Source organism: Triturus cristatus, chromosome 6 (assembly GCF_964204655.1).
Source record: "Triturus cristatus chromosome 6, aTriCri1.1, whole genome shotgun sequence".
Classification (NCBI taxonomy): Eukaryota; Metazoa; Chordata; class Amphibia; order Caudata; family Salamandridae; genus Triturus; species Triturus cristatus.
This window is the reverse complement of record NC_140589.1, coordinates 1,294,119,851-1,294,264,029: the sequence shown is the minus strand read 5'-3', so window position 1 is coordinate 1,294,264,029 and position 144,179 is coordinate 1,294,119,851. Positions and strand designations below refer to the sequence as shown.

Sequence of the window (144,179 nt, the reverse complement as noted above, 5' to 3'; positions counted from 1 at the left end):
AAGGGGGAGTACGAAATAGGGAAAAAAGTTTCAAGGTATGTTTTATACCATTATGAATAGTTGCGTTTTTTTTTATGTAAAGGAACAAGTCAAGAAGTTACCACATTTAAATTGCCAAGCAACATTGGGTGTGTCCCACATACCTGCATTATTCTGGCTATGAGGTCTTTGATTACCAGCATGAACGTGGTCGTTTAGATTACAGCCTGTGTGGGATGACATCACTCGTTCTTAATATAGACAAGTGTTTCTTTATTTTCTTTAAGCCTTTATTTCTCATTTGGCCAAAAGTGGTGGCACAAACCAATGTATTTCTTAGAGTGTGGTAATGATAAATGTTCATGTGTACAGCACCATGCTCATTTAAGGGATTACTTTACCCATTCTGTAATGCCAGGAGTTTTTTTAGGACTACTTCTTGACTGAAAGAGTCATATACCCATTTGCAGTTTCCCCAACTGGTCAAATGGAAGAACACCTTTAAGTGATTTAGAGTGATTGCAAGAGTTCTGTAACAGAGTGTTGCATTCTGTTGTATTTCTGTATAGAGTAGTACCCAGTGTGCCCTCTGAAGCTTTTATTGTAAGGTCAAGAAAATCTATTGATGTCATACTATATTTATTGGTGAAACTTAATCAGGAAGTGTTGAGTCAATCCATTGGAGAAAGTTATCAAGGGAGTTTACATCACCTCTCCATATCATAAATATATTGTTATGTGAATCGTTTCCATTGATTAATATTGCGATGGAACATCATAGGTAGTATCATGTTCAAAATTGTTCACTCAAAGAACTGAAATATCTGGGACAAAAGAAGCACAGTATCCAAAAGCAATCCTCTGTAAATTTGTAATGAAATTAGGGCCATGTTTATGACAAAGTCACGCAGTGCATCAAGTCACCTTGCTGCGCTGCGTGACAGGGAAAGGGCAGGAAAGTGTTGTATTTAAAAGAATGCAGTGCATTCCAGCATTTGCCCCTGCGCTGGTGCAGTTTTTGGCTGCCTAGCGCCAATGCAGACACTCTTGCTCTATGGTGCAAGGGTGTCGGCACTGTAAGGAGATTTGTTTTTGTTCAGGAAGGGCCACTTTCCTGTACAAAAACAATCCCCTGAGGCATTTTCCTCTTTTTATTTTTACTGCAGAATGCAGCACACATAGAAAGAGGAAGTAACGAGGAGAAATGAAGATATTTCTCCTCATTGCGCCTCACCTGGGTAGGCGTACCATGTTAGCCCATTCTTAGGTCTACCACTTTTGGTAAATTTGGGAATGCATCAAAATCAATGGATGTTGTGTGGGAACACTCATGCAACACCCATGGAACGACTCCTTGGCAAAGAGTAACGTAACACATTGATTTACGCCACACTACAGATTTATCAAGCCACTAAAAGCCATGCAAGGTGGCTTAGTGTTACTTGATAAATCGCATTTTGGGGTTGCAACACACATGCACCATGCTGCGTGGTGTATGAGGGACGCAACTGCATTCATAAACATGCCCCTTAGTATGAATTTCTATTGGGGCTTGACAGGTATTCAAGAGGCCCTAAATCACCTCAATTTCTTCTAGTTGTGGAATGGCAGACTTTTTAAATGTCCCTTTTATTAAGTTCTAAATTTTGACATAGAGGAGAGCAGATGCATCTCAAACAATAATATATATGTTATAGTGCATCAAGTGGCTTTTTCCAATCTGCTATCTCTTCAATTCAGTGGCAATGACACATGCCCACCTTGCAATATCCTAGTGTAGATCAACAAAACATTTTATATTTCCAGTCTTTTTTTCTCTTCATCTAGTTATTTTCCTCAAGGTCACCTATAGTTAAGGTCTATTTACTTTGCTTGCATCTCAACCCAGGCCAAGAAATCTTCAGCCAGTTTCTAATCCCTTGCGTTTTTCATGTGTATCTCTTCTGCATTGGCTTAGTCCACCAAGTTTCTTTTCCATGGTTCAACCCTCATGTATAGCTATACTTTGCTTGACCCAAACTGTACCCCGAAATGCCAGCCTTGTTTTTATTTTGTACTTTTCCTATGTGAGGAATGTACCCAACAGTCATTGTTTAATATTCTTTCGAGCAGGGCACTGGTTGCCATCCGCAGATTGTTAGCTCCCTCATCGAGGAACACAGCCAGCCGTTGGAATATCCACACTATGGGGTTGAATAAGATGTCGGTTGAAAGAGCTCTGACCGGCATTCGGTTCCTCCGAATCTGATTCGGAAGCCTTGTTTACGACCGACTCAGAAACATTTCAAAACGACCGATTATGATATTTGGATACCGTTTGGACTTTCCGACTCAGTTCCGAAAGGCATTTGGAGTAACCGAGTCGGTCGGAGCCGACTCGTACAGGTCTAAGGACCGTGTTCCAGACTGAGCAATTAGGCTGTCGGAATCTGACTTTGGGGGCCCATAACAGGCCCCACTTCTCCCAGGGGCCTCCAAATCAGGCCCCTGGGGGTACTCATGGGTCCCCCCTTTCCAAACATGCACAGCGTGGCAGGCCCCCTGGGGTGTCCACCACAGGGTGAAAGATTTTCCGCAAACACCCCTTTCTGCAATGGGAGCCTGTATAGGCGGTCTGAATGCAGGCTCCCATCGAAGTCAATGGGAGTCCGACCGAATGGTGTTCGGAGCCATTGAAATCGGTTGGTCAGACTCCCCGAATCTGATTTGGTCGGAAACTATTCTGAAACTGATTTGGTTGGAATGCTTTCCATCTGACATCGCAATCAACCCTTTATGTGTAAGAAGTTCACCCCATTTCATTCCATCCGCCACAACTTGATTTTTTATGTGGATAAATCATTGATAACTTTTTAGGGCTCATATATGTCATATGTAAATAGTGAAATTGTATTAATTTAAAGCACACATTTGTTGAAATGCGCTTGACCTGTGCACACATCAGATTCTAATCAGAGACAGTCAAGGGATTTGGGCACACACTCAACCATTTTTCTCTGGCCCGGCTCGTATAAGTTCTGTGTCAATGATGAATTAAAATTTGTGATCCGCCTTCTACTGCCTGACAATCCAAGTATTTCTATATTGCACACATTTCTGCAGGTGCCTCTGGAAATGTGGTCCAGATCTCTCTCGTGTTTTGCATCAGTTTTGCATATTAATGTAATTGGCCATGGTCTAACCCAAAGATTTTTTAGGAAATGAATTTCCTAGTTCTTGGTATCCTCCCTTCTGGCATCTAGCCATAGACATGTCTTTATCAATGTTTTTGAAAGGATGAATTGCTGATGGTCCATGTCAGAGGCAATGGGGATCTCTCCATTACTGTAGTGACCACCCTTTCCCAGATTCTACCAATTAATTTAACAAAATACGTGTAGTGCTTCAGTGTGTTTTTACCCAGCATAAATGTGTCAGGCAAAACATTTTGAAGGATTGCTCCAGTAAGTTAGGGGCATATTATCAAGAAACGGCGTTAAAATTATCGCTGCTTTAGCGGCAGAAAACTGACGCTAAAGCGGCGATAATGGGCTTGATAATATGCCCTTGAGAATTCCCATAGAAGCCCATGTTCTGGTGTCAACATGGGCTTCTATTGGAATTCTCTGTGGCATATTATCAAGCCCATTATCGCCGCTTTAGCGGCAGAAAACTGCAGCTAAAGCGGCGATAATTTTTAACGGCGTGCTTGATAATATGCCCCTAAGTTCTTTTCCCAGGTATTACTATCTTCAAACAGGTAATGATTGGTGAAACTGTGATGTAGCATATTAAAGACACAGATCAGACAGAGCAAGCCCAACTTTCAGCTACGGGAGTTAGGTGTTGCAAATTTAACTCAACTATGTTTTCCTGCCCAAATCAGAGAACATATCAGCCTGCCTAGTTCCCGAAACATACTGCATGGTAAGGGATACATAGATTTCTGCATGATATAAAGTATGCCTGGGCAGAGTTTGTGGACTTCGAAAAGTGCAAAAAAACTCTGCCGCTCTACGTGGAGCTCCGCAAGCAGTGGAGTGCGATAGATAAATGTCGTTTGCTGTGATTTTTAGTGGCAGGTGCATGTCCTCACTGTGCAATCATCGAGAACGGCACCATGCACAGCGCAAGTGGGCGCTGCTTCCTTTCTGCCGCTCTAGTAAATTTTTACTTGAGCGGCATATTTCTCAACGAGAACAGACGGTTTCTCAATGCGAGTGGTCATGAGCATACGCGACCACTCGCAATCAGAAAGCAGACTGCCCGTGTTGAGAAATCTTAGCAGATTGTTGATTTTCCATGCTCACGCTTGCCAACTTGATGTTGATGATTGTGAACGAGGTAAAATTTCTCCGGGAGGTAGATTTTCCTCGCTCGTGCTCACCAACTTGACGTTGACTAACACGAGCGAGGGAAAAAACTCACGGAGTGGGGTTTTTTGGAACTCCACGAGCTCCGCATATCATAGAGTGCGGAAAACTCTGCAAACTCCACGAGCAGAGAGGAGTTCACTGCCCCGACTTAATATAAAGGCATCTCAGAAGAAAGACTATTTTTATCAAATATTCTTCCCATTACTGACAATGACAATGTCTTAAAATTCTACTTAGTATCTGACCAAGGCTAACAACCTGCCAATGTTAAATGTCTTCATCATTCATCACCTGGAACACTAGGTATTTAAAATTCTTTATTTCTTAGGTTTGGCCAGGTCTGAAAGGGAGTATATTTCATAAGTTTAAGTCCATCAAAAACAAAATGTTTGGATTTACCCCATTTTTTTTTCAATTAAAAAATGTTACCAAATTGTCAAGTTCCGGGAGGAGGAGGGGGACCAAATGCACCAGGTCTCTCAGGTAAATAAACATGTCATCTGCATAGAGTGACACAATGTGGTTTGTTAAACCCACATGGGCTCCCCATTGTACCATAATCGGTTGCAGTCTACATGCCCCAAGCTCCATAACAAGAGCAAATAGCATGGGGGACAATAAACTTCACCGTTCTGTGCCCCACTCAATTTTCCAGCAGTACGAGATCCACCTCTCAGTTCGCACCCTTACTATTGGTGCACTATATAGGAGTTTGACTCACCCATGGAAAATAGGCACAAATCCCATTGCTTCCATAATGGCTCAGGTGTACATCCAGCTCACCATGTCAAAAACATGTTCTATATACAAAAATGCCAAGGCAAAACCCTCCTCTGAGCCTGTCATTGCACTCAGTACATGTGTTAGCCATCTAAGATTGTACATGGTACTCATTCCTGGCACAATGCCTGATTGATGTATATGGAAAAGTGCAATTTTCACAGACAATATGCTTTTTGATAACATTTTACTTACTATTTTCAGAATAATGTTCAACGACGAAATTAGATGGTATGATGACATCTGAGTTGAGTCCTTATCTGCTTTCATGACCAAAGTAATCACGACCTCTTGTAGGGTGAGAGGTTGTTTTCCTAGTTCATAGACCTCCACAAAGACCTTCAATAACTTTTCTAATAGCATCCCAGATGAGACCTGATACAAGCCAGCAGACATACAATCTGACGCTGGAGTTTTGTTTTGGAGTATTGTCAAGAGTGCTTCCTGAGTTTATCTTTTGTAAAAGAAACCTCAAACTGATCCCTCTGTTCATGCAATAGCCTGAGACTTCTAATATCATGTAGGTAAGTCAGAATGTCAGTCTTTGAGATGGTGTCCATCTGTCTATACCAATTTGTTACGTATTTCCTACATTTCACAATCATTCATATCCCAGAGATGATATTGAGACCATACTCCTGCTGTAATGTCAGTATGTCTCAGGATTTTCTCTTTACTGCAACCAGGCTAATATTTGACCAGAGTTATCTAAACCTCTATACCATCTTTGTTTAATTGTGTGTTAGTATATTTCTCACAAGAGGACCACAAGTGATCAAGCTATCTTTTGACATTTACCATATAGTGTTGTAGTTCAGGTTTGAGTACCATCTCTTCCTCTAAATACAATATTCCCTTTTCTCTGCCTCAGAGCTTGTCTTCCAATATGTTTTTATCACAATGACTTAGGATATACCCTAACCTCTAAGGGCCACTTTTCAAAGCCTTGCATTCCAACACTCTACTTCCTGCTGTCTCTTAATTGTGTTGAAAACAATGATTGTGAAACTATCGAATATGGGCACAATGGTTTGATCCATCAGGATTTCAACGCTAAGTCACCATGTGGGTATTTTTGACCTAGTATATGTCTGGATCAGTGTAAGGACCAATAGTAAATGATCTGATGTGAATCTATCAAGATACACTTTGCCTCCAAAGCTGCTAGACCCTCCATTCTTCTCAGGATATAGTCTAGCGGCCTGTTTAGGTGTCCCTTTATAATGTAATTTAGATCTCAAACTGCTAAATGAAATGGGGTCTCTAGCTGGCAGCGGTTTGCACCCTGTCCAAGAAGGTACCCTCACTCTAGTCAGGATAAGGGAGTCAAACTGCTAGGATAACCACTGCTCACCCTCTTGGTAGCTTGGCACACGCTATCAGGTTTATCTCAGAGGCAATTTGTAGAGTATTTGTACATACACACACAGTAACACAGAGAAAACACTACAAAAGGACACCACACCAGTTTAGAAAAATAACCAATATTTATCTGAAGAGAACAAGACCAAACTGATAAAAATCCAACTTACCCAGGTCAAGATATTGCTTTTAGGAATATTACTGAGAAAATATTACTCCTAGAAAACAATATCGCCAACCGGGGATTTCTCCACATTGTAACAGGTACTAATCCACTATTTGGCGCCAACTGCGAGAAGCGCAGGCCCGCTACGGAGTCACACGGACCCTCAGTAACAGTACCTTGAAAACAAAGATGTTGCATGGCGTAGGGGAGGTGAGGCATCACTGGTGCTGCTGTAAAGGGAAAGTGATGCGGCGTTGGTTCCTTATGACAGTTCGATGTCAATGAGTTCAGTAAGTAAACCCATGTCAGTTATCGACTCCGTGATAATGCAGGTTAGGCACTGCTGTTGAAAGGCATCAGGGCTGTGATGTAAGTTGGGGCAGTGAGTCGTGCTCTTCACGAGCCATTCACTCGGCTTCGGTGCAGACAGCAGCACAGTGTCGGTGAAAAGCGCTGTTGTCGTGCAGGTCTAGATGCTGTGCAAGTCGAGGCAGCGCATTGTGCACATCCTGAGCGGTGTCCTCAGCTCTAGTGCAGGCAGTGGCCTCAATGTTGAAGTTGGCAGTGATAAGTTGATGTTGTCGCTAATACCAGATGTGGTGTAAGTCAAGCAGTGCATCTTGGTTTTCAAAAACAGTGCTTTTGGCTCCGGTGCAGGCAGCGGCATCGCTGACGGCGTCAATGTTTCTTTTCTTAAGTTGCGGCACCAGCCACACGATGCCAAGGGCCCAGAAACTCAATTTGGCACCACTTGGCAATCAGGATTACCAGCAGAGAACTCCAGGTGCAGTTAGCAAAATGCAGGTGAAGTCTTTGATGGCCCTGAGCCTTCTCAACAGGAGGCAAGCTCGCACAAGCGCTTGGAGACCTTGGAAGCAGGATTCAGAAAGCAAAGCTCAGTCCTTTCAGTCCCAGGACAGAAGCTACAAGCAGCAGGCCAGCACAACAAAGCAACAGGCAGAGTGGCAGTCCCTCCTACAGCATGCAGCTCTTCTTCGGGGCAGAATGTCCCTAGTCCAGAAGTGTTCTGATTTGAGAGTGTCAGAGGTCCAATAACCCTTTCTGCTAGTAGCATTTGATTCACAGGCCCTGGGCACAGCTGGTGCACTTTACTACGGACTTACTAGTACATAAAATATGTCAATCAGAGATAAACCAATCACAATTAGAAAGACAGAGAGCATATGCTCTTTAGCATTGGTTAGCAGTGGTGAAGTGCCCAGAGTCCTAAAGCCAACAAAAACAGGTCAGAAAAAATAGGAGGAGGAAGGCCAAACACTTGGGGATAATCCTGCAAAAAGGGCCAGGTCCAACACCCAACAAAATAATGTGAGTGCTCAAGTAGGGAGATGCTACCTGCATTAACTTGCCAAAAACTGTTTGTCATCAGCATTTGGGACATACATGCTTACCAAACAAGTTACAATGGCATCCATAAGGCCTGAAACAATAACGTTTATTTCCCCTGGGGGTTTGATACTACTTCATGTTGTTGAAAGACCATACTTGCCACTTTCTACACCATTACTGCCGTAGATAATTATACTAAAAGGCTGGAAAAGCATGTCTTTTACACTTTTTCCTCAATTTTTAAACCACAGCTCTCAAGAAATGGGTTTCTTGAAGCATGGTTGACTGAATTCTTTGTAGTTTACGGTAAGCTATATATTCTGCATCTTTTGGGTATGTATTCAACACACGTACATTCCAGGAAACTAACTTTGATTGTAATCATTGTTATCCTGGTATCTACTGTATATAATCAACTTCAATAACTCCAAGGTAGTTTTCCCACAGCCATGTCTTGGAGCAAGCTTCAAGTGTGCTTTTCATGATGTCAACTGAAAATAGGCTACGTTTATGTTAAGTATTAAAGATGGAACAAAATAAAATGATGCTACAGCATTAATAACTTAATATAAGTACAAAATGTAATTATTTTGAGCATATTAAGTTTAATTAAAATAATTTTTCAGAAGTTTAGATTTTAAAAAAAGACACCTAACGTAAAATAAATGTTTCTTTTGTATTAAAAGTGATGTATAAACTTAATTAAGTAATTTAATAAAAATAATGTTACATTAAATTTAAAATGTTAATAAGATTATTAAACTATGTTAAAATAAAATAAAAAGTATGATTTACTTTTAGATTTTTTTAAATCCTAAAATGCATTCATCCCGCATCGCTGCTGGGGGCATTGGAAGCTTTGTGACTCTCTTACCTCGGAAGGCTGTGCCTGGAACTTTAGTGACCTTAGTGACGCTGAGACGCTGCAGAGGGCGAGAGGGGCTGCTGGACGGACTCTAGTTCCCAGGAGCGTGATTGCGTGATTGCTTGCACCTGAGTCGCGGCCCTCCCTCCCGCCCACAAACATTCAAATAAGCTCGCGGAACCCGCTGGCGCGGGTCCCGCATCGCTGCTGGGGGCATTGGAAGCTTTGTGACTCTCTTACCTCGGAAGGCTGTGCCTGGAACTTTAGTGACCTTAGTGACGCTGAGACGCTGCAGAGGGCGAGAGGGGTTGCTGGACGGACTCTAGTTCCCAGGAGCCCGGGCGTGATTGCGTGATTGCTTGCACCTGAGTCGCGGCCCTCCCTCCCGCCCACAAACATTCAAATAAGCTCGCGGAACCCGCTGGCGCGGGTCCCGCATCGCTGCTGGGGGCATTGGAAGCTTTGTGACTCTCTTACCTCGGAAGGCTGTGCCTGGAACTTTAGTGACCTTAGTGACGCTGAGACGCTGCAGAGGGCGAGAGGGGCTGCTGGACGGACTCTAGTTCCTAGGAGCCCGGGCGTGATTGCGTGATTGCTTGCACCTGAGTCGCGGCCCTCCCTCCCGCCTATTGGCCCCTGCACTACTCTTCAAATTCCAACTGGCACCGCAGCGCGGGACGCGCCGCGGGATGCCCCGGACGAAGCCCGGACAAAGGGCGGACAGTCTGAGACAGTCCGGGACAGGAGGGGACAGGTGGGGGCAGCGCCTTTTGAGTTTTGTGATTTGTAATTTAGTAATGGTTAGTAGGAGAATTCACTATTCAGTTTAAAGCCAATAGCATAGCAGGTATTCAGAGAATACACAAGCGCTGATAATTACTTGCTATACGTACTGTTTGTTTTGGGCTGTATCAGTTTAATTCATGTCCATGTCCAAAGCTAAACCGGCTTCGGCAAATTCGACCATGGATAATTACCTTGTGAAAATGGTTGATAAGATAAATCAGGAGCGTAGGAAGTCACTGGGACGACCTGAATCTGTTGCCCTAACCCCCCCAAACACCAACTCTCCTACCCCCCTGTAACCTTGACTCAGGATGTCAGTAATGAGTACAGTGAACCCAATCAGGGTATGGAAGACGCTATAGTGGTCAGCGCCTTAGAAGGAAATAGCAACACTGATCCATCACCCGAAGAAACGATAATTATTTTAGAACCACCATCTGTTACTCAGACGGCTCCAACATCCCAGAGAATACTACGTTCTAGTAAAACTCATACTAAGAGTATACACTCTAAAAAGGGGGGGGTCGATCATCTAAGAGAGCTGACCCTTTGCCTACTAAACCTGTTGGTGACCCTGCCATAATGCAGGACAGCAACTCGGTCACCATTGATAGTAGGCAGTTGGACCTTTTAATTGGTATGATCGATGCTAAGTTTGAGCTTCTAATTAAACCATTACTTAATAAATTAGATATGGTAACCAATGAAGTGGCCAGATTAGGAGGTTTGGTAGAATCACACCTTAACGCCAAAAAAATCACTGAAGGTAATGATGAGGCCGTAGGAAATAGTCATGTTTCTCAACAAACCTCTAAGACTGTTAAACCAGCGGCCAAGACTAATTCTCACAGGGCTCCATATGGAGAAGGCTGCGAGGAGAGAAGAAGTGTTTTAGACTCCCTGCAGACCCAGGGACAACATAGTCTGCCATGTACCCCTGTTATTGTGAATCAGTCAGAACTTAGTGTTAATGACCTTGGTACTTCCAGGCCTGATTTGCCCCCGGCCTGTACTCCATTTGTGGCAGTACTTACTAATGTACCCCCAGTTAACAAGACAGGCAACAATTATAGTGAATCCCATACCTCCTTGAAAAATAAAACTTTGGATTGGCTACATCGGGAGTGCGGATTCCCAGTTGTTTTAGCAAGGGATATATTAAGTACCAGAAGAGTTAATTGGATTGGGAGCTCGCGAAAGACCTGTGGGGGTGATTGCATTATGGTTAATTTCCGAACCCCCCATCTTGCTTCGACAGCTCTGTTAAGAGCACAATCATCCCCCCTCCAGGAACCGGGGATAACTCTTCGGCCTTTAGGGTATTTTTACAGGCACCTTAATTCCCGCCCTAATGTTGTGCGGCTTGGGTCAATAGAGGGAGCCGCTAAGATTCTCCCCGGGCCAAATATTATCACGTCTAATCGATACGAAATTTTAAGTGGTCTGGATTGCAACGACTGACTGGTACCAGTTGTATCCGAACCAGTGGATGTTGTTGGCATTGTCGGTGACCCGGGAGGGGATGTTATCCAGAGGATGTCTGACATAGTAGATGTTAGCGGGAATGATAATCCCCCGGATAATACCAACGGAAAACCAAGTTGCTGTGACAGTGAGAAACGGGTCCACTTGGATAAGGATCAGCCTCATAATATTGCCCCCTCTGGTTTTACTAGCTCTATTCCATTATCTAGACCTTGTAGACAGAGAGCCTGTTTGATTGCTAGTTGGAACATTGCGGGACTTGCTTCTAAGGACACTTGTCTGGGATGGCTAGAGTTTATTAACATTTTTAATATTGTATGTTTTCAGGAAACCTGGTGTGTTAATCCAATCAACTATAATGGTTTTGTTTCTTTTAACTTACCTGCTGTGGCTTCATTATCGGGCAGGGCAAAGGGTGGGTTATTGGTTTTGATTTCTGTAGAAGTACCCATCAAAGTTAAGAAACATGTCTTGGTTGGTGCACACTCCCAGATTTTATGGCTTCAAGAGGAGCAGGGTAGAAATATCCTTTTAATCAATTTTTATAATAATGTATTCGACTGTTCAAGGTACCAGGTGGTACTTGCTCTGGAGTCTGCTTTGGAAGATATTATAACCAAATCTGATATCGTATTTGATATCATCTGGGTAGGGGACTTCAACACAACGGTATGCCCCTTTTCCGCTGATAAGGTATGTGGTTATATCGACCATTGGGGGGATGGTGTATGTCACTTCCCCCATAATTCTTATGGCAATTCCTTAAACAAAATCCTAACTACATATGACATGGATATTTTGGTTAATCAGGTCAATTCCACAGGTGATATAATTCCTACCTATACAGGTAGGAATGCTAATACAGTTATTGATTTTATTTGTGTATCATCTGGTATTAGTCCTAGGTGTTCAGTTCCTGTGGTTGTGGACAATTTAGTTAGTGACCATAATTGTATTACCATCGAGGCTTCACTATGGAAAGACCGACTTGTCCCTATTCCACGTATTGTTAATAATATCGAGCCACACAGACCTAATGGTATCCGCATTAAATGGAAAGGTAATAATGCGGATATTTCATCTAGCACCATTGTCTCAAAATGTCTTACGGAAATTGTCACGATTTTAGAAAGTGAGGAAGGAACTGCCGACATTGTGGATAATTTTAATAAAATTAATTTAGTTATAGATAGCAACTTCACTATAAACCCTAGGGGTAAGAAATCTCAGTATAGGGGATGGTTCGATCATGCGTGCACTAATGCACTCAAGGGTCTCAAAACAGCGTTGGCAGCAGAAAAAAGAGATACTAGTATGATTAAAGAACTGCGAGGGATCTATCAGTCCGCAATTAAGTCAAGGAAAATAGAACTAAGACAAGAGGCATGGGATAAATTGGACCAGGCAGCGTCTACCGCGGATTCCTCTCTATTCTGGGCAACTGTTAACAGCCCCTTTTTAAAGGATGATAAGATACCTGAACTATCGGCTTACGTCAGTGTGGAGAGCTGGGTCACCCACTTTTCCTTGATTTTTGACTCGGCTAGATCCAGGGGAGACCACGATGAAAGGTGGCCTGTCATCCCCCTGGATATTACCACTGCCGAAGTGTGGGACAGCATCAAATCTAGTAAGGGTGGGAAGGCCCAGGGACCTGATGGGGTTCCCATTGACGTATATAAAACAGTCCCAGAGGTTTGGGGTCCGTTTCTTGCAAAGGTATTTAATGCCGCTGTATGCAACGGTGTTCCCCATACATGGGAGGAATCAATAATTGTACCAATCCATAAGAAAGGAGACAAGGGGGAAGCGAAGAACTATCGCCCAATTTCCCTCTTGGACTCCTCTGTGAAAATCATGAGTCGGGTACTTATGGTTAGGCTGACAGAGTGGGCTGAGACCAATAATATCCTGGCTGATTCCCAATATGGTTTCAGGAAGGGCAGAGGAACACTAGAACAATGCCTCAACCTTGACTTGATAATCGGAAAATATACAAAGGCAAAAAAAGGATCCCTCTACCTCTGCTTTGCCGACCTAAGCAGTGCATTTGATATGGTGGACCACAATATTTTATGGACTAAATTATTAGAAATGGGGGCACCGGAGTCTATTGTTTATTTTTTGGCGAGACTCTACATTAAACTAAATTCGACCGTTCGTTATGGCCAGGCAGGAGAGTGCACCCCCACGTTTAGGGTCAGACGGGGCATCAGACAAGGGTGCGTGCTTGCTCCTTTACTTTTTATTCTTTTTATTAATGAAGTAGATTTAGTTTTAAAGGAAGTTGCGGCTGACGCACCAAAAATTAAGGATTTCAGTGTCCCCGTACTTCTTTATGCGGACGACGCAGTAATCCTGTCTAGGACCCCTATCGGCCTACAGCGCCTGATGGACAGATTCTCACTGTTCATTAAGGATAGGAAGCTGTTAATTAATAAATCTAAAACGTTTATTATGGAATGTGGTGTAGGGTGTAAAAAACCCCATGCCTTTTTTATTGATGGCCACAAGGTGCTAACTGTGGAGTCTTTTAATTATCTTGGTATTACTTTTACTAATAAGGGCAGTTGGATGAGAGAGATCAATGGTGTTCAGGCAAAAATGGCGAAAAGCTCCTATGGGGTGTTCAAATTTGCCACCAATATTGGAGATAAAAGGATTAAAGATATGCTAAAAATTTTCCAGATGAGATGTCTTTCGGTGGCTCTTTACGGAGCCGGGGTCTGGGGGCACAGTAAAGCAGGGATTTTGCAAGTGGAGGAAAATTTTTTCCTCAAAAGGTTACTGTGTCTGCCAAAATCAGCCACTAATGACCTGGTCCACAGAGAATTAGGCATTTTCCATCTTTCAGACCTATTAACATTAAGGCCTTTAACGCTGTGGCGCTCAGTGTGGTCAAAGGAAGAGACATCCCTAACCAGAGTAATTATTGGAGATTGTCTTACCACTGATGGCCACCTAAAGATCCCATGGATTAAATTTGTTTCAAATAGTTATTTAGAAATTTTTGGCATTAATCTCAAAGATGACTGTTATGCCCCCTCCAGTCTGCCCAAAGAAACGATGAAATCGGTTTTCATGAATTTTAAGTTAGAGAAACGGGAAAGGACTAGTAATAACTTAAGTACATGTCTGTTTTACGATAGATTTTGTGAAACAGTAGGATTTCAGTCTTATTTAAGTATAGTCACCCGCCCCTCTCACCGGTATGTCATCACAAGATTAAGGTTTGGGATAGTGCACCTTTTGGTGGCCTACCCGAGTATTAAAAAACAACCGGTTGGCCCCTGTCCTTGTGACAATGTATCAGTCCAAAGCACCATGCACTTTTTATTACTGTGTAATTTATACGGTAATTTACGCCAAGCTTACCTTAAGCCTATACTGTTAAAATACGGAGTCAGGAATATGCAAGATGCCATGAAGTTGCTTTTTAAACCTTATCCTGATGTCTGTTTTTTTACTGCTACCTTCCTCCTATTAGCTATCAAAGCAAGACCTAGTATGCTTTTTTAATTATTTGTATGTTTTAACTATGTAACTTGTATGTTCTTTTATAATGGCTATGTATATTGTATTGTGTTTTATCTGTTTTTCTTTTATGGACTTGTGTCCAAGCTCCGAATAAAGCCTTATAAACTGAACTGCATTCATTTATATGTTTTATTATTTTAAATAATTACATTTAATTAAACATTATGTCCAATGAGGTTCTATTTTAAGTCCCTTCCCTGATTATGTTCTCTGGGAGGGTGCTTCAGTATCAGTGATTGGCTGCCTGCAGTTCTGAGCTTATGACCTTTTCGATTGTAGTAACTTACACTCATACATTTGGCTCCACCCTCAGTTTCAGGGGGTGGAGACATATGTCTATAATTTTGAGTCATTACACTTGTAAATGGAGACTAGTCAAAACTAGTAGAGTTATTCAAAAGTATAAGGGTAAACTTACTCATTTAAATTACTTACAGGTGTAAGGTACCTTTGTGAATGGTCCCTCAAATGATTACAAACAATACACAATTTGGATTATTACTTGTAAATCCCCTTTTAAATGCCCTTTCATGGCAGCCGACATTGGATCAAGGTTGTATTATTGCAATTTACTCCGGGTATGTTCACTTTTCTTCTTTATAAAGTTCAATCGCTACAAGATCAAACAGATACACTTGTAAATTGTGTTGTGTTTTACATCAGCAGCACATTTGCTTGATCACCTTCACTGGATACCCTCTAAGAGCAGAATAGTGTTCAAGATCTGTTGTATATTTCATAAATACCAATATTTAGATGCCCTTAGTTTTTAAAAGCTATTGCTTACTGCCCTATGCATTCTGACTTGCAATGCTCTTGGTCCAATCTACATCTAAAAAATATAAAAAATCCACCTGCAGTGGGAACGCCTTTGTTTCTCTTGTTCCACGCATTTGGAATAGCCTTCTGGTCGAATAAAAAAATCACCTATAATTTACATTTCAGTAAAAATGATAAACTTTTCTTTTCACTTGACTTTTTTTCTCTCCATTGGCCAATCCTTATAGCTGTTAACACCAAAACACAGTTTTTTGGTGTGCGTTGAACTGTATAAATACTTTTTAACATTAACATTAACATTTAAATGCCATGTCCTTCCCACACTCACATTTTGCAGAATCATGTTTCTTTATGTCCTACCTGCATCGCTGTTGTAAAACTATTCAAAATTGTGAATATGTCGAACATGTATTGTAAAAGTTTGATTTGGGCAGCCTTTTTGGTGGATGAGAAATTGTTATCTCATAACCAGCAGAACTATTTTCTCTCCAGACCAGTACAGTATGATCTGAAACTTAAAGGTGGCAAACCACTTCTAAATGACCATATTTCATCAAAGTCAAACATGTTCCTTTTTCCTTGCTCCAGTGGCCTTAATACATCTCCTCAAGGACGTACAGAGAATGACATTTACTTAGTGTAAAATGGTTAAGCAGGAAAATTAGAATGTCTCTTTGATTTGTAGTTCCTTTTAATTACATTTTGTAACAGCAGTGTGAAAGTAATTTACAGTATGTTGGTTCTACTTTGCATACCTGGTGGTGGGTGTGACCACGGCACTAAATTGAGCACAATTAGCGCGTTAATTGAAGCAAAGCTGGTATAACAACTATCAATTATACCATTTAGCTCCAATTAAATTGTTTTCCTATAATTGGGTGCTAGACAAAACAGTTTAGCATGCATAGCAGCGGTTCATTCACACTACAGCTAAACCGGTATGCAATGTATGTTAAAAATAATGCACGCCACTAACATCCCTATATAGCAGTCTATTACCACGCTGTAAATGACTAATCTGAAGTAAACCTGTACCAGGTCCAGGAAAATCCATCAGGATCTCCTATCATTTTCACCCCATGGAAATAAAATGAAACCTTTGCTTGCAGAAATACAGAGCCCATTTTTTAGCAAGTCATGCTCTCACACTGTGGGCCATATTACGCATTGTTATTGTTTGCGCCGGGCACACCAAACAATGACGATGCACAAACTCATTCATGTGAAAACACAGAGCAGCTGCAGGCCGCCTCTCCATGTTTTTACAGTGCAGGCGACAACCTGCCTGCACTTTTAAAGGAGATTAGAGAACCCTTTGCAGGAGGGTGCAGTCACTGACTGCACCCGCCTGCAAGGTGATGCCTGGCAAGGGTCATATGACCCCTCTTTCTCCCCTATAGAAGGCTGCTCTCAGGGGACATACTCACAAGTGGTGTACTGTGAGTGCGCCCCCTGAGAGCTTCTTTGCGTTTGAGCCCGCTTCTGTAATATGGTGCGGATGCAGAGACAAAGGTCCCTCATTTGCATAGGGCACCCCCCTATGCAAATGAGGGAATGCCCCTGGAAGGTAGCACTGACGCTTTAAGTGCGCCAGCGCTATAGGTATTACGGAATGGGGTGCACAAGCGTCTGCGCCTCCTTCTGTAATACCAAAGTGCCCCGGGGGTATGCAAAGTGGGCGCTAATGCCTGTTGCACCCCAGAGCACTTATTGTATTACAGCCCTACAACATTGAACAGCATACGCGTGTCTTACTTAAATTTAAACGCCGCATTATGCCTGGAGAATTTTTAGATAGATGCTAATTCCATTAATTCACACCATATCCACCCAACCCTGTAAAATAAAGTCATTTAAAATTTTTCAACTTACTGTGTCGATGGAAAAACATTTGGATGACAATGTATTTGGATGACAATGTATTTTAATGAGCAAACATTCATATTACAAACGTCAGTAGACATATACAATGACAAAATTACAAAGTTACAAAATACACGAAGCTCGATCCAAGGAGCATGTTGTGAACCTAATTTGTACATTTCAACACACTGTGGTGCAGATTTATCAAGGCTGTGCGCTGATGCCATATCATAAAAAGTGTGACAAACCAGTGTTAATTAGTTTTTTTCCAGTGCTGGAGAGTTGTTTAAAAGTAATACAACTAATACTATGCTCTACTTTGCGTTAGTTTGCATCAAAGGGGTGTTACATGGGTTGCACATGGGCATTCCTATTCTATCTCCCATGTATTTTGACATAAAGCCCAACCACTAACATTTGTGGACAGGACTTTGTGTTTACCAAAAGCCTCTTGGAGGCAGGCGCAAAGTAGAAGAAAAGTCTTTACTCCAAACATTTCAAACTCTGCATGTGTAATGCATGGTACAAAGCTAGAAACATTTCAAAGTATGTCTGAACATACTATTCTGTAATAGAAGGGTACCCTTACATACAAACCCTATGTCAAATGCCACACACACAAACCTTTGCCCTGTGGTGCAAAGGTGTGTGTGATGTTAGATAGCCTAATTGTGTGCCAGCGCTTGGGAAGAGAGCAGCACCACATCTTAGTAGATATAGGCACTCTTTAGTAGATACAGCCACTACTAGTTGTGGGCACTCCTTGCTGGATTTACCTGCATAATTAGGGGAACTCGAAAAACTTGTCATTTTTTGATTGTGCACATTCATCTTGCTGGTTGTCTCACACCTTGAAATGCACACACAATTACAGTCACAGGCAGGAGTAAGTGCATTCTTGCAGGGGCATTGGAAACAAACAAACCCATATTTGATTAAGGTTTTTGGAAGGGGTTTCTGCATAGAGAAACAATTTACGCATGCAGAACCAATAAAATGTTAAAAGTGCAAATGTACCATTGCATCAGATTTGTGCACATGGACATGCATGCATACAATCTATTCCTTTGAGTGCTGAAGGAAATTAACAGCTATTGTATAGTCCATTTTATACTCTAGCGATTATGAATTAGTACATTTAATCTAAACACACAAGTTATGATATAGGAACCAATATTGACATGGGTGCACTTGTAAGTTTCAAGAATCAATACTGCTGAGAATGCCTAAGGATATATGCACAACTCATAAATAAGCATTTCACAAATTATTGCAGCTATGTGTTACTATGTATGAGTTCATTTTTATTTGTGACGTTTGAGGATTATGTGCAGTACTGCTCAACTGATAAATGTTTTTAAATCAGCTGTGGGCAGGCTGCGGCCGGATTGGTGAAGGACATGGACAAATAAAAGCTAGGCACAACATGGCGGATGGTGAGCATCTCTTGTCTATCAGGAGAATACAGAAATGAGTGATAGTATGATGGTATATTTGGCATCACTGTGAAAGGCAAGCACATTTGCTGGGGCTTTGTCTGATCCTCATTTAACCATGAATAGCCAATGTATCCGAGAATCCAAGAGTGCTGGTTGATTTAACAGATGATTAGTGGGTGTGATTGTCACTTCTTGGATTATGTTGGTGTGAAAATGATGGGATAGGAACACGTCTTCCTGTGGATTGACTGAATATCTTCCTTTTATTGTGCTGTGAGTGGATGAGAAACGCTTGTAGTTTTGTTCTGGAGGAGAGAGTCTGAAGCTACCATGTGAAGTTATGAATAAATAGAGACCTTTTCCCACCACAGATAGTACGAATGGGTCCATAAAGCTTTCACAAAAAGGAATATGGGAAAACTGTCTTGGTTCAGAAGTTAAAAACACTCCTCAGAAGAAAGTCTAAGTGACTCTTTATAACAAGTTGCTGTTGTTGTATCTGGCTTGTGCCTTGAATATACTTTGGGATCTTCTCTTCTCTTCTCTTCTCTTCTCTTCTCTTCTCTTCTCTTCTCTTCTCTTCTCTTCTCTTCTCTTCTCTTCTCTTCTCTTCTCTTCTCTTCTCTTCTCTTCTCTTCTCTTCTCTTCTCTTCTCTTCTCCTCTACTCCCTGTCTTCTCCTTTCCTCTCCCCTCCCCTCCTACCCTCTCCTTTTTCCCTCCCTATTCTTCATACAGCAACTTATAGAGCACAGACTACCCACCATCCTACTTTTTTACTGTGCATTAAAAGTGTGTCGGAACACTAGTCTGTGGACAATCCTAATGGGATGTACAATATTACAGCAGGCAGTCAGCTCTTGAGCTCCAGCTCCAAAGTTTATTTGACTGAATCTCAAGATCCCATACTGACTTTGCTTCACCCAAGCTTGAATTACAAATATCCTTTGTGTTGTTGGAGTAAGCCCCAAAACCTTGCCTCTTGGGAATGAACTCCTCAAGGTCCCCTAGCCTTTCCCCCCCAGTTGTCTCACCTACATTGCTGAATATTCAATGACACTTAAGTCTGTGGAGCTCCTAACCCTGGCATAGAGAAATTACCTTCACCCTCCAGTACCAAATCCGTGGAAAATTGTCAACTGCAGCCACTGTTGCCAAAAATATCACTTTGAGTTTTGGGTCACCTACTCCGTTGATACCCAGCACAACCAAGGCACTAAACATTTTTTGCTGAAACTATCAGAAACTGAGATACCAGTCTTAGTAGCACAAAGAAACTTTTGACCCAAACAACAAGGTCTAGTCAGTCAGAATTAAGGTAAATTAAACTGTTTAAATGATTTGAGCTTAGACCACTGTAGGACACGATTTATGGAATACTATCAATGAGGATCTACATTAAAGTATAAATGTTTTAACTGTTAATGAATTTCTAATTTCAGTAAGACTATGGAGTAGGCTTATATGATTACCAAAAGAGAGACTCAGAGCTTGACTAGCTCTGAGTCTTGAATAGTACAGAATAGACCCCTAGGGAAAGAAAGATGAATTTTAAGATGGCTACTAATGCACATGTATGTGTCATGAAGCATGCAAAACATTTGTCATGATGGGTGTGCTTGTGTGCATCGAGAAAAGTGCATGCATGTTGGAATGCGTGACTACGATGTCAATAAATGTCATGATATGTGCAGGCCCGACAAAGACAATATCAGTGAATGCAATGTGAATGTATGCCATAGCCTGTGCCCGCATAACCACGTAAATTCCTGACAATGCAAAGTCAATGTATACTGTAACTTGGTCCCACACAGCAGCACCAACATCAGCAATAATGAAAGCAATATATGCCATAATCCATGCTCGTACAATAATATTATTATTGAAAAGAAGTACAATGTCCCTGTACGTTCAGACAAAAGCAAACATAAATTGTCAATACCAGTAAGAACTATGTAATGTACAAGATGACAACTGTATGCACAATGTTGATAATGTCGATAAAAATTATGCAAGTGGCTGCCATATTATTCTTAGGAGTTCCAATGAACTAACATCATTGCTGTCAGATTCACACATGGGGACCTCCCCATCAACCCTGATTCGGAGATTCATGGTCACCCTGGTTATGAGACCCATGCCTATTGAGGAACAGATCACAAGTGGAGTCCCCCACAAAGTAAAAACAAACACGCACCCAGGGAAAACCCTGCTCAATTTCACAGATAGATAGTTGCACCACTAACAAGTCCGAGGTAATGGCCCCAATAAAACACGTGTGGCCAAATGCTTGCGTTCCCCAGAAATACCACCAAGCTAGATACCTCATGTGGACAGGTACACTCAACCAATCAGGACACGATGTGCACACCACACACAGTGATCACGTGCTCCTGATGCCGGAGATCTGGACACATACAAACTGTCCCTCATTAGCTCCCCCCGAGGTCAAAAAGCCATCTATGTCTTTTTCAGATGCACACATTTGATTGATCTATGACTAAGAGGATCTTCAGGAATGTAAAAACCATTTTTTTGTACCTCATGAACTATATACATTGACAGCCAAAACTTTGGACCTTAAGAGATTTTGAGCAGACGCATTCTGTCCAGGCTCTCCCGGACGCAACGTTAATTAAACCAACTTGTTCCTGTTTTGCCTAATGCTTCTTATCTTTTCATTTATTTAAGGTAAATTGAAATCCGAGCAATATGCTCAGCCATCATGATGTTGTCAGTAACAAAGTAAAAAATAAGTGTTTATGAAGTCCATACAATGGATCTAGCAGCTTAGCAGCACTTTGCAGCTGCCAAGCCCTCGTAAAAATAGCTGGCTCGCTAGATAGATAGCTAGCTAGATAGATAGATAGCTAGCTCAATAGATAGCTAGCTCGATAGACAGACAGACAGACGGACGGACAGGCAGGCAGGCAGTCGGGCGGTCGTATGGGTGGATGGATGGGTAGATGGATAGATAGATCATGTGGAGAAGCACAGGGTGAGAAACAGGAAGCCTGTGGAAAAGGTGGGGGGAAATTAGAGGAGCACATTGGGGGAACGTAAAAAATAGATCGACTGGCCCAACAGCACTGTGCAGCTGCCAGGTACACCTACAACAGCAATATATTAAATGCATCACAGTTAGTAGGATGGGCAGACGGGCAGGGAGTATTGGGAAGAATGGAATGGCTGAATGAAGGGAGAACAGGTGGTAAATCAGAAAAGCAGGAGGAGAGAGCAAGGAAACACATTCACTCTGATAGAGAACTGAATATTAAATAAATCCTTTCTGTCCCCTGAAGAATGAAATGCAAGGATACAATTCATCTTGTCAGTGCATGGTGAGACCGAAATGATCCTGGTTGGAAAAACACAAGAACAGGGAGGGAAGGCATCAAATTAAACAAAAAAAAAATCAACCATTAGGAAGTGTCTCAACCAACCATTACCCTAAGTATGTGTTGTGCATTGGAAACAATACGCTTGCCTACAGGCAGCTAAAACTGTCTATAGCTGAAAACTATAAACAAGACTTAAAATAAATACTTTCGCCACTAATGTTTGCAATGAGCAGGGTAAAGGAAAAAAAGAGGATTTGTACTGTAGAAAGAATACACACTAGCGAAAAAGAAGTTTTTTTTTCAGAAGGAAGAACTATATATACTATTTTAATTTCCCATCCATCTACCCATGTGCATGACTATCATGTGCCTTGTAGTATCGATAACCATGTAAACCAGTTCTGGATTTTTGGACACAGAAAGATGCCTTCTGGTACTTGTAATAATACTTTTATCAATTTAAATAGTCTTAAAAATGTCACCTGCCAAATTCTACTCGATAAAACCCCAAAACGAATTGAAGGTTTACTTCAAACTGGCCCCTTGCAGCTTTGCATGCATGTCAGTTTTGCATGTTTGCATTGATACTCTTATGTGTTATCTCTGTATGTGGCTGGCAGTCTGTTTTAATGATGGTATAATTCGACGCAGTTACCCGGCGATGTCCAATACAATCAAAAGTAACAGAAAGATAGACTGAAAATGTCATTTGTCTTCTTAAATATCCGCTGTGAGTAGCTTTTCCTCTCCAAATATTTTTTCTAGGCCTTCTGGTACTTGTAGTACCGCAGTTAGAACGGGAAAATACTAAAGGTCATCAATGCAAAGAAAATACTAGGATAATATGAAGTAGGCTGCTCTGGTGCATATCTATATGTGCTGCACTTAACACAATGCCCTGGTTATACATCGCCTTGAGCAACTTTTTGCACATCACCCTTATGTCCCCTGATTCACACCATCCTGTGCCTCTGGCTGCACATTCTCATGTAGGAGTTAATTTTATGTGCTTTGAAACCTGCATGTTTATTGGATTTTGTAAAAATGCGAGTAGGGTTGTTGGGATGTATTAATGCATGCATCCTCAGTGTGTTTTCTGTGTTTCCTTGTGCAGTGTGTTTTCTGTGTGCATAAACTCTAAAAAGCCAGTCCTCTTGGTTTTGTCAATGCTTGTTCTATGGACAGATCTATGATTTATTTGCTGCTGAAAAATAATGGCCCTGGGTACCGAGTCAGATGCTTGGAATTTTCACTCATGAGTTTCTCAATAGAACTTCATGTAAAATCTATTAATTTTAGCCAATATATTCAGAAAATGATATTATAAAAATGGAGTGTCACCTACCAAAAGAGCGAATTTAATAATAACGCAACAGCATTCACAAAGAAGAATACTATAGGCTTGATAACAGTAATTGGGTAATTCCTCATTTCTTAGGGTACCCTCTGGGTACAACTCCCAATTCACTGTACTCATGGGGTGGGGAACATACAGGCAGTTTTATGGCCCACTTGTAAGTAATGAGGCCCTAAGCAAAAGCAACAAACCCAATGACAATGTGAAAAGTAGCAAGAGAGGTGATGTGATTCCCAGAGACTCTGTGAAAGTACCACACCACATTTGCCATGAAGTCGTGCCGCGCCCCAATGTTCGACCATTTTTTACTTATAAATTCTGATGAAATGTATACAGTAGCCAAGGGGCTTAAACAACATTTCTGCCAACTAAAACTACCCCTTGGTCTATATCAATGCACCATAACCTCACGATGTACTGGAATCAGAGCTAGGTCCTTTGGAAATAGGCTATCAAAACACACTGAGCAGGTCACTCACCATCAAAACAAAAGTTATGAAGCATGGTAAGAACCTCACAAATAATTGCCCTGAGCTAGCCTAGTTAAAAGGCAGTAATATAGCCTTATAGCCCGCCGTAGCGGGCTATACCAGCTATTAAAGGCCCGCTGTAGCGTTAAAGGCCCGAGCCGAAGGCGAGGGACTTTAACAAAAGCAGCGGGACTTTAATAGCGGTATAGCCCTGCTACGAAGGGCTATAAGGCTATTAGAACATTCTGCCACTAGAGGGCAGAATGTTCTAACAAATTAAACAAAGGCTTCTCGAAGCTCGAGGGGATTTAAATCCCTTCGAGCGGCTTTTGTAAAACATTGGAATGTTGCTCTGCGGGCCTTTACGGGCCCGTAGAAGCATGGAGCACTCCATTGTCTACAATGGAGTGCTCCACATTCCAATGTTCTAATAGGGCTGAAATATGTGGGTGCTAGTTAGGAGCAAACTGATAATTCCATGCTGTCATTCTGCCCAAGGAAATATTGATATCACCAGTGCGGTATGTCCAACACTTTTTTATTGCAGGATGATTCTGAGTTAATGACAGGGCTTAAAGTGGAGTACACAAAAAGAGTAAGATGGATGAAATGCTTGAATACATTTCAGCCACTGGTAATTTCTCAGGGCTGCATGCCAGTCCATTGTTCTTTTGCACACCATGCCACCTCAGTGTGGACTCAGCCAAATGCAAATCAGTCTTGATCTTGCTCCAATAGGAAACAATCTAGCCCAAAGTGGCAGGTCAGGGTTGCTTGTGTCCGGCTCAGAGAGGACCTTGCTTGGCACTGTTAAATACAGTCTAAACTGTGTCGCCTCTAGGTCTCTGTGCGAATTGAAACTGTGGGTGTTTGTTTGTAATGACCACAAGTCAAAGCTCTGGAATGGAGGCGAAAGGCAGTGTGAGTTTCTTACAGCGCCTGTCGTGGGTCATAAAGGTGTCCAAGATATATGCTGATCCAATATTGGACCTGAAGGATTGACAGAACCAAAGTAAAAGAAAATGTTGTGCTTAAAAGTAAGTGGATCCATTTTGTGTGTAGGGGAATGGTGAAGCGAAGGAGCTGAAAAAATTACATTCAGGAGAGAGTGCAAAGAGATGAGGTGTGAAATATGCAGATGAGAATTTGAAAAAGATGTCAGGAGAAAAAGGGTGTAAGTGTCTAACAGAGAGACTGCAGCGGAAAGTAGTGTGAATGGCAGAAAAGGAGTGATGAAGACACCCCAAAGTCTGCTGCAGCTTCCATAGAAATGTTTGATTTAAATTCGGATATTTTCATACTTTAAATATTTCCGTGAAACCTCTAATGCCATACTCGTTCATATATTATTATGGACAAAAAAAGCTTAGATGATATCAGCAGTGATTTCCTCAGTGATGTGATCCATGATGCATTTGTATGTCATCAGTTGTCATAAATGATATCATAGAACATGTCTTGAGTGATGTAATAGGTATATGCAGTGCATGACGGGGTGCAAGTTATTTTATAGTTAGACCTGCTAACTATAACTAGTGAATTTAAGTGTTTTTTTTTTTTTTTTAGTTCAAAACTTTATTTTAGCACTGGCATATTCACCTAACTATAACGTCAATTTAACCTTTGTTTTTTTCAGTGAATGTACATATATTTATGTATGTACATATCTATGTGTGTGTGTGTGTATGTATGTATATATACATGTGTTCATGTGATCAAGGTTCATTTTCGAACCGAAACGCGTCAAGACCGTACAAGCTAAATAAATCACGCATTTTGGCACTTAACTGTGGTCCTTCTCCGTCTTTGGCGCGAAGCTGCAGATGGACGGTGTAATTTGATACATGTGTGTATATATATATATATATATATATGTATGTATATGTGGGTGTGTAATGTATGTGTGTGTGTGTGTGTGTGTGTGTAAACATATATATATATATATATATATATATATATATATATATATATATATATATATATATATATATATATATATATATATATATATATATATATATATATATATATATATATATAATATTATGCTTAGTGCTCTTTTGATGTGTTGCAGAAACTTCGTGTGGAAAGTATTTTCACTTTGGGTGCCTAGTGCCAGGATGCCCTTGCCTACCCTTGCCAATGACCTGGGAGCAAACATGATTAAAAGTCTTCAGTTTTTCAGAGCTCCCATCCTTTATCATGCAGTGAAGCGGTACATAAAAATGCGAGTCAGAAAAGTTAATGTTCTAAGGCCTGGGGATGATGATTATGTTTGCTGGAAATAAAGACTAAAATTAAGGAAGAAAAAGCTAATTTATGTTGAGTTAATGATTTCAAATTGACTTCATTCCATATTTTAAGACATTCGAGTTTGCTAATAGGCAACTCGGTTCTATCGCTCCCAAAAGCAAGCACTTAATGTCAGAGATTGCTGTAAATCACGGCGTATGGTTATGGTCAATAAAGAAGCAGGGGTCAATAAAGAGGAAGTCAAGGAGATAATTCGTCAAAAGGACTCAGTGCCTTTTAGGAATGGCGTGTTTTGATTGGTTGAGAAAGGTCTTCGATTATAGACGCAGAAAATTAATTTTCCTTTGGGATTACCTGGAAGGGGACATCAAGGAAGGTAATAACAATGATTTAGGAAATGAGATTCAGAAGCCAAGATTGTGCAGGTCATGATCGTCTTTGATTGCACGATATAAAACTGAAAAAGAAATTGTCTATTTGGCGCCAAATTACTGTGCCTCTAAAAACGATGTGAATGAGATCTTTAATGCGCTCATACGTTCGCTTTCTGGAAACTTGCCTGAACCAAACTTTTTTTAGTTTTACTTGTAGTACCTGGTGGTATTTAACTAGCATTATAGAATTGCAATAGATTTTCTGTAAAACTTCATACCTCTTGCGTGACAACGCATGGGCCGCACGATATACCATGAGGGAGTGCTTGGGTGAAAAATGTGTGTTTGCAGAGTGAAACAACAAGTACTCACCAGGCTTGGTTTCTGCTATCACTAAATTACACGGGGCAGATTTACAAGCCCTTTGCGCCAATTTTGCGTCACTTTTCCCATGTTAAAAGTGACGCAAAAGTGGCGCAAGGGGCTTGTACATAAGCACCCACATTTGTCAAATTTAGCGTAATTTGGTTCAGCTGTTTTTTTGGTATGGGAGTGAAAAGTTTCCTTTTCAAATTAAAATAGACAATCACACTTTTAGGGGCATATTATCAAGCCAGGCGATAAAATTAACGCGGCTTTAGCAGCAGAAAACTGCCGCTAACACGGCGATAATGGGCTTGATAATATGCTCTATGGAATTCCAATTGAAGCCCATGTTAGACGTCCTTCGCATTTAACATGGGCTTCAATTGGAATTCCATAAAGCATATTATCAAGCCCATTATCGCCGTTTTAGCGGCAGTTTTCTGCCGCTAAAGCGGCGATAATTTTATTGCCTGGCTTGATAATATGCCCCTAAGTTTCTCAAACTAACTATTACATTTTATAGTGTGTAATATTTCGCTGTTAAATTTATTAACATACTTTATTTTAATTAAAAAAAATACACTAGCTTGTATACTCATTTATTGCGTTGCTCGATGATTTTTGAGTGCTGAGCTTGATGCGCCGCTCACGACCTGGAGAAGTCTGTGACTGCTCGCCATCGCTACTAATGAGAGTAAAGTGCTGAAGGGTGTTGTGACCTGCGAGACACGTTCTAGTGTCTCGACAGACACAGAGTTAGTAGCCACTCCCCTATGGGAGTGGGCACACTTGCATCCCCACACGCATCCCTCACACTCGTCACGAGTGACGTGAGCCTGGCAATAAAAGGGCCCGGGTGCACGTGCTCGTGGCCAGGTGAATAACCATAGCCACCGTGTCTGTGTCAGTCCCTTATCAGCATGTGGGCCTAGAGCCCACAACACAACAAAGGGGTAGTACCTGGCCCAATCTGCCGAGCTGTAGTAGGAAAGGTGGGACATCAAACAGCCCCCAGCTCCCATGGTTATTTTCCCTGTAGCCCCTCAGATGAAATCCACCACGGGCATCGCAATTTATCAGGCGCTTTTAAGCAGGCCCACACGTGGACAATCAGATAAGCTAAACTGTAAATCGCAAGATTTTTATCCAATGTGACAACAGTTTAGTGAGAAATAAATATAGTGAATATAGGACCTTTTTCTACGTCTTGTCATTACATATTATATTTAGAGGGCTGGAATTCATGTTTATTATGGGGAAAAATCGCTCGCTTTTCTTTTCTCCCCACGATCAATTATCCATTCAGTTTAAATGGTTATCAAGGTCTCTGTAAAACGCCGAGCCGTCCTTTATTAGATGAATGCTTGTACTCCCCGTGTCATATCAAATATTCTTTGATTTATGCAAAAGTTTGTTTTTTCATTATAACGTTTCACCAATGTATTGAACAGTAGTGTTCTTAAATGTTTATTTTTCAATATAGTCTAATTTATACCAAATGTGAACAGCAAGTCGTGACTCTTATTCTGTGTCATGCATATTCATAAGCTGCAAGCTAGCCTTGAGACCTTTTTTGTGCCAATGTACAATCTTTGCGTGGTGTTGCATAATACAGCTAGGGGTATATTCAAAAGAACGTGTGATAATTACAGCAAGAGTAGCTTAACTCAACTCTCAACATCGCAGCCTATCACAGGAAGATTACGCCGTGCCAACCAAGTATTCACAACGCGGCGGTAGCATGCTATAGTCAACCAACGCGTCAAATGACTGCGCAAAAATCTGCACCACGCCGCAAAAATGCGAAACGCGAACACAAAAAGTCATGCAATGAGGCCAATCGCGGCACAACAAGAAGTAGCGAAAACCAGCCACAGGCTTGCAAATCCCACACGTCTGGTGGTAAAATGCATCATAAAAACCACAGAAACAACAAACCAGAAACAAGCTAAAGCAAGTAGCAACATGGATGCACCTTGACCGAGCGCAGAGGCCAACATGAACCCCACAACCCCCACCGACCACCAGCAAGGAACAACGGGGACGGTGACGGCCAAGGAGAAGAGGGAGAGGAAGACAGGTGCAGTCCGCAGCAAAACCAGATCAGCGTCACGGAGGTGACAGAACACTACCAGCAACTGACCCACAAGTAGACCACCTCGAATGCAGTCGGAGTGCTGAGGAGGCTAATCGAGGAGGCCAAGAGGCGCTGGCATGATGTGACAACCTAAACCAGGCACAAACCCGCTGCTATCAGGAAGGCTGCAACGGCGATAGGAGGTGGCAGTCCTGCGCCACAGGAGGAGCTGGAGGAAACCGAGGCCAAAGTCATCAGTGTTGAGACGGTGCAAGGAGTAGGGAGTACGGACACAGCTCGAGAGGACCTGACACAACATCAACAGGGTGAGTAACGACCAGGGACTGGGGGGACGGGGGAGATGGGCACAATGGCACACTGCACAATGAGGTGTAGCACACTGCACACCCACAATTACCCTAGATCATGTCCCTCATCCCCTTGGCACACTGCAGCACACACACATAGCAGGAACAGCACACCCACATTGACGACAACATGGTACAATGCGCAAAGCCAACACTGCAGAACAGAGGACACAACTGGCTCTGCACATGCACAGAAACATGCCTACTATATCTGACAGAGCAGCAAACTGTGAAATGGAAATGCACGCGTACGACCTCACATCCGTCATGTAGTCCAAATGTACACTGTCCCGCAGCAGTAGTCAGCACCTCCCAAACAGTCACAATGCATACAGTCTGCATGTAGACCAGAACAATGCGCCAACATACATGTCAACACAATGTCAACATGCATCTCCCCTTCACATTGCAGAGGGGCACACAACACCTCCAGAGCAGAGTGCAGAAGACAACACATCTGTGATGCCGTAGAGGACCACCACACCTTCGACACTGACGCCCCACAACAGGCCATGGACATCCCACGGAACCCACCACCAGGACCTGGGCAGCCAAGCTACTTAGAGGAGAACACATAGCCTGCAACAGGCCACACAGCAGGAAGCACCCGCAAGCACAGCTGGCTCACGACATTTCACCCACCCACACATGGCACCCAATGACATGTGTTAGCACGCCAAAAGGAGGTGGCCAAACAGGTGTGGGTGGGGTCCCAACCCATGGAAGGCAAACTAGATCACATACGTTGGTGTCTATTACCCTTCAGGGACCACCTACACCCCACAAAGGAGACACACACTGCTATAGAGACACATGCAGATGCATTCACAGTACACAAACACGCCCAGGGGCACGCACATATCAGTCACACACCCACATTGGCCCTGCGTACGACGGCCCAAGCCACTCCCCTTACAAATTGAGTGGGTTACGACAAAGCTACATATCCAAGCTCAAACACGATGTCTGAGGTGACATGCCTGCATCCACTGTACACAGCACAATGTAATGTCATAGGGCCCTGGGCCCTCATGCATACAACAAGACCACACGTAGAAATTGTGTTGAACTGGCTACATGTACAGTGACACCTGTGCTGGATGTGTGTGGGGTGGGTGCAAGCCAGCCCCCTGGGAGTTGTTGGTGCTGTCAAGAAATACAACAGCTAACACAATGAATACGTAAAAAGACAACACCGGCATCACAGGGACATCTGCGGAGCATCATGGAGGGTGCCTGAGCAAGTCCAGAGGGCATACACTGAGCAAACAGAAGTGTCCGTGAGTTGCAGTGCACTGAGGTTGGGGCACTACAGCTGAGTGCGCCCATGTGAAGAAAAAGTCTCGGATTGTGTCCCTTCAAGACATTCCCAATGTAGATGCAGTGGGGTGTGTCAGACCTGCATCATCTTCCTCATCAACGTCCCAGGTCTCCCACACTGCTTGAGGTGACATTGATGCGCAAACTCTCAACAACACAAAACTCGATCAGTAACGGACAATGGCTTGCAGTGCACTGAGTAAGTGGCACCTGGAGTGCCGAGCAGGGTATCAGTCTGAAGATGGCATCCACGAAAGGTGTGAGCAACTCCGTTTGTCTGTTAGGACCACCGTTTCGACTCTTGCAGATGGTGGTTGGCGGTGGTGGCATGTGCCTCCTGCGGTGATGCGACGTCCGGGCCGGTCAGGACTCGATTTGATGTGCGAGCCCTGGTGGACCGCAGTTGAGGCTGGAAGCAGCAGACAGCGCAGGGCCACAGACACATGGCATTGATGACCCCAAGACCATCGCCTCAGAGGCCATCCAATATCTCAGATGAAGGGGTCCCGGACATGAGCAGCACAGAGTTAGTGGCCCCAGATGCACTGCTGCCGGCACAGGCACCCAGTCACGGGACGGTGACTTGCGGTGCAGTCAGATGGGCCATGCGACCTGAGCGGGTCCTCATCAATGTCCGAGGTGTATGTTGTGGAGGGTTGCGGGGGACAGTGGAAGGTGTCCTCCAGGGCATGATGCTGAGGGTAGTAGCTGTCCGGAAGCACCAAATGGAGGGGTGGAATGCCACGTCCTCGTTTTCGCCACAAAGTCAGTATCGCCGCCATGATGGCGACGACAACCCCAAGTCCATGGACTCAGTCGCCACCAAAGTCCAACCAGAAAGTATCCATGGGTCTCGGGGAATAGACATAGTGGCACCGGGGCTGAAAGGGGATGCAGTCTGCGATGAGGCCTGTACAATGACATCAAGTCATCCATAAGTAAATCAAGGCTGAATTCGAAATTGTGTGTGACCTATTCGACTGCAGTGTAGGCCGGGGGCAGCGTTCAGCAAGAGCCCAGAGCCACGTGTCGTTGGGATGCTATGCACATGGTTGCTGCCACATGACCAAAGGGAGTACAGTGAAGTAGAATCTTCCTTTTTGTGCGTACACGGACAATGTATGATCAAGACTCAGTTCCAAATGTGTGACCTACTTGGCCATAGTGTGGGCCGAAAGTGTGGCTGTGGGCTGTGCTCCCTTTTGTGGTGCAGGCTGTGGTCCAACTTTGCACCAGGTCAGAGCAGGTGTTATTGTCCTGCTGATAACGCGCCTTATCGCATGTTTTGCGTTCTTATCGCAGTTCTGGCTGGTCGTTGTGAATGTTGTGGAGTGATGTTGTTGCGGCTTTTGGCACGAGAACGCCTACTCTGCATCTCATTAGCGATAGTTGCGAGGGTCATCTGTGGCGATGTTTTTTGCGGCTGCTATTGCGGGTAAACTGGTGCTGTGGGCTGTTACCACCAGCTTGTGATTGGGGTGATAAGTTTATCACAACTTTGGCTGCGATAAAGTGCCGTTAACTCAGCGATAGATCCTTGTGAATATTCCCCCTAGTGTCTTATTTTAGTTGTGCTCAAGTTATATCTTTAAACCCACATCGTTACAGAGTTATCTATCTTTTGTACATTTTGACTCATGCTTCTTGTTTGAAGCATTTTGATGGCTGTTTGGCCCGGTCCATACAACCCAACACATTAGTTTATAAATAAATAAATAAATACATACATACATGTTCGTATTAATTGGACAGGTCACAATTTAGTGTAAGGCATCTGCTCCACTAAAAGTACCTGATATTACCATAATTAAACGTATTGCCAACAACTATGGGCTGATGATTACCCTGTCGAGCTGGAGAGACTGGAGCCATGTGCAGCAAAAGAAGTAGGACCATTTACAAGGTAGTTATTGCCTTCAAAGGAAGCATTCTGATTTTTTAGCATGAATCCACAATTGTACCCCAGCTTCTAATCAGAGCCAGCCTTGCAACCTGGCGCACTCAGTAATCTTCCTGTAACACCAGGAGATAATGGCTAGCAAAATCCATTCATTGGAGGAAACCATTTCATCACAATGGGAATATTTTATTGCCAGGGTGTTAGTTTCTAAAATAACATGTTATCAAGAGACAATATTATAAGTGAGCCATCCCGCAATCTAAGAGACAAAACCATTAACCCTAAAAAAAGCATTAACTCCAAAAGAAAGCGGTGGCAAAGCCAATAGGTCGTACTATTTTTAAAGAAGCAGTTGCATTCAGATTCAAATGCTCTTCAAAAGCGGCATTCAACATGCTGGAATTTTTAAGATTATGTTTGCAACACTCAGAATGCACAAACGTTTGGCTGTAAATCCATGGCTGGCCTATTTTGTTACCTAATAAGTGGAAATTTGATCTCTGAGAAGGTGCCATTATTTCAATGATCGTTTTTAAGTCTGGGTTTTGACAGTGCAACAGTCAAGCTGACCAATTGCTTCCAATTTTGATAGAGTGAGCTTTGGAGTTGCCCCATCTAACCATTGTCTTCCTGCAAGCACCCTCTTTCATCCATTGACTTGAGACTTTGTCTTACACTTCTTGATTCAACAGAATGGAGAATTCATCCATCACTTAATGATAGTGCTTGTTTGGGTGTATCAGCCTGCCTCTACTCGAGTGCTTGCATTGCACTGCATGATGGACTACTTTACCGGCGTAGCCCTCTCTGTCTGATCTAGCTAGCTTTAATATTCGGATGCTTCATGTTTTAGCACATCAAACCCATATCAAACCTCTACTGTCTTTGTCAGTGCTTGCTTCTTGCTATCACCTATCTGTGGAGTGAAATCTTTGAGATTAATTTATTTTTGGACGAACAGATCAATGTCCCTCAGGGCAATGGAGTCATTTACTTTGTCGCCCTGGCGGATATCCTGTCCCCCAAAGATAGGGTTGTCGTCTGATCCACGGACCACTGTAAACACTGGCAGCAACGGGTATCATGGCAGTCCCTGTCAATGTGGTACAGGTTTGATAGATGTCATCCACCAACTTTTAGAAAATTTTACATTTTCAAAACAAAAACATCTCAAAGTGGTATTATGTGTGACCTCTAATGCCTATAGCTATGACAGTAATTCTTTTGAGAGATAATGTGCTCCAATTAAGGGTAAAAGAGTCAAGTGGAGCACACTGGAGCTCCCTCATCCAGAAATTGCTTAAATTGGAACATACAATTGTGGGTCAAGAATGCTTTGGTCAAATTAGCATGCAAAGCTGTTAAGAATTTCTCCTCCTGTGATTAAAGTCTTTGTGGAGTCTCGCTATTGTTGTTTTATCAGACAAGATTGAATTCAGGGAAGCCCAAAGATCTGCTAGAAAAGATATGTCCCAGAATAAACCATAGAAACCGAAAACAGCTGAGTCCTCCATTAGCAGTGTGCCCCAGACCATCAGCCTGAAGTGGCTAAGCTCAGACGTGACCCATACTCTATTCTAATACAGCAATGGCCAAAGATTAGCAAGAAAAGCCATGTTTGTGATCCAAGGGTCCAGGCACAGAACGAGGTACCTGGTGGAATTTTCAATAATCTTTTAAGGAAATCTCTTTTATAGATTAACAGTTGCATAACATTTGAGTAACCCCATAGTTCTGCTACATACAGAGAGGTATTTTGACACTGGAACTTGTCTTGGTGCCTTGGAGAGCAAGAGACACAACGTTGTCACCAATGTTCCATTGTAAAGTGGGCTGTTTCATTGTATTATGCACATGGAACTTCCACCTGATCCTTGATGAAAATGATCTCTCGATGTGTAAATTCATTTTCCTGTTCAAAGGTGGAATACAAAATTATTTTCAACATCTTTATGTGATTGAAACATCATTAGCTTTGTTTTTTCTGTGTTTTTGCTAGGGCTTAGATACTGCAGAAATCTGCAAACTTATCTAATAAGTTCTGAGGCCCTTGGGTGTCTAGAGACCAAAAGGGGGACAGTATCAAAAAAAGAGTGATAGTCTTCTTCCTGCCTAACCTATTCGTGCTTCGTTTATGTACAAGGAGCACTAAACAACCTTGCCTGATGCCTTTATTGACAAGGAAAGGCTTTGGAGTTTTACTTGCTGGGCCCCAACTGTTTGTGGTGAAATTCTCATTAGGGGAGCAGACCACAATGTTCCCAAGGTCCACAGAGATACTCAAATCGTGCAACGAATTCCACATTAGGGGCCTCATTACAAGTTTGGCGGTCTGACCGCCCGAACACCGTGTCCTCTACAACATCGCTGACCGGTGATCTACCGGCAGCTGTATTCGAGTTATGCTGTCTGAAAGGCCAACCGCGGCCAAGGTGTTCTTCCTGCTGAGACCATGGTAGTCCACAATGTTGGAGTTTCATCCACCGACGCCATCAGGTCCATGGTTCACCGAAAGAGTGTATTGCGAGTACACAGTCATACTTTTGTTCTCCCAGCTGCAGTCAACAAACAGCGGTTAGCTAACGGTGGTAGACTGCCGCGATACGCGCAAAAAACCCCACAACAACAGTGACCAATGGATGGATGTAAAAAATACATAGCTGATGTGGTTTGGCAAGTGGTAATGCCGGCAAATCACACAATAAAACACACCCCATCCCTGACCAGCATTCTTTACTTTCCAACTGCAACCCACAAGATATACAGCCCTTTTCTCAGCCAACCATTTTCTGCTTCCCATTGCACTCTCCACCACTTGCACCTTTTTCCTTCTATCACTTGTTTGTTTTTCCTTTCATATACTCACTCACAATTATTTTTCTCACCATGCCTGGCAAAAAAAAAAAAACACTCATCACTGAGCAAGAGTTGACACTTATGGTGGATGAAATCATTAGAGTAGAGCCCCAACTCTTTGGTTCCCAAGTCCAGCATACTCCACTCAGTGGGAAAACAGAAATGTGGAACAGGATAGTCAACAGAGTGAATGCCGACAATAGGAGGAGGTGGACTGACCTCAAGTTGAGGGTGCATACCAGGTACAACGACCAAAACCTGGAAGCTCAGAGGACCTGGGGGTGGCCCTCCCAGCACCCGATTACAATTCTTTCCCTGGGAGGAGAAGGTCTTGGCCATCCTGCATTCTGGAGGCTTGGCAGTAATAGATGGGGAGTGGACTCTGGTAAGTTACACTTCAATATCAGAATACCAGAATGTCCTGTTTGTTTTCCACTCTGCTTTTGCTATTGTGTACTTTCTTAACATGCAATACCTAAAGTATCTGAGGTGTTGGTTTGTCTGTGTCAATGTGTATTGTTGCAAGTAAGAGCACACATATGTAACTCTATAACATGCCACATGTTGCAATGCTGCCTATAAGTGTATTACCATCATAAAATCAATCCAGCACCCATTATATGTCTGAATATTTAAAAATATGGCCTATCCCAAATGCATGTTGCCAACAGGTATGGTACAATAACCATTTGCCAGTGTTGGAAAAGTGAGATTGAAGTGGCTACAACTACCATGAGGCCCTGTCACTCCAACTCTAACCAACATGCTAGACTCCTTTTGCCCCTTCTCACTTGTGTGCCATGTTACTACTGAGCTTCACTTATCATGGGCTATGTAATATACAGACAATGCTCCACTCAGATATACATCTGAATACTTTGCTTGATGGTGTCCTGGTCTCATCAACTGACACTATTGGTGGCATTAGTGACACCATAACAATGACATATCCCTAATATATGTGAGCCATGAAGGAAACTCAGCTGATTAGCAGTGGCAGGTGACTCCTTGACTCTGCACTTGTCACATGATGAACAATGCTAAATATACAACCAAGCTGCATGTTTGCCTGTATTAGACACAAATAGACCTTGGAATAGACAAATACGCATATTTTAACTACACTGTGTTTGTAGCAGAGGTTTGGAGATGTCATGTCTATCTCTGAAGTCAAAATGTCACATATCTGAACATCTAATGAGCCAATGAAATCTACAACATCTATCGAATGTCTGCAAATGTTTATAACCAACTTCAACTCCACACAAATAGATGACAATACTAATCTCTATTCTCCATTCTAGGTCCCTATTACTTTGACACAAACAACATGGATATAGAGACCTCACTTCCACTATTAACAATGTTCTTTATTTCTCAACAGGTTGATCCACCACTGCACATGCACAGAGGTTGGAAAACGAACAGAGTTTCTCTCTACCTCAGGACGAAGCCCTCAGTGATGACAATGCTCCTGAAGAGGTGAATGTGGATGGCTGTCTTAGCTCATCTGGTAAGCCTGGGCAAACAACAACATTGGGGCTCACTGTGCCCTCAACAACACCTCCTACCACAGTTGCAACAACACAGCCAACCACTGCCCCCCCAACCTGTGCACAGGGCACAGTCAGTGCCATCCTGTGCCCCCAGCCCTGGATTCTGAGCAGGCTATCACTATCTTAGTCACAGAGTAACCAGGACCCAATGGGATGGTGCAGTCTGTGCCAAGGGTACAGACCCAGGGGGTGGGCATAGAGGGAGGGTAACCATGGGCCAGCAGAGTAAGCCCACTGGGGACACCGACACCCAGGCTGCCATCACCCAAGTCCTGGGAGTCAACCAGGACTCCCAAAGTGTCATGGACAAGGTATTGACTGAAATCCAGGAAATCAAGGAGCTGCAGAGGGACACATACCAGGAGGTTGCCGGCATCCAAACCGCGGTGGCCGGCATGAACACCCACATGGTCTCCCTGGGTGGGGTGCTGCAGGATATACAAAGATATAGAAATACCTGAACATTTAACAATATCACATAGGCCCGATTATGATGTCAAGCGGACGCCACCGACAAGCTTTTGGTGGCGGTCTGTCAGACATCGGAAGCTGTGGTCCGACCCTCGCATAATGATGTGGTCTGTTGGAACGAAGCTGGCAGAGGGAGCGACCAATGCCACTGATAGGCTCAAGGAGCACTTCCAAGCATTAGTCAGAGCGTAATCTCTACAATGTGGGCAGCACCTGGAGAGGCACCGCCATAGGGATTATGATGTTCTTGTTCCCTCTGCCCTACATGGCAGTCTGACCACCATGTAAAGGCAGGCGGAAATGGACTGTGGGTAGTCTCTATCAGGGCCCCCATACCCTGTGGGCCTCCGCTATCCATAAGCAGCCTTTGAAAGAGGCACCACCGCAGGTCTGCATCGCTGCCTGCCTGCCAGACCACTTTCAAGGCATAATCTGGCGGGTGGGCAGCGGTGAGTTTTGGCTGTGCGGTGGCACAGCAGTGGCGTACTACCCACTCCTGCACAACCGAAACTCGTGATTGGCCCATTAGTGTTCAAGATTGAGTTGGAAGAAGTTGAGAAGGAAGTTGGCAAAGGGTGGCTTAACATTCCTGGATGTCTACCTGTATTTTCTTTCCTTTCAATTCAGGAATTGCAGAATGGTATTGGGGTCCCCTGACAATTCTAGCAGAGGTAGAAAATATGCAGACTTGCTAAAATTGATTGGGCAGGAAGGCTTTATGTACACATTTGGGGACCAAAAGTACTTCAAGAAGGTTCAGCTAAAAGTGTTGAGGGCATTTCTGGAGTTATGGTACTGCATGAGGAAAATCCTTCAGTTGATTATTACTCAGCATTTTCCCAGTTTGGAATTCTATAGGTACCCCATCATTTTTGTTGGATTAACTGAATATTCCACTAATTAAAGCAGGTATCAAACAATGGGGCCAGTTTCGGGATGGCATAGGGCTCATTTCATGGGAGCAGTGAAGGGCAGGAACTGAGAGCACTCTGTCAAGGTATAAGTATATGCAATTGGACTCATGGAGCTCCGGGCAATGATGGGCAAGTGGTGGGAGTTGGAGGATGGAGGAAAGGTCACTAGGTCCCAAGCCACTGAAAAAGGAGATTTCCGTCTGGTATTGGGAGCTGGTGAGGACTGACAAAGAGCAGTGCAGTGTCCCTATTTATCATTGGTGTGGATACGAACCAGTAGAGGAGCACCCGGATATTTGTTACTCGTTCTTATGCCTCCTATACTCCACAGTGAAATCAGCCCCACTTAGGAAAAATCACCTGGCACAGAATATATTCAACTCCCAGAAGGTGAGTAAAGTTCTTAGCATGTCCCTCACCCTGCTGCAACCGCTGGGGTGAGGAAAAGGCAGATGATATCCAAACGTTTGCTCTATTTCTCGGTCTAAAGGGCTTCTGGGAGAGGGTGCACAGTATGCTTTTGAGAGTTACTGGAAGTCAAATAATGGGGAGACTCACCCAAGATCCTACTTGGAATAAGGGATCAGCCCATCCAGGGAGCATTACCTGGGCAGCAGTCATTACTTTTCTATGTGATCCTGCTGGCAAGGAGTCAGATTTTCTTGAATTGGCTCAGCCCGACTCCGCCAGCTCTTTCTGCCTGGCTGACCTCGATAGATAGAGTCTACAGGCTGGATCGGGACTACAAAAGAAGTAGGAAGGCTGCTGAATGTTAGACACCGTATATTAGCTGGAGAGAATGTAACCCTTACGCTTTCTGTTCCTTTGATTAATCCCAATAGGCCAATACGAGATTGGGTGAGATGTGGCTTATTTTCTTTTTCCTCTACTTGGAGCACCTCTGAGACCATCTATCTCGTATTTGTGGCAATTGAATCAGCAGACGGTCAATGTTCACCTGAAGGTGTTGTGGGGTAAACAGTGTTTACCACGCATGCAAGACAACGCATGCCATTCCAACGCAGTTGTTACAACGACTGCGTTGTTACATTGTATACCTTTATAGCGCAAGTCGGAACGACTTGCGTTAGTGGGAAGAAAGTGTTGGATTTAAAATCCAACACCTTCCCTACTGTTGCACAGACTGGAGTTGGAATAGTAAATTATACTATTCCAACATCCAACGCACCCTACAGCAAGTTGTTGTCCCGACTTACGTTGTAAAGGTATACGTTGTAAATGCACGCGTACTAACGTGACATATTCTGTGGCGGTTGTGTATAGTGACATATGAGGACACAAAGAGAAAGAAAGACAATATGCCCTAAGTGTAGAATATGTTACAAGCAGCCAATTCACCTTTAAACAAACAATTGATAGCACTAGCCTATGTCCCTATCAAAGAGGTAGGTAACCACTACCATTTACTAATAACAAGCCCTTTCTACCACCAACATGAAGACAATATAAGCCCACTAATGGATTCTTTAGCGGACACTTGGGTTTGCAGACTGCATCGCTCAGGACAAGGATGCCCATTCAAATTCCAGATATTATGGTGGAATGTTTATGACAGCACGTTGGCGCAAGAAGCCAAAATAAACAACACAGTGGAAGGATGACTCAATGCCTTGGATTCCACACTAGGTAGAACCCAACCTACACTGAGGGGCCAATTATGATGTGTGGTGGAAAGCCTCCTCCGACCGTTGGAATCTCCTAGACCGCATTGGAACCCTTCCGACCGACTCGGTCGGATTACGATCCGACCAACCAATTACGATGCTTGCGGTCGGTTTGTAAACCACACGGTCTTTCTAAATCGATTTGGACCGGCTCTCTGAGAATTCATGTCGGTCGGACACACTTTGTACAGCTCTACGGACTGTGTTGCCGACCGAGGAATTACAATGTTGGTTTCCAACAGCCTTTCCGAGTCGGCCTGTTCGACACAAAAAGGTAGTTGGAAAGTGACTTTTTTAGGTCCCTAGCAGGGCCCCCTTTATCCTGTGGCCTTCGGTTGGGGGCTAAGGGGGTACCTAAGGGACCCCCCTTGTAAAACCCTGCACTCTGTGCAGACACCATGAGGTGCCTGTGACAGGGTGCAGAGTTTTCTACCTACTCTCCATTTCCCCATAGGAGCCTGTGTTGTCGGGCATAACACGGGCTCCCATAGGAGGGAATGGGAATCCGACGAACAGTGTTCAGTCACATCGTAATTGGTCAGGATGAACCACCGACCGCAAGTCGGTCAGTCCCGATTCCAAGTTGGTGTCGGGAGGAGGAAACTCACACCGACATTGTAATGAGGCCCTTAATTTATAGAAACAAAAAAGACAAAGCTACCAACAACTATGAATGGAGCAATCTGCGACCCAAATTGCACCTAAACTTAGCAAACAAACCAAAGGAATGCATGATATGCTACAATTTAAAGCAAAACTCTTCATAAATAGCAAAGGAATATATTACTTAGAAAAATTAGCCAAAAACAAAACATAAATAAATACTAACCCAGAAAATTCCCAAAAAAGTGTGCCATAATCTTAACCAACATTACAAAAGGTTTTTTCCAATAAATAATAAACATAATATTTTATTATATCAGTCTAAACATTAAATATAACTCTAATGTTAAATAAGACTGAGATAATTAAATAAGATATACATTATTTACAAGAAATATTTAAGACTCATAACCGAAAAAAGCTCAAAGACTAAATCCATCATATAAAATTCATACAACACATAGTCAACATATTTCAAAATAACGTCACTTTATATTTATACAAACAATACAGAATAACATTTCCCGCCCAAAGCAAATAAAAATAAATATGACTTACTGTTCTGTAGCTGCAGATTTAATCTGTATCCATTTAGTGAAAAATATTCATTCATCCAAAACGGGAAAAAGATTTTCCAGAAAGCCCCAAAAAATGCAGAAATATAACAAATCCAAAAGGCATCCCTCAAAACGATCCAAAGTATCGATGAACCAAAACCTCCCCCCAAAAAGTTGTTTAAAAACAAAAACCCTACAAAAAGGAAATCAGAATTAAAAATATTAGTTTATTATAAAATAAAAGTGATTTCTTTAAAGAAAAGGTAGCTCCCAGTGCCCAAGGAATGCATTCCTAGACAAAAGCCTATAAAGTAAACATGAAATCCCACCTGCAATACACATTACATTGCCAAAAATATATATACATTACACTTGGGCCTGATTATGATATGTGCGGTCTGAAAAACATGCGGAGTTCAGACTGCTGAATTTAGTATGGACCGATGGGCTGGCTCCTAATTCATCTGTACCACGTAGGGGTGATGCTGTGGCAACAGGAAAGTGCTGCAGAAGATGCCACCTCTGTGCAGTGCCTTCAGCAAGTCAGTGCACCATGTGCACACACAACAGTGCAGATATAAGGGGGCACTACATCTGCCCCCGTCACATTTAACTCCAAGCTCAGATGCCTGAGGGCCCTGTTTGGGACCCTGTCAATCCCGTTCTGGCAAGCTTTACATGGCAGGATGTCCCCATGTATAGCTTGTTGGAAATGGATATCATAATCCCGACGACGATGCCTGCCTTTGCACCATCGCTGAGTCAGTGTACATAAATTAGGAAACAACGAATATACTGATTATCCAAATTTTACACAGTTCTTAATCCAAAGAATCTTCAATGTCTCAAATCATCCACACCTCTGAACAAGTGAACAAACCTGAGACGTCCAATGACTTTTATTTCCAAAGATCACTGGTCAAGTCAAACATGATTAACAAATTCCAAATGCTTATTTTCAGCAGGAAGATTTAAATTATGAATGCTCCCAATGCATTTCGGGCTGTTCACTAGCCCTTCATCAGGGGAACCTGAAACATTTTACAAATATACATAACTTCAATCATTTAGCGGATATTCAATGTTATAACACAGGCTTAAACCAAGCAGATCAGGTGTACAAAGATCATGACGATCACAATAAACAAAGCGATAACGTAGCGTACAAGTTCACATGCCATAACCTATATAAATTGTACAACATCGCTATCCCTGCTCCAAGAGAATGGAGAGTGAACGCCATTTCATAATGAAGTGCTGAAATGATAGAAAATGCAAATATAGCGTGGCAAACTGCATCAATGAACGTGCAACAAAGTGTAACCACCACCCAATCTAGTGATCTATTGAAAGCATGCCTTCTTTACTAGCTTGTGAAGCTAAATGACGTGTCAGCGCCTAAAGCTGAAAAACCAAATGAGAAAAAAATGTGTAAAACGATGCTGAAAAAAAGTGCAGAAAAAGCAGAATCCAAATGGGAATCGTAGTAAAACCCGTAGCGGGATTAATGTCTCACCGGATATACTTCAGGTCTAGCTTAGAATCTCCTGATTAGCCCTAGTGCTTAATTTGTGCCGGTGCTTTCTGGTGCTTAGCACCGGCACTTATTCTTCAGGGCCGGGTCTACACTATGCGTCGGCACGTCATAAGGCATTGTGTTAAAGTAAATATAAAATTACCTCCCTAACTCACAGCAGACACTGTTGTTCCTCCCCCGAGTCTCCGGTAAAAAATCCACCAGACGACTCTCCTGAGAGAGCACAATCCCATGCTAGACCTTAGAAGGCTTCGCAAGACCTTAGAAGCGCTGGTGTCTTAGCACCAGCAGGTGGACCCTAGCACTGGCAAGTCTGGGTTAACCTTCAAGGTTTGTTCACCACAATCCATACTGAAGTTCACCTCCAGTCTTGCGGGTAGGCCTATGAAGCATAGCCAAGAACAACAGTGACTCGGTCACTGAGGTCACAGGACCCTTGAGAAGGGCCAGCTCTAGGGCAGTGCAACCGGTGTGACCGGGCGCTGACTTTGGGTGGAGGCATTATGTTTGCAAGTATATTAAGGTTTTAAAAGTGCTTGCTGCCTCCTTCCTGGCCTCCAGCAATTTTAGGCAACAATAAAAATGTCATGATGACTCTGATGTTTAATGTTCTTCCTAGAGAGAGATTGGAGTTTTGTCTAGTGGAAGTTTAGACTCATGCATAGGTAGCACAGAGGGCTAATGTGCCTGCTGCAAAGAACATGTACCATGCAGATCACAAAGTGCACATAATGTAAATAGGTCAGTGGGCTACTGCCTTTGTCAGAGAAATCCTTTTGTTGCTGGCAGTTTATAAGTTAAAATCCTAACATAGAACAGTGTGCTATTAACTGTCATCTAAGAGCTGCATACAAACTGCAAGATATAAATTAGAGCATTGTGTTTTTTCCCCCAGTCTTTGGTTATCCTAATGTTGCAAAAAGTGTTCTTTTGGACAGAAATCAATTCTGATTATTAAAAAGAACCCCCAACCACGGTATTACGTTTTAAATTCTGAGTTTGTGTTTCTCCAGACCAATCACTATTACCCTTTATGGCCTACTAGTATGGTTGTCATGTGACTCCTACACCTTGTAGTCCTTAGTCTTATGTAACATTGTCTATACAAGGATTTACACACATATTGATTGTCTCTGAGTAATGTGTGGGATGTAAAGTGCTCTGACACCCTACACTGGTATGAGCGGCGCTGTAAATAAAATTAAATGCATCAGAGAGAGTGTGGTTATGGAGACTTGAGGGGCACTGTTAAAGGGTGGTAGTGAGGTTAATCCATGGCAGAGGTGGTCATTGGGGGGGGCAATAACAAACATTAATGCACAAGGCACCACCAGGGCTAAGGCTGCCCTGCCCTTGAGGCCAGTCTGCCTCACCCATAGGTACCTCCATTGGCCTTGTTTCAGAAGTAGAAGCTGCAACTCACCAGGGATTGGCAATGCAGAATTTGCACGCACACCAAATTAAGTTCGCAAAATTCAGTCTCTCTGCTTCATTTACAAGCACTTTACCATATGCTGCTTGCTGTGGGGCACTGGAATTAATTAAGCAGCAAGCAAAGGAGGACAAAATTATGCCGCAGTGTTGACTAAGATATGCAGTAAAAAAAGGCTGCAGAGTAATGAAGTATATTTTCTGATATTTTATTATTTTGACATGTGTACACATGCTAACAGTCTCTGGAAAGATTTTGCCTTATTAGTACCAGTGTAACATACAAATGCAACAGTGAGAAAGGTGATAAGTCAACCTTTGCAATAAGCCATCTACTCCGCAGCAAAACAAGTCACATTTTTTATTAACTTTTGATACGTTTGAGCTATAAACAATTTATTAGTTTAAATGGTCAGATCATGCAGCAGATCTTGCATTATGAGGCAAATATGGCAGAGCCATAATTATATAGAAAACATTTGCAAACTAGGATATTTTGCCATTCATGTTTGAACTGCTGTTGTGGAAAAAGGGAGAAGTGCTGATGACAGAAACTCCAAGGCTCGGCGACAAATGGCTTGTGCTTCCCCATTTTCTCGTATTTGGGACATTCTGTGATTAGAAGCATATCCCTCTTTGTGAATGTGTTTTAATGTCAATAACTCATTATAACCTTAAATAATCATGTGTATCCATTGGTTGATTAAACTGGGCAGTGAAATGCCAAACAAATACTAAAAATTGGGATGTTTGCGCATTCTGGCCACACCTCTGGCACCGCCCACTGATCCAATCCTTGGGTTATTCCCGCCCTCTGATTCTCCTCCCAGAGTTCCCCTACTTTTTTCCCCCCACTTCGACCACTGGTTAAACCAAACTCCACAGTGCAGAGGCAGTGCCCCGGCTCTCCCCTGCCCTCCCCTCACCCTCCCCTAATAACGCGGGCTGTGCTCAAATATCGACCTCGGCCTCAAAGTGCGGAACAAAAATTAGTCACCTGCTTGTTCCACTTGTGCGCTAGCATGCAGGAAATCACTGCAGGTCGAAAATGATTGAGGGCTACCCTGGGCCTGATTCTTTGTGACTGTCCCTGTGCTTGCTTCTAAGAGTCGGTGTAAAGTATGGTAAACCTGTGAGCACTTCAACATTGGTGATTCGGGGCACCTGGTTTCTGGCCAATGCTGACTTGTCAGGCTAACCTACATTGTCCTTTTTGTTCAGGTGCTCTTATATTGCAGCTGTAAAACTAACACATGTCTTACACTATAGAGTGAATTTTGAGTCCACCCCCTTCAACCACTGTCTTTCTTCGACTAGCCTCTTTGAGCCAATGGCATGAGACTTTATAAACCACATCTTGCCTCAATCCTGCTGAGTAAACATCTCTCACCTAATGTTATTGTCTGCCTCATTGCATCCTCCCCGCCTCTGCTCCAGTTCTTGCATTGAGTTGCATAAAGGACTACATTACAACTGTTACCCTCTCTGGCAGCTCCCACTGGAATCTTCCCAAGTATCTCCCTTTAATGTGGTAATGCCTCTTGTGTAAGCAAATTAAACCCAGATCTACTGCCTTTGCTAATGTTTGTGCTACTTACCCCTTACAGCTCACCTTCCCATCATTGCATTACCTTTGGATATGTAAATAATTTAAATTTCTGTTAGCCAACGTCAAGGAAGAGTAGATATAACTGAATCTAGATGAAAATGAGCGTAGACTGACAGGGGAGAAGGTCGCAAGAACAGTGTGTGACCCCTGATCTTAGGAAGAGTTCCAGCACATCAGTCAAAGTGCTAGCCATAGGGCATCGAAACCCTCAGGAACTTCGATAGAGTGCACCTGGAGCGGGGTGTATCATAGGGGTTGCCTGTGTTCCATTTACATGACCTCTGGTGCTCATCACAGTAGCCTCCCAGAGCACCAATGTGACCTTCTTAGCAAAGAGCAAAGCTACCATCTTGCCATACATGGAAAGGATCAGATCGCTCTAGCAAGACAGTGATGGAAACAGGTGTCGCCACGGTGCAGGATGATCTTACCACCGTGATGATCTCAATGTGATGTGGGGTAGGTAGGCATGGCTTATCAGATCAAGGAGGGGATGAGTGTCTTTAGCATTAGGAAACTATAGGGCAGGGGAAAGGCACCATTGTAATGTGGAGAGAAGTCAGTAGGTGATGGAGGGTAGTCACTTACTTGGTATGAAGTGTAAAGTGAACCGAGTCGGACGCCTGGTCTCTCAGTGGAGAGTTTCATTTGCCAGGTCATGATGTCCTTCTGCTCTCGTCGCAGTGCACCATTCGGCCAGTGACAATGACACCTGCTGCATAGCTGCCAGGGTTTCAGGAGTGCCATTTTCATAATTTCTGTCATTTCAGTGGAATTATGAGTGACATTTCAACGACTATGAATGACACTTTCTGGGGAGCAAAATCTAGCAATGAAGATGAGAGAAACATGTAAATATCAGACACTGCATCCATTTGTGCATTGAGATTGTTTGACTCTTACATTTTGAGCTAAATCATCACCCTTTATTAAAGCATCTGCTACATTATGCTCCCAAACAGGGCGTTGCGCGTCCATGATTGTTCAACACCTTTGAGCGATGTTTGTAATTTTTAGGACATGGTTATGCTGAAAATGTACTCTATTTTGCTCCGGAGCTAAATTATTTCTCTAGTGTGGCCGGCAACAAAACCGGAGTCCAAAATATCTATAATACCTTAGGCCTCCTATTCTTAATCCCTAAATTCAATACATTGAAGTTTCTTTTTCAAATGTGTAAGTTTGGAACCGCCTGTCAAAACCTTACTATGAGGCAGGCTCCCTTGCTGAATTTCAGATCTGGTATTACATCTGACTTTTAACAGTTGAGGATGTGGTTGGAGTCAATAGAGTAAGTGGGTGTAGCCAGTGGAGGAAGTGGGTGGAGCCGTAAAAAGTAGGTGTGGCTTCCAACAAACATTTGAGCTCCTGCACTTCATATTTGACAAATTAAGCACTGATTAGCCCACAAGTGACAACGCCGAGAAATGAGTGAATCCGGAAGCGTTACAAACGCGCTCCTTCAGCCGTGACGTATTTAACGTCCGCTGTAGTCATAAACATAGGACTAATGAAATTGTGCGTGTTGGTGCAGAAAAGTGCTGATTAGAGTTAAAATGAAATATAAATGTAATATAACCGAGGTGAACATGCTCGTGTGCAACAATTCAGCTAAAACATTGAAACTTAATAAAAGTAAAAGAAAACATAGAAAGGTGAAGTGAACATGCTCAAATTAGCCAAATTGAAAAGACACAATGTTAAAATGTGCGTGATAAAATGAAAAGTGACCATTGTGCCACATGAAATGTCCAATAAGACACCCTAACTGAGTTTATTATAAGGAACATTTAAGAGGCATAATCAGTGAATTCAAAAGGCAAATGTCTATGGCCAAAGATAAGTGCCCTGGTAAGACCCACAGTCTTGCCCTAATACAATGAGATGCTATCTGCAAAGTAGCGGATTTTGACAAAAATACTATGTCACGGTTCATAGTATATCCCATAGTCCCCATGAATGCCTCCTATGCTAATACAAAGAAATCCTGCCTACAAGGTGACAGATTGTGAAAAAACCATATCGCATTTAAAAGACAGTAGCATGATTAACACTGGAATGATCACAAGAAACAGGCAAGTTTGAATTTATGATTAAGCCCTTTCAGAGAAAGAGTATCCAAAAATCATATCCAATGGGTCTCACGCCGAGATAAAAATCTAGACATATCCCTATCTGGAACAATGTTAACCAATTCTAGCACACTAAATCTTAATTGTGCAATTGTGTGGTGATGGGATAACCATTGTTGCGCCAGCGGAGAGCTCAAGGTTGTAGTCCTAATTCTACTTTTGTGTTCAGTTATACATGCTCTCAAAGATCTTTCTGTTTTGCCATGACGTATTTAACATGGTGGCTGTTGCAGTTAGCTGTGAAATTCAGTGCGATGTTTTTGCCAGATCGCGGATGTGTGCTGCTTTTTCCTGTTATCACATTGTTACAATGAGAACAATCAGCGGCGGTGCGTCCATTGGGGCGCAGGGGCGGAGCCCCACTTACCGCGAACGCACGCGTCGCAGCTGAGACGGACCAGCAATGCATCAATCATCATGATGAAACTGAATAGCTTGCGAGGCAATGCGAGCCGCGATGAAGGGGGTGGGGCCGGGGGCGAGCACTGACAGTGAGTGAGTGACAGACAGTGCACAGTAACGGCAGCGGCTCGCATTTTATCTGCGCATGCTCGAGTTTGTCTCACGACAAGCACGAGCATACGCATTCGCCGCACTGTAGCCATGTGTACTAGTAGTGAGAGGAGGGGGCCGAGAGGCTGAGGGTTGCCTCTGCAGCAGCCCCGTCTCTCGGTATCCGGGCGAGCCCTATCCGTGCTCTTTCGCCAATCCAGGGCAGGCGCTGCTAATGCAGCGTCTCTGGATTGGCTGAGAGAGCCTGAGACAGCCTAGGAGTAACTGCATTGGGTGCCGCGCAACTATGGCCAATCACTGTGGCTTAGTCTGAACACAGTGACAGTGATTGGCCATGAGGTGCGCTGCGCACTCTATGCAATTCTGTCGCGTCATCACGCACGCGGTGGTGCCACTGTCTGTCTCTGCGTACACACCTCGTGGCGGCGGTGCGTACAGGAGCCCCGTCGTGTGACAGTGTCGGTGACGGTGTGTGTTAATTGTTGACTTCTCTCCGACTGACTCGTCGTGGTGGTGACAATTTTCTTGTTGACTGCCTCAGTGCCCTGACTTGTCCATTGGTGAGTACTGTCGTTCTAAATCTAATTACTTACTTTTTATTAAGCTAATCTTCCCATGTAAAGCGCTCCAATACCTTCGCGTCGACTTCGCGCTGTATGAAACGACAAAGAAACACTCACTAACCACTCAGGTTCCCATCAAGACGCAGCCTCTTCCCACCACTCACCCCTCACAGTGTAACTTGCGGCCTAGGTGGGTAAAGCGTCCCCTCGCCCCACACGGGCAGTGCGTGCGTCCTGTATAAATGCGACATTGTGACATTACAGAGCCGATCCTGTCTAAGTACTTGCAGGTAGACAGGTTCACTCTGCACTCAAACACTCCCGCTTGTTAGGGTGGCGCAGTCTGTGAGGAATTTTACAACAGCATCAGGGGCGGCTGGTGACATTTTAAAGTGGTGGGGCGTAAAATGATTGGTATACTTCACCGTTGCGAGCGAGCGTAGCGAGCGAGCCCGAACCCCTATAAGGAGGGTTCGGGGGGGTTCTCCCCCTGAGAAAATTTTGAAAAAAGAGAAGAGAAATGGTGCATTTTCAAGCAAATTTGAGAAAGCAGGAAGGTTAATAAAGCAATTGTGAAAGTGCAGTTATAACATTAATAAAGAGATGTCATATAACATAGGTAGCTGCTTATTCAGTGTATAACCACAGAGCTTCATAACAGACTTCGAGATACAATGCATTTCTGAGTACCTCACTCACAGATGTTTTTTATTTAACAAACTAAACTGGTTGCAAAGTAGCAGCATTCAACATTGTTTACTTTTTGTAAATGAAATCAGCACGTCTCTCTCTAAGAGCAGCAAACTTTTCAATAACTTTAGTGTTAAAGTCCGGGATTTTCTGAACTAGCTTGCTCTCTACAGAGAGCATTGCCAAAGCATTGAGTCTTTCCTCAAGCATGGTATTTCTCAGGAATGTCTTAATCCTCTTTAAGGCTGAAAATCATCGTTCTGCCTCGACTGTTGTCATAGGAGTGGTTATGACAATTTTAAGTAAAGCCACTGTCTCTCCAAGTGACTTTTCCATATTAAGTTTATGGATTAAAGCCAGCAAAGACAAGGCACTTGTGGCCTTCCGGTACACAGGCATTCCGTACAGTACAGTCAACTCAGTTCTCAGCTCTTCTTTATTGAGCATAGGATAAGCTCCCACAGCCTCATTCAGAGCACGCTCCGGGAAGGATTCATCATATTTGGCAAACTGTTGACTTTGCAATAATGTGGCACTCACCAAATGTTTAGTGAAAGAAAAACGCTCTCGTGCCTGCACAATTACAATGTCACAGATCTCCTTTGCAATTCGGACCATAGTGGTGATGTTTTCCTGCGAAAAAAGATTTCTCTGGCAGTTTGCTGTCTAAATTGTCAACCCCATCTCTCACTTTGCTTATGCTTTGTACAAACATAGTAGTATATACTTGCACTTTGACAGTATCTATCTCTCGTGCTTGTAACTGATTGTATAACAGGTCGACAGCTACCATTATATCATGAAATAAATACAGTAAGAACTGAAACTCTCTGTCTTGTAGTGTTCTACCAAAGCCATGGGCTTCAATCTGACTTTTGTAATCAAACTCATCATTGGCTTCTATGGCTTCAAAACATTTCAGAAGGTCCTCTCTATGTTCATAGATTAGGTTGACTGTACGGATGTTAAAGTTCCAACGAGTTGAGGATCCCCTTGGAACGCTTTTGTCTACAATGTCATGAAGTGCTTCTGTTCTTTTGGGGGAACGCGAGAAGAATGCTGCCATGCCTCCTATATCCTGAAAGAAAATTCGTGTCTCGGTGATCTTTGATACTGCCTGTTGCATAATAAGATTAAGTTGGTGAGCGTAACAGTGCACATAATGAGCATTAGGGTACACATCTCGAATTCTCTTCTGAACTCCACTAAGGCTTCCACTCATTACGGACGCACCATCATAGCTTTGCGCAATAAGTTTTTTTTTTTGAGGCAGCTCTGGAAAAATTAAGCTCAGTTGACGCAGTATAGCTGCAGTAATGGTTTCTGCACTAGAGTCTCTTAAATGTGTGAAACCATAGAACCTCTCCACAACTTGTCTGTCATTGTCAATGTATCGAAACACTAATACGGACTGTGTTTTAGTGGCCACATCAGTGGTGTCATCAGCCTGAATAGCCACAAAGTCTGTGTTTTGCAATTCTTGCACAATATGGCTTCTCATAATTTCGAGCATACACTCAAGAAGTTCATTTTGTATTGTTTTAGAGGTGCCCTTAAAGACTGTAGCACGTGCTAAATGTGCTTCCATATCCTTGTCTATGCTTGCTATTAAATCCACAAGGCCTTTGAATATTCCAGGATTTGGGGAACCTTCCAATTCATCATGGCCTCGCAATGCCAGTTCAAAAGCACCACAGAAACGAATGCAATCAATTATTTTGGATAGAATCTGTCTGTTCCTATCAACTGTTTCATTGTGTTTCTGTATTGCTTTGCGGTATGCATCACTTATCTGCTGCTCAATCGGAGCATCTTCCCCCAACATTCCCAGTCTAGTCAGGTTTTCCATATGCTTTCTTGTGCGTGAATGCTTCTTTATTTTTTCAGACAAATGCTTCAAGTCTGTTACTCCTTGATTTGTCCAAGAAAACTCACCACCAAACAGCAAGCAGGGGAAGCAGAACAGAGAATTTCTTAAAGGGCACCCTGTAAGCCAATCAGCTTTTGTGTACCAGGCGTTTGAGAATGTACGTGTGGACACTTTTCCTCTGTCCTGGGAAGTTTGCTGTAGTTTTAGGTCAGGCCGATGAGGTCCCAATTGCTTTAAATCTATTTTCTCTTGAAGTGGCCGTGCCTGGAATGACCTTGTAATCAGCTCTTGTACTGTATTCATGATGACGATGCTGGCCTTACCAATATATATTAAAGAAACCTGCCAATAATCAAAGTACAACATATAAGGTGCGGTGCAATAATATAAAATTGCAGTATAAATACATATATCTTGTGCAGTATCGCAATAAATCTCCAACAGCTCCCCTTTGCACAACATGACTGCTAAAAATACAGCCTTACTGTCTGCTGCCTCTGTGTGCCATAGTGGTTGCTGAAGGCACTGAAACAGACACTGCTTGAGGGCTTTGAACAAGGCAAGGGATAGATAGTGCTGTTAACAACCGTTATTGCCCAAATCACAGGGCTAAGGGTGTTAGTAAATTCCATCCACTGAGGGTACAATGTTCAGAATGTGTGCCTACCCCAACCACCATGTACAGTGACCACACACATACCTCTAACTCCAATCTAAAAAAAAAAATAGCATCAGTTTCCTTACCTTTAACTCTGGTGTTTGCTGGGTCGTAGCCGGGGTGAAAGAGCAGCAAAGGAGGTCTTGTTTTTCGCCGGAAATATGACCAAAAAATATTTGGTAAGGGTTGTCAAGCTTTAGAAGGTGCTGAAAATAAAAATAACGTGCTGTAACTAGACAAGCATTGCTTTTAAAATACAAGTAATCCCAATGAATTTTACCAGCGTCAGTTCTTCAAGTTAACATAAAATAACTACAGTGTTCTTAAAATATTTATTTTGTTTGATGTTCGGGGAAACCAGACTTTTTTTAGTCTGCTACGTTAAAATTATCCATTGGAACCTGCTTACATTTAAATGTAATAATGCTATGATTTTTAGCTTTCAGTATCTTTATGGAATATAAAAGATCAAAATTTTAAATTCAAACGCTTCTACTAAAGACAAGTTTTGAAGCGTTATCTCAGCACAACTCTTGCATCCCCCTCTTTCTCTGCCTGCCATTGCGCTCCATGCTTCTGAAAGGTGTTAAAAAAAACACGTGAATTTGCGTTTCAAATGTCCGATCCTGCTGCAGCACACTTACAAAGCCTACACATGACAGTAACCCGATTCAAGGCCCCAGTCTCCCGATTTTTTTTTTACAATCTCCCACTTTGCTCTTCTGAAATGTTGGCATGTACGTTTCAATCAAATGTCCGATCCTGCAGCAGGTTTTATGACAAACAGAAGAGTAAAAATCTTACAGTCAGCAGAAAAGGACAAAAAAGTTTCATAAACTCAGCAAAGTACAATACATATGTATATATATAAGGAGGCTAGTAGAAGACTATACATTAAATATTATTATAGTCTGCATAAGGGGCAAGGTCTTCGGAGTGTCTCAGTCTGCCCCTTTGTCGTCTTCACATCACTCTCTTCTGCAGTCTCTTTGTTAGCCATGTAGATCCCTTTTCTCCTAATATATTTCTCAAATACTGATTCTGCATATCTCACACCCTGTCTCTTTACTCTCCAGCACCTTTTCTCTATTGCTTCTATGGAGCTGTGTGAGTTGAGGTTGTGGGTGGGCCACGTTTGACAGAATGCCGCGTGAATTTGTCACAGTGCCTGTCACTGTGTCATAAAGGGGCTTTGAAGGCATGCACATCCAATCCTTGGCCTCTCCGCGGAGCACACAGAGCAATGGCTGGCATGCCAATTATAATTTGGATTACGTGTAAAAGCGTGTGAATGATGAACACAGCTGTCAAAAGACTGACAGGGTGAAAGTTAAAGAAAATACAGTGCGTACAGGCGAGCGGGTATGTTGTGCTTGGGGACTGGTGAAGTGCAGGAGATGCAAGGACAATTGCACATATGTCCTTGCATCTCCTGCACTTCACCAGTCCCCAAGCACAACATACCCGCTCGCCTGTACGCACTGTATTTTCTTTAACTTTCACCCTGTCAGTATTTTGACAGCTGTGTTCATCATTCACACGCTTTTACACGTAATCCAAATTATAATTGGCCACCAGCCATTGCTCTGTGTGCTCCGCGGAGAGGCCAAGGATTGGATGTGCATGCCTTCAAAGCCCCTTTATGACACAGTGACAGGCACTGTGACAAATTCACGCGGCATTCTGTCAAACGTGGCCCACCCACAACCTCAACTCACACAGCTCCATAGAAGGAACTCGGTTCACACTAGGCACTTTAAATGAGTAATACGTTGCATGAAAAACTACGGAAACACGTCATCCAGAGAAAAGCAAATACGCTTAGGGAATGCAAGAGTAAGTAAAACATGAAACTTGAACAAGAACAACATTACTTTTCCTGAGGTTGAAGGCAGTTTCTGTTTTGGCTTCTTCGGTCGTGTTTTCTTTTTATCTCTCGTTGGTGCTGGGGAATACCAGAACCACGTTATAAGAACAGGAAAACCCCAGGGTCTCAGCTCTGTATACGATTCAGTGCTGCCGCCAGCCATTTAGAGCCCCAGGGTGCCATATGTCCAGGATTTTACCGACACTTGGGCATTTTTATGTCAAAGCCAGTAAGCAAATTGGAGGAAAGTTAGGAAACAGTAAAAGGCAGTATTTTCCCCATTCGAAATTGAAACTGCAGATACAAAGACATCACTTCAAAAGTGTTTGAGAGTTACGTCAACTAGTCACCACTCACCAATAATTATCAAAGCAAATAGAGGCAGTATTCCATGTTTAAAAATACAGAGGATTTTACACTGTTAATTTATTATTCAGGTATAAGTTTCCTGTCTCTCCAGGATTTCAGAACGTGGAAAAGGCTCAGTACTTCGGGGGAGCCCGTCCAGCTCAAGGGGCGAATGCATATCAGTGATATATGGGAAAATCAGTTACCCCGTCACATTCGTGAGGGTGGGGTTATCATTTTGTGTTAGTTACACCGCAGAGGCTTCCCTGAGAAAGGTGCCAACTCCATGAAGCATTTCCGTTTTCGGTGGCATCATGGCTCAGCCAACTTGTCATGCATTTCGTCTTCGATGCACTCTATACAGAAGCTGCTATTGTAAATAGTGTAATAATTGAGACCTCTCCGCTGTGAAGTGTATGCCCCTAGGCGCTAGCGTCCTCCACCTGAGAGAGTCTTATGGCCGTCCGTGGCACTCAAGACGGCAAACGATTGGGGGTGGGTGTGTGGGTAACTCCAAGGCTGATATGTCCCCGACTCCCCGAACCCTCTCACTCCCCCCCTCTCCCGCCTCCCTTTCCATCTTGTCGATGCATGGCAGCGTTGTAGGTTTCCAGCACACTTACTCCCGCCATGATAAATCATGTAATTAGATCAGGGTGCCATGGCAACAGACAGTGGTCACCCGTCCATTCAGATGTTTGTTTTGCGCCCGGAGGGCCTTGGGTGGTCCATGCGGCTGTTTGCGCATCTCGGCCCATGGCGTGCCTTCGGGTATTTTTCAGTGTACTTTCTCGATGAGCAGAATGCTGTTCAGCGGCGGTGCGTCCATTGGGGCGCAGGGGCGGAGCCCCACTTACCGCGAACGCACGCGTCGCAGCTGAGACGGACCAGCAATGCATCAATCATCATGATGAAACTGAATAGCTTGCGAGGCAATGCGAGCCGCGATGAAGGGGGTGGGGCCGGGGGCGAGCACTGACAGTGAGTGAGTGACAGACAGTGCACAGTAACGGCAGCGGCTCGCATTTTATCTGCACATGCTCGAGTTTGTCTCACGACAAGCACGAGCATGCGCATTCGCCGCACTGTATCCATGTGTACTAGTAGTGAGAGGAGGGGGCCGAGAGGCTGAGGGTTGCCTCTGCAGCAGCCCCGTCTCTCGGTATCCGGGCGAGCCCTATCCGTGCTCTTTCCCCAATCCAGGGCAGGCGCTGCTAATGCAGCGTCTCTGGATTGGCTGAGAGAGCCTGAGACAGCCTAGGAGTAACTGCATTGGGTGCCGCGCAACTATGGCCAATCACTGTGGCTTAGTCTGAACACAGTGACAGTGATTGGCCATGAGGTGCGCTGCGCACTCTATGCAATTCTGTCGCGTCATCACGCACGCGGTGGTGCCACTGTCTGTCTCTGCGTACACACCTCGTGGCGGCGGTGCGTACAGGAGCCCCGTCGTGTGACAGTGTCGGTGACGGTGTGTGTTAATTGTTGACTTCTCTCCGACTGACTCGTCGTGGTGGTGACAATTTTCTTGTTGACTGCCTCAGTGCCCTGACTTGTCCATTGGTGAGTACTGTCGTTCTAAATCTAATTACTTACTTTTTATTAAGCTAATCTTCCCATGTAAAGCGCTCCAATACCTTCGCGTCGACTTCGCGCTGTATGAAACGACAAAGAAACACTCACTAACCACTCAGGTTCCCATCAAGACGCAGCCTCTTCCCACCACTCACCCCTCACAGTGTAACTTGCGGCCTAGGTGGGTAAAGCGTTCCCTCGCCCCACACGGGCAGTGCGTGCGTCCTGTATAAATGCGACATTGTGACATTACAGAGCCGATCCTGTCTAAGTACTTGCAGGTAGACAGGTTCACTCTGCACTCAAACACTCCCGCTCGTTAGGGTGGCGCAGTCTGTGAGGAATTTTACAACAGCATTCTGCTCATCGAGAAAGTACACTGAAAAATACCCGAAGGCACGCCATGGGCCGAGATGCGCAAACAGCCGCATGGACCACCCAAGGCCCTCCGGGCGCAAAACAAACATCTGAATGGACGGGTGACCACTGTCTGTTGCCATGGCACCCTGATCTAATTACATGATTTATCATGGCGGGAGTAAGTGTGCTGGAAACCTACAACGCTGCCATGCATCGACAAGATGGAAAGGGAGGCGGGAGAGGGGGGGAGTGAGAGGGTTCGGGGAGTCGGGGACATATCAGCCTTGGAGTTACCCACACACCCACCCCCAATCGTTTGCTGTCTTGAGTGCCACGGACGGCCATAAGACTCTCTCAGGTGGAGGACGCTAGCGCCTAGGGGCATACACTTCACAGCGGAGAGGTCTCAATTATTACACTATTTACAATAGCAGCTTCTGTATAGAGTGCATCGAAGACGAAATGCATGACAAGTTGGCTGAGCCATGATGCCACCGAAAACGGAAATGCTTCATGGAGTTGGCACCTTTCTCAGGGAAGCCTCTGCGGTGTAACTAACACAAAATGATAACCCCACCCTCACGAATGTGACGGGGTAACTGATTTTCCCATATATCACTGATATGCATTCGCCCCTTGAGCTGGACGGGCTCCCCCGAAGTACTGAGCCTTTTCCACGTTCTGAAATCCTGGAGAGACAGGAAACTTATACCTGAATAATAAATTAACAGTGTAAAATCCTCTGTATTTTTAAACATGGAATACTGCCTCTATTTGCTTTGATAATTATTGGTGAGTGGTGACTAGTTGACGTAACTCTCAAACACTTTTGAAGTGATGTCTTTGTATCTGCAGTTTCAATTTCGAATGGGGAAAATACTGCCTTTTACTGTTTCCTAACTTTCCTCCAATTTGCTTACTGGCTTTGACATAAAAATGCCCAAGTGTCGGTAAAATCCTGGACATATGGCACCCTGGGGCTCTAAATGGCCGGCGGCAGCACTGAATCGTATACAGAGCTGAGACCCTGGGGTTTTCCTGTTCTTATAACGTGGTTCTGGTATTCCCCAGCACCAACGAGAGATAAAAAGAAAACACGACCGAAGAAGCCAAAACAGAAACTGCCTTCAACCTCAGGAAAAGTAATGTTGTTCTTGTTCAAGTTTCATGTTTTACTTACTCTTGCATTCCCTAAGCGTATTTGCTTTTCTCTGGATGACGTGTTTCCGTAGTTTTTCATGCAACGTATTACTCATTTAAAGTGCCTAGTGTGAACCGAGTTCCTTCTATGGAGCTGTGTGAGTTGAGGTTGTGGGTGGGCCACGTTTGACAGAATGCCGCGTGAATTTGTCACAGTGCCTGTCACTGTGTCATAAAGGGGCTTTGAAGGCATGCACATCCAATCCTTGGCCTCTCCGCGGAGCACACAGAGCAATGGCTGGTGGCCAATTATAATTTGGATTACGTGTAAAAGCGTGTGAATGATGAACACAGCTGTCAAAATACTGACAGGGTGAAAGTTAAAGAAAATACAGTGCGTACAGGCGAGCGGGTATGTTGTGCTTGGGGACTGGTGAAGTGCAGGAGATGCAAGGACATATGTGCAATTGTCCTTGCATCTCCTGCACTTCACCAGTCCCCAAGCACAACATACCCGCTCGCCTGTACGCACTGTATTTTCTTTAACTTTCACCCTGTCAGTCTTTTGACAGCTGTGTTCATCATTCACACGCTTTTACACGTAATCCAAATTATAATTGGCATGCCAGCCATTGCTCTGTGTGCTCCGCGGAGAGGCCAAGGATTGGATGTGCATGCCTTCAAAGCCCCTTTATGACACAGTGACAGGCACTGTGACAAATTCACGCGGCATTCTGTCAAACGTGGCCCACCCACAACCTCAACTCACACAGCTCCATAGAAGCAATAGAGAAAAGGTGCTGGAGAGTAAAGAGACAGGGTGTGAGATATGCAGAATCAGTATTTGAGAAATATATTAGGAGAAAAGGGATCTACATGGCTAACAAAGAGACTGCAGAAGAGAGTGATGTGAAGACGACAAAGGGGCAGACTGAGACACTCCGAAGACCTTGCCCCTTATGCAGACTATAATAATATTTAATGTATAGTCTTCTACTAGCCTCCTTATATATATACATATGTATTGTACTTTGCTGAGTTTATGAAACTTTTTTGTCCTTTTCTGCTGACTGTAAGATTTTTACTCTGCTGTTTGTCATAAAACCTGCTGCAGGATCGGACATTTGATTGAAACGTACATGCCAACATTTCAGAAGAGCAAAGTGGGAGATTGTAAAAAAAAAATCGGGAGACTGGGGCCTTGAATCGGGTTACTGTCATGTGTAGGCTTTGTAAGTGTGCTGCAGCAGGATCGGACATTTGAAACGCAAATTCACGTGTTTTTTTTAACACCTTTCAGAAGCATGGAGCGCAATGGCAGGCAGAGAAAGAGGGGGATGCAAGAGTTGTGCTGAGATAACGCTTCGAAACTTGTCTTTAGTAGAAGCGTTTGAATTTAAAATTTTGATCTTTTATATTCCATAAAGATACTGAAAGCTAAAAATCATAGCATTATTACATTTAAATGTAAGCAGGTTCCAATGGATAATTTTAACGTAGCAGACTAAAAAAAGTCTGGTTTCCCCGAACATCAAACAAAATAAATATTTTAAGAACACTGTAGTTATTTTATGTTAACTTGAAGAACTGACGCTGGTAAAATTCATTGGGATTACTTGTATTTTAAAAGCAATGCTTGTCTAGTTACAGCACGTTATTTTTATTTTCAGCACCTTCTAAAGCTTGACAACCCTTACCAAATATTTTTTGGTCATATTTCCGGCGAAAAACAAGACCTCCTTTGCTGCTCTTTCACCCCGGCTACGACCCAGCAAACACCAGAGTTAAAGGTAAGGAAACTGATGCTATTTTTTTTTTTAGATTGGAGTTAGAGGTATGTGTGTGGTCACTGTACATGGTGGTTGGGGTAGGCACACATTCTGAACATTGTACCCTCAGTGGATGGAATTTACTAACACCCTTAGCCCTGTGATTTGGGCAATAACGGTTGTTAACAGCACTATCTATCCCTTGCCTTGTTCAAAGCCCTCAAGCAGTGTCTGTTTCAGTGCCTTCAGCAACCACTATGGCACACAGAGGCAGCAGACAGTAAGGCTGTATTTTTAGCAGTCATGTTGTGCAAAGGGGAGCTGTTGGAGATTTATTGCGATACTGCACAAGATATATGTATTTATACTGCAATTTTATATTATTGCACCGCACCTTATATGTTGTACTTTGATTATTGGCAGGTTTCTTTAATATATATTGGTAAGGCCAGCATCGTCATCATGAATACAGTACAAGAGCTGATTACAAGGTCATTCCAGGCACGGCCACTTCAAGAGAAAATAGATTTAAAGCAATTGGGACCTCATCGGCCTGACCTAAAACTACAGCAAACTTCCCAGGACAGAGGAAAAATGTCCACACGTACATTCTCAAACGCCTGGTACACAAAAGCTGATTGGCTTACAGGGTGCCCTTTAAGAAATTCTCTGTTCTGCTTCCCCTGCTTGCTGTTTGGTGGTGAGTTTTCTTGGACAAATCAAGGAGTAACAGACTTGAAGCATTTGTCTGAAAAAATAAAGAAGCATTCACGCACAAGAAAGCATATGGAAAACCTGACTAGACTGGGAATGTTGGGGGAAGATGCTCCGATTGAGCAGCAGATAAGTGATGCATACCGCAAAGCAATACAGAAACACAATGAAACAGTTGATAGGAACAGACAGATTCTATCCAAAATAATTGATTGCATTCGTTTCTGTGGTGCTTTTGAACTGGCATTGCGAGGCCATGATGAATCGGAAGGTTCCCCAAATCCTGGAATATTCAAAGGCCTTGTGGATTTAATAGCAAGCATAGACAAGGATATGGAAGCACATTTAGCACGTGCTACAGTCTTTAAGGGCACCTCTAAAACAATACAAAATGAACTTCTTGAGTGTATGCTCGAAATTATGAGAAGCCATATTGTGCAAGAATTGCAAAACACAGACTTTGTGGCTATTCAGGCTGATGACACCACTGATGTGGCCACTAAAACACAGTCCGTATTAGTGTTTCGATACATTGACAATGACAGACAAGTTGTGGAGAGGTTCTATGGTTTCACACATTTAAGAGACTCTAGTGCAGAAACCATTACTGCAGCTATACTGCGTCAACTGAGCTTAATTTTTCCAGAGCTGCCTCAAAAAAAAAAACTTATTGCGCAAAGCTATGATGGTGCGTCCGTAATGAGTGGAAGCCTTAGTGGAGTTCAGAAGAGAATTCGAGATGTGTACCCTAATGCTCATTATGTGCACTGTTACGCTCACCAACTTAATCTTATTATGCAACAGGCAGTATCAAAGATCACCGAGACACGAATTTTCTTTCAGGATATAGGAGGCATGGCAGCATTCTTCTCGCGTTCCCCCAAAAGAACAGAAGCACTTCATGACATTGTAGACAAAAGCGTTCCAAGGGGATCCTCAACTCGTTGGAACTTTAACATCCGTACAGTCAACCTAATCTATGAACATAGAGAGGACCTTCTGAAATGTTTTGAAGCCATAGAAGCCAATGATGAGTTTGATTACAAAAGTCAGATTGAAGCCCATGGCTTTGGTAGAACACTACAAGACAGAGAGTTTCAGTTCTTACTGTATTTATTTCATGATATAATGGTAGCTGTCGACCTGTTATACAATCAGTTACAAGCACGAGAGATAGATACTGTCAAAGTGCAAGTATATACTACTATGTTTGTACAAAGCATAAGCAAAGTGAGAGATGGGGTTGACAATTTAGACAGCAAACTGCCAGAGAAATCTTTTTTCACAAACCGCAGGAAAAACATCACCACTATGGTCCGAATTGCAAAGGAGATCTGTGACATTGTAATTGTGCAGGCACGAGAGCGTTTTTCTTTCACTAAACATTTGGTGAGTGCCACATTATTGCAAAGTCAACAGTTTGCCAAATATGATGAATCCTTCCCGGAGCGTGCTCTGAATGAGGCTGTGGGAGCTTATCCTATGCTCAATAAAGAAGAGCTGAGAACTGAGTTGACTGTACTGTACGGAATGCCTGTGTACCGGAAGGCCACAAGTGCCTTGTCTTTGCTGGCTTTAATCCATAAACTTAATATGGAAAAGTCACTTGGAGAGACAGTGGCTTTACTTAAAATTGTCATAACCACTCCTATGACAACAGTCGAGGCAGAACAATGTTTTTCAGCCTTAAAGAGGATTAAGACATTCCTGAGAAATACCATGCTTGAGGAAAGACTCAATGCTTTGGCAATGCTCTCTGTAGAGAGCAAGCTAGTTCAGAAAATCCCGGACTTTAACACTAAAGTTATTGAAAAGTTTGCTGCTCTTAGAGAGAGACGTGCTGATTTCATTTACAAAAAGTAAACAATGTTGAATGCTGCTACTTTGCAACCAGTTTAGTTTGTTAAATAAAAAACATCTGTGAGTGAGGTACTCAGAAATGCATTGTATCTCGAAGTCTGTTATGAAGCTCTGTGGTTATACACTGAATAAGCAGCTACCTATGTTATATGACATCTCTTTATTAATGTTATAACTGCACTTTCACAATTGCTTTATTAACCTTCCTGCTTTCTCAAATTTGCTTGAAAATGCACCATTTCTCTTCTCTTTTTTCAAAATTTTCTCGGGGGGGAGAACCCCCCCGAACCCTCCTTATAGGGGTTCGGGCTCGCTCGCTACGCTCGCTCGCAACGGTGAAGTATACCAATCATTTTACGCCCCACCACTTTAAAATTTAACCAGCCGCCCCCTGGGAACAATTTAAACAATTAGTCATGCCTTTGTGTGAGGTAGACGCAGATGCTACAGGTTTGTTCAGAATCTCCTTGAGATTATTAGATTGTTTATTGGCAAATAAAGGAGGGTTAGAAAACATGCCCTTAAAATCCACTTATGATTGTACTAAATGCCAACGATTCAGTATTACTTTTTTAATCATGGAGGAGTAGGTAGAATATGTTGAGACAAACACCTCAAGGGGAATCGTTTCTTTTCTTTGAGTATTATTTATCCAAAGCTTGAACACGAACTTCTGATCAATTACTTCTCTGGGTTGATCCCTTTCCAAAGATTTTTGTTTGTACTTCTGGAGAGTATTGTGACATACATTAGAATTGAATAGAAGTGATACGCTTAATCCTGGTGAATTGTGAAAATGGAAGATGACGCTTTAACAGCCATGGATGAAAACTCTCAAACAGTAAAGTGTTACTGAGGTCAGTCGTTTACTAAATACACTAGTGACAATGGAATTCCCTAGACGATTGATGCTTACATCCAAGAATGTAATCTTCTCGAAATCAATAATCAATTATGGAAGTGAATTGAATTCTGGGGTTCTTGTTATTCAATTGCTCAATCTGATTTTGCAAATCATTACGTGAACAATTGCCAAAAATTAAAATATCATCAATGAAACGGGGATATAATATCAAATGATCCATCCAGTTTGTATCAGACAGTATATATTCCGGTTGTATGATTGAATAACTACTGCCTAAACCACGAATTCCTCAACCACGAATGCTTAACAACGATCATTGCCAAACAACTACATTGTTAACTACGAGTTTCTAAACCACGAAAATTATTAGTTTATACAAACTAGATTCAAGTGACATACAGTTCTACATGGTTTAGTTCTTTGCACTTTTTAGGAACCCAGTTGTGGATATCTATTGACATGCATCCTTGAATATTGTCCTGCATTTCAATACTTTAACATCAATGTTGTGAAAACGGTTATATTCCACGCTATGAGAATGAATTTTTGAAGTTTGGAATTGTAAGTCACATGTGCCATCTAGTGGCATGTTGACTGTTCTTGAGCTACATTGTATTTAACAGAAAAAAAGATGTATCAACATTTTACTGTAAATTGAGATCGTAGTTGAAGAACCGAGAACGTTGTTATTTTTATATAGAAACATTGTGTGTCTGTCAAATAAAAATTGAGGACCAAGCACGTAAGAGTAATGGGTTCAAAAAGACAGTGACTGTGTAAAACATCTATGACTTGCTTATGAAGCAAAACTACCAAATTAAACAAAGTGGCTTTGGGTTATTACGCGCTTTAATCTCCATGACATGTAATTGCTTTTCTACTCAAAATAATCATGTGAGTTGTGGAATAATGAAGAACAAAAGTGCTTTTTCATAACGATAACTATTTCTGTGCGATGGCTACTACAGTTTCTCCTGCCTCGTCGATCGGATTCCATACTTTGCAGTGCAGTATGGTTTGTTTTACTCAGCATTAAATTGTGCAGGGGTGTTTTGCCCCCGGTTTCAATGTATTATACATTTCAAATAACTATGTGGTGCTAGTTGGTGAAAGCAAATTCCAAGGGTCGATGAGCGGTGGGGGCGGAGATGAGTGACGTGCACGCATTGTGCAGTCTCGTTGTTCGGGCTTCGTTGTTCAAGAATAGTCGTGGTTTAGGAAAGTCGTTGTTCGGGCTTCATTGTTCAGGTAAGTCGTAATTAAAACTTCGTTGTTAAGGATGTTTCCCATATATTCCATCTCAAATTTCATCATGAAGGTATTCGCATAGCTGGGGGCCCTTGAAAACCCCATCAAAGTCCCATTGGTTTGAAAGTAAAACCGATCTTTCCATTGAAAATAACTGTGGAATAAACAAAAATGTAGAAGTTCTAAAAGAAAAACCTTATTGGCTTGTAAATTCTCATGCCTCAAGAGTGCTCATTCAATAGATTCAATACCTTCCAGGTGGGAAATGGAGGTATACAAGCAACCACATCCACCGTGCACAACCAAACCTCTCCAGTCTCAGGGATCAATACTTCATCAGGAATTTGTAGCAGATGTGTAGTATCTTGCAAATACGAGGAACCTGCTTGAACAATGGGTTGTAAAAAAGTGTCGAGATAATGACCCAAATGCTCATGTATGGACCTGTAACCAGATACAATAGGTCTGAGAGGAGGATTGAACAGGTCTTTGTGTATCTTTGGAAGCATATATAACCTCGGTCTTCGTGGATGGGAGGATAACAAGAAATCTTTAGTTTTGTTTGTAATCCATTTTCATTGAATGATTTGCAAAATCAGATTGAGCAATTGAATAACAAGAACCTCAGAATTCAATTCACTTCCATCATTGATTTAAAGAAGATTACATTCTTGGATGTAAGCATCAATCGTCTAGGGAATTCCATTGTCACTAGTGTATTCAGTAAACCCACAGACCACAATAACTCTTTACTGTTTGAGAGTTTTCATCCATGGCCATTAAAGCGTCATCTTCCATTTTCACAATTCACCAGGATTAAGCGTATCACTTCGGATTCTAATGTATGTCACGATACTCTCCAGAAGTACAAACAAAAAGTTTTGGAAAGGGGTTATCCCAGAGAAGTAATTTATGAAGCAGAAATTCGTGTTCAAGCTTTGGATAGGAAAGACTTTTTAAATAGCTCTCAAAGAAAAGAAACGATTGCCCGTGAGGTGTTCGTCTCAACATATTTTACTCACTCCTCCATGATTAAAAAATAATACTGAATCATTGGGATTAACTACAATCAGAAGGGGATTTTAAGGGCATGTTTTCTAACCCTCCTTTATTTGCCTATAAACAATCTAATAATCTCAAGAAGATTCTGAACAACCCTGTAGCATCTGTGTCTACCTCACACAAAGGCATGACTAAATGTTTCAATTGTTCCCATTGTAACAATTGAAACATTTAGCATCACACATCCGCTATCTGGCAAAAACATTGCACTGAATTTCACAGCTAACTGCACCAGCCACCATGTTATATATGTCATCAAATGTCCATGTGGACTGCATTATGTCGGTAAAACAGAGAGATCTTTGAGAACACGTATAACTGAACACAAAAGTAGAACTAGGACTAGAACCTTGAGCTCTCCGCTGGCGCACCACTGGTTATCCCATCACCACACAATTGCACAATTAAGATTTAGCGTGCTAGAATTGATTAACATTGTTCCAGATAGGGAAATGTCTAGATTTCTATCTCAGCGTGAGACCCATTTGATATGGGTTTTGGATACTCTTTCTCCGAAAGGGCTTAATGATAAATTCGAACTTGCCTGTTTCTTGTGATCATTCAAGTGTTAATTATGCTACTGTCTTTTAGATGCGATATGGTTTTGTCACAATCTGTCACCTTGTAGACAGGATTTCTTTGTATTAGCATAGGCGGCATTCAATAGTGACTATGGGATATACTATGAATCGTGACATAGTATTTTTGTCACAATCCCCTACTTTGCAGATAGCATCTCATTGTATTAGTGCAAGACTGTGGGTCTTACCAGGGCACTTATCTTTGGCCATAGACATTTGCCTTTTAAATTCACTGATTATGCCTCTTAAATGTTCCTTATAGGAAACTCAGTTAGGGTGTCTTATCATTGGACATTTCATGGGGCACAAAGGTCACTTTTTATTTTATCATGCACATTTTAACATTGTGTCTTTTCAATTTGGGTAATTTGAGCATGTTCACTTCACCTTTTTATGTTTTGTTTTACTTTTATTCAGTTTCAATGTTTCAGCTAAATCTTTTGCACACAAGCATGTTCACATCGTTTATATTATGTTTATAATTAGTTTTAACTTTATCCAGCACTTTTCTGCACCAACGCTCACAATTTCATCAGTACTATGTTCATGACTACAGCAGATGTTAAATACGTCACGGCGGAAGGAGCGCATTTGTAACGCTTCCGGATTCACTCGATTTTCGGTGTTTTTCACTTGTGTGCTAATCGGTAGATTCTAAGCCAGACCTGAAGTTTATCCGGTGAGACAATAATCCCGCTACGTGTTTTTCTATGATTCCCATTTGAATTTCAGTTTTTTTCGGCACTTTTTGTTCGGCATCATTTTTACAAATTTCTTTCTCATATGGTTTTGGCTTCATGAGCTAGTAAAGAAGGTATGCTTTCAATAGATCACTAGCATGGGTGGTGCTTACACTTTATTGTACATTCATTGATGCAGTTTGCCACGCTATATTTGCATTTTCTATCATTTCAATACTTCATTATGAAATGGCATTCTTTCTCCATTCTCTTGGAGCAGGGATAGCGATGTTGTACGATTTATATAGGTTATGGCATGTGAACTTGTAAGCTACTTTATCGCTTTGTTTATTGTGATCATCATGATCTTTGTACACCTGATCTGCTTGTTTTAAGCCTGTGTTAAACCATTGAATATCAGCTAAATGATTGAGGTTATGTATATTTTTTAATGTTTCCTAAATTATGTACACTGACTCAGTGATGTATAGTAGTGCACTTAGTACTCTTGGATACTTATCCCGGGTTTTCCTTTCAATTTGATTAGGGTGGCCGGCAGAGCCACTCACTAGGTGCACACTTTAGTCTATGAACTTTGGATAATTTGTTGATTATGTTTATTTGAGCTTAACTGAGTGCATTCGAGCTGCATCTATACCATTGTATGCCTTTCCACCATCGAGATTCACAGATGTACGTCTGACAGCTGCAACATCAGGATCCTGGATCTTGGCGGTGTCTGCAGTGTTGCTTCTGGCTGGTGTTAGTCTGACCGCCAGTTTTGTAATATGGCGGTTGGACTGCCACTGATGGGATGGTGGCAATCCGACTGACAGTATCGTAATAAGACCCTTAATCATCAAAAAAAGTAACATACAATCTATGAAAGTCGGGGATGTCCCAAGAAATGAGAAAAAATTTGGTAGCGGTGGGTGGACTACAGGGGATTCGGGGGCACTGAACGCTTAGGGGGGGAGGTTGTGGGGACTAACTGAGCTCTGCAGGAGGACACCAGGGGTACCACTATTACTGTATTGTGTTTCTGTATTATAGATTGTGTATGCCATTGTAAATGCATGTAACCAATTATGATCATGTGAATACTGAAGGATGCTGACAACTGTTCAATAAAAAGAGTTAAAAAAAAGTAACATAACACATTATAACATAACATAACAATACATTGCAAAAACAGTGTATGAAAACCCGAAATAACAATCGTACCACTAAGGGGCTTATTACTATGTCGGTCGGAGTTGCCTCCGACTAACACCGTCTCTGACTCGGGACTGACTGACCTGATGTCGGCAGTTCTGATCGCCTGTTTACGATGCGACCGAACATTGCTCGGTTGGATTCCCATTGCTCTCTATGGGAGCTTGTGTTACGGCCGGTTTACGGCTGTAATACAGGCTCCTATGGAGAAATGGGGATGTGTGTAAAACCCTGCACCCTGTGGCAGGCACCCCATAGTGCCTGCCCACAGTGCTGGGTTTTACAAGTGTACCCTGGGTACTCCCTCGACCACTAACCATAGGCCGCGGAGGCAAGGGGGGCCCTGCTAGGGACCTCCAAAGTTGCTTTTGGACAGCCTTTCTGTGTCAAATCAAATCAAATCAACTTACTTTATTCGGTTTCACTTTCAGCAAACCATAAAAGCAGAATATAAAAAAGAAAAACCAGGACAAAATGGTTGAATACAATATGTACACTCTCGAAAATATGTCTAGGCAATTCCATAGCTCATAAGTTATAATCAAGGTGCAGCTAAAATACATAATTACACCAATAATAATAAAGTAAAAACAGTAAAGTGGCAGAAAGGCTGGCATCGAAAGGCTGTGAGAAACCAACATTGTAATCCCAACGGCGGAAACACCGTCCATAGGGGAATATGGTGTGGTTCCGTCTGACAGGAAGACTCAGAAAGCCAGTCAGAAACGAGTTGGAATGACCGGCCGGTTTACGTTCCGACTGTAGATATCGTAATCGGGGAGTTAGACCGCAAGCCAACCGAGTCGATCGGCAAGCCTCCATCTAGTGGTCAGTGGCTTTCCGACCGACATAGTAATGTCCACAAACCCACAAACTACTCTTTCACTAAACTCTAGCCCTCCACTCTACACCCCTCCTCCCTCAAAACCCTTAAAAAATCTTTAAAAAGGACATTCCTGTTCTGACGAACAGCAACACCTTACTGAGACCTGGATTCAGAAAATAGACTAAAGATGACACAAATAGACTACAAAATAGAAGGTAGAGGTGAAAACAATTGCCGTTAAATGAAACAAAAAAAGACAATCTCCCAATTTAAATGAGTGGCGAAATAATATAAAAATGTTGATTAAATGTATTTAAAAATGTAAAAACTAATTATTTTGCATGTAAAACGTCAAAAATGTGGTAATTGTTTTTTAAAAGTTGTAAAGTATTGATTAAATAGTATAACATATATACAATTATTTAATATATACAAAAAACATATGTTGAAAATATGTATATAAAACAATGGAAGAAATGCAATGGAAAAAAGTGGAAAATGTACAATATACAATACTATTTACATCTAATTTTCATTTTTGATATAATAATAATGGCTCATCCGAAGTGCGGTTGCCCAGTACCAAGACTGAAATCAAGGTGAGGGGGGAGTTCCACGTCGTAGACAGGATGGTCTGGAAAAGGGCCGGGATCGTGACAAGCACGGAAAATTAGTTTGAGCAGGAGGTCTGGAATGGTTGGCAAGATCCTCCAGGTTCAGCAGCTACTGCGGCATGTGTCTGGAGCTAGCTCCCCGTTCCAGACCTCCTGCTCAAACTAATTTTCTGTGCTTGTCACAATCCCGCCCCTTTTCCTACGACTTGGAACTAGGGGTGGGCGGAATGTGATTAGTCGCGCTACGCAAAGCTCCGCGAAACGGTAAAAAAATTCCGCGAGCACACAGAGTTCCACGAACACGCAGAATTGCTTGTTCCACCCGTTCGCGGTGCGTTTTTCCTGTTCGCGAAGCTGTTTGCGTGCTCAGGGGAAATATTTTGCGAACACGCATTTTAAAAGCGCGAACAAGCAAAAAATTCCACGAAGCGTGGAATTTTGGGCAATTCAGCGTTCTCCGCGGAATACGAAATTACCCAAATTCCTCAAATTCCGCGAGCAGAATGGAATTTACCGCCTAGGCCTACTTGGAACACTCTCCTTACCTTGATTTCGTTCCTGATAAAGGCAAATGCTCTTTTGATGAGACGTGCCCCAGCATTGTACTAAAGGAATGCCCTCTACTTCGGGTGGCCAGGCCCCTGCCTCTTCAAGTCAACCCCTCAGCACACTATTTCCAAGGTGCTACTCATCTTGTCTGCTTGACTCATTCCCGGTATTACCATTCTCTAGAATCATTTACCTGGTACTGAAGGTGACCTTAAAAGAATACAGGTCGAAATTTAATCTCATTTAATTTCCCTTGTAATTATTTTGCACCACAAGAAGTCTTCTGTATAAATTTACTACCTGAAATGGGTGAGTATGTACCCCAATTCCTTAAATTCAGCCGACTCGAAGCAGGTGGTCTTTCCACCACGGTCGGCTTGATGGAAAGCCAACTAGTATTTCCAATGGCAGTGAACTTGTCTGCACCCCCCTCTGACAGATGCTTTACCTATGCTGCCGTAGAGGTATTCAGTGAATTATTGGCATTGGTGGCAGTGCCACATGGTCTTTCATTTTGCAAAGTGCCATCAATGTCATATGGCGGAAAGACCGCCAACTAGGCGGCAGGGTTTCAGCTGCTGTTTCAACGGTGGTTCCCTCACCACCAAACTCGTAATAAGGCCCTTACTTTAGTTAAAAGGGCACTCCCCGACACAGGCAGATATCAGATGACAACTTCACAGGCCCTTTTTATTTCCTATCAGACAGGCATCAAACCCAGTGTGGCGGGGAAGCTTCCTCCACATCTGGTTTGGGGTGACCAAGGAGAAAGGACTGCTAATTTCCCACGCCACACCTCTGGCTGGCCACATATGCTGTGTACAAGAAGTGAACGGTTTAATTTTGTTTCATTAAGGGACACATAGATACCGGAACTGCTGCAAAAGAGCATATGTTACCCCTAGGAATATTTTCACTATTGGGTAGAGAGGGGCCATGAGTCACCCCACCCACAAGCTTTGGCAGGCATACATTTGGCATCTCTCTGCACTCACTGGAATACAATTGGATCTATGGAGGAACAGAAGGAGGACTGCACCTGCTTTTTGAAACCTGTGATGAGGCCTGTTCCTGTGGCTTTTGGCTGTGTCTAACTTGACTATGCCTAACATTCTGGAAAACCTGGGAATTTCTGGACTTGGAGAACATCAGAGAACCAGGACAAACCTGCCAAGCCAATCCACTCAAGGCACATTGCGATTTGGGCTAAAAGAAATAGGTTTCCTGGCCTGGAGCTTTTCCTCAGCAGCAAATCTTATTTAGCGGGATCTCACCGAGAGGGTAGTCGGCCTCTTTGGGTACAGCTTGAAGCCTTACAGTGCTGGAGCATTCCAAATTATGAAAAAGAGACTAAAGGTCTGATTTATGTCTTGGCAGAGAGGGATTTTCTGCCACACCCAAACTATGGTCTGCCCACACAATTTAAATTTGGGTGGAACATAGTTTGATGATCGCAGAGACTACCATGTCTCTGCCATGATCAAACTCCTCAAACGGCTAGATGGAGTAATGGCCATTGGAGTTTTGGCTAAATGTCCACCTGCACAATTTAGATGGGCAGATCTACAGCAGTTTTGCAATGTCCGTCACTGCCAGGAAAAACCTGGTGGTTAGGGCACTGAAAATCACTCAGTGCCACTCCTCGCCATTTGTTTTTATATTGTGAAAAAGTTAAACCTTCTTTTGAATTTTTTTTTAATTAAAAAAGAGGTAACTTTGATGTGCTCCGTCATGTTTGACTTAGCCATCTGCCAAAGTTACCATCCATTTGCCAGAACCACTGTGAATTGTCCCCTGGGCCAGGGGATATTTCATAATTTACTGGGTGGCACCTCCGTCAGGGCAACAGAGTGATGTACTCTGTCACCCTGGTGGGGCACAGGCCATATAGTTATAGTAATCAGAAGCAAGAACATTACACGGGAAGATGCTTAGTAACAAAAGGTGTAATCACATACATAGGTTATACGGCAAGGTAACCAAATAGAACCAAATAAAAACTGGGCCAGTTCAACACCTTTGGTGTAGGGCGTGCTTACTGCAACACTGAATGTCAGACTCTTTCAAGGATCGCTCCAACTGTCCCTTAATAGAAAAAAAAAATCAGTTTTTTTTGGAGAAGAAGGCGAGTCTGTAAAGTCCATTAACTTGCATACACATCCACACCATCAATTCATTTTTGTAGTCTTAAGGGCTTTATTATGAGTCTGGCAGTCCACGGACTACCAGAGTTGCGGGGGCGCGACGGTGGCGGCCTTCCGACCGCCTCATTTTGACCAGGACAGTCAGGCCACCCTAGGATTACTGCAACCGCCAGGGATCAGAGATCCCAGGCAGTGGCGCAGCGGTCTTGACACCGCAATATGCTTGGCAGGGCCGCTGCTGCCTAGTCAAGCATATTACGAGTTTCCTCACCGCCACACTTGTCATGGTAGTGTGACTGTCATGAAAGTCTGACGGTGAGGAAACAAAGGGGGCCCTACAGGACCCCCTGGTGCCTCATGTCATGTGTTTGCACAAAGGAGGGCACAACATGTGCCACCCATATGTGCATGCACACCAGTATCTGCATGGCACATGGACTGGACTTCAGCAGTCCATGCTGTGCAGGCAGAGCCCTGGGAGTGCCAAAGAAGCACCCTCTAGACAGGAGAAAACTCGTAATCTGGCGGGTGGTTCAAACATGGGTTTGGAGGTGCGGAAACGGAGCGGTCCCACTCCTGCACTGCCCAACTCACAATAAGGCCCTTAACTTTTATCATGGACAGGACCCATATTTATTATAATTTTGCATCACACTTGTGCCACGCAGGGGGACCCAAGGACAACGCAAAACCTGAATTAGATTTACCAAGCCACAAAAAGCCACCTTGCATTACTAGTTACATAAGTGGCAGTTTTGGGTAGAAATTGTGACACATAACTGCAAATAAACTACAATGCATGATAAGTGAAATTGTTTCCTTGCATATCAGCTAATAAATGTCTTCAAACATGAATTACATTACACTGTGTTAGCAATCATAATATAAAGAAATTAAAAATTGGAAAGACCTAAGTAATGGGGTTGGGTATAGAGTCAGCTACCTATGCCAAACATTGAGGGCAAGAGGCCACAGTTTGTGGGAAATATTTATGAAGGATTGCTGGGGAAAGGTGGGCTCTGTGTAATATGAAATATTGTATTATTATTTTGAATTTTGCTTTATGTGATCTCAAACAGGGCATTTTAAACGCTTGCCACCATTCCTTACCATGAAAGTCTCTATAGCTTATTTTTCTCACCTATTCCTCTGTTGCGTCAGCGTTGGTGAAGCATGAAGATTGATGGATTTGTTAAGCCAAGAAATTAGTCTGCACCCATGGCCCATTGTTTAAAGCGCTTGAACAAGGTTTGTGTAAGGTGTGCTGGATAACACTGTAAAGTACGAATTGACATTGGTGAGGGTAATGTTTATCAATGAGTTCCTCAAAAGAGAGCAAATCATTGTCCTTGCAAAGATCTCCTACCGTCATTAGGTCGGACTTGTGCCAGAGGTCAAAGCCCTCAAGGTTAAAGCAGCCAACAAGGGAAGCAGGCCAGTAGAGGTCTCTGGGGCACGGGAGTTTGCCCTCTTAGGAAGATTAACAGGGGTTTGCATAGGTATCATTATTTAATGAGGTACTTTTAATCAAGGCCATAGAATTTCTTGCATTGACATTGATTCTTTTGTTTTAAATTGTTTGGTGAAACTCGGACCAAACAACACTTGGATTAGTCATGATAAATTGTTCCCGTTGATTTAATTAAGGTTTTCTCGGATTTGAGAATCCACGGCCTGTGGTACTGGACCACAGCAAGGCCAATATAATTTTTAAGGTCCACTTGAACTAGACTTCTGCCTGGTGCCATCTCACTACCTGATATGATATAAGTAGTGAATCTTGTCCCTTCACTGTTTGTGACGCAAAGAGTTGCCTTACCCATCCCAGCAAACTGAATGCCTGTAGTATGGGATTGGAACGGGGCACTACCCACTGTCTTCTTGTGAAAATAATGTGATTTGTCTTGACATACATACCCATCCTTTGACCTACCTGCCACTTGAGCTATAGCATTGACTGGTATTTAGCACCTCACCTTATGTGGTGAGGTGCAGGACTTGTAGATCTGGATGAGGAGGACGAGAGGAGGTCCGACAGGGTTGAAGTGCGCCTAGCATAAGGTGTGGTTGCTTTCCTTCTCTGACTGCACTGCCTCATTGGAGATTGTTATGGAGGGTTGTACGACAGAATCTATCGGCCACAAACACATTTGATACAAAAATATTGAGGAAAAGATATTCAGGAAAAAATCATAGCTTTACGTACTTGTAATATTGACTACAAAAATGTTGCTGAGAAAATATTACTTTCTATCAGGAGGGGGGAGAAGGAAAAATCTGTGATCCTTTCAACTTCCTTGGTTGCTATATCATAAAATCAAGTGGGGGAAAGGGATCACTTGTCCTTAAATATATCTACTTACCTATGTAATGGCAATATTTTCTCAGCAACCAGGATTTTAATCTCTTATTCGGATCCAGTGCCAATAAAAAACCCTCATTCACGTACCAAGGCTTGGTAGGCAGTATATCTTGGTTTGTACAGTTAAAAAAGGCTTCTATTAACCAGTGCTGATAAACTTTAATTGGTGCTGGAAAGAATGCCTGGTTAAAAAGTTGGGGCGTGCGTAGGAAACTAACTTAGGAGGTTTCCGCACTGAGTTATGTCCATAAAGAGGTCAACATGCTTCAGCCGTAAGTTGCCCTCAAGGGGTCAAGTCGGCTTTCATCAGGACCTATTATCTCCGGTAAAACGGGGGGGGGGGGGGGGGGGATTTGGTAACCTCAAATTTGGGTTAGATTCTTAGAAAGATTCATCTAGATTTCAAAAAGGCCTTATAGTACCTTGTTAGGAGATCAAGTATGCCTCCTCGGGTGTGCTGAGAGTGGCTCAGCATGCTCTATCACAGGTTCGGCACGACTTGTGCTGTCACAGTCTCTCAGTCCCCGGGAACTGTACAAACCCCTCCCCTTCCTTTTTGATCACTAAATCCCTACTGTACTAACCAGTGGTTCTCCTCCGGGTGGAGGAAGCACACAATCAAACCCAATGATGATGCTGTCACGTCGCTAACAACAAGGCGGAGAACCAAGATATACCACCTACCAAGCCTTGGTACGTGAATGAGGGTTTTTTATCGGCACTGGAACCGAATAAGAGATTAAAACCCTGGTTGCTGAGAAAATATTGCCATTACATAGGTAAGTAGATATATTTAAGTGTAATTAACATAATTGTAATGGTAAAAAATATCATTTAAAAAAAAAAATGAAAACATGTTTGAAGAAACATGTGAACATTATTCTAATTTTTTTAATGTAATTCTCACAAATACATGTAGTTTTAAAATAACTTTACAATGATAAAAAACACCTAATTTGAAATTACTCAAATCAAATCATATAAACTTTCTTTGGTTTCACATAGATAAAACCATAAAAGTTGCATAACATCCAAATTACATTAAGAACATGATTCCATAAAATAACAGGCCAAATAAAACATAATTAAAATACATAGCACAACCTCCCATAATATTCTCTAGCAGTAAAGTGCAAAATTCAGGATCAAGCAGTGTCCCCCTTAGATTAGCACAACCCTACATAGTTATCCTGACCCTCTTAAACATTTGTCTCCTCAGAGGGGACTAAAATCATCAATCTAAGTAGCTATTTATCAAGACAAGCCCTGGTCTTCACCGTGGAATTCATGTAGCCAACAATAAAGAAAATACAATCATCCTTCAGCGGTTGGAGGTATAGGAGAGCTGGACGAGCCTGATTAAAATTCATCTTCTTTAAAATGGGGACTAAAAAATACTTCCGGGGCACCTCATAAAATTTAGGGAAAATAATAAATTGTAGCAGATCCTGTGGAGACTCTCCGTCACAGCCACAGGGTGCTAACAGTTGACCTCTACTGCACCCTCTATGAATGACAAGCAGGAAGTGAAAAAGATCCATACGAAACCTGGTCTATAAAAAACGCTCATAGATAGATAAAAACCCCAGAAGATAATGTGTGGCAGATGGAGTTGACTTTAACATTAAAAATTGGCAGACGCTGGGTTTCCGTAGTTCCAGCTCATCCCTTTCCAGCTTCTTTAAACTAGTGCAGGATTCCCTAATTGTCCCCACGTCCTTTTTTACAATTGATTCTGGATGGGTGAATAGATCAGCACGCCCTAACTCTTCAAAGCTGCTTTTAATATATCTAAGCCAAAGTATTCGGAGCACGTTGTTAAGGGTCATGCAATCTTTTAGAATCAAATTGCTAATAGTTAATTCTTTATTCTGCCAACAGTTTAGCCAAAACACAAGGGGGCGCAGTGCCAGGCTGTCACTTAGATAGGGCACCCCCAGTTCCCCATGGACCACCAGGTTAGACAAACCACGAGGAACTTCCATCAGGCACTTCAATAAAGTATTCTCCACCACCTGAAGTGTGTCTGTGGCGGTATGCCCTCAGATTTCGCTTCCGTAACAGGCTATAGCTACCCTTTTTGCTTGGTAAACTTTCAGCATGTCAGCAATAGGTCTCTTCCCTATTTTAGAGGCAAAGTTAAAAATGGCCGCATTCACCCGAACCAGATCCCCCCTTTTCCTATGTTTTAGTGGCCGCCAATTTATTTGATCATCCAGTAAGACCCCCAGGTGTAAAAAAGCATCAGTGGGGGAGACTTTGGCAGGGCCTACTCTAAATGGCAAACATTTTTTAGGGTGAGTCCCCACCTGCATTATGTAGAATTTCGAGTTATTAATAGCTAAATCTCGTTCCAACATAAAATTTGAAAAGGCGTCTAGCAAAGATTGAAGACCCCTAGCAGTCCTAGATAAAAGAACTGCGTCATCCGCATTAAATAGGACGGAAAGACCACGTCGTCCTGCATGCGGGTAATCTACCCCCGTAGCTAATAAAGCTCTATCTAGATCGTTGCTATAGAGGTTAAACAGAAATGGGGCCAAGATTCAGCCTTGGCGTACACCCCTCTTTATATCAATGTCCCGTGAAACTTGAAGGTCCCGAGAGAATCTAACATTGGCCTTAGTTGCCCTATCGAGGAAATTGACAATATTACTATCTACCCCCATGTCCTTCATGGACTGCCATAATTTTGCCCTGTTCACGCAATCAAACGCAGAAGAAAAGTCCCTGAAGGCTAGGTAGATAGTACCAGATCGTGCATCCGTATATTTGCTGAGTAACATGGTTAAGTTAAGGCATGGGCCACGGTTGACCGACCCAGGCGAAATCCAAATTGGACATGGGAAATTATGTTGTGATCCTCAGCCCAAGTGGACAGTAGTTCCAATAATACGCGGCCCACAACCTTAACCACTGAGTCCAGCAGTGAGATCGGCCTTTAGCAGTGCGTACTGCTACGATTACCCTTCTTAAAGATGGGTACTATAGTAGAGGTGCCCCAGGACTCAGGGCAACCATTCCAAGGCCACTGCATTAAACACAGCCAAAATCCGGGGGATGCCATCTGGTCCTTGTGCTTTATTGCAAGTCAACCCGGCAATACCAACCTCAACCTTCCCTGCTCAAAAACTACTGCGGGGGTGTCCACATCACGGCCTGTCTGACAAGTTTGCTCCAACGGGCTTTCAAACATAGTTTTAAAATGGAGCTCCCATTCATCCTCAGTGATGTACGAGCCTGGTTCACTCCCTACTTCATGCTCTGAAAATGGTCTATTAACAATGCTCCAAAACCTAGAGCTATTCCTAAGGGTGCTTGACTCAATCGGCTCTCTCCAAGCCTCCTACTTCAGGACACACTTGCGTTTTGCCAGTGTTAATTTGTATTCTTTACGACAAGCTCTAACCATGGTGTGATTTCTCAGGTTAACATTCAGGGCTTCCCTCAGCTTTCTCGCCACCAGAGAGCATGACGAGTCGAACCATCTGAGGGTTGAGGTAACTATTCTGCACGCCGGAGCACTTAAAAGTTCACCTACTTTAGTGGAGAAGATGTTATAAGCGCTGATGACCTCCCCCGGGGGTATACCTGGAGAGGTACACAGTGATAATTCAGTAGCACAGGATTCTCTTACTGCAATATAAAAAGCATCTGGGGAGATCTGAGACCATTTAAATCTTACCGTCCCCTTGTTCACCACACTTCTTTTTTTAAACAATAGTGGACCACGCATTTGGACACAGAGCGGGTTATGGTCACTGGAGACACTTTCCAGAATAGTGAAACCGCAAAATAATAACTGTAGAGAGGAGGAAATATAATATAATCTATAAAAGAACCACTACCTCTCCCTTTAAAGGAGGGGACAAGTGCTTTACTGAGTGGGTCAGATAATGACATGAGGGACATAAGATCAAAATCGTTTTGTAGATTATTCATTACTACCCCATGGGCAGAATGTTCAAAATGGATCCTCCTCACCCAAGGGCAGCCTAAGTCAGAAGTGCTGGTGGTCCTTGGGTCTCCACAAGGGTGTTTATTAAAATCACTCACAACCATGAGGTTTTTTAGATTGGCAATACAAGACTACCTTATAAATGAGCCCAGCAATGTAATATTAACAACCACTGAGAGGGCATGCCACAGAATTATAAAGATTTATGAGACCCAATTTATTGGCCCCCAGTCTTAACACCAGGGCCTGGAGACATGGGCTTGGTGATGACAAAACCTGTATCTGGCAGTCTACCGCGAGAGATATGTAGATAACAAGGCCACCCTTGGATCTGCCACCCAAAGAAGGAGATGCTGGAACAAAAAAGCCTTATAGCCTTCCAGAAATAAGCTACAATCCACCAACCACGTTTCTAGCAAACAGATCACACTGTATTGACTCAAATTGCAACCAGTTGGATCATGAAACTTGTTGGCTAAACCTGCAATATTCCACGATAATATATTGTCATCAGACACACGAGGGCCACCCTTATCTTGCAATGGGGGATCCTGCTGTTTTGTCTCTTACTCAACGGCAGACAGTATGGGGCTTGTAAGTCAATCACACTCCTCCATCATGTCTAATGGAGAAAATCTATTAAATAACTCCAAAGAAGGAGCAACAATATACTGGGGACCTGGAGGCAAATGTGAAGGGTGAGCTGTGGGTGGGGGCAATTGAGGATGTACAGGAGGAAATCTCTGTGACCAACCAACTAGGGGGGCCTCCATGTTAGGATTCCTATGGGTATACCCTGTTGTATCAGGTTTATAAAAAAAAAGCCCAGTGGAGGGGCCTAACAGACAATCTGGAGCTAGGAGGAGCAGAATATGGGTCCCTAAACAGGATCCTTTCGGCAAGATGTGGTCTATTAACATTTACAATGACACAATCATCCCTGCCTGTTTTACATGAGCTACCTATCCAGCTAACTCTACGCACCATGATGATATTTTTTCCACCCTTGATCCTAGTGTGGTGTTATTTGATAACAGTGAAGTACTTTTTTCTTTAACAGGCCAAAATCCTCTTTAATTCCCAGGGGGAGAGATAGAACATTCCCCAAAACCACTTCATAAGGGGTAGATTCGGGTGACAAATGAATAACTGGTAGACACTGTGTCTGTACCTTTCTACTCCCCTGCATCCGGTTAACTGAGGACTGACTTCCTTCCATGACCTGTGCCTGTATAGGCATATCCCTACTGTTACTTAGGCCTTGGCTCGTAGTTGCAAGCCCCCCGTATTAACGACTGCAGCTGTGGTTGGATTTGTGTCTGTTCCATGTTATTGTTGGACAAATGTGTCAAGGAAGAAAAGTCCCTTGCAGTACTCTGTCTCGGATTAACCCTTGACCCTCACATTAGAGAAGGTAATTCCATATGGTTACGGGCTGATAAGCTTTTCTCTATCAGAGTCAGCCTCTCTAGGATTGAACCCAGTTTTAAGTCCAACAGGCTTGTCATCGCTGCCTGAAAGGTTTCCAGAAAAACCAGTGGATCCGTTGTAGGGGATACTGAAGAGGGTGCCGAAGATTTTGGAACCAAGTTGGGTTTAGATTTCTTCGCTCTGCCTCCAATTGCTTGTGATTTGTTTTTATTGCCTGCACCTAGCCGCGTATCCTCCTTGGTGGCCAGATGTAAGTCATTGTGCCTAGTAGCTGAAGATGTTTCCAGTTGCTTATTAGTTGAGATAACCAGAATCCCTTGTAGTGGATGGTGTTCACTACCCCCCATGTTGCTTATTGTAACAACAGGAGAGAGGGGCCGTGGCATAGACTGAGAGAGGGCTATTGGCAGACTAGATGTCCCAACACAGGCCTGCGAGCCATTGTGAATCCCAGTGGTGATGGACAGGCTCAGAAGTTCATGGTCACCCTCCACCGAAGCAATAGTTGGTGACCTAGAAAGGCGTCTGTTAACCAACTCGATCTCCTTATCTATCACCGCTGCTGCCCGATGTAAAAAAATATCCATAGTAGATACAGAAGCGATGGTACCAGTCTTTGCCCTTGCAGTGGTTAGTGCTGTCTTACGCCTAACCATAGCATAGCAAATGAAAGACAAAAGCGAGGAATACAGCAGTCCCAAATAGGGGTGTCAAGAATGCAAACCGGAGCACATAGGGCACACAGGACACAGCACAATCACTCCAAGCACAAGCTCATCAGCATTCCGTGTAAATACGATCAGTGCAAATATAAGCCAAAACCGGTCGGCATCTGATGTCAATCCTACCTCCTCAGCCGCTGAAGATATCACAGGGAAGTGGCAGGTACTGGAGCTATTGCAGAGGGACAAAGCTACTAGGAAGGAAGAAGCCGCCGTGGTCTATTGCGGAAGGGTTTCCGGTGAAGAACCAAGAGTGTAGGCCCAGCCCAGCCTCGGCCGGCCCCAGACGGGAGCAGACGGGCCCGCCCTTGACCCGGGCTTCACCCTGGCACGGCCCGGGCACACCAGCGTGCTTCCCCGCTGTGGGAGCCCATGCCACGGGAGCCCGCACCAGTTTTTAAAGCACCTCCAGGCGCTTCAGAGTGATGACAGCGGTGCCTGCCACTAGGAATGCTGGAGTCCACGGGCTTAGGAAGTAATAGCAGCCAGCACCAAACACCAAAAGGCATAGAAAACAGGTCCCGCCCTGTGGGAGCCCGCGCCGGTATTTAAAGCGCCTCCAGGCGCTTCAGAGTGATGACAGTGGCTCCTGCCGCTAGGAATGCTGGAGTCTCGAGTCCACGGGCTCAGGAGATAATAGCAGTCAGCACCAAACACCAAAAGGCACAGAAAATGGGTCCCGCACTGCGGGAGCCCGCACCGGTTTTTAAAGCGCCTTCAGGCGCTTCAGAGTGATGACAGCGGCTCGTGCTGGAGTCTGGAGTCCACGAGCTCAGGAAGTAATAGCAGCCAGCACCAAACTCCAAAAGGCACAGAAAATACATTTATCAAATAAATAAGTATAATTCCAAAAGACAAAATGGTAACATGAATAATTTATAAATTTTTATTATATATTAAAACACATTATCAACATGCATAATTATTTTATAATTTAAAAAAAGTAAAAACATACAGTAGAATTAATACATTTAATCATTACATATTACATGATTAAAATTAATTTTAAAAAGTGACTAAAACTAATATTTGTCAAATTAAAACACATTACATTAAAATGAAATATGTTTTAAAAATATATCATTTAAAATGAGATACTGAAATAAGTAAATAATGGTGAACAAACTCCAATCCAAAAACACTTTAAAACTTTTCAAATGTGCTACTATAATTACAATCTGTAGGAAAGGGGGTATTATGCAGTGAGGCTGGTTAGGCTTCACTATGTAATGCCTTAACTTTACCCCATATTGGTCCTTTGGATTCACACTAATAAATCCCTGTCTCAGTTCTGGCAGTGTGGCACAGAGCAGTCAGGCTTTTCTAGAGGAGCACATATTAAGCATTTCAGTGCACCAACATGGACGAAAAGTAATTGACATGACTCGAAAGAAATCCGGCACCAATTTATAAAAATAAAGCAGATTTTTATATAATTTTATACACTAAAATGAAGACACTCGGATGAGTACAACCAAAATTATAGATTTTGAAAAAAAAATAAAATCAGTGCATTTCACTCTTGCAAAACGATAATATTGTGGTCAGTGAGAAAACCTACTAGTGACACTTGGGGCCTGATTATGAGGGCGGTCTGACTTTCGTCCGACTGCCATCCTATCGGAGGTGGGACCACTAGGTATTAGGATGCGACTGCCACCACTGCAGTCGCAATGCCTATATTTTGACGAGCTGTCGGTGGCGGTCCCACCGTCATCGTAATCAGGCCCTTGGTCACTTGAAGGTTGAGTCCAGTGTAAACCACTGGGGGATAAGGTGATGCGGGTCCCAGGACCAGGCTCAGACAATCCGTTGATTTTTTCTTGGCTCGTAGGGCCCGGGTGAAGAGTTGTCCTGGCAGTCCATGGTGCTGAACGCGGGAGCCATAGTTGCTGATTTTGCTGCTTGGGTGGTTCTGGTGAAGAAAGGGATGCAAATCTCGACAACTGGGCCATTGAGGTGGCTGGTTAAAGGTGCTGCTGTATTCCCTCAAGTAAAGAAAAAACAGTATCCCAACTGGTAGCACCATAGAGGACAATTAGACATGTATGTATAATACAGTACGTGGAAAGGAAGCGGGAGACCCTGAAATGATTTTGAAATGTGCACATGGCATCATATAATTATGTTCAAAATTAAAAGGTACAGTTGTAGCAGCAGTGTAAGCAAATAATGCGTGAACAACCCGAATTGGACCACAACATTTGTTTCTTAAAAAAAAAAGCCTCACTAATGCATGTACTGTAATTTCCTGTGTTAACCCTTCCACACTTGCGAGAAGTGTCTTGTTTTACGTATAGTTCACTGGCTCACTTATAACTCCTTTGACCTGATAAGCGGGGCACTACGAAGCCACATACTTCCAAGAAGAGCTTCTTGTCCTTCTCAACAGGTCTCTAGCCTTCAAAACCAATACAAAAGTAAAGCATAACGAAGCCTTAGAGCTCCGTGCACTGTCACCTTCCCCTCACTGTATAGGGTAAATTCCAAACAGTATGCGGAGATCGTTCCTGAACACTGCATAACAGCTCTTTAGTTTCCAAAACAATGCAGTTTTGTTTTTCAACATCAAACTTTATTGACTTTAACAGCGGGGAACAATGAAGCCTCTTAACACTATCTACTTTGCCTCCTTTCATTCACAGTTCAGAGTGCCCTCACTGATCTAATGAGGTCCTGATTCTATTATTAAGGGGTGAGAAACATGATGTATTTTGCAAAAATCACTACAACAGTGTCTCGAGGTTTGCCAACAATGGTGGGGCCCATTTTGCGGAATTATCTACCTAGACAGCTATGGTTCATATACTTATCTGATGAATGAGCCTTTTAATAGAGTCACATCCACTTGGATACTTTAACTAGGGGTACTGTATGAACGACAGAGTAAACGTATGGATAAAGAACTACCCTGGCACAATCTAATCATTGATCTTATACCTATTTATGTATGTCTGTCACTATGCAGAGAAAACATGTTTTAATTATTCACATCACTGTTATTATACATGCCCCTATGCCAACCTATAGCGATTATACTCACGCTAAGGGTAATGCGCACCAGGCCCTCTAATGGATGACCCAGACAATATAACCTACCATGACAAGATACTAATGCTACTATACTTTTGTCCTACACTATTTTTCTCTTTACAGAAACGCTACTCCCTTCTACAAATCCAGTGGCACTAGATAGTTTAGGCCACCGCTGATACTAAAATTGAACTTCCTTTGGTCCAGAAGAAGCGGTTTGGATCTTCGTCTGAGGCCACATACAGCGCCAAACATGTTGACCGTTATATATGTCCATTAGGGACATATGCCCAGCTACAGAGGGACATAATATCTCTTAGAGCAGCACCACACACATTGTTTTAACAATGAAAGAGGGATCACCCTAATAAATAGTCCCACTCTCCCTCCAGTAATTTTTTAACTCACCACTTTAGACTTTACTGCCACTTACACCCACGCACCCAAATGGCTTTTCATCAAAAGATCTCCGATAAAGAGACCCTTCGGGGGACCCGTAGGGCATTGCAGTGCCTGCCTGACGAGGAGCAAAGTCCAAATGATGAAGCATGACATCCTTCGGGGTGTGTGAGGACATTATGATGAGGACACACTCTCCCCCACAGATTGAGTAACACACGACAAAAGTTTCTTCCTTTTTCTACATCTACAAGGAACAGTAACTCCCTTTGTGTACTAGTTGTTTTTTGGGAGCAAGGGTCACTGGACCTAATAATCACCTCCTAGTGTCCCCCCTCTCTCTAAATAGGACAGATGAACTTGGCCAGAACAAGTGGTGGCTCTTCATTGATGGGTGGTTCCCACCTAGTGAAGATTTGGATGCCACCATACGGCAACTCGTTGTCTAGTTTGTGCTTTATAAAACGGCAAATGAATAAATAAATACATAATCTTACATACATTTTGTGCCGTAAATATTGTTTACAAAACTATTGCATTTAAGTCATAATATATATGTATGTCAGCTGATATTTCTAACTATGATATTCTGACATACTCCCCCTGCCTAATGCAGAAGTTCAGGGTATTTTGGTTTGATACATTTGCCATGACAAAGGATTTAGAAGAAAAGGTGCCCACTAAAATAAATGACTTAAGCTGAAATCTATCTTGATTTTTCTTCCACTGCATGATACAGATGAAAAGAGGACAACTTCCTTTTATTAAGGGTAATGTTGGGCTACACTGGTTGGTCACTGTTGCTTCCTTGCCTGTCCTGAGTACTATATTTATTTCTCCAACATTCTCTGCTGGTGCTTGTGCATTTTTCCAAAAGCCACATTGAAGTTAGGGTGGTTTAATGTGGATTTGAATGTTTCCCATGATAGATCATCCTCTCACAATTCTTGTAGCTCCTCACTTTGATCTAGGGCAAGCTGATTTGCAACCCTAATGTCAGGAGTAATTCTATCTGACATAAGCTGCTTTCTTCATCTGCATGACTGAATGTACAGACTTTCCCATTCCTATTAGTTTCTGATATTTGATAAAAGATGATGACCTGACGACCTTCCTCTTAAAAATCCAGCACAATCTGCATTCATGAAAAAGTCTGTTATATACTATTTTTCTTTGAATGATAATAGTTTTGGTCTATTTGCCAATGATGTCCGGTGCCTTTGAAGCAAATCTTCGAGGACTGCTGATCCAGAAGGGCACAATCTGTCAAAGAGATAGGCTGTCATCATATACTACTCCGGGAGGGAGAAAAAGGGTCTGAGGGAAAGTTTACCGACCAAATACAGTTCCAATCCCCGATACCTATGACAAACAAACAGTGAGGAACTGTTGGTCTAATGGAACAAAACTTGTAAGGAACAAAACTACCAAACCCCAAATACAGAAAGAAACTTTACTGCTTCGGATTATACCTATGATAGGACATTCAGCGGAGATCACAAAAAGTTGTCAGGATTTCCATCAACTGCCAAGAGAGGCCAGTGTCATCATCTGGTCATCCTTCAATCTTAGCCACTATTCCTCAAATCCTTGAGGGAAATTGTGTAGCAGTAAGATTGCAACTAAGCAAACAAAGTCTAGTCACAGAAGGAGAGAAGCAAAAGGTGGCTGATCAATGTGATCTGGAAAGATAGTACGATATCTCTTGCTTGATGGAAATGATGTTAGTGCAGTGCAGGACAGTGAGATTTAAAAAGGAGTTGGAAAAGAGAGAAACAGCCTTTAATCACCATCTCTGTACCAATCCTATTAAAAACATGCTAAAGCAACTTTGAACAAATAGGTTGCTTCACAGTGGGTCAACTAGTTTCAGCCTAGATGGAACTGTGTCCGGCTTTCTTCAGGACCTATATATCAAATTGAGCTACTGCAACAGTGAACTTGTGGTTTAAAACAAAATTCTCAAATGTACAACCTTGGGTGATGAGATCTCAGAAAGGGCAGGGTGATCTTCACTCCTGGAGCAAATGGATACATAGAGAAATCAGAGTATTTATTGTTTGGAGAAATAGGTATAGTCTAGTGAGTTCCTTACAAGTCTTAACAACGCCTCATTCGAGGCGGTTCTTTATAAACAAATGCCAATAATTATTGGCGCACTGTAATAGTAAGCTATTAACGCTGTGCACTCACCTGCACCTTTCTAGATACAGACCTCACCTCACCTGGTCACTAACTCAGGGATGGGAGACCCCGCTCTACAATGAATAAGAGAGTGGATCAGTGTTAGTGCGAAGAATGCTGTGTATTCCTTCAGAAATGTGTTAAAATCTTAATGTTGTTCGTCTTATTTCATTATGTCAACCAAACATTCAAAAAAAGGGACACATTAACTGTGCGACTTCCCTAATAAGTTTTGACACAATTATCAAGAGGGAAAGAGAGGAAAACGGAAAGCAAGTGGCCACATCCGTATTGTGTTGGGTCAGAAATGCTCGTAGAAATAGGGCAACGATAGATGCAACAGTCTCTGTCGGTGTGATAGAGAACCGAGTGGCAAGCAGGTGTGTCTATGAACACTCGGTCGAGTGGTCACGATGGTGATTATATCGTGAGGTGATTTACAAGGTGATTTAAAATAGTGTCAAACCTCGGTCAAGTGTGGTTCACGACTCAAGATAGGGAGACGATTAAGACATCTCACGTACTAGGAAAGAAAAGAGTGAGTTCTCATGTACTGGAGACATACCAATGAAGAGTATAGTGCTGCGCAGAACCCAAACTTCGCTAATGTTTAAGCAGACTTCTAAGTGTTGAAAATAGAAGAGAACGATTTATGCACGCATAACACTCACCTATCCGTCGGTGCCTCGGGCTCCCCTGTGTTTGTGGGAGGTACCGAGGCGCCGATCAGGTGGTGTATTTATGTGTATTCGTAACGTTCGAGCCGTTGCCAATCAGAGCACTCGGTTAGAACTACAAGATGACCTCATCTCATAAGGAAGTGGTAGTTCAAGCGATGTATATGTGTGCGTACATAGCAGCAGAACTGTGGTCAATCAGAATAACCTCGCAAGAAAGTACCTATTTGCAGACAACTCATCCGGTAATGCCGTATTTCTACACATTACCTAAAATTCACAAAACCCAAAGACCTCCCCCAGGAAGACCAATTATATCAGGGATTGGTTCCATGTTAGAACCTCTATCTACGTTTGTAGATTTTTTCTAGAGACCACTGGTGAGGGAGATGCCGACCTATCTTCAAGATACCAAAGATGTACTCCGCCTCCTTCCCACAGTAGATTTTGATCCAGAACAAGATCTCCTTGTTTCTTTTGATGTTGAATCTCTTTATACATCTATCCCACAAGACGAAACATTGGATACCATTGCTTCCATCCTTAACGATGCGAACTTAGATTCCATCACGCCAGTTCATTTTATCATGGCATTAGCACAGCTAGCAATGAAAGAAAACTTCTTCATGTATGAAGACAGGATCTACCTACAAGTCTCAGTCACGAGCATGGGAAGCGTTTTTGCGCCGAGCCTGGCGAACCTTTATGTGCATAGGTTCGAACAAGAACACATTCTCAATGAGAATAACCCCTTCCATCAGTCTATTAGACTATGGAAGAGGTATATCGACGATATTTTGGTAGTGTGGAGAGGCAGCTTGGAATCGGTTGAATCCTTTCAAGAATGGCTAAACACACGAAACGCTTTCCTGAGGTTCACTCTAGAAGCACATAAGACCAGAATTTCCTTCTTGGATCTGTCAATTTTTGTAACACCCAATGGCTTAGCCAGCGAACTTTATCGCAAACCAATGGCCCGCAATTCTCTGTTAAGATATGACAGCCAACACCCTAAATCTTTAAGAGACAATTTACCGTTCGGACAATTTTTACGTCTCAGACGGAATTGTTCGTCTGTTGATTTATACAAACAACATGCCAGCGATCTTTCGAACCAATTATCAGTGAAATTATATCCTAAAAAACTGATAAAAAACGCATGTAAACGTGCTTTGAACAACCATAGAGATGCACTACTTGAACCTAAACCTGAAAAACCACCACTGGAACGCCTCACTTTTGTTCACACCTTCAGTACACTCTCTAATGGCATCCAGAAGAGCATCCGAAAAAATTGGCGGATTTTGAATACATGTAATCAAAAAATCCCCATGCCTCTTTTTGCCTTCAAACAAAGTCAGAATCTCCGTGACAAGTTGGTCAACACTCGCCTCAAAGAACGAGAACTATCTACACAAGGCACTTTATGGAATCTACTAGATAACATATGAGGTCAGGACTGATAGAGAGCTTAGAGATGGATGAAGTCGAAGTGCACCCAAGAGAATGAAGTCAAGGTTTAGATAGTCAGGATTTCAGTGAAAAGGTAAATACACACCCATGAAGAAGAGGATATAGAGTCCAAAAAAGTACAGCTGTGGTTCGCCAATCACCAACACTTCGACTTCATCCATCTCTAAGCTCTCTATCAGTCCTGACCTCATATGTTATCTTCCTATATATCGTTTTGACCTTGGGCTATGTTTTTTTGACTCTTCATTGAAATTATTACCCCTTCACCTCTTTATTTATCCCCCCAATATGTTAATATTGTTTAGTAAACTATCAAATAGATACCTTCATGCAATTGGATATTGACTTAAATGTTTTTGTCTAAAATGCATTAATACTTATTTGTTGATTTGTTGTCATTTGTCTTTCCTATGATCCGGTAATAGGCTCCTTCTGTGTTGTCCCACACGCCTTACATCTTCGTTGCCCTGATGAAGGTGTAGTTCACACCGAAACGTGCGTTGGCCCTTGCTCCCTCGTGCCCTTTGAGCTACCCATTTATCCCCACCAAATGGTAATGCACGAGCCTACCTGAAGTACAACCCCCTGTTTCTGTTCAAGCCCTGTATCACTTAGGCGATTTTTAAACTTTATTGGCAAATTTAAATGTGTATTGTGTTGTATTTGTATTGCATTGCATCTGATGTGTATATAAATATGTCGTTTGAATGAGTGTATGTTTGTTTGTCTTTACGTGTGGGACTTTTATGTACAGACTAAACATTGTGTATGCCATTTGGCTTAACCCTTACAAAAATAATTATCATTTGTGAATATCATTATCGAAATAAAATTGTTCTATTTTTACTCTTCTGACTCCCTCATTATTCTGAGTCAAATCCTGCCCTTGGTCTTTTTCTTTTATTAATGTGACCCAATCTTGGGCCCAACGATATCAGATTTAGTGTCGACAGTGGGTTTTGTTCTTTCTTCGAAGATTTCCTTGTTCCCTGTCTCCCCTGTCTACCCATCCAAGCATTAGGGACCCCCCTTTGTTTGAATACTATCTACTGAAGTGCCCATGCCAATACCAGTATGTAGGTATGACAACCCGGAAAGTTAAAATAAGAATGCAAGAACACAAGAGCACGTTCAGATGCAGCAAGACCAACACAAGGCTAACTCGACATTTCGTTGAAAAGAATCACAAAGCAGAGGATTTCACATGGACGGTCTTAGAAAAACCACTAATACCGTCCTATATCACTGACAAAACCCACTTTTTGTTTAACAAAGAACAGCGTTGGGTATTCAAGCTGCGTAGTGACCTGCTTGGTCTCAACGATTCGATCCCATGGACTACTTTATCATAGTCCTTGATGGAACAGTTATTCCATGATTGCTGAATGAACCCAGTGGTATATTGCGAACCATTCCAATTTGTCTGGAGTTTTACAATCAGTAACCCCCTTGAGACCTGTTTGAGTTCTGCTCTTTACCGACAAAAAATCCCTTTCCTTGTCGATAAAATTACTTCAAAAGTTTTTTTCATCAGTTTTTTTTTTTTCATTAGCTGATCTGCGCATGTCTGCTGGCCTTTTATCAACAGACATACTTAAACTCATGCTGGTCAAACCTATGCAGACCATGCAACGTCCTACGCCATATATAATTGAGGACACTAGTCATGATAACTATCTGAGCTGTCCGGAATTATGACTACACTATTGTGGTACCTATTGTATAGACATTCTCTCGTCCGCTTTATGCATTCGTCCTCACAGCTTACATCGTTAGTACCTGTGGGATGTATTTTTACTTGGCAGACACTAAAGAACTATTATGTCTTGAAATTATGTGGTCATCTTGTAATCTGATTGACCACAGTTCTGCCGCTATGTACACACACATATACATCGCTTGAACTACCACTTCCTTAAGAGATGAGGTCATCTCGTAGTTCTAACCGAGTGCTCTGATTGGCAACGGCTCGAACGTTACGAATACACATAAATACACCACCTGATCGGCGCCTCGGTACCTCCCACAAACACAGGGGAGCCCGAGGCACCGACGGATAGGTGAATGTTATGCGTGCATAAATCGTTCTCTTCTATTTTCAACACTTAGAAGTCTGCTTAAACATTAGCGAAGTTTGGGTTCTGCGCAGCACTATACTCCTAATTGGTATGTCTCCAGTACATGAGAACTCACTCTTTTCTTTCCTAGTACGTGAGATGTCTTAATCGTCTCCCTATCTTGAGTCGTGAACCACACTTGACCGAGGTTTGACACTATTTTAAATCACCTTGTATATCACCTCACGATATAATCACCATCGTGACCACTCGACCGAGTGTTCATAGACACACCTGCTTGCCACTCGGTTCTCTATCACACCGACAGAGACTGTTGCATCTATCGTTGCCCTATTTCTACAAGCATTTCTGACCCAACACAATACGGACGTGGCCACTTGCTTTCCGTTTTCCTCTCTTTCCCTCTTGATAATTGTGTCGAAACTTATTAGGGAAGTCGCACAGTTAATGTCTCCCTTTTTTTGAATGTTTGGATGTTTGGTTGACATAATGAAATAAGACGAACAACATTAAGATTTTAACACATTTCTGAAGGAATACACAGCATTCTTCGCACTAACACTGATCCACTCTCTTATTCATTGTAGAGCGGGGTCTCCCATCCCTGAGTTAGTGACCAGGTGAGGTGAGGTCTGTATCTAGAAAGGTGCAGGTGAGTGCACAGCGTTAATAGCTTACTATTACAGTGCACCAATAATTATTGGCATTTGTTTATAAAGAACCGCCTCGAATGAGGCGTTGTTAAGACTTGTAAGGAACTCACTAGACTATGCCTATTTCTCCAAACAATAAATACTCTGATTTCTCTATGTATCCATTTGTTCCAGGAGTGAAGATCACCCTGCCCTCTCTGAGATCTCATCACCCAAGGTTGTACATTTGACAATTGTGTTTTAAACCACAAGTTCACTGTTGCAGTAGCTCAATTTGATATATAGGTCCTGAAGAAAGCCGGACACAGTTCCATCTAGACTGAAACTAGTTGACCCACTGTGAAGCAACCTATTTGTTCAAAGTTGCTTTAGCATGTTTTTAATAGGATTGGTACAGAGATGGTGATTAAAGGCTGTTTCTCTCTTTTCCAACTCCTTTTTAAATCTCACTGTCCTGCACTGCACTAACATCATTTCCATCAAGCAAGAGATAACGTACTATCTTTCAAGATCACATTGATCAGCCACCTTTTGCTTCTCTCCTTCTGTGACTAGACTTCGTTTGCTTAGTTGCAATCTTACTGCTACACAATTTTCCTCAAGGATTTGAGGAATAGTGGCTAAGATTGAAGGATGACCAGATGATGACACTGGCCTCTTTTGGCAGTTGATGGAAATCCTGACAACTTTTTGTGATCTCCGCTGAATGTCCTATCATCGGTATAATCCGAAGCAGTAAAGTTTCTTTCTGTATTTGGGGTTTGGTAGTTTTGTTCCTTACAAGTTTTGTTCCATTAGACCAACAGTTCCTCACTGTTTGTTTGTCAAAGAGATAGGCTGGCCAAGGTGGGGGGGGGGGGGGGGGTTCAGGGCATTATTCCATGACTTGGAATCACAACAATTTGAAGAACCCTGCCCAAAGCCAGGTAAAAGCTGATGCCTTCCTTGGGGCCAGGTCACGGTAGAAGGATCTGGTATTATAAACAGAGAACAATGTATTTCTAAAGAAACAACAGTATTGTAAAAGAGGTGACAAGGCAGATCCTATGTTGACTTAAAAAGTCAAACAGCAACAGGAAAAGCAAGGGGTTTGAACGTCTCCAATTAGAATATACAAGAGGGAAATTAGAGAAGTGGTGTCCGGTCTTTTGAAGCACCACAAGGCATTGTCTATTATTCCATCACCAAGACAGAATTGAACTAGAGAAACCATTGGATGTACTGGAATTTACCAAGGTTATTGGTTAAATGATCAGGGGTAAGGCCCCAGGTGTGGATGATTTTACCGTATTTTTCTGTGAAATGTTTCAATCTGCATTTTCAATACTCAGTAAAATTGGAGAAAAGTGATATTTATTGGTTTGACAGAATGATATCTTTCCTCTCCTCCTTTTTCACATAAGATACTTCCAATTTCAGATTCTGCCACCTTCTTCAAAGTCATGCATCTATTAGTACTGAACTACCTCCATTTCATATCAAATGGAAGGGCCTTATGGTTAGAAAGCTGACATGGTTGATGGAGCTTTTCTCGAAGGACAAGAGAGTTTGAGGACTGACACAAAGGCTGTATTTATCTTCGTTCGTTTTCTCTCAAATGGACTCTTTTTTGGGGAATCTTAGGGTGAAGTGGGAGGACTTTGTGAGTGTCTCTGTTCTCCTTTGAGCTGTTTTGTCTTATGTTTTCAATCAATTTTTTGAATACGTGTTTAACACCTTGTACCACTGCCATCTGAGATCTCAACAGTTTTCTAAGATGTATGCCGGCTTCTGAGTTGGTAAAGCAGGTAGCTTTTGTACACATGTAGTGGTCCATAAACTCAAATGTTTAGAAGTGCTGAGTTGAATCAAGGAGACGTTGAACTACCTTTGCTGCCTGGTGAACACTTGTTCTGATAGTCTGCTAAAGGCCTGTAGATCCTAACTCGTCTTTGATGGTGACCTGCCTTGTTACTGAAAGGATTAGCATTGGAGTCAAGATTAAAGCGAGCTTCTAGCCTTATCAAACAGAATGGACAGAATGGGGAATGTACATACTTGTTGCAGAGACTTACCTATTATAGATGCAAAAAGGGTAGTACATTTGAAAAGATTTTATACATACTGCAGACTGGCCCTTTTACCCAATCCACTTGGGCATTACAAGAACTGATGTGTTGAAATGCACCTTTGTCTGGATTTGTAAGGAGTGGTACAGGAATTTGTATGCATTCATTTTTGTAGAAATGTTTAAGAGAAATCACATGAAAAGAATGCATGACCCAGAATGATTGATTCTCACTTAAATTGATCATTGTAAACAAAACTTTAGATTGGTCACTGGATAACAGTGATTAAGTTAATTTGGAGATATGGAAACTAACAAGTCCATAAAAACACACCCTGGCAAGGTAATTAGGTGCTCCTTATATTTTTATTCTTGATATTTTTGTAAATCATCATCTAATGAAATCTCAGATATTTGTTAAATAAATGTTTAATTTCTGAACAATGATTTGCGTCATCCTGAACTAGCCGCACATAGGCATTATGAACTAGCCGCACATAGGCATTATAGCTCTCTATACGTCTTTTTGAGCCTGGTACAAATGTCTTCTTAATTGGTTCATTGCTATCTCTGTTACAATCTAATGGATAATTTAGCTTTTGGTGTGGCAAATTGGGTGGCAGTGGCCACTCCTCTGCTGTCTTTGTCAGGATTTCCTGTCAAAATCAAAAATGCAACGCTGGTTTGGCCATTTAATTGCAACCATGGTGACTTTTTTGTTTTCTCGGAAACAAACCCACATAGCTGTTATTGTGTAGCCCTGAAACCAATGTATGGAATCTGATCCTCAGAAATCTGCACTAAGAAGCTTCTCTGTCTGTTTTTAAATCAAATCTCAAGATTCATATTTTTGAATTTTTCTTTTTGTTGACAATTTTTGATGAAGATTGTCATTGAAATCAAGCTCATTTATTAAAATAACCAACACATTGATTGATCCATTTTTATTAAGGTCTTTGCATACATTTTTTTATTGGAAAGATATGCTTCAATTACAAATCATAGGCTGGACCATGCATACTTCCCTCTGCGCCACAGTGAGATGCTGTGCTTGAATCAAGGCAGTCGGTTTGTGAACCGATGTAGAGTAGCAGCAGGAAGAAGATCTTATTAAATATGGCTCTGCTTTGTGTTTTCCCCTGTGGCAAGACAGCACACATAATATGGATGCTGAGGGGCATATTATCAAGAACGGCGTTAAAATTATCGCCGCTTTAGCAGCAGGAAACTGCTGCTAAAGCGTCGATAATGGGCTTTATAATATGCCCTTGAGAATTCCAATAGAAGCCCAAGTTCACAACAGAACATGGGATTCTATTGGAATTCTCAAGGGCATATTATCAAGCCAGTTATCGCCAGTTTCCTGCCGCTAAAGCAGCGATAATTTTAACGCCGTTCTTGATAATATGCCCCCGACAGTTTGTAAAACTGGGTGTTACTTTTAGGAATATGCGGAAATGATGAAACTCATTTGCTTCTGCATGGAAGATAGACATTCTACCTGCTACGGAACCACCACAATGTGTGTGGACATAGTACAACATTTTGTTTACAACAGAAAGCCCTAATTCTCTTAATTTTTCTTTAATTCGCCAGTTCTACTGTTTCTTAACATGACCTACATCACTTTCAGCAATGTGGAATTTGCAAACCTGTCAAGGTCAAATATACAGTAGTGTTAAAATGCACCTTGATTCTGCACTAGGCTGTGGATTGATAAGTATGGAGCAGGAAGAAGTAGATCCTAGAAGACAGGAGATTAGTGTCTAGTAAGCTTAGCAATGCGTTGATTGAGACCATGTTTATGAATCTCACATAATTTTGCAAAAGAAGATGGCTCCTACCTGTGAACAAAATGCATCTTTCTTTCACACAGAGATAGGGTGATCATCTCAGTCCAGGTCATCGTCTCCAGACATGTACTTTTGCATACAAATTGTTTAGTTCAATGGAATCAAAGCAAGAATACAACACCCAAGAGTGCATTAAGCTGTCACTCAAAAATAAATGCATACTTAAAGAAACAGTGTCTGTAGTAATGTGGAGAGATGTCATCGTCCTATATAAAGATGAGGAGTAACTTACCCTCATATTAATCGGTTCTCTGCAGCTGTTGAATGGGAGGAGCTTGAAAGACCCCGTAGAGAATATTTAATGCAGTCACTTACCCGTTTACACCAGTAGGTTAGAAATCAAGACAGGACCTAAAACATAAGGCGAAGTAAAAAGATAAAAGTGTCCAAAACAAACCCTGTTTAACAAGGGTATGCCATGGGTTAAAGCACCAGATACTATGCAGATTGGGGTGTACAAAATCTCCCTACTTCCACGGATAGAGTAATTTCACAGTTACACGCACATACACTCACCATACACTAGGGTCCATTTCACTAACATACACTCAAATACTCCACCAGCACCGAACCTGTGGAAAGAAAACTCCTAAACACCCCACATCTACACTGAGGTCGATAAGACCTAGTTATTGTAATTGTCATAATCTAAACAATCTATACAACAATAATCAAATAGAGTACTAAATAATCGACAAGAAATAATCACCAACACCGTATTTAAAATTATGATTCTTTATCTAAAATTAGTCAAAAGAAATTAATCAGAATAAATCATTTTCTCATAATTACCTATTCTAGTTAAATGTCAGAATGGGTCATCAGGACAAGTCTCTCAGTAGAAATCTCCCGAGTCACCGTCCTCACAGCATCGATCCTCACCAACGCAGGTTTGGGAAGAAATGGCAAAGTGGCCTCCCACCCTCTCTAGGCTAACAATATTTATAATGAAACTTGCAATATTAAAGAAACATTAAATGTTCTACACGTCCGCCGAACCGCTGAGCAGAGCGAGCAGGAAAGGATGTAGCATCGCTACATTTGGAAAATCTCCGCTCAGGAAAATCACAAAAATAAAAAGACAGAACAGGAACCAAAAATAAAAAAGTAACTTTTAACATCCACATTTCCTCGGCGATGACACAATGAGCTCAGAGTTCTTTCTTTATGGCTCCTTTGTCCTCCAAGGCTGTTCCGATACATCTGGAAACTCGCCCAGAACTGCTGCTGTCCTCACGGAAAGTTTTAACCAGGCAAGGACTGTGGTCAGATGTCTCGTGACCATATTCAGCAAGGCCCTCTCATCACAAATCACTCACTCGAGGCCAGGCTGCAAACGGCAGCCATTTTCCGTTAGGCCAAAATGGACCATCTTAATTGAAAGAGACAAAAACAACGTTACCACAGCATAGTGATTAAACAGTGTTAACCCCACTAATACCCTTATGTGTATGTAATTATCTAGCCTTTGCAACACAGAAAAGCATTAGTTCAAAAGCGTTTCGTGCTTTAAGATAAACAGCACTCAGCAACGTTTATTTAATAAAACATGCACATTGTCAATAGGCAACACATACGCGTTCCCACGTGTAATTCTCTCTTGTTAATTCGTACATGTTGATAAGTAAAAACACTTACACAAAACAAATAATTAATAATTAATGATTATTAATGTTAATTATGACAAATAGACAAACCGGAGCTTAAAAACCCAATAGATTTTCATCAGAAAATCCTGCTCCAGCAATCCCCCCTTTGGTGATTTTATCACCAAATAACCCCCAAAAAAAATGTTGTGAAATTTAGTCCCATTTTAGGAGAAATTAGAAATGTATTTTTCCTCCTTACACAACACTACACACCAGACATGTCTTTTTCCTCCTTACACAACACTACACACCAGACACTCTTTCATCATCCCTCTTTGTTTCTAAGTAGACACTCTCCCTTAATTCTTCTAATTCAATTTCTTGTGGTTCTCTTTTCAACCTTTTATTTTTCTTTTCATTATTTCTTTTAATTAATTTCTTTTTCCCTCCCCTGTTTTTACAACACAAACACACCAATCTCAATATCAATAAAGCAACAATTATACAAGTTAAAGGAAACAATATCTTACCTATAATAGTACTACCTATTTTTGCAATAAAATTCTTAACAGCTATCACCTTATTAGCTAATTTAGTCCAGATACTTTCAGCTTCAAGTGGTACTAATTCTTCATGCAAATCAGTAATATTTTTGATATAGACCTTCAGGTCTTTGCTTTCATCTGGAATGTAAGTACAACAATGTTGAACTTTCAGCATTCCACAAACTCCACCCTCCTTAGCCAATAGAATATCAAGAGCAAGTCTATTTTGCATAGACATGGCACGTACGGCAATTAGTTCCGTATTCACCAAAAGAAACCCTCCAGCGGTATTTGTCGATAAGCGATCCACCACTGTTGACAGTTTCCGAATCCCATAAGCATTTAAAGAAATTCCCACTGCTGGAATTAAAGCTCCAAAAATGTCACCCACTATTTCAGACCAAGTTTCCCTCTTGAAGCGCATTAGTAAATTAATATGTTCTACATCTTCTATTCTTTCTATATGAAAAATCTTTGGAAAAACCAGGCCCACATAACACGTGCCATACCAATGGTCAGGCAACTTGTAATAAGCCTTGTTCCCACAAACATAATACACTCCTGGAAAAATTGTATCTTCTCCACCTTTGAAACCCCATCCTGTTGCAATGAAGTATGTATCATGACATTCACTAGTCCCAACAAAATATGTATCATATTGGGATTTTCCTCTTGTAATGCACAGCTTACCCTTCTGTGGTGCATCTAAAGCTAAAGTTGGACTAACTCCATTTCTCGATTCTTTTCCCATCTCAATGTCCCAAATTGTCTCACTCACTTTATATTTCCCTGCCTTTTCATGCATGCTCAATCTCCTTTCCTCCACCATGTTCAGGAAAGCTTTCTCCTCTTCTTCCAAACTACAAGTTAAATTATTCTTAAAAATGTAATCTAATGTTAATTCTTCTTTCTCAATAAAAATCTCACCAAAAATGTTAGCTTCTTTAGCTGGATTCAGCTCTTTGTTCATTGGCAAGTGCCCAAAAATACTATCTTTGTTAGATATCTTATAATCTATTTTTCCTAACAGATAAAAAACACTACTTAATACACTACAAGAAATCCCATACGTAGCTGGTAAATGGTGATAAGTAACACCCTCTGAAACGGATGCAGGTAATTGCATACAAACGTAGCAATCCCTTACTTCCATTGTTTTCACATATTCGTATAGCAATTTTGAAAAAACATTACTAGAAAAATCATTAATTGACCTATCTTTATGCATGTAAGTATTACTAATTCTAGCTGGAACTACTTTTTGCAAATTCTTTCCTACATTTGTCTCATTCTCAGTATGTATTTCAAATGTACCTATTGAAACTCTAAATGTAACTAATAAAGCTAAAACACCCCATAGTAGCATTAATAATCCAGTACAGCAGCAGCACATTCTACACCATCTTCTTAAGAAGGCACATCTACTTTGATTATTCTCTATGTTAGCCATTTTACTACTTTGACCTTGTCTTTTGACTTAGCCTCTACTACTCCACTACTGTAATTTCTCAAACTTTGGATTACTTCAGACAGCTGAATTTCAGACTTTCTCCTTTTCACTTTCTCCAAGTGATTTCTTCAGTTCACTCAATTTGGATATTCATCACTTTTCACTCCTCCTTCTTCAGCAACATCAAATTGTATCAGATCATCAACAACATCCTGTGCATCTGACTCTTCTCCAATGTCAGTCAGGATAACTTTTAAGATTCCAACAGATTCTTCCTTTTCCTCAACCACTTTTCTCAAGATCCCCTCCGGATTGTCTCGATTCACTGTTTCTTCTTCTCCTTCTTCAGACAGTGCCACATAAGACCATTCCGGTGATCTGTACTTTTGGTTGGGTCTTCTAATTCTCTTTATTTCCTCAGGTTCTCTTGATTCCTTTTGCTCCTTCCTTTTTACTTCGTTTTGACTCGACACTTCATTCACTTGTTCAGCTTTCGATGTATTTCCTCTTATCAGTCTGTATCTCAGCCTCTTTACTCTGTTGTTAGGCCAAATATCTCCTCTTACGACCTTTTTCGGTCTTGTTTCTGTATTATTTCTTTCTCCAATCCAAGTTCTCTTTCTCAGAACTCGACCCTCTGATTTTCCATTCTCACTTTCATCCGATTCTGTTTCAAATTCCTCTTGTTCTTCAGCAGTTTTCTTTCGCTCCACAGTCTTTTTCACCACTATTTGAGACTTCCCTACTTCTTTCCCTCCTCGGGTCTCCGACACGCAATCTTCTTGCTGTCTACTTGTCCCTTCACCTAGCTTGTCAAGAATATTCCCTACACCTCCTCGGGGGTCTTCCGCAATCTGTCCCTCTCTATCTTCTTCTGACCCTACTTCTTCAGGTATAATCTCAAGTGGTTCTTCAATCTCCTCCTCTTCTGATTCAGGAGTAATTTCTGTGGAACTGCTCTTTTCTTTTCTTTTTCCTCCACTGCTTTTTGAAACTTCAGGCTCTCTTTCAGAATCTGATTTCCTTTCTGAGATTCTCAATGGTTCTCTTGAAGCCTTTTCTGCTTCTTTTCCTGAACTTTGATTTTTTCTCACTGGTTCTGGGTCTTCATCATCACTGGAATCTGACTCTTCAAAATACTCTCTACCAGTCCCATCCTTTGGGTTTGGAACTCTCAGAGTATGACTCGCATGCACCCAGTTTTTCACACCAGCACACTTCACTGCAGTCGTCGTAGTTAGAATGACTTGTCTTGGTCTTCCCCACCTCGGAACCAAGCAATTTCTTCTTCTGTGAACTTTAATCCTCACCCAGTCTCCTGGACTCAGATCATGAGCTTGCTTCTTCTCAAGTGTGGTAGCTTCTTCTCCAATCTGGTGAAACACAGAATGAACTGCGTCAGCCAGGCCTTTACAGTAATCCAAAATCATGTCATCAGTTATTGTCATCAACTTATTGACAGGTACATATGCATGTCGCATTGCACGTCCCATTATGATTTCATGCGGACTTAAACCAGTAGTTCTATCTGGAGTAGATCTAATAGTCATTAGCACTAGAGGCAAGACATCCGGCCATTTCATACCAGTGGCTAAACACATCTTACCAATCCTGTTCTTGATTGTGCCATTTATCTGCTCAACAACACCAGAAGCCTCTGGTCTGTATGCACAATGTAGCTTCTGCTGTATGCTCAATGCTTCACAAATCAAACTCATGAGTTCATTATAGAAGTGTCCACCTCTATCAGACTCAATCGTTACCGGAAATCCGTACCTAGGAATCAACTCTCTTAACAGTAACTTTGCCACTGTTACTCCATCATTTCTCCTAGTCGGATAGGCCTCAACCCATCTTGAAAACAAACAGACTACCACTAGTACATACCTCAGTCTGTTCACTTGGGGCATTTCAATGAAATCAATCTGCATTCTTGTAAAAGGACCTCCTTCTCTGCCTATTGTTCCCAGACTCACCACTGTCTTTTTCCCAGTGTTAAATTGCTGGCAAATCAAACATCTTTGACAGATGCTTTCTGCAATTGTCCTGAACTTTGCATTGTACCAGGTTTGCTTAAAAGACCTAATCATCGAATCCCTTCCCAAATGTCCCTGGCCATGATACATCCTTGCCATTGCTGACAGCATGGAGTTCGGCATTACTGGTCTGCCATCTCTATAGACCCAAACATGGTCTGTCTCTCTTGGGGCACAACCTGCCTTAATCCAATCTTTCTTTTCTTCCTCCTCTGCCTCATCCTGCAACTGTTTCACTTCATCCCACGTCTCTAAGACATTAGTAAACATCACAGAACAAAAAGACATTTCACCTTCTCGTTCCCGATTAATGGACTGGTTATTCTTGGCGCAATATTGAGCAATGTCATTTGCATAACGGTTGCCCACTGTCACAAAATCATCTCCTTGTCCATGAGCAGCACATTTTACAACTGCTAATTCTTTAGGCAGCTGTATCGCCTCAAGTAATTTCCCAATCACTTCAGCATTCTTTATTGGAGTCCCACTCGACGTCAAGAAACCTCTTTGTAGCCAAAGTTGGCCAAAGTCATGCACAACTCCAAATCCATACTGACTATCAGTCATCACAGTCGTTCTCAAATCTTTCCCAATTTCACAAGCTTTTGTCAATGCCACTAATTCAGCAACTTGCGCAGATTTCACTCCTTTCAATGATGATGCTTCCATTACTTCTGAAACCTTACACACTGCATATGCTGCACATAGCACACCCTCATCATTCCTCAAGCATGATCCATCCACAAACAACACATGATCACTCTCATGCAAGGGAAGATCCCTTATGTCTGGTCTCGGTTTTGTACAGTAATCAAGCACATCCAAACAATTGTGATCATCTTCTGTTTTCACACCTACATTTTCAATATCCGGCAACAATGTCGCTGGATTCACATTCACACATCTCTCGAGTGTCACATTTGATGCTCCCAGAATGACTTTCTCATATTTAGTCAACCGACTATGTGACATGTACTGAGTTCTGCTTCTTGTCAAAAGAATTGCCACATTATGAGGTACGAATACCCTTACAGGATATCCCATTATGATTCCCTCACTCTGTTCTAGGCTTCTGCATGTTGCAGCCACAGATTTCAGACAACCTGGTAAACCCACAGCTACAGGGTCAAGTGTCGATGAGAAGTACGCAATAGGCCTTCTCAGTAATCCATGCTTCTGAATTAACACTGAAAGTGCACATCCATTTCTCTCACTGCAGTACAATTCAAATTCCTTTTCATAGTCTGGCATACCCAAAGCAGGGGATTCACACATTCTGCTTTTTAACTCTTCAAATGCTGCCATTTGTTCTCCATCTAGTTCCAATGGGTCTGTCATCTCACTTTTTGTCAGCTTAATCAGTGGCTTTGCTATCAGCGAAAAATTAATTATCCACTGACGACAATAACCCGCCATTCCCAGGAACATTCTCACCTCTCTCTGGGTCTTTGGGGCCTTCATTTCCCTGATAATTTTGATCCTGTCATCAGTTACTTTTCTCAGACCTTTCTCAATATTGTGTCCAAGATAATGCACCTCTTTCTTGCAGAATTGCAATTTGGCTGGAGATACTTTTAACCCTCCATCTGCCAGATGATTCAGTAAAGCTATAGTATCTACTTCACAAGCTTCACGTGTCTTTGATGCCACAAGTAGGTCATCAATATACTGCACTAATACTGAGTTTTCAGGCATGATCAAACTCTCCAATGACTTTTTCAATAACTGATTGAATATTGAAGGACTCTCTGTATACCCCTGTGGGATACAACACCATGCTAAAATACGCTGGCCAAATCTAAATGCAAAAATCGGCTGGCTGTCATGATGCAATGGAATTGAAAAGAAAGCATGACACAAATCAATCACTGTATACCACTCAGCATCATGTGGAATCTGATACAAAATCACTGATGGATTTGGCACAATAGGACAACATGCTACCACAATTTGATTAACTTTTCTCAAATCCTGTACAATCCTGAACTTCCCATTAGGCTTCTTTAGCCCCATTATCGGTGAATTACACAGACTACTCAGTAGTTCTCTCAGAACTCCCTGCTGAATCATTTTCTCAATTATAAGAGTTATTCCCTCAATTATTTCTGGTGTCATTTTGTACTGAGGAATGTTAGGATAAGTAATTCCCTCTTTCACTGAAATTTTCACAGGATCTACATTATTCATCAATCCCACATCCTCTCCAGTAAAATCCCAAACTGTCCTTTTCACTGTGTCTCTCAGTTCTTGAGGCAAATCCTCTGGATCAAACACAGCATATGCACCAATTAACTCACTCTCTCTATTTTCTAGAGTCATTCGGTACAAAACATCCTCATCTGGTGTTTCAAAAGCTATTCCATCTGGTGTACAAAAAATTGTACAATTCATTTTACAAAGTAGATCCCTACCTAACAGGTTCACTGGACTTGTGTCACAGACGATAAATCTGTGCATGTCTGAAAATTTCCCTATTTGTACTCTTACTGGTTCAGTAAGACGTGTTCTGATTTGTGTATTAGCTACACCAACAACTTGGATTGCTTCATCCGAGAGAGAAAGATTTCTAATATCTGTTGACCTGACAGTTGATCTTGTCGCACCTGTGTCTACTAAAAAAGTAACACCTTCTTCATTTATTTTTCCATCCATAAATGGTCCTGCCTGGTCTATTTCTAGAGTTGCACCAAGTATGCACTCTTCCTCCTCTCTTCGGCACCGTCAATAATCACCCTCAGATTCACTCCCTTCATTCTTTAACAAGTACTGTTGTACCTGGTTAGAACGCCTTGGTTTGTTTACCTGCTCATCATTGTAGAATCCCGAATCCGGATTATACTTTTGTGATCCTCTATTCTGCGGCAAGGGCGGTTTTGGCTCTTGACTCTGCTGTCTCACAACTTTCTGCTGTTGCTGCTGTTGATTATTCCCCTCATTCTGCACCTGTTGATTTAAGGATTTTCCCTCATTATTCACTAATGGTGGATTGGTACACTCGGATCTCCAATGTCCCAGTTGGCCACAGTTGTGACATGGGAACTTTTTTTTAGCTTCCTCAAGATTCCCCTTTCCTTTCCCTGCATACCTAGGTCTATTCCCTGGATTATTTCCTGCATTATTCGCCTGTTCCACCAACTGTGCTTCCTGTCTTTCCGCAACTTTCACTTGTGCCCACATTGCTTTCTCTTTCAGCTTTCTCTGTTTTGCTTCAATCTCATCACTGAAGTATTTTGCATGTCTCAGAATCTCATCTATTTTCTTACTCTGCCAATCCACAGTATGCTCACGAATTCTTTCACTAATCTCAGGTCTCAGGCCATATACAAATCTGTATACAAAATGACTCAAATCCTTGTCACCCAGGTGTTCATCTCCACTGAATTGTTTAAATGCCAGTATCAGCCTCTCGTAAAAAGCATGAACTGATTCTTTTGCTTCCTGATGTGTTCGATCTATTTTAACCCAGTCTGTTTCTTTTGGAGGTACTTTATTTTTCAGGTATACGATCACCTGCTCATATTTTCTCATTACTTCTGGATCTGGTGCTCCTGTTCTCTGATCTCTTGGATATTCCTCAGTAGGCCAACTCACAACTATTTTACACTCAGCCCACAAGTCTGCTGGAACAATTATATCAAACAGACTATTCAGGTCAATCCACAGCACTTTTGACAATTTCACAAACCTGTCTACCTGCCTATACCACTCGACGGGCTTTTCCCTCAATCGAGGGAAATCATTCGTAAATGATAAAATATCCTGTCTGGTCCATGGAACATGTACATATCCTCCTCTAGGTATTTCTCTCATAGGATAAGTATCCACTGGTTTCTCTTTTTCTCTCACAGGAAATGCTGAATAAGTCCTATCCCCTGATTCTTCTCTCTTTTTGTACCACCTATCCTTCCACTTCTCAACATCACCCCATTTTCGCAATAAAGCGATCATCTCTTTAATCTGTCCTGTTCTACCAGTACCATTCAAATTTTCAATATCTTTATCTGTGAAATCCATCCTGTAAGACTTTTGCAAAACTTTCACTTTATCAATGTCAACTCCATATTCATTTGCTATTGCTCTTAATCTGTCATGTATATTTCTCGCTCTCCAGGTGATATTTTTACACATAAACAATAATTCACCATCATGATGATTTTTTAGAATTTCTGTTGGAACTGTCCCTGCAACAAGCTCTTCTAATTCTACACGTAACCTAGCAACATCAATTGCTTGTGAATCTTTATCCCTCTTTTGAAGAACTTTCATCCATTCATTCAAATCTTCAGCTGTTATTTCAGTAGATTTTCTCACTGGAACCACTTTCTTCTGCGGTTCTAAAATTGGCATCCCTGAACAACTAGCTTCACCAGCATCCAGTCCTGAATTAGACTGTACCTCTAATCCTTCACTACATGTGTCATGTCTAAATTTTCCTGCCCTTTTTCCTGAATCTCCTGAAGGACCAGCCAAACTTGTCAATCTATTCCCAACATATGGAATAACCAAACCATTGTCACCCGTCCTCTGCTTATCAAAAACAGGCATAACCGGACCTATGGTTACAGGTACCGTAACAGCGTCTAGATTCTTTGTCAGTTCTTTGATCTTTTCAGTCAATTCCGATGTAGTTCTGGCTAATTCTCTCGTATTTTCGCCACTGCTTCTCTTCTCTCTTTCCCTGAAAGGATTACTACTTCTTAACTCAGGTGTCTCATTTTCTGTCTCAATGATACGCACTGTATCTCTTATCGGAGAAACAACTGGTGTACTCTCTTCTGGTTCCGGTCTATATGGAGGTGGTCTTTTGTAAATCATGTCGTTCAAAACCTCATCCTCATATTCATTAACTCCATATCTTCTCACTTCTGCCTCAGGAACCCTTTCTGTTCCTTCTTCAACTGTTCTCATAGGATATAATCCCTCTGACATACTAGCATCTCGCCATCTCGTCATTCGATCATGATGAGTTTCACGACCATGTCTCCTCCTGAACATATACCTATAGTTGCCTCCAGACCTCTGTTTCTCTCGCTCATGCACTTCCTCTTCCCATTCCACTAAAGCCTCGAACTGTGTCGGCCTTGGTCTTGGGTCAAGACATAACATCTTTTCCCGTAAATTTTTCAACACGGCCAGATTAAATGAACCATGTTCTGGAAATGCTAAAACTCCATCTTCCTTGGTATACCTAACCCAATTTTCCAACCATATACAGGTATGATATCCATATCTCGCAGCCATGAAGGATGCAGGCGTTTTCGATGGAGGTAACAATTCACCCTCTCTCGTTTTAACATCTTTATCCTTGTCGAACCAATTTTTAATCTTTCTGAACAAAGATTTTTTCTTTTTCTCTTCTTGGTAATACATTTTAACGCTTACCAAAACTTTCTAATCCCTTCCGTAATACAACTGCACAATATGATTTTTTTCCAACCAATAACAGCGCGACTCACACTAACGCACCAATCCTGGAACGTTTACGTCACTAGAATAGCTCTACCAATCCTTGCGCGGCTCACACCAACGCACCAATCTCAGCGCGAGCACTATTCTGATCTAATATCCAATCAGAGCGCGGTCTGTTTGACGTCAGCAGTCGCTGCAGTCGCTTCTGTCTCCTGTCTCTTGTCACTCGTCTACCCCTCCTTTACAAAATGTCTCAGTAGACTCCGTGTCAAATTTCTACAAAATCTATTAGTTACAACATATAAACATCTCCATTGTCTGCTTCGCTAACCACAGAATAGTAAAGAAAATCTATTTCACAAGAATCCCGTTGACACAGTAGCACATCCCTCTACTCTGCCCTTCTAACATACATTCATTAATTGTTTCCTCTAGGACTTGTCCAAAGAGTCTTACAATCAACTAAATATATGAGCATTCACGCACATTCATACAAGAAAATATATAGTACATACACACAGAATCCTGCTTTTCCCGAGAACAGCGAACAATCTGCTCCACTACAGAATTATAACACACATTAACCAAGCATCTTACTTCTACCCAGTTTCTCAAACAAGCTCAGAGAATACCTATTACTTCTCCCGCAATAAGCTTTAACGGCGAACCTTACGGATCCCTGGGACTTAAAACCAGAGTTTCACAGATAACCTTCACTACCATACGCACTCCTTATATACCAGAAATATCTCTAATAGTAACATACAACAATGTCACTGATTCCGAATCCAGACAATGTGACGCGCAACTTCGATTGTCACACGTTTTCTTTTTCCTACATACATACAGGACCAACAATCCCGTCTTTCCCGAGAGCAGCATATACTTCCCTCTGCCCTACTACGGAACTGCTACTAGCTCCCAAGTTCCAGAAGCACTACATATAACTCAACATGACGACTCCAACATATAGTATTAGTACATATACCAACATCAATCAATAATCAATAATCAATACGCTAATGTACAAGCAATCTAATCAGATCAAGACAATCATCAATAACCATCCTCACTCTACTACCAGGAACTTGATGCAGATTGGGGTGTACAAAATCTCCCTACTTCCACGGATAGAGTAATTTCACAGTTACACGCACATACACTCACCATACACTAGGGCCCATTTCACTAACATACACTCAAATACTCCACCAGCACCGAACCTGTGGAAAGAAAACTCCTAAACACCCCACATCTACACTGAGGTCGATAAGACCTAGTTATTGTAATTGTCATAATCTAAACAATCTATACAACAATAATCAAATAGAGTACTAAATAATCGACAAGAAATAATCACCAACACCGTATTTAAAATTATGATTCTTTATCTAAAATTAGTCAAAAGAAATTAATCAGAATAAATCATTTTCTCATAATTACCTATTCTAGCTAAATGTCAGAATGGGTCATCAGGACAAGTCTCTCAGTAGAAATCTCCCGAGTCACCGTCCTCACAGCATCGATCCTCACCAACGCAGGTTTGGGAAGAAATGGCAAAGTGGCCTCCCACCCTCTCTAGGCTAACAATATTTATAATGAAACTTGCAATATTAAAGAAACATTAAATGTTCTACACGTCCGCCGAACCGCTGAGCAGAGCGAGCAGGAAAGGATGTAGCATCGCTACATTTGGAAAATCTCCGCTCAGGAAAATCACAAAAATAAAAAGACAGAACAGGAACCAAAAATAAAAAAGTAACTTTTAACATCCACATTTCCTCGGCGATGACACAATGAGCTCAGAGTTCTTTCTTTATGGCTCCTTTGTCCTCCAAGGCTGTTCCGATACATCTGGAAACTCGCCCAGAACTGCTGCTGTCCTCACGGAAAGTTTTCCACGGATAGAGTAATTTCACAGTTACACGCACATACACTCACCATACACTAGGGCCCATTTCACTAACATACACTCAAATACTCCACCAGCACCGAACCTGTGGAAAGAAAACTCCTAAAAACCCCACATCTACACTGAGGTCGATAAGACCTAGTTATTGTAATTGTCATAATCTAAACAATCTATACAACAATAATCAAATAGAGTACTAAATAATCGACAAGAAATAATCACCAACACCGTATTTAAAATTATGATTCTTTATCTAAAATTAGTCAAAAGAAATTAATCAGAATAAATCATTTTTTCATAATTACCTATTCTAGCTAAATGTCAGAATGGGTCATCAGGACAAGTCTCTCAGTAGAAATCTCCCGAGTCACCGTCCTCACAGCATCGATCCTCACCAACGCAGGTTTGGGAAGAAATGGCAAAGTGGCCTCCCACCCTCTCTAGGCTAACAATATTTATAATGAAACTTGCAATATTAAAGAAACATTAAATGTTCTACACGTCCGCCGAACCGCTGAGCAGAGCGAGCAGGAAAGGATGTAGCATCGCTACATTTGGAAAATCTCCGCTCAGGAAAATCACAAAAATAATAAGACAGAACAGGAACCAAAAATAAAAAAGTAACTTTTAACATCCACATTTCCTCAGCGATGACACAATGAGCTCAGAGTTCTTTCTTTATGGCTCCTTTGTCCTCCAAGGCTGTTCCGATACATCTGGAAACTTGCCCAGAACTGCTGCTGTCCTCACGGAAAGTTTTAACCAGGCAAGGACTGTGGTCAGATGTCTCGTGACCATATTCAGCAAGGCCCTCTCATCACAAATCACTCACTCGAGGCCAGGCTGCAAACGGCAGCCATTTTCCGTTAGGCCAAAATGGACCATCTTAATTGAAAGAGACAAAAACAACGTTACCACAGCATAGTGATTAAACAGTGTTAACCCCACTAATACCCTTATGCGTATGTAATTATCTAGCCTTTGCAACACAGAAAAGCATTAGTTCAAAAGCGTTTCGTGCTTTAAAATAAACAGCACTCAGCAACGTTTATTTAATAAAACATGCACATTGTCAATAGGCAACACATACGTGTTCCCACGTGTAATTCTCTCTTGTTAATTCGTACATGTTGATAAGTAAAAACACTTACACAAAACAAATAATTAATAATTAATGATTATTAATGTTAATTATGACAAATAGACAAACCGGAGCTTAAAAACCCAATAGATTTTCATCAGAAACTCCTGCTCCAGCAATACCACTTTCCTTGTCAGGTTGTATGGCTAGTTGAGAGTCTAGGAGCAACAGAAATCCCTTCTGTTTGGTGCCTGGTGCTGTAGGTCGATCACTGCACCACCAGTCTAGTAAAGGACTATGGGGGACAGATTTATTATTTTTTATGCAGTGCAGCATGGCAGCCTAAGTAGCTGCACTACATTGTACAAGGGGGAGAAAGTAGCATGGAGTCATCTTTCCTAACATGCGCTTGTAGCTGCTCTCATCCTATGCCTGGTGCAAAGATAGGGTGTGTAGCGCCCTGCAGTAGCTTTCTGCAACGGTACAATGGTGTGTCTGTGATGTTTAGCATTGGTTTTGTACTGGAAGTACATCAATCTAGAACAAAGCCCTATTCCTAGATAATTTCTACATCACACACCTTTATTGGATGTGTGCTGCACAGTGCAGCATACATGGAATGTGTGGAATGTTTGAATGAAATTAAAACATTTCTCTATCTTTGTGCCTTCATCAAGGAGCCATTATCTTTTGCCGGAAATCTCGGTCTGACTGTCTTAGTTGATCGGGCCTTTCATCAAAAACTATGAGTACGTGTGCTGATCCTTCGAAGTACCACCCATGGAACACCGCCTTGACAAAGGTGTGGAGAAAAGCAGCGCAAAGCGCAAATTTGCTGAGGAAAGGACACCTTTCTAATGCAAAATACCTTTAGCACTCGAAAGGTAATGCCCTTCCAAGACTTTCTGCTGCTTTGCACCATCTTGACTGACTTTGCACTGGCACAATATCTTGGTAAATCAGCCATAATGAGGTCCTGTGATGTTCCAAGGTCCAAATGTCAAAAATGCAAAATTGGCCATAAGATCTATAAGATCTATGTGTCACTCACACAGGTCCATGGGGCAAGACAAAATACTGTGAAAAAAGAGTGGTTTTAAAATTGAATGCATAGCTGCAGCTTTTGAAGATCACCTATCTGTTGTGGAGACCCTTCACACCAGCATGAAGAGAATAGCGCTGCTTCTTACAGCATCACCCAAGGCGGCCAACAGGACAATGTAGCTCTCAGCTACTGCTAAGAGGCAAGGACACAGATACCCTCTGAAACAGTACTGCAGGTTGGAGAGCTAGCTTGGTAAGCAGTGTGATGGCTGGGGCTACATCTATGCTCTACGCACCCAAGAAGAGGGTCCCTGCTTTGCGTGCTAGTGCATGAAGTCCAATGACACTGAAGTTCTAGAATTCCCATAATCTACAAGAAATGTGTAAGGCATGAAACAAAGTACACAGCACTCCAGTGCATTCCTCTACCTCATTGTGAAGCTCCTTACATTGACTCAGTGTGGAACTGGTCTACCAATTGCATATAGGTGCATGACAGCAAATACAGATGTGTGTCGGATGCAAACTTGCAAATGGTAGCTTACAGATGCTAACAGTGATGGAAAGGATAGCCTTTTGAACTAGACATGGGGAAGCTTAGAAAAAACTTGACTATCATAGCATGGGATTGCAAAGCTCACATACCAAAGTTGCTAGCATTTCCAAAATGACTTACGGATGCTCTTCCTAAGAAAGAGATTTTTCATGAGATCTGATATATAATTGTAAGGTATTACCAGAGAGCTCAATTAGCAAATTTATGTCCTGTTAATCAAGTGCTCCACTTGTTTTTATATCCAAATCTATACATATTCTGAAAATTTAGGTAAGCTGACTAAGGAAACTAACAACTAAGGAAATCTGAAAGTATACTGTTATTCCTTCATTGAGTCTATTTAGTCATGAACAAGAGTTTGTGCCTGTTGGAACTGGCCCATTTGCAGGGTTATCCCCAAATGTTTTGCCTTCCTCCTGTATTGTTTCTGACCTGCTTTTGTTGGTTTTATGACTCTGGGCACTTTACCCTGCTGATCAGTGCTAAAGTGCAAGTGCTAAGTGCTCTCTCTTGTATACTTGGTAAGATTGATCTTCATCTGCTTGGCATATTTAATTTACCTGTATGTTCTTTGTCCAGTGGTATTCCATGTACTCAGGGCCTGTAAATTAAATGCTACTGGTGGGCCTGAAGTGCTGCTTGCGCCACCCACCAAAGTAGCCTTCAAACCTGTCTCCAGCCTCTGCCGTTGCAAGGCCTGCCTGCGCAGTTTACTGCGGCAGTGACTTGGCACTGAAAGGGTTTATATCAAAGAAGAAGAGGGACTAAGGGCTTTTTAAGAAAGGTCCAGCATACATGCCATGATTAGACTTCCAAAGCAATTAGTTTGCAGTTCCTATTTGGAGGGGAAAATAGAAGGCAGGGAGTGGGACAGGCGAGATCCCAAACTAGAGAAAAGTTGTGTCTAGGAAAGGAGGGACAGGGACGTCCTTCCTTTTGGAATGAGGGCCCTCACACACCCAGCCTGCTGGGTGTCATGCTTCATCATCGAGCATGCTCCTCATCGGGTCGGCACTGCAATACCCTATGCAGGGGCTCTTTGACGGAGATCTTTTAGTCCTTGCCGTTTGGTGAAGTGGGTGTAAGGGGCCTTGTAAGTGTAGGAGTGCAAGAGTGTTTGTCAACAAGACCATGTGAGTTAAATCAGGGAAATGGAAGAGTCAGATAGATTAATTTTAATGATCCTGCCTTCCACCCTGATTAAAAAGGTGGAGTGGCGACTCTCTGCAATGATGCTGCAGGGTGTTGCGCTCAGTCTCTTGCGGTCGACATGTTTCTTGCCTATTGGTCAGGTGGATCTAGCGGCAAATCCTCAGGACCTAGTGAAAACAAACAGTAACTCTACACTAAAATACGTTCGTAATGTGGTGTTCCAACTTATAACTACCATAAGTGGCACCAAGAGGTGAAGTACCTGTTGATGCGGCAGCCAATCTAGAAACTATATTTCTAATGGACCCATCAAATCACGACAGGTAGTGGACACGTACAAGATACATGTGTCAGAAATAATGCGCCAAGGTGACGAGTGACCTACCCCGCACTGCCGGAACCAGGAGGTGCAGCATGACACCCAGCGGGCTGGGTGTTTGAGGTCCCTCATTCCTAAAGGAAGGACTTCCCTGCCCCTCCTTTCCTAGACACAACTTTTCTATAGTTCGGGATCTCTCCTGTCCCACTCCCTGCCTTCAATTTTCCCCTCCAAATAGGAACAGCACTTAAAGTGTTTGCCATGTCTGAAACACCCCTTTTACTACATATAGGTCACCCCAAAGGTAGGCCCTAGGTAGCCATATGGGCAGGGTGCTGTGTAGGTAAAAGGTAGGACATGTGCCTTAGTTGTGTGGCATGTCCTGGTAGTGACAAACAACCTATTTGGTTTCTCACTGCTATGAGGCTGCCCTCTCATAGGTTTGCATTGGAAATTCCCAGATATGCGCTTCAATTATATTTTCTGATATGAAAGGGGTAACATGGCCATGATTGGTATGTTTGGATAGAAGTAATAAATCCTGCTTATTGGTGAAAGCATATTTATTACTTTTTTAGGAATGCCACTTTTAGACGTGGGCATTTCTGTGTACTTATGACTCTTTGGACCCTGCCTGGTTGTGTATCCAACGTCTTGTTTAGACTGACAGGAGAATAGGATGTGCTTTCACTCTAGACAGTAACAAGGGGGGTTAGGTGTGTCCTGCCTTTCCTGGGTAACTCAGCGCTGGACTGAATAGACCTTGGATGCATTTAGAGTGGTGGGAGGAGTTTCCCTTGCACCTGAATAGGCCTGGTCTGCATTTAGAGTGGTGAGTTGCACCTGTGCTTGAATAGGGCTATGCTTGACTTTCACAATGCTGTCTCTGCCCCCTCTAATGTGTCCTGAGTTATGGCTTGGGATTGAATGGGGTTGTTATGCACTTCTGAAATTTGTTTGAAGTTCCCCCAGAACACATTTGGACTATAGGTACAGGAACTGTGACCCCATGATGGGAGAGACTGCGTGGTACTTGTAACCAGACGCTGCTGGCTCCACAGACTGCACCTGCCAGAAGGAACTATTGTGCTGCCATGAGGACCCACCATTTAGACCATCTGCTTGTTGTTCTGGAGGGACTTCCCCTCTGCAAGTGGGCTATCTGTGCTGGTCTCCCTGCCTGCCTGTGCATGTGCCCCCAATGCTCTCAAGGAGGCCTACAATAGTGGCACCTTGAGCATCTCTGCCGTGGGACTTTTGTCTCCATGAGTCCATCAGCAGTGTGCTCTGAGCTGGGAAGGGGGATGCTCCTAGCTAAGTTGATGCGACCCAGAACGGGGAGAGCGCTGGATTCATGCTGATCATGGGTTTGACCTATGTGCCCTAGTCCCAATTCAGCGCTTATGGAGCACTGGATTTCAGGCTGAAGAAAGTCTTCAAAATTTCATGAGCGCGTGGTGATGCACTGCTGCTGGTTCCCGACTCTCTGTACTGAGGTTGCAACCGCACTGTGCCCAAGTGAGGAGTCAGCGTGGGCTAAGCACAGTTTGCCTCTCCCTCCAAACTAAAAGACCCGGCACAGTGTACGCTGACTATGCGCCAGTGGAAGGTAAGCACTTGGAAGGTCAAGCTCCTCACCACAGCCAGCGCAGTCAGCCCCGCTTCCCTGACTGAAGCCAGGAACACTCCCCGAGTCTGCACTTGAGGCTGCAGAGGGCAGGCGAGAGGATCCCTGCCTGAGCAATCCTGAGGCGGACAGCGCAAGCCCCAGAGTGGAGACCTGCGCAGCGCTCCGTGCCAGGAGAGATTCCCTCAGTGTGGCCCAGGACGGGCAAGGACAGCACATCAAGAGAGCTGCCGATGGTTGCACTGGAGAACGCTGCCAGTAAGGGCATTCCTGTGAAGCTGACACCCTTGGCATGCCAAAAGAGCACGGCCGCTGCCCTGTGTCAGCGCAGGTAGCCGCCTGGGGCTGTTCGGAGGTCGTGGACCAAGCAAGGTCCCCCCATTGCTTTGGGGGCACTTGTTGGGTATAAGTGTGGGGAGCCTCCTTAACGGATAGCCCCCACTGTGTCGTTTGATGTGTCTGGTGACCACTCGAGAAACTGGACTAGCTGTAGTCGGTGCGCAGAGCTGGTGTGCCCTATAGTTGGCCCCAGAACACTGTATTACCCATAAGAGAAACACAAGTGCTTCTGTGCCCTGCGTGAGGAGCTTCAATGACCATAAAAAATGCAATAGGAGTGCAGGTATGCTACACTATATGCTCTCCTGGTGATTATGGTGATATGCTGGTAATTCTTATGTGTTATGTCTCAATCTAACCACTTCATATTCCTACCTGATGTGATATGTGCTGCTTTATGCCTTACAGTATCAGGATACTGATTAGTATTTCAGAAAGTTGCCTTTATGTACACAGTGATGGTGTTTTTGGTGACGTGTGCAATCTAGGAGTATTTACGCTATTGCTCTACCTATGCTTTTATGACCATTGCCTTAGGGCAAAGTGATTTATGATCTTAAAGATGTCATGACAATCACCTGGTTGATGAAGTGATTTATGTGAGTGTGGTCTAATGTGTTTTATGTACAATGCAAAGGATATTTTTATACAACCTTGTGTGGAATCTATTTTTGTGGTGCGCCTAGTGTGTCACTGGTGTGTGTGTGTATGTGTTGCACAAACACTTTACACAGTGCCTCTGGGATAAGCCTGACAGCTCTGCCAAGCTACTAAGGGGGTGAGCAGGGGTTATCTTCTGTGTGTAACTCCCTTACCCTGACTAGAGTGGTGCATTCTTGCTGGCTTAGGTGCGTACCCTAGTCAACCAGAAACCCAATTTCTAACAGTGCCCGAATCGGGATTATGTAGCGCATAAATATTACACTTGATGTACTTTGTACATTTAAACACCACCACATTCCCAGTTGTGTAGCCTGGAATGGGGGAAATAGGCAATATTACAGCGTAATCAACAGGGCCGGACTGGCCGTAGCGGGCACCGAGCAATCCCCCGGTGCGCCGCACGGGTGGGGGCCGGTTTTGGGCCCCTGGGAGCCGTTTTTGTTACAGGGTTGTTTTTGCAGCATAGCTGCAAAATCGGCCCTGTAACAAAATCGGCCGAAAACCGGCCCTGGCAAAGAACTTGGCGGCACCCCCAAGCCCCGGGGGGCCGGCCGAGCACTTTGCCAGGGCCAGTTTTGGTTCCCAGTCAGGCCCTGGTAATCAACCATTTCAAGGGACAGTGGTACTCGAAATGGGCATTTAATAAGCTCCCTGTAAATACTGTAGCTGTGGTACTGGTGTTTGCAGGATGCAATATCCCCTCCCAAACAAAACGGGCCGCTCAGAATTAGATCCTAGAGCTTGATTTAGAATTTCGCAGGCGGGTTACTTCCTTAAAACGAGACGAATATCCCGCACAAGTGCATTATTTTCAATGTCACTTACAATAGGGCGGACAGGTCACATTTGTGACAGAGTAATCCATCCGCCAAACTCTAAATTAGGCTCCTAGTTTTGCTTGGGACCCTAGGAACATAGCTGTTATAGGAATGATAGAATTGTTACAGTGTACTAAAGTTATTTTCAGATTCTGGGAGTGTTTACTCCTTTGGGATAATTTACCCTCTGACATTTTTAGATCAGAGGTCTGACCCAGCTTGGGAACAACAAACGTGCTCGAGATTTAAGGATTTTGTTTTCTGAGATTATTTAAATTCGAGGCGTGCAGTGTTCCTATTACTACCATTTCCCTAACAGCAAATGGTTACCTATCTTCTGGTGCAAGGCATGACAGCAATTTGATGAACTAGAGAAAATGTTGATAAAATAAAAGTGGCAAAGTGTGTTGACAACCTTGCACCAGTCAACACCCAACATACTTCAGAGGCGATGTAGATCCATCACAGACCACACCGATGCTGTGCACATGTAACCATGCCACACTCCCATGCATGCTCGGACGAAAGAGAATTCCATTTAGCACTTTACAAACAGCAAATGAATTGTTCATTTCTGAATGAAAGGTTAGACACGATAATTAGGAAATCTTCGGTTTTCTACTCAAACACATTTGTGAATAGTTCAAAAGTTTGTTAAAAACAACAGCCGTGTGACTATTTAAACAGGGGAGACTGGCAAACAACTGAAGATGAGAGCAAATACAATTAAATCGCTCAGCCGAACAAAACGTGTGCTCTGCAAGCTAATTTAAATCAAGGTCCCTCGATAAACCATAATATGTCAAACTCCCAATGCCGTGCGTTCCCACTCTTATTACAGGCACTAGCACAACAAACAGATTTTAATGCACCGAGTCAAAGGATTCTAGGTAGCTGAGGTGCCATTATTGAATGAGGCATGATGCATATCTGACGAATCCTATAAGCCGTTTATTGTTCCTCAAAGCCCAGTAACCATCACTGCTCATCACAAACCGGGCAAGCCTTGAGATCCATGGGGCATATTATCAAGGACGGTGTTAAAAATTATCGCCGGTTTAGCGTCAGAAAACTGCCGCTAAAGCGGCGATAATGTGCTTGATAATATGCCCTTGAGAATTCCAATAGAAGCCCAGGTTCTGATGTGAACCTGGGCTTCTATTGGAATTCTCCAGGGCATATTATCAAGCCCATTATCGCCGCTTTAGCGGCAGTTTTCTGCCGCTTAACCAGCGATAATTTTAACGCTGTCCTTGATAATATGCCCCCATATAACTAAATCTATTGACCAAAGAGCAATCATTCAAATATCCCTAGTTTTTTTTTTTACAAGAGGCCTGTGCGCCAGAGCGTCACTTTTTTGATGCTCTACTGGCACAGGCCTCTCAGTCATATCTATGAGGCGTTGCAAAGCCACCTTGCGTGGCTTAGAATGGCCCCCCAGATATGGAGTAAGGCAAGGCAGCGCAAAGCGTTACCTTACTGTGAATCAAGGAGATGTACCAAGGGCGTTGCGGTGGGTGTTCCCACCCAACATCCATGGATTTTGACAATGTCCCAAATTTACAAAATCCCGTAAACCTAGGGAAGCGCCAAAACCATATGCCTCCAAGAATAGGCGTAACGACGAGAAATGTTTTCTTTCTTCTCTTTTTTTCCTCTTTCCATATGTGCTGCGTTCTGCAGCACACATAGAATGAGAAAACGCCTCTTGGGATTGTTTTTATACAGAAAGGTGCTTCTTCCTGCACAAAAACAATCCTGCCAACAAAGTAGACACCCTTACACCATGGTGCAAGGGTACCTTCTTCGGTGCGAGGCACCAAATTGTGCGCCGGCTGAAAGGACAGGAATGCAACGAATCTTGTAAATGTGGTGCATTCCTGCCCTTTCAAGTTGGTATTGAGCAGAGCAGCAAAAACACTAGTGGTGCTGCCCTACGTCAATTGTTTGCAAATGAGGGCCCTCATTTACAGGAACTGACTCATCTCTCTGTTAAGGTGGCGATGTGTCAGAAATATTTGCACTATGTTACATCATTTTTTACCACCATGGATGTGTCATATTTATGGGACAATGCACCATGGCGCAGGTCAGAGGGTGCATCAAAAAACTTTACGCTTCTGTGGGACCGCTGATGTATTCAAAATGGATGCATGTGCAGGCAAAGTAATGTAAGGCTGGTTAGCTGCACGTAAAAGCACGCAAACCAATTTTGCATCACGTTTGAGTGAGTCAAGTGTCAAAAAGCCCCAAAAAATCATGCTGTTGAAGAGAAAAAAATAAAACAACTTACAGAAGGCAGAGAGGGAGCAGAGAACAGCAGCCAGGGCAACAACCCCAACAACTCCAGCACCAGCCACGATGTCCAGACAGAGGCCCAGGGGAAGAGAAAGTGTACCTTCATTGGGTAGGAGAATGACATCTTGATCACAGAGGTGACAAATCATGAGCATCAGATCCTTGTCACCTCCAAATTGCCATCAGGAAAGAAAGAGGCCATTTGGCAGTCCATAGTTGTCAAGATCGACAGTGTTGGACAAGCTAAGAGGAGAATGTCGAAGTGCAAAAAGCACTGACACGATTAAAAGGGCAGGACGAAGGAAAAACTGGCCAATAACCTGAAGGCAGCCATGCAGACTGGAGAAGGAGGACATGTGGACCAGGAGGAGCTGGCCTCCTTGGCGGAGCGGGTGGCAACTGTCATTCCAGGGGAGTTGGTGGCAGGAGCCACCGAACAGGACAGTGATGCCCATGAAGACCTACAGGTTAAGTGGGAACAAGGGACAATAGGGGCAAAAAGGTCATGCTGTGCAGCGCAGTAAGCTATGTCCCTGCATTTTACTGCACTGTGTGCAAGGGAAAGGGTAGGACCTTTCCTCATGTACAGTTAAACATCACATAAATGTAAGTCATACCACCCAGCAACATGTTGCACAGCTCAGTCCAGCTCCGTCAAGTGTGTCCATTCCATCTGTGATGTGGTGCTCGAGGCAAGGGTCACCTGTGTATACTGGGACTTTTATTGGTATGTATAACATGAGTCACCAGAGCTACAAGTCCCACAGTACAAAGCAAAAAACATGGACTGAAACAACACATCATGCATAGATACTTGAAGCCTGCCCAACCTGACTGTGATAGTACAGGCCACCTTGCATCATGATGCTAGTGGGCGTAATGGGGGCCCATGAACCCAAATGAGGACTACAAACCAATGGAATGGAATGGGCTTGTCAGAGGATAAACTCCTCACTTAAGAGGGGGCTCAGGTGTGGTACATGTGAAGTATCAACACATTAACAAATGTAAACTGCCATTTGTATACTTACTAGCGTGATACTACATTGCGCGGAGCTGTCACAATGTGAGGGGGAGTGTACACAGCTGTCGCCTGCCATGGTAGGGGCCACACATATTTTTCTCATGTACCAATTCCATCTCGGGATGGGGTTGAATGCAAGTGATGCATACCAGAGGACCATGTGTGTTGAGAAAAAACATGGGCTCTCATTTATGGAGATTAGCATAGGGCTGAGCTTTGAGTGGCCTCAAACATATGATGGAGAAGTTTGGACCACCAGAGCATCAAAAAAAGGGATGGTCTGGTGGCGCTACCCTCTCAAAAAAAAGACCCATGGTGTGTGAGGCCGGACCGTCCCTGGTACTGCAGTGCATTGTAAGTATGTCTGAGCACATTGATCTTGCACTGTGTCTGAATGGGGAGACATTGCATGGCAATGAGGAGAGTAGGAACGTGTGTAATGCAAGGTAGCCTAACCAGTGCACATGCACTTTTGTGTCTGAGTGTCACACTTGTGTCGTAGGTGGGAAGAGATGACAGCGAAGAGCCCTTTGGTGTACTACATCCAACATGTGATGTTGACCTGGGTGAAGGTGTAGCATGTGGCATGAGGGAGTCAGAAAAAAAGAAAGGTCTTACCATGCCACATATGTCAAAGTAGGAGATGTGAAACGGGGCTTTGTGAAGTGACAGGATGAACCTCATTGCCACCACAAAGGGCAAGATTCAGGGAGAGTTTGTAGGTGAGGTGTATGGGCAGGTACATATCACAAATTCCAGCACTACTAGCATGTGTGGTACAGCTTGACCCATAGTCCTCAAATACAAAAAGCCATGTCAGTCAATTGAATATGTACATGCATATTGTTAGTGTCTGAGTCACATGAGAATCAATGTATGTATTAGGTTCCATCAGTGTGTGACAGTAAGTTGAGTACCTGGGCCTAAATGAGGTTTGCCAGTGGAGACATGTAAACGTATAAGTAAGCGGCCCTGTGTAAAACAATTTGTGACACTCTGCAGGTAACCAGCTCTGTCAATAATGAAAAGGCGGTGCGTCAGCACTAGTCTGTAGGTTTCTCAGTCCTAATAAGGATACATTTGAGGAAATGAGAGGCACCTACCCTCAGCTCCATGAATCAACCTGGTTTGACAGTGCCCTTCCCCTGAGAGTCGGTGCACAGTTCCCACTGTCCATATCTATGGAGCCTACTGTGGTAAATAATTTAATTACCGGAACTTAATTTGATGCGGAAAATCTATAACAATAGCTCAGTAAAATAAGAGGCAGAATCCGTGGTATTAGAGGTTCGGAACGGGCTTTATTCCATAATCAATTTAAATCGATGAGCTCCATATTCCATCACCACGAAGGTTCAGGAAGTGAAGACCGTACTTTATTGATAAGTAATCATTTTTATACAATAGGCATTACAGTGAAGCAAATGCAGGAGGCGTAACAATTGATAGTAAAGATAAAACATACATGCGTAGCAAAAGTGGGTGTAACTGGGCGTAACTAAAGAACGTCATCAGGTATGATGTCATAATAGGGTGGTTCCATGAAAGAATTTCGCAATGTCAGCGGAAATACTTGGCAGAAATGCGCGCGCAGCAGCATGACGTGTGATTGACGTGCAACTAGGGGGTGAAGGGGACTTGACATTTAGCTCTACATGTGGCGACAGAAGTCTGGAGGGTCAAGTCAACCTAATCCCAAATCATATCTAACATCCTATGTTTAAAGAACTATGTTATCCAAAAGAGAGGTCTCTTAGAGTAGAATCTTATTCTATACTGACTATACTGACTGTTAATGCGTGTACAAGCGTCTAAGTGTCTACACTAGATGCGAGGGCCGAAATCTTTCATAGTAACAGGGCTATGAATTACTTGCATAAAGACAGAGAAGCCGGGCCTTTTGCTCGGTAGCTGAAAGAATGTTTACTTAAACTACTAGACAGGAATGCATTGGATAGGGAGCGGAGCAGATAATCACAAGGTGAAATACAGTTTTTGGCAGGCAACAGGCTGATGTCAGGCACCGTTAGCTGCGCAGAGAGTAGGACAAAGTTCATGGATACAGATGCGAGCTCAAACTGAAGCTTTCAGAGGCAGAAGGCAGGAAAAGCTTGATGGCAGAATCAGGGCCTACTTGCCTGGACTGTAAAATGGCATAAGTGAACCATATAAAGGCGGTGGCCTTTCATACTTAGGAATGGAGTATCCAGCCCATTCATGGCGGATCTGAAAGAGGACATGTTGGCGGTGGACGCACATGTGTTTGCGTCTTCATAACTGGAACTGGAGGGAACATACATGTACTTGTGATTTATACATGAAACCGTTGGGGTCCAAGATAGGGGACATAACTGACCAGAAAAATCCATATTTCCACATTCCCTCCTTGTCCCCTACTTGCCCGTCAAGAGATATCAATCTTCATTAATCCATCGATCTGTTCATATAGCATCATTTGTTCTTCTTTCTTCTTCCGTGATGAATGAAATCTTGGTGGTGGAATACACGATGTGGCACACAGACCACAGATCGCTGGTCCACATTGTAGACATAGACAGCAACTGAATAATATGAGGAAGCCAATACCTAGGAAGGATAGGACCTTCCATCCAAAGGTAGATAATACACTCCAAAACCAACCGGACCAAGTCCAGGTGCCTGGATTCTGGTGTATCTGGCTTACTATCTCATGAAGGCGAGTTATGGCTTTATATACAGATGGCGAATTTTCTGGTATGAAAATGCAACAACTTGATCCGATGACCCTACAAGCTCCGCCCCTATCGGCCAGGATGACGTCAAGGACAAGACGATTTTGAAGCACAACAATCCGCATAGCAGACTGCTCTTCTGTTAAATTGCCTAAGGCGGAGATAGTTTCGTTCACTACTGTTTCAAGGGTTCTGGTTAATCTACGTATCAGCTTACTATTGGTAACTGTACCTATATAGGGAAAGAGACCTTTATTGAAATCTGTGTATTTTTCCCATGCTGTCTCAGTGTAATCGACTATTGGGAGATCTCTCCTTTCTCTATTGTGTACTAAATGAGTATTTCTGTGATAATCAGGAGGAGCTAGGAAAACGGGTGGCAAAAGGAATCCGATGTAGCAGGTACCATCCCAATCTAGTGGCAAACGTATGTATGCCGTCTGACCACATATGAAATAGGAATGGCGGGAAGCTCTAAATGTAGACTTGCCTTGATCACTAAATTCTATTACAGTGGTGCATCTACTATGGCCCATATGTATGGAACCATTCTTTCTTACACATAATTCACCTTTTACTGGAAATACTGACATGGCGGGCAAAATTGGAGTAGCTTCGGATTCGACATTCAAGATCATGAGATTAAGCGTAAAATTACCTAATCCATACACTTCATTTTCTAGATCAGTTCCTGTTCTTTTGGGAAGTCCCTCCTTGTTGGGGTGGCAGACTTTGAGTAAAACTAAGTTCAGATTTCCCCATACCCAGTTATCCTGGTAAACTGCAGAATTCGAATCTAGGGAATTAATTAAACTAAACCATGCTCCACAGGAGCCGTTGTGTGTGAACGGGTATGGAAAGAGAGGTAGAATTCCTTTATAGTTCTGATAGGGAGGGAGTCGGCCACATATCCAACAATTTGTAGCATTGCTAACCTGATGGGAATGATGTAACATACTAATAAAAGTGTTATTGCGCAGCGCAAATCTATATGACAACTCATGCGGGGGAAATTCACTAAAAGAATGTTCAGCAGTAATATTGTAAACATGTCTAGAAATAGGATAATATGTGTGCAACAATATACTTGCAGTAATTATTAAAAGACTTAAGAAAAACAAAATTAATAACGTCACTGTGCAATGACTACGCAGTGATTTACAGTACGCATGTCGTTTCAACTTTATCCTTCTGTTTCTTTCTCTATACAGGTCTAAGGGGTACATGTCAGAGACAAATTCGACCGCTTCACCTTGGAGAGGACTTAAACAATCAAATTGCCTGACTGGTTAGACCTGAGTTTTAGTTTGTATTGTTCATGGCTATTCAATTCAACCAAAGGAAGTTTAGAGTCACTCGGGGAAGACACGCAAGGTGTGTCGTTTACGTCTGACGGTAGTCCATGGAATTTATTGATATCACTTGAATGTATCCAGCCTTTTCGTCCTTCGATCTTTACGGCTGTCCTCGTCGTTAGCAAGACGAGTTGAGGCGACTTCCACCTAGGATCCAGCTGAGACTTCCGATCAAAGTTCCTCACTAGAACTAAATCCCCTGGAATTACGTCATGGGGTTTCACCTCGGTGTTGTCGGGAAAGGCTGCAGCTACCTGTGAACGACAAGATTGTAGTGCAGACATCAAGGAAGCCAAGTAATCTGTCAGCATATTACAGTCAATATCAGTTATTTTGCGTGGTATAGGCGTCCCCCACATATTTGGTGGTCTACCGAAGATCACCTCATACGGGGATAGCCCTGTTCGAGAGTGTGCTACCATTCTCATGTAAAAAAGTGCAACGGGTAAGGCTACTACCCAGTCGACACCTTTCTCTCTGCATATTTTGGACAATCTAATTTTCAGGGTCTGGTTATGTCTTTCCACGAGACCTGCTGCCTCGGGGTGTCGGACACAGTGAAATTTCCACTGATAGCCTAACAAAAGTGAAACGTGTTTCATTAATTCGGATGCGAACGGCTGGCCGTTATCTGAGTAGACAACACGTGGTAAACCGTACCGTGGGAAGAATTCTCGAACTAACTGTTTGGCAGTAGTCGGGGCAGTGTAATCTGAAACCGGGTATGCCTCTGTCCAACGGGAAAGAGTACAGACAACTACGAGAACATATTTGAATCCTCGACATCGTTCCATCTGGATATAATCCATCTGGAGGACTTCAAAAGGGTGATCAGGAGGCTGAAATCCACCCTGTTCTACGGGAATGCTTTTACCTGGGTTAAACTGACAACAGATCATACAGGTACGAACTTTTTGTTTAGCTGCTGCTCGTAAATGTTTGTTGAACCAAATGTGTTGGATGCTGTCTAGCATAGCTTTTTCTCCTAGATGTGCTGGACTATGTACAGTGTTAATAACGACTTGGACCATTGAATCAGGAAGGAACCACACAGATTTTTCCTTCGTCATCCATCCTTGATCCGTTTGGATCCCTCCTAATTCAGTCCATTTCTTTATTTCGTCTGGTGTAGCATGTGTCTGTATGTCGATTACGTCAAGAGCGGGATCCTTAACCATCATGCAATGTGTTGGTGTCGGGACTATTGTCTTTGTCATGTCGGATGTTTGAGTTTGAGCAGTCTGTTTAGCTGTTCTGTCAGCTAGATCATTGCCTTGAGAAATGATATCAGTAACTTTCATATGAGCTTTACATTTCATAATTGATATTGCAGTGGGTAGATGTATTGCATCTAATAAGGCATGAATAAGGGGTCCGTGTTGAATGTGGGCACCGTGAGAAGTTAAATAACCTCTCTCTCGCCACAGCACGCCGAAGTCATGTACAACTCCGAATGCATAACGTGAATCAGTGTATATGTTGACTTTTTTATTTGTGGCTTGAATACAGGCTTGTGTCAGAGCGATGAGCTCTGCTGCTTGAGCGGACAAGGTATTTATGCAATTTGTTTCAATGATTTCAGTGTCTGTTGTGACTGCATAAGCGGCCACTAGCTCTCCTGTACCTGTTCTCATACATGAACCATCTACATACAACGTCAGGTCTGGGTCTGACAATGGGACGTCTGTCAAATCTTGTCTGGGTTTCGTCGTGATAGTGATAACTTCAATACAATCATGTGCAAGTGGGTCTGTTCCATTTACAGGTAACAGTGTGGCAGGATTCAATGTACTACAACGTCTGATTTCTATATGTGGCTGAAACAATGTTAATTTGTAACCAGTAAGTCGTGCTATAGTCAAGTGTTGTGTTTGTGTGCGGTTCAAGAGAACCTCTACTGCATGTGGTACTTGTACTGTCAATGGATGTCCTAATACTATGGCATCGCTTTGTCTGATTGCTAAAGCTGTTGCTGCCACTGATTTCAGGCACGCAGGCAAAGCCTGGGCTACGGGATCTAATGTACTAGAAAAGTAAGCACATGGTTTGTGTGATCCTGCTTGTTCCTGTGTGAGTACTGACAAGGCAGTACCTTCGCGTTCTGTAACGAAGAGTGTAAACTGTTTATTGTAACATGGTGTTGCTAAAACAGGTGCTTGGCATAAGGCTTTCTTTAGGCTTTCAAAAGCTTGTGTATGTTCCTGAGTCCAAGGGAGAACAGTCGATGTGGCTGCCTCCTGTGTTGTCAATTGAATGAGGGGTTTTGCTAGAAATGCATACTGAGGGATCCACTGCCTACAATATGAAGTGAGGCCTATGAAAGCCCGCACCTCCTTTTGTGTCTTGGGTATCGGCATATTTGCAATTAGCTGGATGCGATCTGGTGTAAGCTGCCTTCCCTCCTTGGACAGCGAGTGACCAAGGTAAACAACTCGCTGGACACAGAATTGCAGCTTAGAAGGGGACACCTTGTGCCCTTTTTCGGCCAAAAATTGTAATACCGTCAGTGAGGCTTTCTCACATTCAGGTTCGCTCCTAGCGGTGATCAGCAGATCATCGACATATTGAAGCAGGGCGGTGTTGACTGGCATGTGGATACTGTCGAGTTCTCGTTTCAGTGCTTGGCTATAAATGCTGGGGCTTTCTGTAAATCCTTGAGGTGCGCGTGTGAATTTAAAGCTTCGTCCATTTAAACTAAATCCGAACAAGTATTGGCTTTCCGGATCTATTGGGACGCTGAAGAAGGCATTCTTGAGATCAATTACAGTAAAGAATGTTGCTTCGGAATCAATGGCTGTCAGTAATGAAGAAATGTCTGGAACTACGGGGTATTGTGGTACAATACATTTATTTAATTCGCGCAGATCAATGACCAATCGATATACTGGCGGGGACTTTGGATCAGTTCGTTTGAGAATCGGAATTATCGGTGAATTACATACACTGGAGTCTGTTTCCACAACCACTCCTTGGGTAATAAGTTCGTCAATGATTTGCAGTAAAGCCACTACAGCATCTGGGGGTAACTTGTATTGTCGCATTCGTGGTAGTACCACTCCTGCCTTTAGTGTGACTCGATATGGTGTAATGTTCATGCAACCAACATCTGTAGGGCCTTGCGCCCATAAATGTGTCGGTAAAGTCTGTAGTCGGTGATCCATGTCTCGGGACACGTAGTGCCCTTTGAAGTCTCGTAAAAACAATCTTACTCCTTCCGGAGAACAACATATAATAGCTCCTAGAGCTTTCAAAGTTTTTATGCCTAACAAGTTTTCTGGACATGATTTAGTAAGTAATAAATCTGTAGTTCGTGTCAAGGGACCGATCGTAAGTGGAAGAGGCTGTGTTACTTCGTTAATGATAGGTTTTCCTGAAAAACCAAGGGAAATATTCTGTGTGCCTGAGAGGGGTGCCCCTGGAACTTCACTACGTTTTATTGTTGTTCGGCTTGCCCCTGTATCAAGTAAGAATTTTCTATCTTGACCTAATAGTTCACTGTGTACATAAGGTCCTTCTTGATCTACAGGGACCTCAATAAGGGGTAAGCCAACTTCCCTCTCTAGGCTGTTTCATGAGTATCGTTGGTAATCAGGATAGTCATACTGTGCGGTCTGGTACATCTGTCGTGTCGTTGTTTGTGTGGCAGCAATAGGCTGCTGTGGTGGAGCTGGCATTGATTGTTGCGGAGCTGGCATGGACTGTGCATGCTGCGGAGTTCCTTGTTGATTCTGATCCTGTCTAAGTGGTCGTGGTCTTTCTTTTGCGTTACCTATGGCAATATTATGTTTTAAAACTGGACAATCGTGTACATAATGACCTGGCTGTTTACAATAATTGCACGTCCCTTTAACAGGACCTGTTGAAACACTGGACTGTGTTATACCCTTCTTATGACCGTCAACTGGCACTGTCTGGGAAACTAGCATTTTCATTTTCGTGTCTTTCATGCGTCTATGTTCATGTTCTTGTTCTTCTCTAATTCTATTGTGATGGTACTGTAGCATTTGTAACATTTGCGATGGAGTGTTACCTTGCCAGGTACTCTCGAACTTCAATACTCTATTCTTAACTTGGGGCAAGGCATTTTCAACCAATTTTGTCACAAACAGATGTGGATACGACTCGCTACTTGCTTTTATTCCACTATTTATACCAAAACATTTCTCAAATCGGGAATAGAAATCACTAGTGTCTTCATCTGATTTTTGTTTACAGGCTGAGATTGCACCCCAGTCTTCCTTTTTCGTAGTTAATAAACGTGGCAGTACCTGTACTAGTAGACCTGGTAGTGCTTTGATCTTGTCCCCGAGCCCTGAACCTGGACCTCGAGCTTTTTCTTCGTTTTCTAATGCTGTCCAATCTATCTTCTGGTCTCCCACCTCCCAATCCTTTTCCTTGAGTTTTTCGTAAATGCCCGCAGGCATTAATACCTTCAATATTGTCATAATGTCGGGGTAGGTATATTCTCCCTTGAGTAACATATCTTTAATTTCACGATGGAAACCCGCTGGGTCTTTATCATGACTGGGTACCACTTTCTTCATTTCTAATAATTCGATTTTAGATATGGGTGTGTATACAAACACACGTTTAAACTCATTGTCATCACCCTTTATCGGGTGCACTTCGCGTAAGGGATTCTGTCTATCCATGTAATACGTCGTTCTTTCCTTGATGGGTAGTGAGACATGTTCAGGACATACAAAAAGGATGTACTGCTTTCTGGATTCTAGTATTTCTCTAATTAACTTAGTACCGGAACCTCTCCATTTATTCGTGAGTAATTCAGTCAATATATCAGGTAAGGGACCAGGATCGGAGTGTTGGCTTTTATATAATATAAGAAGTTGTTGAATCATATAGATACCGGCTAGACGCTGTTCATCTGGGGCGAGGTTTAAAAACGTATGTACTAGTGTATCATCACCATATTTTCCAGGACTATCAACCCAGTGAACGGCTGACCTGGCTAATTCTTGTTCGTCCATAGAATCGAGTATATGATAACCCCTTCGTTCTCGGAGTAATTTGTCAGCGGCTTGGAATGAATGTTCGGGGGACCTTATATTTATTATAGGAGTTTGGAATTTTCTGTTATTATCTGGACGTATCGGACATATCGGATCAGTAAAGCATCTAGTATTATTGCAAGATCTTCCTCTACCTACATAGGCCATGGTTTCTAACTGTCCTGTGGGTAGTTCTAGTTCTTCCTCGTCCTCGATTTGTTCTGGTTCGTCTACTGCTAATCTTTCCTCGTGTATTCGTTCTATTTCTTTGCGGATCTTTCGGCTCATAGCTACTATGCATGATCGTTTATCATGTCTCCCCTCTGATATATTCTTACCCCATGTGGTAAGAATCTGCATTTCTTCCGGATTTACCCCCGGTTGATCTTGATTTCTGATCACACAGTTTATGAGGAAACGTAACAGTTCCCCCTGTATTTCCACCTTTTGGTACTCCATGGCTCTGTTAATACTCTCAGGGTCTCGCCCTGACTGAACAAAATGATATATATTTTCTAAGTGTGCAGTCATTCCTGGTAGCTTCCCTAAATATATTGCAGCTCGTCGGATACGTAATGATGCCAGCATCATTTCGTCCCCTTTTCCGGGCACAGGGTCATATCTACAGTCTATTAGAAGTTCCTTGAGCGTGTTGGGAGTTACTAGTTTGGGCGTACGTTGGTGGGCTAATTCTTGAAAGGAAAGTTTGTTTGTTCTGGGTGGCGTAGAAAAAATGCTTGATGTACCTCCGGTAGCACCACCTGGGGTGCTGGATGTGAAAGGATTCGTTGAACGGGATATAGCAACCATAGGTGTGGATGCGGATGTAGAAACAGATGTGCTTGCCGGAACTTGTGTCGGAGTTTGCTGTTGCAGAGGTACAGACGAAGGAGGGTCTTGGCGTTGAACCCCCTCGGCAGGCGGTCTATGTGGCGCAGCATTAGCATACGCGGGAGCTGCGTCGTCTAAATAAGAGGAAAGAAAAACATCTTCTGCGGTTCTGGGATGCCCTTTGGGATGTACTTTTATCGGAAACAATGGGGGTGGCAAGTCTTTTGGTATTTCCGGAGTAGCCTTAGGTAGTCCTTCGGCCAGAAGAGGATACATACCATTCACAAGGGCATTTCTTTGTCTGTCTGTTTGTTCTGACTTTACTCGAGTACCTTCTTCAATTAATACACTTTCTCGAACTTTATTTGAATTCTCCTTACTCTTCTCTTCCTGTCTACGTGCTTTTTCTGTACGTCTATACGATTCTTTACGCCATAATTCAATGGCGTCTTTCTGTGATTGTCTAGCTTTCCTTTTCCACAATTCTTCTTCTACTCTCATAATGCAATCTGCATCCCAGGTCCCAGCTGCGGGCCACCTCTGACTTTCTGGTAATTCCTTGGTGTAGTCTACCCATAGATCAAGAAATAATATGGCGTCTAGGCCATGTTTATGATACATGAAGTACCCTGGAGTGTCCCTAGGAGGAATGGGAACAGCTTCTTCGAGTACCCCTTTTCTGGTTGTGATCTGTCTTAATTTCGAAAAGAGCGGCATATTTGAGAACTGATCTGATACCTAATTTTGAACACGTTTAATACCATAAAACACAATAATAAACAGTCATTCACACCACAATATACAGAACGTGTCTAAAACATTTTAACATTTAACATTTAAATAAAATAGACAATGATGGTCATTTAGGGAACTAGTCACTAAGCATAATACTCGATACTAACTAGGTAAATCTGAATTATATACTAGACATACTTGATATACTGCTAAACAGTACAGATACACTGCTGAAACAGTGCAGACCGGATTTGTGTACCCAAACCCGTCTTGACCGGCACAACCTATGTGCACGTCAGAACGCCTCCCCGATAATGGTACTCACCGGGTAGCTCGGAACGGAAGGCCTCGGAACTGAACTGAACTTGAACCGGACTGGACTCGACTCGGAACTTCGGAAACTTCGGAAAATGTGGTGGGCCTCTGTATACCTCGGATCTTGCTCTCTCAGCTAGGCTCTGGTCGGGATACTTCGCACTTCTCACCGCCTTGTCTGGGTGTTGATCGCAGCCTCAGTTACCCCCGCTCGGCAGGAGGGAGATACAGGAAATCCTGTGGGTACGCGTTGTTGTCCGTCCAGCTGTGACAGGAGACCGGGCCTGCAACGCACCGCCGGCGCGTGAGATGAGAAAGTGTCCCTGTTCGGGCGCCATTTATGTGGTAAATAATTTAATTACCGGAACTTAATTTGATGCGGAAAATCTATAACAATAGCTCAGTAAAATAAGAGGCAGAATCCGTGGTATTAGAGGTTCGGAACGGGCTTTATTCCATAATCAATTTAAATCGATGAGCTCCATATTCCATCACCACGAAGGTTCAGGAAGTGAAGACCGTACTTTATTGATAAGTAATCATTTTTATACAATAGGCATTACAGTGAAGCAAATGCAGGAGGCGTAACAATTGATAGTAAAGATAAAACATACATGCGTAGCAAAAGTGGGTGTAACTGGGCGTAACTAAAGAACGTCATCAGGTATGATGTCATAATAGGGTGGTTCCATGAAAGAATTTCGCAATGTCAGCGGAAATACTTGGCAGAAATGCGCGCGCAGCAGCATGACGTGTGATTGACGTGCAACTAGGGGGTGAAGGGGACTTGACATTTAGCTCTACATGTGGCGACAGAAGTCTGGAGGGTCAAGTCAACCTAATCCCAAATCATATCTAACATCCTATGTTTAAAGAACTATGTTATCCAAAAGAGAGGTCTCTTAGAGTAGAATCTTATTCTATACTGACTATACTGACTGTTAATGCGTGTACAAGCGTCTAAGTGTCTACACTAGATGCGAGGGCCGAAATCTTTCATAGTAACAGGGCTATGAATTACTTGCATAAAGACAGAGAAGCCGGGCCTTTTGCTCGGTAGCTGAAAGAATGTTTACTTAAACTACTAGACAGGAATGCATTGGATAGGGAGCGGAGCAGATAATCACAAGGTGAAATACAGTTTTTGGCAGGCAACAGGCTGATGTCAGGCACCGTTAGCTGCGCAGAGAGTAGGACAAAGTTCATGGATACAGATGCGAGCTCAAACTGAAGCTTTCAGAGGCAGAAGGCAGGAAAAGCTTGATGGCAGAATCAGGGCCTACTTGCCTGGACTGTAAAATGGCATAAGTGAACCATATAAAGGCGGTGGCCTTTCATACTTAGGAATGGAGTATCCAGCCCATTCATGGCGGATCTGAAAGAGGACATGTTGGCGGTGGACGCACATGTGTTTGCGTCTTCATAACTGGAACTGGAGGGAACATACATGTACTTGTGATTTATACATGAAACCGTTGGGGTCCAAGATAGGGGACATAACTGACCAGAAAAATCCATATTTCCACACTACTGAAATCACATGAATATACACAAATAGGAAACCCATGGTGAGTACATACCCTCACACACCTGCAGTGTAGCAAGGTTGTCAGCTGTGTAGAGGCATGTAGATATGCATGAAAAATGAACCCTTGGACCCATGAAAGCACATTGTGCATGCATGACAGCACAACAAGACAGAGTGCGATGGTGTACTGTGTGAAAGACAAACTGGTAGATCAAATCAAATACATGACCAAATCCACATCACCTTCCCAGGAGCTGTTGGCTGAGTGGTGGCCACAGGGAATGCAGGCATGCTGGGGACTTTGGCCAATCTGCACAGTAGTGGTGTTAATACTGGAAACAAAAATCAGTGTAGCCATCATGTAAGAGTTAGAAAATCACAAGGGCAGCTGAGGCTTTACCTCAACTTACCTGTACAGGCATGGCAGCCAAGCCAGCTGTGTAAATGTGTTGCAAAGTGTGTCATGACAGGAAAAGTCATTCTTTTGACACAGTGGTCGTGTGAACAATGTTGAGATACTGACATCTGAAAGGCAACAGCAGTGGAATTAGGCCTCAAGGACTCTGAGTAATATATGTCCTATGCATCAATGTACAACTGAAAGTGAATGAGAATAAACTCTGTATGTCAGTCAGATAACTCATGTCAACATCGAACAATGATCACCATTAACACATCTGTATTTCATTGCAGAGGGAGAAACAACACCTTCGGTCCAGTTCCTGTCCCAGGTGAGAAACCTGATAAGGATGACAGCCTATCAACCCTGGACCAATACACCCTCTGGGAAATCCTGGCCTCCTTGGATTCACCCTCTGCTTTTTGGAAAGGGCCCAACCGCATTGCAGGGTCTCTAGAGGATCCGTCTACACCCAGAGATACCCCATCTGCCAGCACAAGTCCATGCCGAACTTTGAGAACCCCCAAGTTGAATTCCAACACCATGTGGTAGGAATTCAGCGGCAGCTGGTAGATAAGGTGCGGGTGGGGATGGAGACCATGGTGGGCACCATCGAGGGAGTCTGCAGGTTCCTCAGTCCTAATAAGGACACATTTGAGGCAATAAGAGGCACCTACACTCTGCTCCATGGATTGGACATCGCTGAGTGACATCACTGGTGTAATGAGGCAGAGGCATGAACAATTGCCCTGTCAAAGCTGCTTCAGTGAGGTAGTCAACCAGTTGGGGTGATACGCAACATCCTCAAATCGATGGAGCGGAAGTAGGACTACTACATAGCAACAATGGTTGCCTTACACCGCAACGTTGTCACCCTGTTGCCATGTCATCAGGGCCTTTTCAGTGCTGTGCTGCCTTCCTTGTTGGCACAGCCGAATGCTGCTGGGGACAGGGGACCCACATTTTCTGCCACCGATGTGTGTGTGTGCCTCTGTCACCTCCTGCACCAACAATACACCCCTCAGGGGAGACAGCAAACACATCAGAGGATGAAGATGTGGACTTCTATATTTTCCACCAAAGAGCTGCTTAGTAACATTTGTTTGTGCCACTTGGCCAGTTTCTCATAGGACCTGTGTTTATGATCATGCCAGTGCACTTGTCAACTGGTACTGTCCCCTATTTGCTTTTCCACCTGTGGATCTTGCCCATTTGTGCACTGTCAATGTGGCTTACATTCCCTAATGACAATTTGGACCCCCTCCTCACTGGAAGATTCTTCTCCTCAACATGTCCCATGACATATATCCCTCATTGACTCTGTCTAGACATCCTATGGCTCTCTAACAAAGATGGGGTTGTTGCTATAAGGACTGCCACTTTCTCATTGCTCCTTGAAACACTTGTGAATGAAAACACTACCTGGAACCAGCTTGCTGTATGTCTGTGAAAGGTAGAATGAATAGACCATGGTGGATGTGGAGATACCAAATACATTTTTCAGCATCTCTTGGTAACTCTACGACTGTCCTTATCAAATGCTCAAGTCTGACAAGTGCAAGCATCATGCACCTCCCCGCCATGGCAATGTGGGGGCAATCCCTTCAACTATTGACCATCATGATGTGACACAAAGCATAGGCACCTTGAGTGCCAAACAGTAAAATGGGCCAACTAATCAGACAATAGCTGAACTGTAATAATTGTGCCTGTGGCGCATGTGAGCCACCAACACATGCTCACACATCTGCAGATACCTTGCTCAGGTATCATGACAATGTCATCATGCACAAATGTAAGCCTCAATGCTCAAACAGAAGTTTACATATGAATGTCATCATAAAGCATCCACTGAGAATAGGCCATTATTAATGTCCAGACTCATCATATCTCAGTCACTGAAGGCTGTAGAAGTTCAGTGCTGCACCTTGGATGTCAGTAAGGATGAGCTGCAATGCAAAGTTGTCAATGATCACATCTAGCGGCTGACCTACCTCTCATTCTGCCGATACAGGAGTGGTGTTCCCGCGGTGTGTGAGTATTTAAGTGGGACTATCGATCCTAGGGGACTGGAAACAGCAGCAGGTATTGGGGATAGGTGAATCCCATGATGGGCACCATATTAGGTGTGACAGGACACCCGGTGAGCCAGTGTTGGCAATATGAACTGGCAGAGTGATTTATCCTGTTTCAATGAATCCCTTGTGGGTGCCCACAGTAAGGAGGTATGTGTGTAAGTTGTGCACCACTCCTTTAGTTATTTTCATTGCACATTCTTTATGATCTACTCACACTTATTTACACATTTCAACACCACACCTCACTCTTCACATCGGCAAAAAGGAAAGAATTTCGGCAAAGAGCCCCCTTGCTTGGCCCGTTGGGCATTGCAGCGCTGAACCAACAAGGAGCTGTCCGATGATGAAGCATGACACCCCTTGGGGTGTATGAGGGTCCTTGCTCCTAAGTAGACTCCTCGCCTCCTGGTAGACTTTGACTCCTCTACAGGAACTGCATACCTATTTTTGACAAGTTATCTGCAGGGGCACGTATGCTGTACCTCTTCTAGACTCGGTCCCTCCTTTTTCATTTAGTTGTTGCATATAGCCTTGGTGCTATCTGGTGTATAAGTTAGACTATGGACTACTCATGAGCCGGTAGTAGGTGATGACCTCATCTTCTTTGAGCTCAATGATGGAAGTCCACAGACGATAAACCTGCTCCTTTCTTCTGCACTGCCTCCTTCCAACTCCCAATTTCAAAATTAACACCTCCATGGTGTAGTTAAGCTTGACAAACTGTTTTGTGTGCATTGTCATCATATACCACACACAATATGTAATTTCCTGCATCTGAGTTACCCACAGGCAGGAATTTTGACCCATGTCAGACTCAGCACACCACGCGCCAACACTTTCGGAAAACCTCATAAATATCACAGCGTCAGTTTTGGGGTGGAGTTTAGGTGGGAACGCCTACCTTGCATTTATTATTTTCTGCATTGCGCAGCGGGGTCTGGCACTGGTATATTCCAACGCAGGCCTAGAAAAATGAACACATTTGGCCACATGCATCTATTTGTATATAGGAAGTGCTTCAAAATATTTGATTCAACGGTGACACAGGCCACTTGTAAATGAGGCCCAAGGCCCGAATTCTTTATGACTTCTAAAGCTTTATAATTAATATTTACTAAATATATATACACTCCCCACTTGTCTGCAATATACCATTGTGTATCCTTCTCACACTTCACCCATGCAAATAACTCATCGTAAATACATCCTCCAAGCTCACACACAAACACACCTTAAACACAGTCAATACACATACAAAAATATATAAATCAGACACCACACACACTCTCTCACCCCCCAAAACACACACAAATACAAACGCATGCACATAACCCATCCTACAACCACAGAGCACATAATTCACACTCCCTGTTTAAACACAGCAACACCCAATACATGCCTAACCGTCTTTCTCAAAAGCACAGTCATGCAATTACCACAGGTGTTCGCTCAACCATCACAATCACCTAATATTAGAAAGACTACCCCTTCACCATCCCACACAGGAAACACTTAAAACCTAAACATCAAAAATAAACAGGGGTGTGCAGAAACACACGCTTGCTCTCTCTTTCAAAAACATCAACTTCAGACGCCAAAGCCACTAGATAGACACCTTCGACAGACATACATGCAGCTCATGTGCATCTACCATACACAACAACACACAGACACACAATCCTTCAAGGTTGGTCATCTGCATAAATACAGAATGGTGGTTTAGCTTACCTCACTGACATCGAAGCAACAGAAAAATAAGAGACAGTGGGTGAAAACTGAGAAATAATACACATTCCAAAAAGACTACAACTGCAAAGCAAAGAAAAATGAGGAGCTATTTTAAGAGCGCTGCATGTCTCAATGAAATAATTTAATATGCTAGAATAATTTGTACATGATTAATGACATGGCAGTTGACCAGTGGATTTATTTAAAGTTGAATTCAGAAGTAATGCAGTGAAATCTAAATGTTTTATTAAAAACTGAATTACATAGCGTCTACATCAACTGGAATCTGGTTTAATTTTGTGAGAAGTTACAATACAGCTCATAGCATCAATATTGGTTACCTAAAATGATTAAATATTAATTTCACCATTAATTATAACTGTCTTAGCTGCCTACAAGATGAATAAAGCTCTTTGTGTGGATATTTTGCTTGTCGGTTTCCTCCTATGGGAAATGGCATTTTAGCTAATGTGCTCATTCATATTAACAAATGCTAAGAGAAGATTCCACACTCTTTGAGTTCAGCTCTTGTCATCCACAAACAGGGCATTGCCAATTGAATACTTTTCCTTGTCAAATCTTTAGATTGCAAGGATGAGTCAAATACAGTAAAAACCTATGCAAGACCTTAAATTCTAGCAAAAATAGTTAGGTCCACCCTAGTCCTAATGGCATAAACATCTCACCTCTTACCAGGAAGCCCAGCTTGCCAGTTTCTCATGAGGCAGATACTATGCTGGTTGGTGATGATCCTTTTCATCTCCCTCAGATGTCTTTCTTTTGTTTTTACTTAACTTTTTTTGAATAACTATGGATGTGCTGTGAAGAGAATCTTCTGCAGTCATCTTATTCACTCTTGGTTCATTGTCCTCTGTTTATCAGACTGGGCCTAGTGATGAAGGATAAAATCTTGGATGTCTGGTATTCCAAACAAATTCTTACAGTGACAGACAAAGACTAGAGACGATCAGCCCCAAGCTCAAATCTGCATTTGGACTCAGCTCAATTGACATTATGGCAGAATAACATTTAGTCACCTGTGATTAGACCTTGTTTTGAAGACTTTTGGGCAGGAATATCACCTACTTTAGTGGCTAAATTGATCCTGCACAGAATGCTTGGAGCATAACCCTACTTATGAGTGGTGTTGCTACTGTTGAAAATCTTTACAAATTTACCTTTCATCTTTAGTTATTGAAGTATGCCCCATGTTCCATAATTTACTCCTTTTAGAGCACAGAGAAAAGAAACTCCTGACATGTAGAGTCTCAGTCTTTGGTCCTGGCTCCATAATACATGATAAATCAAATCGTATATTTACTGTTGTCATTTTTTTTTTTACATCTTTCCAGCTAAAGTTCCTACCATAATGTATACAACACAATAAGCAGGAACCGCAATCTGGTACCATGTTCACATCTCTATTACAGATTTGTGCTCTCTAGTACCTGTTCCACTTTGATTTGTTCTTTGTCGCTTGATTGCTAGAGTCGCCACTGAGGTATGTAGCCTTCGATATCAGACTTCGGTGCAAGCATGCAGTACATAATTAACTCATGTAATTTCTAATCTACTTAAAACATACGGAAACTTGTGCAGAGGGGTGTTGTGAGTAAGAAACGTTTAGGGGGTGTCCAGAGGATTACAGCGCAGGTAGCCCTTCAGCAGGCCAGAGGGGGAACCCCCTATAGCTCTTTTCTATTCTTGCAATTGTCAGTTCCTTTGCATTTGGGCAATCCTAGTGTGGTGCTTACTCCTTCTCTCCTCGGTTCGTTGGTCTGCCTGAGGTGGAGGGAGCCATCATGTTCCGAGCCTCCTCAGTGATTCCTTTACCTCACCCCTTCCTCTTCACTGTTTTCGCTCTCCGGCCTTTCCCAAGACCTCAACGCCTCCTTCCACTATTCCTCTACCAGGCACTTCCTCATACCTTTGGCCTCCTCCCAACTTAGCACTCTGCCCTCGGCTCCGGCCCATGCAATTACATCCCTGCTCCAGTTTTTGATCCGGGACCCCCGCGCTGACTTCCATTCCATCGCTATTCTGGGCTTGTCCAGCCCTAATGCTAAGTCTATCAATCTGTTCCTAACCTTGCGCTTTTGTGGTTGGGGGGAAAAGGCCTAGCAGGCGCACCTGCACTGTATGAACGAGCACCCTTCCCAGAGCGCTTTTGATCTTGGCCAACACGGCCTCCCAGTACGGGCGTATGCCCTGGCATTCCCAGGTAATATGCCTGAAATACTCATCGGGTTGCTTGCACTTGGGTCACTGTTGCACTTCCTCCCTTAAGTCACATTAGGGGGATAAGGCGTCATATAAGACATGTGGATGTAGTTAAATTGGATATACTTTAGGTGTATGTCTCAGGAAATCTTTTTGGGGGACTGCAGTGTCTTGTGCCGCTCTGCCTTTCGTGAGCTTTCTGCCCACCAGTTTTTCCCACTTTGCCCGTAACTCGCTCAGGGGGCCGAGGGATGCTGTCATGAGGGTGGCATAAAACCATTCACCTGGTGTCCAGCTGTCCCGAGGGTAAATAAGGTCTGCAACACTGGATGCATATCCAGCTCCTACCTCCCTTTTCCCCACAATTGCGCAAAGGTGTGGGTCAAGGCTTCGCACTGTAAAAACTGCCCCATGTGGAGTCCACAGCTGTCTGCTAACTCCTCAAATGGGACTAGAGTTTTCTCAAGATAACAATCTCCTACATTATCCAGCCCCACCTCAGAGCAACAAGCCAGCTGCTTGTGTGTGAATACTGTCTGAGGGTCGCTGTGGGGCAAGTTCACCAAGGGTAACATAGGTGTGTATTTTGGGGCTTGTTTTGACGTGTTCTGACACCTTTTCCAGGCCTGCAAGGCCTAGCATTGTAGTAATGAGCAATATGGTGTGGTTAAAACTATCAGCTTTGCCGTCAGTAAGTTAGGATGAGTCTGTGAGCCCATCAGACATGTGCCTTCCTCATTCACAACTTCTATCCATTGTGCTAGCCATTGTAATTGAGCAGCCAACATGTAAAATTCAAAGTTCGGTAACCCCAGCCCCCGTCTGCCATGGGACATTGCAAAGTCCTTAGTGGTACCCTCGGGAGTCCATCCCCCCACACCAGGTCTCGCAGCAGGGTGTTCAAAAAGCAAAACCAACTGCTCAGCATCAGGATTGGGAGATTGGCAAAGTAGTACAACAGCTGGGGCAGCATGACCATTTTGGATAGTGAGATCCTGGCCATGATAGGCACCTGTAATGTGCACCAAAAGTGCACACAGGTACAGAGAAAATGCAGCGCCCTGTTCAGGTTTCTTTCTTTCAGATCCTCCAGGCAGTGAAAGAAGTGTATGCCCAGGTATTTGAATGAACTCTAGGCCCAAAGTACGTCAGTCATTAAGGCCTCAGGTATGGGCAATGGGCCTGCCACAGGGAGCAAATACGTCTTGGCCCTGTTGACTCGAAGGCCGGACAGCCGCACAAAGCCTTCCAGTGTCTGCACAGCTGTGGAGTTACCCGTTACTGCTTCATCCAAGTATATCATTAGGTAGTCCACGTATAGGGATATGCAATGTTGTCGTCCCTCTAAGTATAGTCCTATCACATCCCCCCCAAGTGGATCCTCTCAGCTAAGGACTCTATCGCTAAGGCAAATGGGAGGGGAGAGAAAAGGCATCCTTGTTGGGTCCCCCAGGAAATCTTATATTGTTTGGAAATTGTTTTGCCCGTTTTAACTCTCGCTGTAGGTGAGGCATAAAGGAGCCACACCCACTTCACCCAGTCCTCCCCAAGGCACATATGCAGCACTACTTCAAACAAGTACTCATATCAAATGCTTTTTCTAAGTCAATAGACAACACCGCTGCCTTCTGTTTAGTTGGTGCTTCTGCATGGTGAAGAATGGAGTACAGTCTATGTAGGTCACAAGAGGTGTTGCGAGATGGGATAAAACCATTCTGTTCGGGGTGGGTGTATTAGGGATCGCATATGAGGGAGTAACTTACCTGCCAAAACCTTGCTTAAGATTTTAAAATCTAAACTAAGCATGGAGAGAGGTCTAAAATCTCCACCCCAACACCGGCCTCCTTGATTTTAGGGAGAAGGATCCCAAGCAAACTTTGGGTGGAGGCAGATAGGATCCATTGAACTCAGCATACACTTTAGCTAATTGTGGTGCTACCGTATTGGCAAAGCTTTGATAAAATTCCACTGGGAGGCCATCTAGCCCCGGCGTTTTATCTGGCGCCAAGGCCAAAATGGCCGCTTTGATTTCCTGCATGTTTATCGTTTCTCCCAACTCCTCTTTCTCTGAGGGGTCTACAGAACGGAGCGACAGGGGTCTAAGAAGTCTCTAATAACAGATGGGTGGGCCATTACTGGTGCTGCATAGAGTTTTTCGTAGTATGCTTGGAAGGAGTCGTTTATCACGTCAGGGTCATATATTATATCACCAGCAAAGACCTGAGTAGAGTAATAGGGGAGCTCCATCATTCTGGCTTAATTAACCTAGCAAGCAGCCTACTGGCTTTCCCTCCCTCTTTCTTCACTTTGTCCCAGTATTACCTATGACTGTAACATCGCAGTTGGCCCAGCGCTTCGTTGTAGCTCCCCGTGTGTCTTGTAAAGTTAAGAGGGAAGTAGGGTCCATTCCCTGCGCGCTATTTAAGCTACGTAGCTTTCCTTCTAGGTCTAGGATTTCCTGACGTAGCTCCCTGTGTGCCCCTATCGCTTGCCCCATACAGCAGTGACCCCTTACTACCACCTTGAATGCCTCCCACTTCACTAGAGCAGAGGAAGCTGTTTGGGCATTAATGTAAAAGCATGTTTCTGTGAGCTTGTGTAGCGAGGTTCTGAAGGGAGCATCTTTCAGCATCGCCAGGTTTAGTCTCCATGAGTGGATTGGGGTTCGCCTCCCCGAAAGTTGCTGTGTCATGAGCAGCGGGCTGTGGTATGACAATGTACGCCCAAGATATTCAGTATGTATGACAGAGATGTTAAAGGTCCGTGTACAGATAAAGGTGTCAAGTCTGGTGTATACTTGGTGGACTGGCGAGAAAAAAAAGTACTCCCTGTCTCCGCTATGTTGCATTCTCCAAGTGTCTTCAAGGCCCCAGTGGGATATCTAATCATGGAACCTTGCTGACGTGCCTGCGATCCCAGTAGCGGGGGTGCGAACAGTCGGTCGTGAGGGGTGCAACACAGTTAAAGTCACGCACCAGAATTGCGAGCCCATTTCGGCAGGTAGCAATTGTAGCAGAAAGGGACTCAAGGAAACCAACCTGGTCGTGGTTGGGTCCATAAATGTTATCTAGCATTATTTCCTGACCCACCAATCTCACGGTTATCAGGACAACCCGCCCCTCTACATGAGTTACCGTATGTATAGGAGCAAAGGGGACCCCAGGTTTAATCCAAATCAGCACCCCTCTGGCGAATGCAGAGGAGGCGGTGGCAAAGACCTGTCCTTCATCGCAATTTTCCAGCTTCCTCTTTATTTAAATGGGTCGCTTAAAGAAAGGCAATAGGTATGTCCCTGCATCTCAGATATGAGGAAACATTTTGGTGCTTAGCCATGGATCGCATCCCTCTTATGTTCCACGTTAGGAACCGTATGGCGTTATGTGGGTGTATCATTGCTGTAGGGTTTCTCACAGTATACATCTTGGGGGGTCTCCCTTCTACCTGCTTCCCCATTCGTATGTAACCACCCACCTCTGCAAACTATTAGACATAAATATAAACCGGCAATTAGACCCGCAAGTTGGTCAACTCTACAACCCCAGGGTAGCCCGACCGTGGTCAGCCACCCAAACTGTAAATGGAACATTGTGTACTAGATGAGGCCCAAACCTAGTAAGGCTCTCAGTGGGGTATGGCAAGGTAATGGTATAGTTCAAGACACCCAAATCATACTTGGCGCTCTGGCCCAGTTCTGTTTAGGCCAGCCTTGCACCTAGGTTAACCACTGGTAGTTCCTTCAAATGATCTCGTCAGCCATCTTCGGGGTCACCACCGGCAATTTTACACTGTCACTACGGGAGGCTTCTGAGTCAATCTCCTCAGTTTCCCTTGAGGAGCGAGACCCAGCCTCTGAGGGGGATCTCCTGCTCTACATGAGTGCCGCCAAAGCCCGCAGCGCCTCCGCTCTTTCCTGTTCAGTTTGTGATGAGGTCAGCTTCTTTAACGTACCCGGTTGGGAGCGCCTTTTAGACCGTTTCCTGAGCTCCATGTTCTTCCCTGGTTCAGCCCCTGATCTTGCCGGCCGGGGGCCCCAGTTTTATAGACTTCCATCCTCTCCCATCCGTCCTTGGGAGTTTCACAAAAATGAGTTTTCCCATCAGTGATAACAAGCAATCAGGCAGGAAACATCAGCCAGTACTGCAGGCTCTCGTCTCTCAATTCCCTCTTGACCTCCAGGAAGGAGACCCCTTTCCTCTGTACTTCCAGGGTGTAATCAGGGAAGATGGAGATTTTGCTATTGTCTATGGTGTATGGCCCATCAGCACAAGCTTTTTGCAATAGGGTGTCTCTGTCTTTGAAATGGAGGAGCTGAGCCAAAACCGGCTGCAGAGGTCTTCCAGGGATCAGCAGCCTGACCGGCACTCTATGGGCTCTCTCGAGGGTGAAAAGAGTTGATCGGCCTTCAGGCGCCACCACATTTCCGAGCCAGTGTTCCAGGAAGGTCACCATGTCCCTACCCTCCGCACCCTCCGGCAGGCCTAGGACCCAGATAATGTTCCTCCTATTGCGCCCCTCTGCATCCTCAGGTCTCCGCTCTAGTGTACTCACTGTGTCCATGAGGGCCCCCATCTGTGCCTCTTGTGATCTCTGTGCTGGGAGTATGTCTGCAATGTTGGACTCTGTTTCCTTCACCCTCCCAGAGAGTTTCTTGTGCTCCTCCCATAGGAGGCCAAGTCCCACCGTCATGGTACTGATGTCTTGGTACAATGTGGACTTCGTATCAGCGATAGCCTCCAGTATTTTGCTCAGCTGCTGCTGCACAGGGTCTTCAGGTGCCATCTGCAGTTGTTCTTGCATGCTACCGTCCTGGTCAAGCACGGCCCCAGCTTGACGATCTTTGGGTTTGCCCATTACGCTAGTGGGCCCCCCCATCATAAAACTCACGCAGAGATGGGTGCACTGCTGTGGCATCCCTCTTTAGCACTGCGGGAGACCCCAGGCTCGCCTCCTAGCCCAGGGATATTCGGTGCCATTCGTGCCCTTCTGGTGTGTGGCTTACACTCCGCGCTTATTGTGGGCGACTTCCTTTCCCGCTGCTTCCGTTATCAGACTAGGTCTGGCCCTAGTCCACCCTTGTAATCCTTGTTAAAGTAGCTGCCTAATCCTCTCGTGTTGTGCTCCTCCAATGGTCACTGTTGGGCTTTCATGCTCCCAGAGGGGCGGGTGCTCCATCACTTCTCTTGCACTGAGCTGCCGTCCTAATACAGGACCAAGCCCTGGGTCTCCCCGCCCAGCACTGAGGCCAGCAAGGCCCCCCGGCACATCCCTGTGAATAGGAAGGCCTCCTACGCAGGCAATTGCTCTTGGAGCACGATCACCGCCATTAGGCCCTTGGTACCACACGATCCCCGACAAGGCCCCGGCTTGCTTCCCTGGCTCAAGCTAGGGCCCAATCACGCACTTCTGTAGTAAGATCCCTGCGGGACGCCTGGGTGTACACTCCGCTATCTGCGCCAGCACCAAGCTCTCCGGCCCATACTCTTGGTCCAGATCATGCACCATGCTTCAGTTCTGTGTCTCTTCAGGGCCTTAAGTGCGTAAGCACTTACTTCTTTGGGACTTCGCCACGGGCTCTGCACTCAGGCAGGCAGGCTCCCCAGCTCCTGCCCACTCCCCAGTCCGATCTCCAGCAGCGGTACGCTTGTCTCCAGCACAGGTCTCAGATGCCTCTGGGCCGTTCCACTCCCGTCATGGGTCCTCAAAATCCATCCGCCATCTTGCAAGCCCCCTGTCCGGGCCGCGGTTCGTGCCTCAGCTCTGCTGAGGTGCTCCAGTCTTGCAGGATTACTGGGACCAGCCCCTCTGCTTCCGTGACCGCATGGTCCCCTTTCTGTGTTCTCTTAGGCAGCGGCTGCTGTAAATTCTAGCGGATAATCGTTGGGCCGGCATGGAGCTCCGAGCTCACGCATCCACTATCGTAGACGTCCAAGCCACATCCCTACTGTTGTCATTTTTTTATCGTAATCTGTGATTATTTCCTTTCCTGACAACTTCAGATATTTGTCTTGCCTTCTGGTAATTCCCTCTTGGGTATACTTTCTTGATGTAGCCGGATGCCATAGCTCTCCCAAAATACTCCATATGCAAGCATTCTGGTGTTGTAAGTTGGCAATTAGACCATTAACAATGTGCTTTCTGGTGTACCAAAGTTTTGCCTCCTCTTAGCATGCACACATACATAGTCTAGTCTTTATGTGTGTTCTAATAATGGAGGCAACAATTCATGAATCTTAATTAAGAATAGAGAAGACTCTGGTGAACCCTTAGCACCCTCCTAGTCTTCAAACAAGATTTAGGTATTCAGTCGATTATCCCCCAAGTACTTTACAAACTAATAATGTACTGGATGAGGATCTGGTTAGCAGCAAAGTTGGAACATTACAGGGTGGGTCTTAGAAGTATCTTGGATAGACAAAGGGGAGGGGTGACTTTACTCAGGCTAAAATATGTGAAGCAGGGTCTAGATTTATTTGGCCCGACAGATTACTGGACTGGACAGACCCAACTGTGATTTCATCCTCCTCTGTTAAAAAGCTGAAGTCCCTTTATTGGGAGAGTGAGGAGATGAAGCTGAACCAACAACTAAACCAGGGACCCCTAACCAAAAGGCTTCTAGAGATAAAGCCATTTTCCATTTTTGAGTCGCAAATGGATGAGATTGATCCCACTTTTACTAAAGCCCTTTATATAAGGTTCAGGTTGGGAGTCCTCCCAATTGCTAATTTTACTGTCAATTTGAAGGACCCCCTGCCGGGGTAGTAAACTTTGACCAGCTTGTAGAGGAAGTGATGAAACAAATGACCCCCTCCTGTGAAATGTACCCTAGGCAGCGCAAGAGCTGGATTGTTCTCCCATGCCGAACCATAGGAATGTGGTAATATAGGGCAGCTTTGAGAATCTG

At 43.1% G+C, this 144,179-nt stretch overlaps 1 protein-coding gene across 1 annotated transcript; it reads left to right on the top strand.

Moving 5' to 3' along the window:
- The first annotated feature begins 59,240 nt into the window (after positions 1–59,240).
- LOC146821294 (uncharacterized) lies at positions 59,241–131,804 on the top strand. The gene is made up of 4 exons (XM_085609828.1): positions 59,241–59,296; positions 59,699–61,654; positions 86,771–87,180; positions 131,546–131,804. The coding sequence occupies exons 2-4, from the start codon at positions 59,738–59,740 to the stop codon at positions 131,802–131,804; spliced, it is 2,586 nt and encodes an 861-aa protein (XP_085465954.1). The 5' UTR covers positions 59,241–59,296; positions 59,699–59,737.
- Positions 131,805–144,179: the final 12,375 nt, after the last annotated feature.

What these genes read in the sequence shown, in the direction of transcription:
- LOC146821294 (XM_085609828.1), top strand. Translation starts at nt 59,738, where the DNA reads ATGAATACAGTACAAGAGCTGATTACAAGGTCATTCCAGGCACGGCCA. An exon ending in CTCCTATGACAACAGTCGAG is followed by an intron (nt 61,655 to 86,770) that starts GCAGAACAATGT and finishes GATTTTTTCTAG; the next exon opens with AGACCACTGGTGAGGGAGAT. An exon ending in TCTATTAGACTATGGAAGAG is followed by an intron (nt 87,181 to 131,545) that starts GTATATCGACGA and finishes ATTTCATTGCAG; the next exon opens with AGGGAGAAACAACACCTTCG.